Source organism: Amphiprion ocellaris, chromosome 14 (genome assembly GCF_022539595.1).
Source record: "Amphiprion ocellaris isolate individual 3 ecotype Okinawa chromosome 14, ASM2253959v1, whole genome shotgun sequence".
Classification (NCBI taxonomy): Eukaryota; Metazoa; Chordata; class Actinopteri; family Pomacentridae; genus Amphiprion; species Amphiprion ocellaris.
Genome location: NC_072779.1, coordinates 9,567,697 through 9,709,612, shown reverse-complemented (window position 1 = coordinate 9,709,612; position 141,916 = coordinate 9,567,697). Strand labels below are relative to the sequence as shown.

Here is a 141,916-nt window from a genome sequence, read left to right as displayed (position 1 = left end):
TTTCAGCTCACCTGCTATCTAAAAGTAGAAAATTAATGATTCTTCGCTATAAAATGCAAGTTTATCTACTGTAAACACCTTGGAAATGGTTTGAAAATGACAAAACCATTAACTTAAACATTACTTCTTTTTTAAATTCCTTTGCTTTCATGTTTGTAGGTGATGAACTGACTTCATTCCCTCCTTCCTGCCCTCACAGGTGACTGATTTCACTGCACCAGTGTGTGAGCGTCTCAGCCTGCAGTCCAACTGCTCTGAGAACTGCAGCTTGTCTTCGTGGTCGGTGTCCGTGCGGGTGAGTGATGGTGCTGACGGGACGGGGGTCGACCGGGTCACCCTCAAACAAGGAAACGGAACCATGAACACCAGCCTGTTGCCTGGCAACGAGAACATAACGCTGGTGTCCTACAACTCGTCCTGCTGCTCTCCCGAAATGCAGCTGCAGGTTGTGGATCGCGTCGGTAACGTTGGATCTTGTTCTTACTCTTTCCGTGAAGGTTCATCAGGCGCGCTGTCTGCAGCCATTAGAGTCACTCTGTCACCGCTTCTTTGCTTCATCATGGTGGTGTTTGGACTCCACAAACTGACAGAAGTAGGCATCAAATGACCCCATGTCAAACTGACAAATAGTTAAAGCCACTATAGTCCACATTTTTTTTTAATAATATATTTTGACATTGAACTATGCACAATAATCTGTAGTGATTATGCTTGTGATATAATTTATCATCTCTCTAGCTTTTGAAAGTTACGGTGGGACTCAGCTTGTTCTGGATTTCTCTCCAGTGGCCAACACCAGTTACTGCAGCTTTACATCTCAAACTGTGCGTGTATCAGTGATTTCTCAGCTATTATGAGCCTTATTACTGCTGTTGCAAAGCTGCTGCTCAGTGAATGTATTTTAGTATTTATGAACCACTTAAAGCTTCCGTTCCGAATCTCATACTGTTTTTTTTTAACTACAGCTGCCTTTATAAAGTACATACTGTTTCATGCACAACTCACAAAATTTAGATGTACTACTTTGTTGCAATATTGCACCTTACATTTTGTTAGTCTGTAGTGTAAAATGAACTAACATTTGTCTGTTTGCACTCAAGCTTGTGTCAAAGGATTCACCCCCCTTGGAAGTTTTCCCTTTTCAGTGGTTTTAAACATTGAATCATGGTCAGTATTTTTGTCTTTTTTTTGACAAGAATTTACAAAAAAAAGTGTCTTTTCTTTTTTGTGAATTCTTGTAAAAAATCAAAGTCAAAGTGCAACATAATGGAAAAACTTCTAAAGGAGAATACTTTCACAGGCTCTTTCAAGCTACACAAAATACTGATGTATGTGACAGATCTCCAGCTGTGCAGAGGATTGTGGGTCAGAGAAGCATGCTGACCTCAACACTGTAATACATACTATGATTGCCTACACCTTTTTCTTGCATAATATATCGTATAGTAGTCAGGATATTGGAACGCAGCCGTAATTAAATGTTTAACTGTAAATTCTGCTCTGAGAAAAGGAAACTGTGCTCCGACCCTCCAGCCAGCTCATCTTCTGTTTCCACAAAGTTTTGGATCATCTTTAAAACCTGCTGATTACTGCAAAGTTCCTCATCTGTAGACAATCATCAGAACACGAATGAACTAGGAGAAGGTGTAACAAAAAATAAACAAAGCAGGCAGCTTTAAAAAACACTGTTTTTATTGTTGTCATAATGTGTCGAATCTTTTACAGAACACAAAACGTTTTGCTTTTTCACATTTTCCTACAAGTTCAACATTTTTTTTCTCCTGTTTCCATTGTCACTATTTACACTTTGAAAAGTTTTCAGAGAGATTTATCGAAATAAACCGGTCGCGTGGTACAGAGGACGAGGCTAGTGTTGAAATGTGTGCTTGCTTGGTGAGTATCTTCTATGCTTCTATGTGAGCGTTCAGAGATTGTGGAAGTTTGCAGTTTGGGAAAGTTGTGGATGTAATTCAACAAAGCCAAAAAAAGTTGCAATCCGGACAGACAGTCTTTTATCTGGCTCTTGATTTTTGTTCCTTTTTCTATAATTGTCCTTTTCTCTGTTCAAAACAGTGATAACAGTGTTGACTTTCTTCAGACCTTTAACCAAACTTGCACACGTCCCTCAAACTTACAGCTCCTTCACTTCACCCTCACACTCCTCTCACTCTTTTCAAACTACTGTAAAGATGTCCTGTGCTACAATATATTGCCGTAGCATTAAAGGTACAAGGATTATGTCGAATCAACCACAAAAACATGGCTGTAAGTGGAATTTGGTCAAATTTGTTGAACTCTCAATTCACGTTCTTACAAAACAGTACCTGTTAAAGGGGCAACACTGTTAGAGCATTTAAAAGAGTGGTTCCTTGTCAATGCAAGGGAAATTAGTTTCTATAATTAATAGTAATTCTGAAATTCAGACCAGTTCTTCAGAAGATGTGCTCACACATCAGGCAGTGCCGTTGGTGTATTGGGAAAGCTTATTCTCCAAGTCGCAGATTCTCTTCTCCTGAGACAAAACTGTGGCCTTCAGATTCTGAATCTCCTCCAACAACCTCTCAAGCAGCTGAGGCTGGACGAGAAGAAAGAGGAGAGAAGTGGAGAAAAAGGAAAAAGGGAAACGGGAGAAGAAAGGAAAAAAGATAGAGACAGGGAGGGGAAATCAAGTATAAAGAGAAAAGGGGGAAAATAGGTCAAGGAAAGTGTGCAACTAGGAGAAAATAAACCAAACAAAGACGGGAGCTTTAGGGGGAAAAAGTTGTGGGCAGGTACAAGTAGAAGAGAGATAAACAGAAAAGGGTTAAGAAAGCTGATAGATGTCTTTAAGTGTAAATGTACAGTGAGTTTGTAGGCTGCAAAACTAAAGAAAATTCTGCTTTTTTATTGAAAATGTGTGACATAAGGCTACAAACAAACACACAAGATGCAGCAGCAGTAAATCACTGCTCTTCCTGCTATGATGGTAAAGTTGCACCTGAATATCTTGTTGTTGTTCAGACTTCAGCTGCTGCTATGGTTCAGTCTACACTGCTATTATATGTCCAGCTCTTACTATTTGAGCTCGGAGTGCTTTTAATGACAGATGCGCTTATTTGTTTAAATGGGAGCTCAAGACTACAACACCTTTAATATAATGTTTAGCTAGATAAACTATCACTGTACACAAACTACAGCTACATGGAGTCAGTCATAAGAAGCACTGCAGGTTACAGGGACATTGAAGAAGTTGTGGATGCTGCTAAACTCTGTCCTGAACTTCTTGGCCATGTTGTCAGGGCTGCTGTGGTGGCTTTAGGTGATGTGAGCATTGTGAGGCCTCAACCTGGAGTCCATTACCAACCCACCACTATGGACTCAGACCTCTGTAGCCTGGCTTGATCATTTCCTGGACTGAAAACCTATCAGAAAGTTGGGCCTACTCACGGCAATCCTCAACCTCAAGTTGAGCTCCACAAGACGTACACATCACCAGTGTTTACCTCACAATAAGGCGGCAAACTAGAACACCTAAGCAAGAACGAGCTAGTCAAGAAAATCTAACCTTTCACTTGCCTGAATCCCTGAACCGACTTGCAAAGAACACAAGGAGACACATCCGCAGGATTCAAACAGAACTATTGTTCCTGAACAGTGGTTTATCCTCAGGATGTGCACCATGTTAGTTTCTGACAAAAGGGGAGATGAAGATCTTACCGGCAGGCTGTTGGTTTCCAAAGTGGACATGCTGCGTCTGGTGGTGGGTCTGGAGTCCAGGACGTTCTTCTTCGCCACTTTGAGTTCTCGGCTCTTCGGCGGCACGTAGCCGTCCCTCATGGACACCAGGATGGGATCTTCGTCGCGACCATCCAGCCACTCTTCAGCCTCCATGGCAGGTTCAGGTCCTGCTGTGTCTGGATAGAGGTCGTCCTGGAAGAGGTCCGACTGTGCAGGAGAGTCGGGGAAAATAACAGTTTGATTGTGTTTTGGAAATGAGATAAGGAGAGTTAATCAAAAATCTGGCTGTTTTCTGCTTCTCTGTGAGCAGGGAGGTAAAACGTAATGAACACATCAACAAAGGAAAACAAGTAACACTGAAACAAGAAAACAAGTCATGTCCAGCAGTGGAAGAACAATTCAGATCTTTTACAATAAATGAAAATAAATAAAAGCAGAAATACTACACCAAAAAAATCCTCAATTACAAGTTAAAGTCTCACATTGAATTGAATTATTATTTAAGTAAAACACTCCTAAAAGTACTTTCAACATTAAATGTAAAGTACTTATGAAAGATGCTCCTTGTCAGTGTTACTTTATTAAATCAATGGATCATTATTGTTGACATTAGCCATACTTTAATGCTGTAGTTGTCAAAGATTACTTTGTCTATAGGGATGCATCATGTTTTTGAAGGAAATCATATGTTTTATGTGAAAAATCCCAGTCTGAAAAGCTACTAGTGATTATAGTTTTATAGGTAAAAATGCAGTGGAATCAAATGTACAATATTTCTGTTTGGAAGCCAGTGCAAATGAAGTACAAAGTTACATGTAAATGATTTATTTCTCTCAAGTAAAAAGGACATCAAAATCAGATTTAAGTAGAGTATTTTTATAAATGTACTTAGTCGTTTCCCACTTCTGTCAAAGTCAGGAGCCCAGCAGAGCGTCTAGATCTGTGGGACTTACTTTTCTGGGCACCGTCATTGTGATGGGCTCACACTTCTTGTCAAGCAGCTTGTATAACCTGAGAGAACGAGTGAAGAGATGGGGAAAGGCAGAGATACAACAGGACAAACATCAGCAGTGCTTCGTTACACATCAGAGTATCAAGTTATACTTTCTGTCTGTGAGCATCCAGTGTTCAAGGAAAGTGTATCAACCCCGAAAATTGTAGCTGTCGTCTGAATAACCAGAGCTAATGGCAATACTTCCTATAGACTGCGTCAGATAAAACTGACATGTAGTTCATGATGTATTATTTCATGAGCTGGTGTTTAGCCATATAGGCAATGCCTGGTGAACTTTTTTCCAGATCCAGAAACTGTAAACACAGAAATAATCATTAGATGTTCAACTTTCTACCAGTGCTTGGATGAATAAACTGTGATGTGCCCTTCTGTTGGGGACATTAGCCAAAACTAGCCTCAAAATCATGACATTTTCTTAGAAATTACGTTACTCTGCAAAAAATATGCAGTGACCATTTTTTCCAGTACTGGTAAAACCTGGAGGCACATGGAAATGTTTTTTTCTAAAATAAATGATTAAATAAATGAAACTTTTGTCATATCTTGTTTTATGATATTTAGTATTATAGCTTTGTTCTGCTGCACAAATACATATTTAAGCTCACTCTCTCCTTGTCAGTCATGGTTGTGCTGTTTCCATAGAGGTGCACAACTTTATATTGCACTGAAAAATGAGCCCACAGTGAGTAAAAAAAATGTGACAGGAGACAAAGAAATGCCTAGCTTAGAGTTCAGAGGGGTAATTCTTCACATTGAGCTTCTGCTTATATCTTTATTTGAGGTTCCAGTCATTAATGTAATATACCATCACAAAAAAATAGCTAAAAATATAAAATTCCTACTTGATGGACTTTCTTTTAACACCAGTCTATGGTGATCTCATGAACATCAGTCAGTCAAATGATGGATAATTCATCAAATACGGACATTTCTTTTTTTTTTTTTTTTTTTTTTTGTCTGCATTTGTTCTCATTGTTTAACTCCACAAAAGGGGAGTCAACATTATATGAGATTGATGCATATTTTAGTCTTGCAGCCAAATATTTTAATATTTAGTGCATGTGTGTGACCATCACCGGCCCTCCCTGAAAGCTAAGCAGATATTCTTTATTAGAATTCCCTATTATGAGCCAGGGGGGGCAGTGCTACACCTCAGTGATGTGTGGGGGAAACAAAGACTGGACAGGACGAACAGGATGAACAGGATGAACAGGGATAGAAAATAACAGGCGTTGCTATTGCAATTAAAGATAGTAAGGTGGTGTGTTATGCCCAACTACTAACTGCCCATCAATAAAAAAAAAATAAATAAAAATTTGAAAAAAGAAAAGAAAACCAAACAAAATACGGACATTTCTGACATAAAGGTAGTGGTTAGAGTATTGGACAAGAGGGAAAACCAAAGTTGCATCAGAATTTAAAGCCCCCATTTCAGTAGCTGTTTACGCCAAAATATCCCATGAAGGTTTAGTAATGATTAGAAATATGAGGCATTTAATGGTGAATAGCAACTTTAAATATGTATTCCTGAGCTAAACAGACAGTAAATGGACCAAATCTTCAGCAGTTTACACTAAAATAGTTACACATTTATCTGTGTCATTAAATTTTACTCTGGATGGTGATATACTGACAAATCCATGGAAATAATGCTGTAAAGCTGCACTGTTTGGTGATTTACTGTCTGATCAGTATCTTACCGAGCGATCTCACATTTGCTGACGTCCACACCTCTCTTGGGCATGAAGCCCATCCCTCTCTGGGGCTCCTTACTGCTGAAAGTGCTGAGGTAGTGAACATACGGCGGCTCCTCTGTGATCTCAAAGTAACGGATACTGCTGTCCCCCTACGCACAAAAAACACACATATAACAGTTTAAAGTCATTACTTTCATTATTAAAGCTGGCGACACATTTACAATTGGTGAACCGACATTTTAAAACCAGTGTCTCTGTACCTTTCCACAGAGGTAGACCATGTTTGCGTCTGCATCATAATACGGTAACAACACTCCATTACTTGTGTCCAACTCCAAAAGTGCAATAGGCTCCTCGAAATTTGTCTGTGGAGAATAACAACGATGAATTAAGCCCAACAAAATCCAAAGTGTGCATTCATTTCTACGTCTTCTGGTGCGTGAAATTGAACAGTTCGTTACCGGGTCCCAGAGGCCGAGCTCTCGCTGGCTCATCCTGGTGAATCCTGTGGTGAAGATGTTTCCGTCTCTGGTGAAGATGGCTCTCATTGGCCGGATTCCTTCATGTGGAGCCAAACGTTCCTGTTGGTCAGCAGAGAGACAAACATCATCACAGATATTATTACAAGGTCCTCTGGTTACTGGGAAAATGAACTGTTGCTTGATGAGCTTTTATGTCTCACTGTGATTCAAAACTTGGTGTCTTCACTTAACAGCAGCCTTGATTTCAGTTGATTGGCTGCTTGCAGTAGGGGTTTTGTTATTTCTAACAGGGGTATCTAATAGGAGCAGCCTCCTGCTCCCTTACCACCAAAGGTTAAAAATTGGGGTGTATTTTGGTCATTTTGCCAGAAGTTTTGCTGACGAGGGCGGGATGGCTTTCCCTTTCATTCCCCCTCAAACTGTCAGGGCTCCCTCCTCTGTCCCAGCTTCAGCCTCCACCTGACCTTCCTCATCCTCCCTCACCCCCCTCCTCCCTCCTATTCCTCTCTCCACCTTCCTGCTCTGTCCAGCTGCTGCTCATCACCAATCACTCGTCAACGGAACTCCAGACAGCTGCGGTGCAGCACACCTGATGATCATCTCCACCATAAAAGCTGGCTGCACACTCCACACCCTGCCAGTTAGTAAACTCTGCTCATGCAGTCAGTTGTTTCGCCTTACACTTTTGCTAAAGTTCACCATTTCCTCGTCTGTGTGCTCTCTGCTCGGGTTCACCCCCACGCCGTGACACAAATCACCAATTAAAGGAAAAGCCAAACATCTATCTGGCATTTGCATGATTTCAGCACACACATGGATAATCTGACTGACAGTTAAACGACCCAGAAGCAGATGGGAAAGCAGCACCTGACCATCATACAATTGTATATGTGTCTGAGGATGCAGGCACATATTGGGCCTGAAGAAATACAAGAAGAAAGGAAAAGTATTTGCCAGAATAGTTTTGTTATCTGAGTGACATTGTACAACATATAGGAGAATATACGCTACCGTTCAAAAGTTTGGGGTCGCTCTGAATTAAAGACATGATGAGAAATAACTGTAAATAATTAGGGCTTTTATCTTAAACAGTTCATGAGATATTGTCATTTAAACCTCAAAAGCCAAAGAAAAAAAAACATGTTGAAAGTGGGTCTATGGCAATTTCTAAAAATGCTTTAAAGTCTTTATTATATTGATCTAAAATTGTACTGACACCATTTTAAAGATACAGTTTATGCTATTAAAAAAAATCTGGTAAATCAGAGATGGTAGAGCAGAATGAAGGGCAGTGACACTAATAAAAAATCTAATCTATGATAGTAAATGTTCATCAATGTTGTTCACTTCCATTGAAAATGAATCCTTGTTGCCTCTGGCCTGGAGTCTCTTTTTAAAGTAACTCTGGGTTAGTCAGTTTGAGGGTCCTTACTGCAGGGATTCATTAGTGTTTCCTCGTCACTCACCGCCACCACCTCCCTCTTGCGGGGGTCGCAGACACGCAGACGTCGGTCCTTACAGGTGGTGCAGAACAAGCTGCCGTTTCGGTTCCAGCTGATGCTGTAAATAAGGTCTGGGTGGTCGTCCATGGAGAGGAGGGGTTCTCCCGTCCCCACGTTCCAGACTATTATCAGGTTATCACTGCCTGCAGGACGATGAGCAAAAAGATCCAAATTAAAATCTTGTTGGTGTCTGTTGATAAGGTTCCAATACAAAAACATTAGTGCATGTGTTTTTGTTTGAGTGTGTGTATTTACCCGCAGTGAGGAGTATGTTGCGTGCGGTGGGATGCCAGGTGACGATGCCGACACGTTTGGAGTGACCCTCCAGGACCACAACGGGGTCAGACAGGGGACGGGTCAGTGCATGATCTGGGATCTGCCACACCTGGAGAAGGACGCAAACAACGTAGGGGGTGTGATCATCCACATAGCAAGAAATGCAACGAGAGGTGCAAAAATCAGTAAATATGAGCTGAAATACCTTGCAGGATCAATTCCAGCCCTTCAGTCACAATTGCAACTTCAACTTTATTTTTTATTTGTAAAATTCCAAATAGTTTGTACAGGTCACAAAAAGGCAAACTATAAATAAGCAAGAGTTGTAAATGATCATGCACATAGAGTTTTAATAGATTTTTCTATTTTTTATCAGGAGGTAGATTTATGCATTGAAAACAAAAAACAAAAGAAGATATCACTATTAAATACCAGTACTATACAAACAATCAATAAAAGGTCCGATAAACGAGAAGACTGCACTGTCAAATCTCTGATCAGAGTTGAGTAAACACAGTTAGTTGTCATTTAAATGAGACAGCTTCCACAAAAATCCCTGTTTTACTTTAACATTTTGATATTATAAGAGTCTAACAAATAGCAAAATGACCTTTCAGAAAGGTGCAACATATCATTTCTATATAATTTCACTAAGCAGTTTAAAACCTCCAAATTTCTAGAAACAATACAGAGGACACGACTTCAGTAAGTAACAGCAGCTACACTCTGTAAAATATTTAAAGGAATCTGTTTACACCACTTCATCAAATGCATGTTTGCAAGATTAAAAAAAAATCTAATGATTTAGATAAACAAATCTAATTTTGATTGGTTGGATTGACATGATAATGTTTGTAATTGCATCAAAGTAATATTATGTATTATTTAAATTCAATTTCCACTTCAGTTGACTTAAAACTAAACTTGAGTTGAGGAAACTTAATGAAATTGACTTAACTTCAATTTCTTCCACCTTGACATCAGGATTTCAGACAGCTCAGACTAGTAATTTAAGACTTTTGAGGTTGCCAGGTTGTGGAAAATCCCCCTGATAGCACTACATGAGCTTGTAAATGCCAAAAAATACTGCTCTAGAATAATTGCATATCGTGTGAAAAAATATTTACAACAGCTTAAGCATGCCTTAATGTAATTTCAGACAGTTAAAACTGGTATTTAAAAATACCTTTAATTGGACAGGGTAAGCTAATTAAATAATTAACTCATTATAGCTTGTTTGTTGAATATATTTTTATTAGAAGCAGTTATAACTCAAAAAGACTGATGCAAACTTTTTTTGTTGTTGAGCCCAGCCACATGACTAGCATGTCATTTAACTACATTCATTTAATATCTATATTTTATGTTTAAGTTAAAACCAAACTGACTTATCAGGAGCTTTAAACAGCCTGTCGTTCCTGTATGAACTTCAAACATGTCACAAAAGCACAAAACAAAACTGACCCAGGAAAATGCATTTTGCATTTTAAACGTCTAAATATTTCAGCAGTTTGCTGCACTGTGGCAGGTGACGACTGATACACATACGCTCAAGAAGACACACACAAACTGCTCACAGACACACAAACTACTCACAGACACACTCACACGCACACACACACAAACTGCTCACACACACACAACACTCTCTCTCTCTCCAAATGACACAACGATCATTTTCTCTGGAGTGAACAGACTGACATCACAGTTTTGGCCTTTCTGTAGCTCCACCGCAGCAACGCAGCCAAGACAGCTGCAACTGTCTGTCTGCGTGCTGGACATAAACAAAGCCTGTACACACACACACACACACACACACACACACACACACACACACACACATCAGTCAAACAGCATCTCAGCAGCTGCTGCCACAACAGAGGCAGTGATTCAATCATTAGATCGCACAAACACTCCTGCAATGTCACTATGAACAAGTGGGCGAGTCTGTCATCAGCGACAACTGATGCACACATGTTGAGGCTTGTTGTCGTTACGTAAAAACAACAACAAAAATGTTATAGCTGACACATGCTGACATATGTGACAACATTTATGGATACTACACACACACACACACACACACAGTGACTCAAGTAGCACATTAACTGAACAAAAGTAGAAAAATATACTTTATCTGCTTAGACTTAGTTCTTTTTCCTGATGGAACCACATATCACACATGATTGCTCATGTTTAAGAGTTCCTGATGTATAATTATTGTAGTATAAACACACACACCACTTAGAGACTCTGCAACACAATCATATATCATCACCTATGATTCAGATCACACTTTGCCTTATCTGACCTACAGTCTCTAACAAAATGCTAGTGTAAAATAGAACATATCATTTCAGTAAAATATTGTATATACCACCGAGAAGAGCTTTATGTCTTAGCTGTGCATGATAGCAAAAGAAGAAAATGTATTTAGCTTTTAGTTGAAATTAGTCTCTCAGAGTAAAAAATAATTAGGAACTCTTCTCCCAATCATTTAATTGTTGTCATTGTCATTTTCCAGCCAAAATGCCTCCAAAATGTTTCACTCCTTCAGTGAAAGGATTTTTTTCCATTTTAAACCATTGAAATCTGAATATCTTTGTTGTGAGTTGTTTATCAGACAAAACAGGAAATCTCATGATTTATACTTGAGCCACTGATGGATTTATTTATTTATTTATTTATTTATTTTAGTGTAATTTTAGACATTTCAGGGACCAAACAAAGAATTATCAACTCCCACATCATTTAATAATAAAAGTAAGCATTAGCTGCAGCTCTAATCTAGATCGCTACAATTTTACCCTCTGAGTTGTCACAGTTCTTTATTTGTGTCAGTGGAGCAGCTCATCACTCACTAAACCTGGTTCTCATTTTGCACCTTTAGGGAGCCTGTGTTCTTTAGTTCATTGCAGTTGTAGCCATTTTCTAGTGAGGATTTCTCAGATAATGACATTTCCTCTTAAAAGACAGATTCACAGTTTTCTCAGTGTGAATTTAAACAGTAGTATAACTTTTTTTGGTCATTATTCCTCCACTATTGAAACACTGTCCAGGTAAGGTAAAAGTGGGAAATTTGTGGAAGTTATTCTTATATTGTGTAGTATTACATTATCAGAAATCTCATATTATATTCAGATAAACTTTAGAACAGGAGCTATGGAGTTGGTCCTCCATCACTACATTAAAAAGTACATTAAGAAGAGATCTCTCAATAGATGGGACTGAACTAGTTGAGTACCAAGGATATGAGGCTACACAAACAAAAAGATGAAAGGTGTATTGTTAAAAAATCAACTGCATTCACATGTGTAGCCTTATTATTTGTTTCAGCTTGACAAATAGCAGTATTTTCAGTACAAATATGAAGTTGCAGCTCTCCAGTGGAGGCCTCACAGTGACCTCTGCTGACTGAACACAGTCATGAGCTTCAAACATCTGCATTGCATCACTTTTAAGACCTGTGTTCATATACTAAAACAATATATTTTTCGTCATCATAATTAAACCTAAACATAATTTTCAGACAGTATTTGTAATTGAACTGCTGTCTAAGCTAAAATCCAGAGGATCAGTTTGTAAATTGATTGTGAGATGATCTTAACACATTACTTGCTGTGTGGTGACTGCCAGCAAAACACAGCGGGTCAATATATAATTATAACTTTGAAGTCCATGGGATAGATCTTGCATTCATTTTAATTAAAAGTAAAAAAAAAAAAAAAAATGTTTTTTGCGTTCATTATGATCATGTCTTTACAAATTCCATGATTATTCATGATGGAAACAATCACATTAATGAAAAATGACTGGATATCACTAAACTATCAACTAAATAATGGTCCAAACTTCAGAACAACCACCTTCTAATTAGCTAAACAATAATATAATGAGTTTATTCAAAAATTGTTTTGATTGTGTTCTTTTATGAAGTTGAGATAATCACGACAGATATTTCTTTTTTGGCAATATATATCAAATTTTATATGGAAAATAGCAAAACAAATTGTGTCTGTGTCTGAGAAATCACTTTCAACTAAGTTCCCCATTACAAAAACATCTGTCAAGGAAGTGTGTTAATTCCAGATCACATGACCTGCTCCACATGATGTCATTTCCTCCTGAAGAAAAGACTGGCCAGACTCTAAAGCTTTCTGAGTTATTTAATATAAAGTAGTGTGTGAGTCAAGTGTAGATTTATGGCATGTCAACAGGTTTACTACAATATCTTTATACATAACTTTCAATTTAAATTTTACTCAATTGTGTATACAATATTTTAGAAGAATCTTTCTCTAAACATTCCATGTGGTGTTTGGTTATAGGCGGCCATGTTGATTTCAGGCCTGAAAACAGCAAAAATGTCAACTATGTTGCAAAAAGTCCCACAATGATATATTGACCCTAGCAGCAGACAAATGGAGATTTTTAAGCTATTCCCCACAGAGTTAGTTTAGATATCCTACATGCTTAACTTCCACAGATGTCTTATGGTTGTGACCAAATGACACTAACGGCTTGTCCACACGTATACGGGAGTCTTTTACAGCGTGGCTTTTTGTTTTTGGCCTGCCATCCACACGCAAACAGTTTTCGGTAACTGAAAACTGAGTTTTTAGAAAACTTTTTCAGCATGAAGATATTCAGAGACTCAGTTTTTAACCCGAGTTGTCGGCTTGTGATATCAGTGATCCAACATGAGGTGGCCAAAATACCTCCAGTGGCAACCTCACTCAGAGGACTTTATTTTTGTATGTTTACACATAATTCATATTGAGGAATAACCTGTTCACACACATGATTCCTCCTTTTCTTGCCATACTTGTTTTCAATCAGAACCAGGTTTCTGATTGGCTGATATGGCTGTAGCATTTGGGTTATATCTCCACCTGTTGGTTTGGTATGCTCCCTACAGGACTTCAGCTGTGCTTTTGGGTTTTCATGTGGACAGATATTCTGTCCCTGAGAATGAAGGAGGTAACCTGTTTTGTGAACAAGGCCTAAATGTTCATGAAAACACTCACTGGAAGCAAGTAACAAAGAATGTGGTGAAGATTTGCTCACTATTACTGCTTAAATCTTCACACAAGCCTATACAGGTAAATGGAAGCAAGCAGGTCAGAGCAAGTGAGTTACAGTCTTAAAGTGGCTGAAGATAGAGAATAAAATATGATGAGCAGACAGATAAAGAGACAGAGATGATGCAGAGCAGGTGGGTGGATGGTGAGACAGGTAAACACACTTTCTCTGATTTTTTTTTTCCACTTAACAGGCAGGAAGATGCGACAAACTCAAGCTGTGACGAACTCTGTGACTCTTTTCTGAGTCACTGAACAACAAACGCCTCCACATCGCATTTGCAACTTTTCTCTCCCACTCAGAATTACTTGTCTATGTGCACACACACACACACACACACACACACACACACACACACACACAGACACACACACGGTGATTACCATTGCAGTGCAGTCCTCCGAGCAGCTGGCCAGGATGTTGTCGTCATGAGGGCACCAGTCGATGTCGAGGACGGGTCCAGAGTGTCCGATCACCAGAGGATAGTTCTTATCCACACGGCCTGACTGCAACACAAATGACTGAGTTAGGACTGTGTCTGTAAAATAACATATCATTAACCTTCATCCACTTCTTATAACAAGCAGTAAGCACTAATTTGAGGATTTGCAGGTGAAAAACAGCAAGAAATGTAAGTAAAAAGTATAAAACCAGCATTAAAATGGCCTTTTAGTGTGAACTACTCCAGATTATTTAGATTGAAAGTTCATTCTTGGCCTTGGATGTGGTAGTTGACAGTATAAAGGCCAGTTAGTAGCTGTTCCTTCTTTTCTGCTGTAGATGTTCACAATGTTTCAATTTACAAAAAATAAGTTAAAAGACTTCACATACACATGGATCTTGTAGTAGGATTCACATATATTTATATAGTGTTCTGCTGTTTCTGAAATCAAGAATTAACTTTTTCTACTATTCTGCACTATTTGATATTTAGCTGATATTATTGAGATGGCAGAACTGTTATGTAATTGTTGAAATGGCATTTTTTGTTGTCATTGTGGCTGTCGAGGCATTTATGGCACAGTTACTGAGTCCAAGACACATTTCCCTAAGTGGGACAATAAAGTATATTGCATTGTATCGTAATGTATTTTTCCAACAGTCCATCTTCATAAAATGGGTTCATTGAAAAATAATTTGTGCTGGAAACGTAAAATGGATGGTGGCACCTTTATAAATGCAATGTGGCCCTGCCCTCTAGTTCTGCTTTTCTAAAGAGAAATAATAAAAGCAGCAGAGGAGTGGTTACTTATAACTGTGCCTCAATCAATTCAACTTTGGCTTAAAATGTATATTATATATTAAGATTTCCAAGTCAGCATTTGCTCAAACCCTGACAAGCCAAGTTAGACTTGAATTTTATCTATTTTATTTTATTTTTTAAATTAATTTAAGTTTTAAATTGCCCCCGGGGGACAAATAAAGTTTTTTTAATTGAACTGAATACAAGGAGTGGATACAATTAATGACACAGAGCATGTCATATGAGTTAATGAAAGCAACTTCGGCAATTTTATTTAGCAAACGCTTTTATCTAAAGTGACGCATCTGAGAGTAGATACAACACAAGCAAGGATCTAGTCAGGAGAAAACAACCTGGATAAGAGCCATAAAACAAGTTCAAGTGTGATAATAGGAACATGGTGTCTACAGGCAGAGCAGACATAATAGGAATTATTTTATTTTATTTTATTTTATTTCATTGCAGTCTGTCCAATGCAAATGTGTTCGGTGACGAGCTGGTTTTAGTCTTTTCTCAAAGACTGAGAGGGACTCTGCAGATGGAACAGAGTTCGGTAACTTGCTCCACCACAACTTGTATAATCATAAAGTAGAAATAATTCATTGTTAGGGTTAGACTTTGTACATTTGGAGAAATGTATTTGCCTTGGATGCATGTCTCTTGTCTCATGAGCTATCTTCACATCATGAATATTTGTTTCTCAGTGAATCGACATAAAAGTAAAAGAAGTAGGCTTTTGTTTTTTGCTTACTTTTGCTTCTGGGTTTGATCTGTGAAATGGATCATATGAGGATTCCTTTAAAGGAAAACCAATGAGGCAAAAATACATTTCTTTGTGTTTGTGGCTTTTTTAAACATTAAGGTGTAAAATAAAAGATTTATTTCTGTTTTTCCTGAAACTCTCCCACCACTAGTTATCCTCCAAGCTTTACAAGCCAGTAAGGATTTGACTCAGAAGCTGTGTAACTTCTAATTACTCAATAGTTGTCCAACACAAACTGTGATCGACGGCTCTGGCTGTAAATCACAGTTACACACTTCCTAAAGGGATCGGAAACAGAAGCAGCTCATTTGTTTTTTAGAACCCTAACAGCCCTAAAAACCAGGGTTCACACAGTCATGGTGAAATAAATCACATTTGCAAATGAGCTGAGAAACTGAAAGACGCACTGTGGGGACTTGTGAGACTTTGATTAATTTACTAAATAGAGGCACAATATAGAATCTTTAAGGACTAACATTGTGCTAACAAACTTTTGAATCATAACACTGTGGATGCTGCACAGATGATGCAGTAATTTTATATAGTCTGCCTGTGCAATTCGTGCTTAAGTTCTCGTTCATTTGTGTTCACATTTCTTTACAAAAATTCAATAAAAACTTCAAGAACTAAACTTTAAATCTCTGCTTTAAAATAATGTGGACAAGAAGACCTAAAGGTGCTCAGAAAAAAGGAAATATCCATTAGAATAAAGCAGAGGAGGAGCATGTAGTAGAATGAAAACAGAGCTTTTAGGTGCGATTGCTGATGAAAGCACCAAGGCTGGACTAACCTTTAAGGAAAAAAAAAAAAAAGCTCCCCTTTCTGCCTTGAAGATCAGTGCACACAGGAGACTGTACATGACAATATTTAGAACTATGCAGGACAATGTAAACTAAATGGGGGCTGTGTAACCTGAACTTGAGACAATGGAGATGTCAGAAGGCTAATATACTTACAATAAATAGCTAACAGGTGTGTTCACCTTCTTAGTTTACATGTTAACATGCAAAAAATGTGCAAATTAACACTCCACTCCACATATTGACCTATTTCTGATGCTGCAGTACTCAGAATCTTCAACGTGCAACCAAAATGTTTTTGTCACATAAAAGCAGAAGTTTTGAGACGTCGCACTAAAAAAGCTCCATGTTCCTTGTTCCTATGGTTCCTATCATGTGAACACGTATATCAGCTTTTGAGATATCACTCCCTACACACACACACACACACACACACACACTGAGAGATATTTATAGCTGAGTGACGAGGCGTTGAAAGGGGAGTTTTTCTTGTGGCCCGTTGGGGACCCAGAAGGGGGAGAAGGAGGATGGAGAGCGCATTGGTGCGTATTAATAGCACGTCTGTTCACCATGACTTCAGTATATATTCACGTCCATTTCTCGCCTCCAAAAACTGTGCATTACTCTGCGTCCTCCTGCTCTTTCTGACTAATTACCACCTCTGCAAGCTGATGAATCTCAGCAGCGAGGACCTTGTTAGGGTAAACCCTGGTCACACCCAGAGTCCTCATGTGGCCTGAAGTTGTTAAAAAGCATCAAGTTTACACATTAGATATCAAAACTTCAGAAGATTTCCCAAAGATGAGAATATTTCTCTAGCTAAAGACAATGAACTTCTCTGTCCTCATAAAGCTGGACTGTGATTTGCAGTTGTTTTAGCAGCTCGGCTCAAATGAAACTTGCTGAGTGAAGGCATCTCGCAGGGCAGGCCAACTAAATTTCTGCAGACTTGGCTGATCATAGCAATGTCAGCAGTTATTAGGCGAAGTCCACCTTCAGCTCTGATCCGCAGCAAACCGTAAAAACCGTGAAACGCGAATTGCTTTTTGAACATGTAAAGACAAAAGATTTTACAGCAATACTGTTAAATGTGCTTTTTTAGATCAATGTTTCTATCATCCTAAACCAAATAGTACTGCAGCTTATAGAATAAATAAAACGTGACATACAGTATCAGTAATTTATTTTAATGAATAACTAGAGGAATACATCTTAACATAATAATGAATGCACAAGTTCGGTGCATTTCTGGTGTCTGTTGTTATTTTAAGGCAATGCTGTTTTATCTTGAGGCTCCAGGAACTTTAACACCACAAGGAAACATCACATTTTTAAAATAAAGATTCAGATCTGATATTTAGTATTTTTCTGATTATCTGCATCATCATTATTACTATTGTTATTTACAGATTCCTGATGAAATAAATTAACAAAATCCACTCCTTTGGCTCTGATAAAAACCATCTGTAGTTTTTAGCAATATTCACCCACAGCACCATCTGATTTGTTCTGGGCAACATATAATAGCCAATCATCCCTGCAGGATAAATGAAGAAAAGACCTCCTTTAACATAATATGTGCAAAACATAAAAACATTTGGAATTTGCATTTTTCTAAATTTTGATACCAAGATCTTCATTTTTACTTGGTTACAAATCTGTCTTAGTCATAATGGTTGATATTTTATATTTTTCTTGCTTTTCCTGCATTTCTGCATGGCATCCTTCCAAAAACCTTGAGAATTATGTCCTCTTCTATTACACTAAAAAACTATTATTTCTAAGAGCAAGAAATGCTTCCATCATCCATAAAACTGTATGTGTTATTGGAATCATCCCGTCTTCCAGTGAATGTATGATATGCATTCATTTTGGCTCAACCTCCCACAATATGATCTAGAATTTTGTCTGTATTTCAAATATCTGGGGCTCAGAGGAATATTCGACATCTGTACTGAGCTGCAAACACGTCATCATTCATTCATAGCCAACCCTGATATCACAGCTGAACATTATAGGACATTAACTTGCTGAGATGAGCCTCCAAACAGGACAAACACTTAAAACGACAAATTGATGTGTGCCTAAGGTCTGTCTTCTGTGTTTTTAACGGTAACTTATTCTTCCTCCTCACTGTTACTTTCAAATGAACTGGATGTCCCCTGGTAAAAACCTCATTTGGGAACGTCAACAGAACAATAAACAGAGATCTGAAACTGATGCAAGCACAATGATTAAAGTATTACATGAACAGTGAGACACAAAAGGCTCTAAATTAATTTTGCTTCTGTTTCTTTTGTTCCTCTTTAGCTGTAAAGTTGTCTTCTTCCCTTACGTTCCTCCCACCTCTTGTCATACAAAAACTTCTGCCTGCAACCTCTACTGGTACTTAGAGAGCTTCTGTTCTCTCTCAACATTCCAACAAATATGTTTTTTGTAAAAAAACACATTATAAAAACTAATAGCCACTTACAGTTCGCTCACAACAATCACACATTTCTTTCAAACAGGAAGGGACAGCTCACAGACTGTGTGAACAACAACATAAAGATAGAGTAGAATAAAAAAGGTGGGATCTTCATATGTAGGATTTATCTTATGAGAGACTGAAGACCATGAATATGTGACCAAAATGTAATAGCAATCTATCATTAGTTAAGGTGTTTCAGTGGTGGAGAATCCCATCCATGGGTTTGTACTGCTACCATAGCTAAAAATGTAAAATCTTCAGCAAAAAACACATCTTTAAATCATAATATCATTCACAATAATATCGACATTCACTCTGCAGCATAAGAAGTTCATGAATTCTTAAATCCTGTGATGTTTGAGACGCCTTTCATTTCTATTGTGACTTGTATACAACAAACACAGAAACCTAAAATCATGCTTCACTGTTACATGAAGACTTTTATATTTTTTTTGGGTTAATTATCTCATTTAATCTTCATTGGCAGATTGATAAAGTTTCCCTCGTTGACCTCACTGACCTTAGACAGAGGCAGGACCAGGAAAGCTCCTCCTCCGCTGGATTCAATGATGACCGCCAGGAACTTTGGGTTGACGGCGCAGAAGGAGCTGTCCCACGTCACCTTGGAAACACGAATGTCATCGTAACCCTGCTCGGCCTTGACCGCCTGGCCGAAGACGTGGCGAAACTTACTCTGCCGCACGATGCTGCGACTCATGGCTGAGGTGAGGAGAGGAGAGAGGTGAAGGTGAAGAAGGAAGAGGTGGGAGAGGATGAGCAGAGAGTGATGGGAAAGTTTAGAAAAGAAGAGATGAAGAAGAGAAGGGAGGATGAAAGAATAAAAATGTCAGGAAAAGGTAAAAATGTGGTTAAACCAAACTAAACTTGCCCACAGAATTAAATGAACAGTGAGGCTGCACATTTTCTATTAATGTTGGACCAAAAAGAGCCATTTGATTTTCATAGGAATCATTAATGAAGGCTGTACAGGTGATTTCTTTAGAAAGATCTCAAAAAAATAATAGACTCTCAGCAACAGTATAATGTAATCTCATCCCCAAGAAAGAATTCATCACAGTGACGCAGTCTCCTCAGTGTGTCATTGTCTTTGTCATTGAGGAAGGTTGTTGAACCGCCTTCATCACTTAATATGTTTTTATGAGCAGCTTTATGCTGTTTTCGCTGTCCTCTGTTTTCAAGGTTGCAGCTGACTCAGTTATTGCTTTGCCTTTTTATTTGATTCTAGATTAGTAACACTGAGTAGATAAAACTTTTTACACGTCATCGTTTCTTTTTCTTTTCTTCATTCATTCCCAACACAAGCACTGATGAACTCAACCACACAGCAGGTGATTCATCCATGCTGTGCATCCATCAATGTATTTTACTTTGATGATTTCTTCATGGATACTTGATGTCATGAAGTGAAAGTTTTTGGCATCGCAGCCAAGTTTTTGGGAGCTTAAAAAACCCTCCGCTTGACTCTGAATAACAAACACTGTGATGGGTTTTTAGGCTGTTTGTTGCTGTCCCAGGCAGCAGGCCAAGCAGGCCGTAATCCTCCCAAAACACAAGGGATATTCTATAACGGTGCCGGCCATCAGGGTAGATATTAATAGTTGATTGTCCCACCAAACAGTATGTGACGGTCAAACATCAAAGACAAACACTAAGACACAGAGAAAGGCTAAAAGGCGAGAGAAGAACTTGAGAGATACAATACAGCCAGCTGTTCAGTCACACCCATGTGATACAACCCCTCTGAGAATATGTAGATTAAAACTGTACTGGCTTACATAAGGGCACAACTAAAAACCCAAATCTAAAAGTAGGACTGCCCCTGTCCCTGAAAACATCTCATAGATGCGGATCTTCTCCTTGTTTACAGGATGAAGCGTCTTTAGAGTTAAAATAAAACCATGCAAAGGGCAAACTGAAGCTTAAATAGATGATGTCTGACTTTCATACTATTCCATTTAGCTCCAAAGTGAACCTAAAGACTGTGGGATACACGACTAAACCACAGTGATGAGAGGACTCAAGCTCTCGCTGCTTTCCTGGAAGCTCTCCATTATCAAGAGATTTACATTGCAGAGACCACTTCAGGCGGGCCAACCCTGGGGCATTTCAGGGCAAACACCATAACCAACATAGCTGGATGCAGTTTTCATTGTTATTATGTCCAAAACTTTTTAATACCAAATATTTTATTCAGTATTTTTACACCTGGCTGTCAGGATTTAGAGATAATATTGAAAATATGAAACAGGAAACAGGAAAAAGTCCTACTATGGCATCAAAACCAACCTGATCTTAATATTTATGGTGAAAAAAAATAAATCCTGTTGCGCATGCCATCTAATGTGAACCAGCAGCTTGTGGAATTAAAATGAGGTAAAGAACATGCAACAGTATAAAAAGAACTAGACAAATGTAGAATCAAGATATGAAATTTACAATAGAATAAGTTGAACTTGAAAATCCTGCGCCATGCTCCTTTAACGGTGCCTCAGGTTAATGAGATAGCCCTGTTCTGTTGCGCATGGCACAGCTCTGGAGAGTCGAGACAGAGCGAAAGAATGACACTGCCACTTTCCTAATATAGACATGCCAAACTGCGCTGTCCCACCCGGGCCGGCCGCTCCTCCCACCCTGGTCCCAAATAGTCCCAGAATGAAGCCAGCGCGCTCCTCGATCGCTAATGATCGCACCGTAAATTTCGAAGAGCCTTTGCGCACAGCCTGTACAAATACACATAAACGCAGGAACATAGACAGGAGGTGTGAGGGAGGGTGGGAGGGGGAGGTAAGTAAGCGTGCTCCTTAAAGTAGCCCACAGCTGCTATGCTCGACTCAAGATCTGCTCACACCGGAGCGCACAATCACAAGGTAGCAGCTTTTGACGCGCTCGGTCGTCCCCAGCGGCGCAGCGGAGATTCTGACGCACCTCTCGGGCCACTGCAGCACTGACACACATATTGGGAAAAGGACAGCTCACCTCAGGTTTTGGGGAGACCCCTCTTCCCTGGACTTCTGTCGGTTTTGTTGCTGTACAGCCCACTACTCCTCCTCCTTCCTCCTCCTCCTTCTGCTGCTGCTGCTGCTTTTTGATTTAAATCCCCTGCGGTCCGGAGTCCTGGACCCGGTGCCGGACTTTCACTGAGGAGACGCACTGGGCAACTGCGCGACGCTCCACGGCAGGGAAAGAGAGAGGGGGAGAGTACCGGGGCAGAGCAGGAGAGAGGAGGGTGTGGGAGGGTGGGTGGGTGGGTGGGTGAGAGGAGGGAGGGTGCCGTCTATTTTGGAACCGGCTCTGTCAGTGCAGGGAAACGTAACGCGCGCGGTTTGTCGAGGGGGGAGCGCGTCCCCGGGGGTCAATGTCTGTCTCTACTGGTGGCCTCTGATAGATAAACTGTGACTCTGGCTCTGACTCAGGTGAAATGACCTCCCAGGCAGCTTTTTTGAAAGATGGGGCAAAGCAGCCTCTTGGTTCTTAGAAAGCAGCAATCCTTCCTGCTTGTGCCATTTAGGTTTGACATGTTATCTCCAAATGTGGAAAAAACAGCCTTTAAATAAATGGGCTTTCTCTGAAGAGGCACTACAGGAAAAGACTCTGGGATTAGAGACAAGGTTTAAAAAGAACAGTAAAAAGATATCCTGAATTTCAGTCTCAAGTGGCATCAAACTCTAAAAACATTAAATCCTACATTATACAACTCAGTGGCGTCTTTTCTTAGCTTTTTCCAAACTCGTATCTCTGGGGTCATCACAGTATATAATGGCTAATCAAAAAGTTCAACGAATACCTATAGTAAACAAAAAACTGTACCCAATTTAAATTTGGACACCATCCCTGTCCAAGTCATCCCCTTGTGCAGTGACAAACGGTTCCCAGTGATCCTGCAACAGCTCTAACACTCAATGGACATCCCATTATGTAAGCATGTGAAGTACCATCTGCGGTGAATCTCTCAAACTACGTCAAAACAGCGACCCTCCAACTTAATTTCATTTTAGAGAAGAGGAAGAAGTTGCAAAGAGCCGTATCTGTTGTTTAAGGTGAGTGGAGAGAGGTGGTTGCGTTACTGTGGCCAAAAGACACGTTCATAATCACTGCGCTGTGATGATGTACATCTCAGTGGAGCAACCATGTGTGATTGCATCACAATTCAGGTAAATTGCACTAAATGTTCTTCCTCAGACGCCTCAGGACGTTAGACTATAACCCTACCCCACCAGTTCAACCCTTGAGAGATTAATTCAGGGTGTACAATCAGGCACAACATGCTCCTGTTGTGCTCATGATCGCAAGCTGCTGTTTCTTCTCCTGGTGGTAGCCCCAGACCCACCTCTTGTCACCGATGAAGATCCTCAACATGAACACTGGATCATCCAGCTGCTGACTGACACAGAATGAGATGTCCACTCCACAGAGAAATCACAAATGTGCACCTACCAGTGGTCACATAAATGTTACGTTACACAGGTCCTGCTATTCATCGCTGCTCACACATATTGTACGCATGTGACCAGGACATGCTAACCTGCACCACCACAATCAGCCTCAGAACTTTTTGATCAACACTCCTACGTCCATGTTTTTTAGACTTGACTTCCTCCAGTTTGCTGTCTTTAAACTAAAATGATGCTAAAAGATTGTTGTTTTAGTAATTTTCTCAGACTGAACAAAGCTCCCTGATGGCCAGTAAACTCATCTTGGACACCAGACATTTACAAATATGTAACAGTCTGTAACTTCAACAATGGAAAATACAGCAAGCAGTCATTAATTAAAAAAAAAAAAAAAAAAGATTACACCCCACTGTTGAAATGTGTAATCTTACACAAAATAAAAGCTTCACAAGTGTGACAAATAAGACTGCGATTGATAACTAGTGGTGGAAGCGTATTGAAAATATGCTGAAGTGGAGGTACTATTAGATTATTGGAATTTTACCCACCTGCAAATGAAACTATGTACTTAGGTAAAAGCATAAAGTATTCTTCTCAAAAACTAAAAGTATTAGTTAATTTTCAACTGTTAAGGTTTAATATGTTATTATTTTTGCAGACATTCAAAGAGGAAGATTCAAGCAGAAAATAGGAACAATAAAAGGTATGGATAGGTCAAATTATTTGTTTTCTTAACAAATAACAAATCAAACAGGAATTTTGTCTTGGTTACGAGCACTGAAAATATTTTATGACAGTAATTTCTCCCAATGCAGTGCAATACTGTACTTTCACTGACTATTGGATAGCTTTATTGGTTACAAAAATACATGGGAAAGGTTTAGAAATTAGTTCAAATCATAGGTTTATTCAGTAGCAAACTATAATTTTCAAAGTAAGATTTTAAGTAAGTAAAGTCTAACAGTGTAATGCATACTTAAATAAATTTACAGACTTGATTAAATGAGCATAAAAAGTACAAATAGCCGACAACATGACCTAATTACAGTTAAGGGAATAACTGTAATTAGTTGTTTCCACCCTGACTGATTAGCAGCCATCACCTGCTGTTGCCTCCACTGACATTCTGCATAAATGAAGACGATCTTTGACCTTTCAGAAGCACCAGCTGCAGGGAATCAGGTCGGAGGCTACACTGAGAACCTGCGCTTGTTTCGCTAGTTAGTGGCCCAAGGAGATGTTACATAAATAAGTCTTGGTTGTCACACAATGAACATACCTGAATACCCGAAGTTGCTGAGCCACACTCCAGCTTGTCCTCCTTTTGCTGTCAAGAAAGAGGTCAAGATCTTCACCCAAGTACAGAAAACACGGAGCTTTATTAGGTCTGTCATGCATCATGGTGTCGGGACTGTCATAAAGAAAAAGAAGAAAAAATCAGGAGGCTGACTTTGCTTTTGTCATCAGTGGATTTTACACTCCACGTCTGTGCCTAATGTCTGACATACAAGTTTGGACACACCTTCTCATTCAGTGCTTTTTATTTATTTCGTATTATTTTCTACATTGTAAATCAATACTGAAGATTAACACTTTTTTTGTTTACAACATAATTCCATATGTATTCTTTTATAGCTTGGATGTCTTCTGTATTAATCTACAACATATAAAATAATTAAATAAAAGCCATTAAATGAGAAGGTGTGTCCAAATCCTTTGACTGCTAGCGTACATGGAAGGTATTAATGGCTTCAGTTGCTGCTTGCGACTTACTAGAATCACTGTGGAGTCCAGGAGTGAATATTGTAGGTGGTGACAGCAAAATGTCTGACTAACAAGAACCCAGAAGACCAAAATAGCAGAAATCACACTGTACAGGCTGGGCTGAATGGCTGCACTTAGTTTTCTCTGCTCACTGTGTTTGTCAGAAATGAGTTAAGAAATCACACCTTACACTCTGCTATCATGTTCACAGCAACAACAAAGAACATTGTCTAAAAGAATTCACGTTGGATTTTAAAGGCATAAATTAAAGATGCATTTACTGCCTCCATATATTGTGAAAAATATACTGAAAAAGCTTGCTAATGGATTTTTAACTCTCATTTCTAGTTTTGTTTTCTATATTCAATTTACCACAGAATGTGTAATTTTCTACAAGACTTCAGATAAACAATTTGAATATATGCAGCGGATTTTGTTAATTTCCAGAAAAAAACTATGATAAATCAATGGAAGAATTAAACGTTCACTTTTGTATTTTTACGACAAATATTGTATGTTTCAATGATTCCATCACAGAGAATTAAGAGTTACAGGAGTCACTGAAAACTGGCATGATATACACTGTTTTCACAAGTGTGTGTAAAATTTAGTTTGTGACGTCTTATAAATGTACAAACAGGCTTGACCTGCGGTTTGTTCACAATCGAGAGAAAAGCTTTCGACAAAACAACCGTTTATAAGCACTAGAAAGTATTGACAATGTGTTCCAGAGACAATAAAACCAACAGGGGGCATTATTTCTGGGAAGTTAATTTTTTGGTTCAGAACTTTTCCTCAAACTGTCTTTTTTGTTGCTCTTATCAAGCTTGTAACTTTCCCACAACCCAAGAAAGAAACTCAGCTCATGTTGAGGTCACAGCATGTTGTGAAGCAAATTAATCAAAAGGAGAAATAAGGGACAGCTTACACATTCCCAAAGAATGTGCTCCACTGACACCTTTATATGTATGCAGAATACTGAAATGAATATATTGTTAATTAAAATGGAGAAATCAGTCACTAAACAAGGATTTTTCATCTAGTTGTGCCACATAGGACTGGGAAACTATGATGGACTTTTCAGAGTTTTTGATTATTGTTTTCTGGACAAAATGAAACAATAATTGTTAAACAACATCAAGAACATAACTAGAATGTAAAAACTTAATCCACACTGACATGGTCTTCTGCTGATATCAAGGCCTGATGTTACTGTAAAGACTCAGTAAAACTAACTCTTCATAATTTCCATTGTTTAATGGTCACAGTTGAAGCACATGATATAAAAGAATATTTACACTGACAGTTTAAAATAAAAGAAAACTAAAAGTTTTTGACAGTACACACACATACCCAACAGCTGCTACTACCTAAGCATGCTCCCCCAAAGTAGCAAACACACATTAAAAAAAAAAAAAGCCACATTTAAAATTAAAAAGGGAGTAAAGTGCATGTATGACAGACGTCCCTGTACAGACATTTCTGATAGACTGCAGAGAAGCTTCACTTGCCAGTCACAGGTATACTCCTAAAAAGTGTACAAAAGAGATAACGATCAATTAAAAAAAGAAAGAAAAAAGTACACACCCACATGGTAAAGTTATGCTACACAGTCGCACTCCCACACAGACACAAATCAGATATAAAAACATTTACAGTTCCTAAAATGTCAACACTCACAACAACACAGACCTTTACATCCCAAAGAGAATAGAGCAGAAAACCCACAAATATACACTCTGCCTTTAACTCCCAATCTCCCTAACCTACCCTTTCTCCCACACAGTAATACATACATTTAAAAAAAATCTAGTTTGAGTGGCATCAGAACTGTGAAAGGACATGATGGAGACAAGTTTACATCAGTTTACCAAGTGATGAAGTTAAAATTGATTCTGACTGAGACACACATTCCAGGAACCCAGAACCTGACGTTTGTGCAGGTCAGATTTGGTCGACTTACTGAGGTATTGTGTAGTCAAAATAAAACAAAAAAATCCAGCACGCCTCTTCTGTTTCTGGTCCAATAAACTGGCGTACAACTATGCAATTATTTCCAAATCCTATCAACAGCTCTGGATATACCATTCTTTGAAGGAAAATGCTAATCTATGATGTCTGTGGTTCAACCTGAGATCTTGTTTGTTTAGAACCAGCTTTGATTAGTCCTATTTTAATTTTGGTACAAAGTTTTGCCAAAAATTTTTGATCATTTTGAACCAAATCTGCCAGTTTGTGTTGATGTGATTTTGAGCAGATTCATTTACCTGTCAGGATTGTACCAGAAGAACAGCTGCAGCTTTTTCTTTCCAGCATAACTAAAAAAATGTGAATGAACAAACATGAAAGCAGGAGAAGAGGAAAACGGAGGCTACATTCTATATAACATCAGGTCGAACAATTCCACCCACCAACCAGTCAAGTAAATATCAAGTAGATAAAAGGAGAAACCAGCAATGACGTAAAGACTGAGGCTCAGGCAAATTAACATCCGAATGATTGATTTGTTGCTTTTTAAATGAATTTCTAGACCCTTCATAGCCTTGTCACTGTTCTTGCACTGACGCTGGTATCGCACATCACAGATTTCACAGAGGCTCTTGGTGGATCTGTAGGGAAAAATGTAGAGAAACTACTAAACATATCCTTTAAGGCAAGAGGCATTGGTTTGTTTTGCTGAATAAGTTTTACATCTGCACTTATTTTCCATTTCTAGGTGCATGATCCCTTTCTCTCTCTCTCTCTCACACACACAGACACACACACACAATGAGGGTTACATGGTGTGGTAAAGGGTGCTAACAGTTCTTTTTTTAAGCCGCCTCAAAGGGTGAGTCCTTCCATATTGTTGCCTTGCTGTCATAAGCGTTGGCGCAGGCGAATGTAGAGAATCCTGGGCAGAGTTTGTGACGTTTCCTCTCTGCGGGCTCCGGTTTGTTCCTGGTGAGGTTTCTTCAGGTTCTGAAAGCCTCTTTGCGCTGATCTCAATGATTTCTGATTGCTGGCTGGCTGAGGAAGGACAGTTGTGAACCCGCTGCTTCTTGGATTCATCACTAACTGTGTGGACTGGTGGTTGTGCTAAGGGCGGAGCGGCTGTGGAGCGGCTGAGCTCCCACTCACTCAGGTCATTGGCGAGCAGCTCCAAGCAGCCCAGTTTGGCCAGAGAGGCTGAACGCTTCATCAGGGATGGAGGGGTCAGCCCTGCCTGGCGAATCCTGGCTTCCATCTCTCTAACCCTCTTCTGGATGCTGCTACCTCGCTTCTGAGTGGCGCCAAAAGCCTGGTCCGCTCGCCTGGCCGTGCCGCTTCCACCCATGCTCACCTGCTGCAAGAAGGCACCCAGCTCACACAAAGTCTCCCACGTTTCCCTCATGATAAAGTCACTGTGGGGTCCCTCTATTGAACAGTCCCAGTCTGTGCCTGACTCGAGCTCGGTCACGCCCTCCAAACACAGGAAGTTCACAGAGGCAAAGGGAGACTGGGCAGAGTGGTGGAAAGACGAGGTAGAGAGCAGTCTATTATCAGCAGGCTGGACTTTGTGTCCTTTTGTGCTTTTGTCATTATTTCCTGGCGCCCCCATCTCTACTACATTAGCATTCTCCCTTTTAACTGGCCTTAACTTTCCATTTTCCTCCTCCTGCTCTTCGTGCACAGTGCCAGTCACTGACACTTGCGAGCAAACGGATGCATCCTGGGGATTTGAGATTGTTGCAACATGGATGCTATGAGGACGCCGCTGAGCATAGGAGGTGCTGCCGGAGAGGGATGGCGGAGAAGATGAAGGTGAAGGAGTCTCGTGTTTCATTCTTTGCTCCAGCTGTTGCGTGACACGTCGAACGGACCCCCTTGTCCAGTCACTGTAGAGACGAGCAGGAGCCCCTTCTTCCTCCTCTTTGTGTTTTGCTTCCTCTTTTACATTCTCTGCTTCCTTCTGTGAGGAAACATCTCTAACCTCCATTTCCTGTCTCGACTTCCTCACTTCCTGGTCATGGGGGCCTTGAGGTTCTGGTTGGCTAGGAAGGTCGAGAGGTGACGCCTCTGTGGGCTTCAGTCCTGTGACCTGCACAGGGACATGGATTTCCTATCAAGAAAAGAGGGACATATATAAGATAATTGTGTTTAAATGCCAAATAAAAGTGTCAATATACCATAAAGTTATTCAAAACATAGTCAAGTAAAACTGATTCACATGTCAGATATTTGGCATAAAGTACTCTACTTATCGGTCACTAGGTGGCGTTCTTACACTCAAGACAACACAGGCCAATTTAACCAAATGAAGATAATAATCTGAGACAAAATTTAACTCCTCTGGGGTCACTGCACTTCTGAATACCTCCAAAAATCATATATGTTCTAAAAAAAAAAATTTCGACAATCTATGTTACATTCCACATTGCCATAACCTTGAAAAACATTGTAACACCCATACTTGTAACTCCATTGCAAACTCACAAACTGAGATAATTGTCAGAGCATGAAAGAAGCCTAAGAAGGGATTTTACGAGGCCTAAAACTTCTACAATAATTGTGGTGTTACAATGGATTTAAGTTTGCACTAGTGTTTTAAGGTTTGCAATAAACAACACTCACCTTTCTTTCACAAGTGGAGAACTCTTGAGGTGGGGCTTCTTTGCCACAGCTCTTCACTAGGGGTGACTGCTGTCCTGCAGCACAGTGACTTTTACCATCTTGACTCATTCCCTTGAACTTTTCCCTGGCACTGAAAAAATTAATGTGATCTGCGCTGTGGCCAAACAACATCACATTGTCATGTGGAATGGCACTGGGATAGCTGATAAAATCATTATTGGAGGAAGGATGGGGGGCTAAACCATCCAAAGATGATCCACATGTCTGTGGATCACAGTCTGGTTTTTTGACCAGCACTGGTGCAGATGGAGAGGGTCCAGCCTGTTGTGTGCTTGGTGTTTGTGTAGTCATGGGCTCAGGCACTGACACTAACATTGGTTTTAACACAGAGCAGGACGACGCTGGTTTGATAACCCCGTCATCCGTGCAGGCCGGAGTAGGGAATGAAGCAGGAGAGGGGGGGATGTGGTGCAGAGATGGAGGCGGGTGAGGTTGTCTAACCAAAACGCTTTGTGCAACGGTCACCACATCTGTCTTTTGAGGCTCAGGCACCACAGTGGCAGCCCTTGGCTGGGAGACAGGAGGTGATGAGCGCTGCTCCGCAGAGTCACATAAGCCATTGGAGAGAGGGGGAGATAAAGACACAGAACCACCTGTGGAGTGAGGACGAGGGGGGTGCGGCTGGCTACTCTGGGCTACGGCAGAATGAGAGGCAGCCTTAGGGCTTCGAGCTTCAGCATCACCTGATAGAGCCGCCACCCCCTCAAGGGAAGAAGAGCCAAACTGATTGGACCTGATACCAGTATCAGGCTGGCTAGTGGAGTGTGATGCTTTGACAGCGCTGGCTGAAGTTCCCAGTGATTCCAGCAGTTCTTTCACAGAGGGACCAGATGTGCTGCTCGCCTGGTTGTGAGGGTCTGAGCGACCCAGGCTGTGGGGCTGGGCGTAGGATTTAGACAGTGGCTCATGGTGCTCAGACAGATCACTATCGGAGTGAGAACGCCACAGTTTGTTGTGCCTCTGCTTGCTGTGGAAGAAGGTGACATCCGGGTTAGAATAAACACAAGAAAAAGAAAAGTAACTTTTTTTTTTCTGTAGAGAAACCATATATTAGGTTAGTGTGTTACACGTATTGTTTCACAAATAAATATAATGCTGAAATGAAATACAATTTTACAGCATTTTTCATTATCAACTGATCAATGATCATGTGTAATAGGAAAGCAGCTATTAGCAGTGATGAACCTAGAAAGGACTATCACCAAACTCTGAACTGATAAGGGAGCCAGAATCACCACACCAAATGAGTGCAATTCATGCTCCATGTCCTCATACAGAATATGCAGTGTCAACATCAAGCTATCTCTAAAAACTGATATAAAATACACTTGCGTGTAGGTACCTGGCCAGGAGTATTCCCTGATATTCCTCCAGCTGTCTCATAAAAGATGGGTTGGGTTTGGTCACAGTTCGACGCTCCTTGACGTAATCAAAGGCTTTTTTCAAATCCCATCCATACTCTTTCATGGCATATGCAATCACTGTGGCTGCAGAGCGACTTATGCCCATTTTACAGTGCACCAGGCACTTGGACCCAGCTTTCCTGGTGAAGATATACGGAATCGAGTTAAGAGTTCTGTGAGGCAGATGGTTTGACTGAGTCATGGTTTTCAGAGGAGCTAACTTCTAAAAAAACTAACAAAAAACCCCCAATGAGATCAGACAGAAACGGCAAAAACAAAGAATACTTTTCCCTAACAAGGAGAGCAGACCACTGATGCAGGAGTCTGAAACTTACTTGGCTCTGGATATAAACTTGTAGGTATCATTCCAATAGGCCAGCAGGTCAGTGGCCTCCTCGTCGTAAACACGGATGTTGTGATACTCAAACACGCCAGGGAAGAAGTTATCAATCTCCCTCGTTACATTCAGGATGTACTGAACTCTGTGCGATGAGATTAGAAGAGGATGAGAGAGGTGATTGGATCTGTAGTTGCTGAAACTGAAAAATATTTTAACACCTGACATTTAATTCCAAAAAAATAATCTTAGGGTTTTCTCATATGAATACTTCATGTTCTTACTAACTACACCACACTTTGTACTGTGTAGAGGGTTGTGTTGTTCTCCTTCTTACCCACTCTTCTGCAACTCCTCCAAATTGGATGCATTCCACTCAGATCCCTGTAGGAAACAAAAGCAATCCTCAGACTTGTTCATAGCCTTCCACTGAGCTTTTCATAATGCTAAAATCCAGTGGCAAGACATGCCTGACATCCAGAGTGCACTCCAAAGCAAACAAGAACAAAGTACCTTAAAATTGGGAGGAACTCAGAATTACACAAGACTATTGAATACTTAGTCAGGCTCTACAGACATGAAGTAACTCTCATGTACAAAAGTGGGGGTAAATCATCAGATACTTTCTTTTCTTTGGTGCCAAATGCAGTAGCGGTACTCCGAGTTAAACCTACCAAGAAGACGTGATCAAAGATCTCGGTCGGACTGTCCATCTGGCCCAGAATGACAATCATCTCATTGTCGATGAACTCCTTGAACTCTCGCAGGTTGCATGTCATGTGCATTTCTAGCTCTGTTCGGATCTACAGAAAACACTACAGTCAGGAGCAACACACACAAGCTAAACCTAAAACACAGGACTTTTAAGTTGACACTGATGACTAAAAAAGGAAATTAAGGACCCGGTTAGGGACCCAGTTCCTTGCAAACATTGACTGAATGTTTAGAAACTTCAGTGATGTTCAAATCAGCATCTGAAGCAGTGACTCACTTCTTTGCAGGTGACATTCTCCAGATCTTTCTGCATCATGATTTCCCTCAAACTGCTTTTGATTTGACGCTCTGTCAGCTCTCTTTCTGTCGGTCTGAAAAAACATCATTATTACAAACATGATATGAAGCATACGTACATTGAACCAAACCACTTTATAGCACTATGTGTATTACCCAAGGATTCCAACTTTTACAGTTTGTCTTCTAATATTTTCATGCTTTTCAGTTTTCTACAGATAATCATGGGCTTATTGTAAAGAAAGAAATGTGAAAAAACATGGTAGTGAGTGAATAAAAAGTGAAAAACAAAGTCCATACCATCTGGATACTTACACATCAGAGAAGAGTACAGGCGAATCGGCACGGTGTGACTGCACATCCTGCATTGCGTTCCACTCGTTGATGCGGGCCTGATCAGAAGAGACTCTGCTTTGATAGTAACTGACCCAGGTGAGGAACAAGCTGCCTGGAAAGTAGTTGTGACAACGAGCCACCTCGCACGCTTTATGCAGTGACTGGAGGGCCGACCTGTGAGTGAGAGACAAAAGTAAGATTTAAAACTGAAGAAGGACAGAGATAGAAAAACACTTGCATAAATGAGATACCAAGATGAACAGCATAAGTCAATACACAAATATCCACAGTGTGACTCACCACATGGCTTGCACAGAAACGGGCTTGAACACATGGACTCTGGTATCGGTTGACACACTGAAACCTCTGAGAGGAAGAAGAGAGAAAGCACAGTCGGAGGTTAAATTAAAAATGATTCTGTCAGCTATCTTAGCAGACTGGTGCGCTGTGCGGATAAAGCATGTTGGAAATATTCATACCCATCTCCATCCAGATGTATCAAGGTGTCACTCCATAAGGGCAACACCAGCCCTACAGAACATGAGCTGGGAGGGAAAAAAATCTTCATGTTACAACTTTAAGTACAGCCTCAAAACTTCAGACGCATTTAAGCGTGTTTGTGTCACCGTCTCACCTATCGACCGGACTAAAATCCATCCCCAGCACCACGCTCTCCTCCGTGTCCTGACGACCATTAGTTGAGACCACCACCATGTAACGGGTGACCTGAGGATGGGCGCTCTCCAAACGAACCGCCTGGAATTAGAAAAAAGAAAACACAGCTGATGTCTTGACAGTTGATTGAAAACCACAAAACTTGATTTTGTTTGAGTATTTGCCTTGTGATGTGGACCCACCAGTTTGATGTTGTCCTCTGGTCTGAGGAGAGTGAACATGGTTTGCAGATGTTGCTGGATGTCTCCTGGTAAGATGAGAGGAATAACTTTGGTCAGTGTGAAGAACTGCAGCGGTGCATGCATGACACCGTATTTAGCAAAATACTAATCATTGTTCCTGAGGGCATTTAACCTCACCTGCATGTTTACTGCGCAGCTGGGAGAAGCGAGAGGCAGAAGACGGGGAGGAGCCATTTCCTCGAGGTAAGAAGAGAGCAGCTCCTTTAACTGTCAGGAAACTTTCACTGATGCTGCGCAAAAGATTGAAAAAAGAAAAATACAGTGAGCAACAAGGAATCAATCAACATCAAGACTTCAGTTACAGCTTTCAGTGACCTGTCACTTCAACAACCAAAACCTCTACATTAGACTGTAACTAAATTAATTGGTTAATTGACAGATAATCAGCAAATCTTTTGATAATCTGCTAAATATTTCAGTAAATTTCATGTAAAACTGCCAAGCATTCTTCAAGTGCAGCTTCTCAAAAGGTGCAGATTTTGTGCTTTTCTGTCCTACATGACAGTAGACTCAATATTTTTTTGGTTTTGGACCACTAGTCAGAACAAGCTACATAAAAGCATCATATTGAGTGTTGGGAACAGTTGAAAATGTTCAGAGCCCCAGCTGCAATTGATATTTGTAAGCTGGATGCCTGATTATTTATACTCTACACTAACTTTATGTGTTGTCATCACTGTGGTGACATGTCAAAGTAAACACTGTTGTGTTTTTTTTATTCCCTGTAGAACTGTCAAAAGCAGACATTTTTGTTCTCCAGCATGAACCATCTGAATATTAAGAGGGATTTTATTATCTAAAAGTTTAATTTGTTTCAAAAACGGCGATTTAACTTTCTGTTTTCTCAGGAAATCCCCACCGACCGCCTGAACAAACATCTTAAACAAAACAATAATGGAAAGACTTATGTGTCATTATGAGCTCAAGACACTTGACTGTGCAACGTGCAGCAGAAACCAGCTGGCTCCAATTACATGTTGGCTTAACTGAAATGGACAAGTTCATAAAATGACAGAGGAACAACAAACAAAGACGCATTGAGTTACACAGCAAGAAAAACAAACCAAACAATTCGCTGATTTAACCTTCAGATGAACTTTCCCAAACCAGCAGGGATACTTGCAATGTTCATCTCTGTACAAAGGACAACTTCACTGACTTTGGCTGGAACTTCAGTACTTTATGGCATGTAAGTGAACAACTACCAGCATGGAACTGGCAGCTTCCAGCTAAGCGACTTGGCACTACTGCTCTCCGAACAATAGACTTATGTAACAGACTTAAAATGACCAGTGCATTCCTTTAATTTTCACATTTCTCTAATGTTTCTGAATCTGGGATTAAACTGACATCACAGTGAGATTCTCACTGTGTTTTGTGATAATGAGTGAAAAAAGAGTCATCACAAACACTAGTGATCACCGACTGAGTCACTAGTCCTTATGGAGGGAAGTGATATATATATAGGCCAAAGCTAAGAAAGGGCCATCAGAGGCAGGAGGTTGCATCGTGACACCATCTGCTGTGAGGATGAAGGAGAAGAGGAACAGAGGCAAAGAAGAATAAACCTGGAATGGACGTCAGTAATCACAGAAGTGACAATGAAGCAATCTGTAGCTTCACAAAGGTGACTTTTAAATTAACACTGCTAACTTAGAAGAATGTAGGATAAGAATTTGTGACACCACATCGACAGACATCTAAAAGGCCTCTGAAATCTGTAAGAAAAACACAACAAAAAAAATGGATTTTTTTCATATATATTTTTGATTCAAGCAAACACAGCTGTATCCTACTTAAAGTCTTCAGCTCCAAGTTCATTCCAGTTGCAACACTGACAAATGGAAAAACTGGACAGAGATTGTAAAAACCAAGTCTTATTTGCACATTCTTTTTTAAGAATAAATACCACAAACAGGCAAGATTCCTGTTTTTTGATTTATATGCTGTTGTGTGCCAGGATGTCACACAAACACCACAGAGGTGTCTTGTATACGTGCTAATAATAGGTAAATGTAGACAAACTATGTACCGACATGGTTGATCAAACATACATTTCCACTAAATGCAAGTGTCTCTCCTAACATTTGGTCTCAGAATACACTATGACAAATTAATCACACCACCTGACCCACTACGGTACATCGTGTGCCTTCCTCCTGTGCCCCCTCAAGATTCATCTGAAGCACAGCTACAATGAAAAATAAAGGTGGGCGGAGGGGAGTGCCTGTGAGCAGGCGAGTGAAGCATCTGGCAGACATTTCTCATGGAGCAAAGGGAAGGAAACCTCTTCTCACAGCCACTGCTTCTGTGCTGTCACATCCTTCCCTTTAAGTCATCGTGGAAAAAACACAAGTCTTTGTCATACCAGACCACTGTAACCACGCGTTTAAGTGCAGAATAAATGACCACATGACAGAATATAAGTGCATTGTCTAAGTAAGTGAGTGTCTGAATCAGACTGCAGCAGCTGCAGTCTACTTCATGCATCTCACTATTAAACTGCCTCTACATGTTACTGCCTCTCATGTTGATATTTATTTCTACATAGTACATTAAGTCCACTTACAGCTGATAAATTTCCCCCTGAGAGATCACGGAGTTATCGGTGAAATAAGGTCTCAGCTTCACGCCGCAGCAGGCGCAGAAGCAGCCGGCCGACGAGCTCCGTGGGGCGGTAACAACACCGGGAGGCATCGCTGCTGCTGCGGCGGCGGGAACAGGGCGCTCAGAAGCGGGCTGCAGTCACCGATAGCCGCTGTCGAGGTGCGGAGGAGATCACTGCGCGGTGCTCAGGTAGTTGTGGAAACGCAGAAGCTCTGGTGTAAGGTTTGCTTGCGGTACAAATCACGACATTGTCAGTAAATTATCCGCCAACGCGATGCAAATTAAGAGTGAATTACTGAGAAGCTGCAGAGATAAGTGACATATTTAACACATGCTGTCGCAGAGCAGGTGCCTCCAACATCTGCTCAGCGCTTCTGCAGCAGGCTGCGGTAAATCCTGAAGCTGAAGGGGAGGAGACGCACACGGTCCAATCCAGAAAACGACAGTCTGTGAGGACCGTATGACGGATTATTAGCGCCATATCGAGGAATTTTAACGCAAACTATTGTGCTAAAATGTTTTATTTTGAATTTTCATAAGTCTAGGAATGTAAAGGAAAACACATTACTGGCACTCAAAGAATACGTTTATGTGACTAAATTCTGGTGGTCACATCGGTTCCAAAATGTATTAGTTTAAATTGGGACTGGGTGGTATAGCTAAAAAAATGACAAAATGATAAAATTGATCTACCAGTCCATATCAGTATCTAAATCTGATCATTTTAATGACCTATGTAGAGAGTCAGCTTATTTCCAATTTCCAGTGAAATCTTTAAAAAAAAAAAGAAGTCACACAGGTACTAATTTTAATGTTGACAATAAATTTTCCACAAATAAAAAAAATAATAAACCGCCTATAAGCCCTATTCGCACGGGAATGATCTCACATTGGTATATATTTAATAAAGAAAGCAAGTAAAATTTACTTTGAGGTAAACTGCCCTCAGTGAGAAACATCAATAAGATGCAACAGATGAATTTCTTCAGGAGATCTGCCTGACCGGAGGTGACGAGGCTCCATTATTAAGGGATACGACAGGCTGTTTACAAACTAGGGATAAAGCATGCTTTGTGTTTGTTCCTGCAACTAAACTTTGCTCTTTTGTTATGTGCTGTTATGACTGCACACATTTTATTGAACAACTTTCTCATTGCTATTGGTGTGTCCAACACCACTATCACTATTGTCAGCCAGACCTCAATTAAAAGGCCTTTTTCCAGTAAGACCCGGCCAAGAAGGCATCCAATTATAAACTTCCAAAAAAATATAAAATCAAGCATTATGACAACAATAGACATGATACAAAAGTAAATATAAATATACATAAAATTCAGCTTAGGAATACTAATTGCACTCTTCAGTTACTCTTAATATGAGGCTTTGAGCACTTTGAACTGCTTACTCAAATAAAATCCAAAGGAAGCTTGGGATTTGTTTGGTTTCTCTGTATAATTTTACAAGCTTATCCCGTAGAAGAAGAAGAAAAAGAAAAAAGAGTGAAACCTGCTATACAGCTGTAGAAGAAGAGTGGAACCTATCACATTACAGCACAAAGTCTCTTGGTGTGGCTTATGATGTGAACTGAAACTATACAAAACAAAAAAACTGAACTCCCCAGGGAGACAAAATCAGTAAGCTGTAGTGTGTCCTGAAGATTATTCTATGAAAACGGTGTAAAAATAAGACATGGAAAGTTCAGAGGAAATCCTGGGCACCCTGTAGAGCAGCCATTTCGATAAACAAAAACCATAACAGCTATAGACAAGTGACAGAAGAGTACACAAGTAAGAAGAGAGTTTACCCAATAATGTTTTAAAAATAAAAATATACCAATACTGCACTCTCCTGAAGCTTAATGAAGACCAAGAGACCAGATCATAAAGTACACAGTGACATGTACTGGACAGTGACTTGGAAATGCAATTTAAACAAAAAGAGTCAAGTTATTGAAGTGTGGAGGAGACAGTAAACACATAAATAACATCCCCATAGTCTGAAACACCTAAGAAAGTAGCCTGGACAATCATTTTCGTAATTGTTCCAAGCATTTTACACACCAGACCACACCAAACCCAAATAAAGTCCAGTGGAACAGCAGTGTGGTATATAAACACAAAAAAAAAATCACATGAACCACTGTTAGAAATCACTGTTGAACTGCCTGTATTATTTCCAGGATATCTAAACATATCTAATTATATTTACTTGACAGTTGAAAGTTAACCTAAAGACCTCCAGGACATCCTTTATCCTTTTATTTTAACCTTTGTCAAGATGCAGACAAACAAAAAAGAAAAGCAGTAACGCCATTATACATCACATTTAGACTCAAGTTCACCAATGAACAAAAGTAAAGCCTTGAAAATTTTTGCTTGAGAAGCCTGTGATCTTATTAGTCACAATACTAGTACGCTCTATTGTTGATATGCTCTTTTACTTCTCCCTTTCTATCCCAGTCTGGCCACCCAAACTCATATATTGTATTCAACAGTTCCGGTGCAACCTAATTGCCCTATTGAAATCAATTTACTTAACAGTTTGCAACTTCCCAGCCTGACAGCCTGATAAAACTAAGTAATCCTTGAACCCCTTACTTTAGAAAGCCAACTGAAAAAAGCTAGTTTTACTCTCAGTGACTGATCAGCCGCTACAAACCAACACACAAACTTCAAGGGTTTTCTGGTCATAGGCTCACATATTTTTTGTCAGTAACACCTCTCCCTTCCGACAGTTTTCTCTCTTCTCAGGGTAACAAGAGCATCAGAAATATTCCCTGACAACACCTCCCATGATTGCCTATTAATTACCCCACATACCATATCCATAGGGGCATCCTTTGAACAGGGTGGGTCACACACACTGATGGCATTTGTCAACTCTGTTGCTGGAGGAAGGGTGACAAAGTTGTGTAACCAACTCTAGGTTTGTAGCCTTTAGACAAAATTCTCACCAGTGTCAGCAACACCCGACACTGAAAGTGCTTCCAGCAACAGCACAACAACAACAACAACACCATGACAGTGGAAAAAAGATTGAGAAATCCAAAAGGACACAGCAGCCAACCCATGACCTGAGGAGAAACTTGACCTTAGGCTTGGTTGCGCTGCTTGTCGATCCCTCGTGGTTTCAATTTGTAGGATAGGTTACAAACTGAGGGTAACTACGTGGACACCACCTGACTGCCGATTCATATCCCAGGATAAACAGCCACTGCAGTGTAGTGCTTTTTTCTCTGAGGTCTATCTGTGGCACCCTGTAAATGTGTCTAAGCTGTGCGAGATGTTTTGTACATTTAGGCTGTCTCTGACACTTGATGAAATAGCCAGGTGGCATAATTTAGTACAAGATGAAGTGGGCTGATCAGCTCTAGGATGTTTGAGGTTTTGACCTTCTTTCACGGATCTTTACAAGCTGAAAATTGCATATTTATAAGTCGCAGAAACAAGTGGTTTAACATATCAAAGCTTGTACCCTGATCGTCTTCAATGTTAAATCCACCTGCCTAATAATGTGTAGGTCCTTCTTTTCTCTGAGGGTATCCAACAGTGTCTGGCAACGGGGGCATTGGCAGCAGATCCTTTGGGTCCTGTGAGTTGTGGGGTGGGGTCTTTTTGGATCAGACTTGTTTCAACACACCTCTTATTTTGTTGTGTTTCTTAAACTGGGTTGGGGTTAGGGTTAGAGTGCTGTATGCCAGCAACCAAGGTTTCCTAGCAGAACATTGTATTGTAATCAGATGTTGTAATCAATAATGTAATCACTTAGGCTGTCCGTGGTTTTAACGTTGTGCACAATCCATGTATAAACACTAAACTGTATCACAATACAGTCAAGCATTAAGCAGAAACCTTAACTGAAACATGGATACACAACAGAAGTGCACTAAAGTTACACTAATGAGACTTAAATACTCATGAGGAGGCCTTTATCGTCAATATCAGCTACTTAATCTGACATTTACTCAATCAACACATCAGACTCCTGTTCTATTCTCCCACCACAGCTCTCCTTACATGTCATGAGGTTGCTTTCTCCTACTCTGACTGACTTTCTCGCTTAATTGACTCCTTTCATGATCACTTTCATCTCTGTTATTTCTGAAATAACAGGCATACGCTATAATACCGTCTCAGGGAGGTGTGGACTCTCACAGCAACCCACATGTTTACGTGTGTGTTGTTGGACCCATCTATCAAGTTCCAACTGACTGTTCTTTCTTTTGACTGCTGAAATTCACACCATTCAATGACAAGCAGTGAAGGCCAGGATGTGGTTTTTATGTGCAGACAGACACCAGACACTCTTCTGCTGCTCTTATGTTTCCATGTATACAAACACACAGACAGTCACCTTTGGGATCACAAAACATAAACTAAGTCAAATACAGCTCAACCAAGGCCCATTCAGTATTTATTTGAAGCACAAGCGTGGACTATTGATCACCATCTACTTCATGAGCAGTGAAGCCTTGTATGTATTACACACAAAACAAAGTCGATCTGAGTATTTACAGTCTAAACAATCTGCCATATTGCATATAACAGATCACATACATTGGATAATAACAGAGTGAATGAAAAAGATTTATTGTGGAGGCTTAAAAGCACAAAATGAAACTGTAAGGTGAAAGCAAATGTGTAGCAAGACAACAAAAAAAACCAATGTCCTTCTCATTAAGACAAATAATTTTACATTTTCCTCATCTAACTAAAGTATTATGAAGAGTAGAAAAGATCAGAAATAGTCCGCAATTGTAGGATCATATTAAACTCCCTTATCCTTCCTCTAATTTCTCCTCTGTAGGTCGGCCAATGATGTTGCTGCTTTCGCTGATGTCACTATCCTGCTGATGTCACTGACTTTAATCAGCAGCGCTGCAGTGGGCCTTGCTTACGCAGGCAGACACACTGCATCACCAAAGTCGTTTTCCTCAATGAATGTCACGAAGGTACCGATGTCAGGAAAGAGCTCTGCTGACTTCTATGGCATGACAGGCAACAGACGTCAGCGGTGTTGGTGAAAAGAAACCTGCTCCTAGGATTTGGGAGCTATTAACTGTGTGTAACAGGCTGACTTTTACTGAATCGTTTTTCATCTCTTTGCCAACACACCTGAAACCACCAGGTTTCTACTACCTAACACTGCAGCTATGACTTAAACCTGATCTTAAACTTACCTCTGGATATAGGCTACGTATTTGTCAAAAAATTATGGGCTGTTACATAAATGTGTCCAGTTAAATGTAATTTGGGGTGACTAGCAAAACCCATATATCATAAATTACCCTAGCAGTACAATATTGTTGTATGAGGTGCGTATTTAGATTTCAGCTGTTAAAAACATTGCTTACATTTTTGAAGAATGTGATGTTAGTCATATAACCTTTATCCTCTATTTCCAGCTCTGACAATGTGAGTGAAGAAGGCGTGGGGGAAGGCCTACTGCTTACAGCAGTTGTGTACTAGACTGAATAGTATTTAAAAGTATTCCTATTATTCTTTGCCTAACTTATGGTTATGAGTGAAGAATTTCACTTATTCCTACACGATATGTCTTTTCTGGTGTACATCAGTAAGTCATTAGTGTATTTGTTCATACAGCTAATGGATGGCTTTCTTTAGCCAATGTATGGAAGGTGTTAAGTCAGAATACTGCTTGATAAATATGTGACTATTTTATTAGACAAGATACAAATTCATGAGGAACAAAGAGAATTGTCATCTGGGTACTGTTGTAAGAACTACAGTATTTGCAAAGCTTGGTATCAATGCTGTATATACAGTTGTCTAGCCAGATGAATGCAAAAGTATATGACACACTAAACAATGACTTGAAATAAAGTTCCACTCTAGAAAAAAAACTGACCAACTACCCAAAACAATAATGAACAGCATGTGCTGGTCTTAATATCTAACAATGCCCCAAAGTTCAGATGGAAACAAGTGACAACATATTAATAAAAATATTTGACCATGACCTCTAGAAATATTACCTGAACAAACCTTTACTGTGAGAAGTGAACCGAAAGTACAGTCAAAATTTCCCCTCATCTTTTAGAGAACTATAGGCTTTTACAGGCTCCTTCCTCCAGTATTATATACAGAGCTCCACACTGGTTATAAAAGCAGGTCATGAAGGTTTGAGGCTATTCTGAAGTCAAGACAAGACCCAGCTCCTCACCAGGAACTTCATATTTTTATATGTGCTCCACTGAAAAAAACAAAAATTACATAATGGCATGTCTGCACAAGTAACAAGGTCACAGTGTTACATATTCAACAAGAGGGTGGATCAGCATGAAGTCAAATCAAACATCACAAGAGCTCTGATTTCTTCTCAACTTCATGTGAATGACTGTACAAAAGGAGAGCATAAATTTCATTGATCAAATAATCCTTGGACTTCAAAACAAGACATTTCTAATAATATACTCAAACTCAAAGAGACATCTGATAATGTACCTATCTCTGTACGCAGACACACACACACACACAGCCTCAGTATGTGAGAGTAGATTACACTCCCAGCTGCACAAATACAGACAGTCCTCTCAGTTGGATGGCACAGAGCTCCAATGACCAGACAGACACAGAGACGCTCTGAGTTTGGGAGTGGTTACCAATCTGCCCCTGGATCAGCAGTGAAGCTCCCCTGTGACCCACATACCCAAACCGGCATCACGCAGATGCTGCTGCCCTCTAATGGACAGCCAGTGAAACACCATTAATTATCCCATACATGAGAGGATTTCAGGATTTCACTTGTTATTCAAGGGCCAAATATAACAAAGGAAAATGTAAGACTGTTCATTAGTATCATGTAGAAGAAATAAATACAGCAGTGAAAGGAAATTGCTGATCACCGGTGGACTAACGCCAGGTGCAAGCATGGTTGAGTCAAACAGGATAAACCAGATTTCCAACTTAGATGCAACAACGGAAGGCACACAACAGTAGCAGAGCACCTTTTTATCAAGACACAGCAGTACACGAAGGGAGTCCTGCAGTGGCAGATATAAGTAATGCATAATCGTTATCTGCCTCTTCAGGCAAAGCCTATTTTCTCCCCTGCTGGTCTAGGTCAGGTCAGGTCAGAGGTCAGGGGCAGCAACATAACATGTCCTGTGTTCTGAAGTGGTTTTTGGCATGATAATCACAGTGTCTCCTCGTTTACTTGGCCTGGCTTTACATTTCCATTACAAAGTCACTGTGAAACAAACTCCTGGTGTATGGTCTCAAAGCTACACTACATTTTTAAGATGCTGAGCTCAAAGAGGCAAAAGATGTAGGAGCTTTATCTGATACGACATCTGTCAATATCCTACCTCCGAGGCTGGGAGCGGCGGTCATCCTCCCCACTACCGGACTCCTATGGAGAGAAAATGAGATAAATACATTTAGTGAGAAGAATATGGAGCACAACACTAATTTTAATGTTGATGTATTACAACAATTTATTAAAAATAATGTCTATTTCAATGTGTTTTTCTAATTATTTTATCACTTCATTTACATCAATTTGTTAAAGATGTTAAAATGTAACAGACAAGCCTTTATCAGTCATAATAAAACATTTATCTCAGAGCTTTCTTTTTTCGCTCTTTTTGTTTTCTGTACAAGGAAATAGTTAATATTTTGCCCAGTAAGAGCCCAAAAGCATCAGTAATATTGATGAAGACAGACAATTGTAAATAGTAACGGCAATAACATATATAGTTTGAACATTGCAGTATGAGATGAATATTATGATGCTGAGCAACAGACAAAGGAAATTATTGGCAGCATTATAACGGAGTGGTTTGATTCCTGACCAGCCTCGACCTGAGTTTCATGTTATTCCACTGCTCTTTTTCCCTGCATTTCCTATCTCTCCCCACTGTATCTATCTAATAATGGGTGAACATGCCAAAAATTACCCTAAGAACAAAAGTCACTATCACTACTGTGGCAAATCAGAGGGCTCCTAACAAAAAATAATTCAGCAAAACTGAATTGAGCCAGCAATTATACCAAACAAATACTGAAAGACATTTGAGAAGGAATTGAATCCAACTGTCCAATGCTGGGCAACAAAGAGTAGCTTGTGTATTCCCCTATTCACAAACACACGCACAGACGCACGCACACACATTAAAAGTACAAGTAGCTTCCAACTTAGCATTCAGCCCGGCCTGAGCAGAGAGCAATGGTGCAGAGAGACAGGAGAGAGAGCAGAGTTCAGCTTCAACTCAATTTACACACTCTCCAGGAAAATGACCTCAGTCTGTTTTTAAGGTGTGGCTGGTCGGAGAATAACACATTCACACACAAAAATAAGCTGGGAGACACGGAAGCACAAAAAGAAAAATGTAAATCAGAGAGTTTTGGAATATAAAGCTTGCTTTGACATGATTCAGTGAGCGCTCAGTGGGGGATAAACGCCTGACACGTATCTTTTAATGCCTGGCACTCATCTTGTTTACGCTGTGTGTAGGCTTAACTAGCCTTAATGACATTACAAAAACATTAACAGCGTCATAAAAGGAAGAAGTGGATTACAGGATGATGATAGGCCACAGTGAGCACAGACAAAAGATGAAGTCACGCAAGGCTGCCACCAGTGGGTTTGATCTGATCGACAATGGACAATATAAAAGAAAAATCAGATGAAAGTATTTTTTCTTATTCGTGATAGTTAAAAATAAAAAGTGATGTAGTATTTAATGTGCATCGCTAATGTAAGTCAATAAAACACTGATAAGTTTGGGACTACGGACTGTTAAAGACAAGTACAAAACAGCATGGATATAAGAATTTACTGCCAGGTCTTATGACACTGTTGCAGATTCAGTTCAGTGCAACAACTGAAATGGGCGGTGCTCAGCTGCTCTCAGACAGTATCCAAAGCAGGTTTCCATTGTGGGCTCTCAGAGAAATATTTAAAACAGATCTAGTAAAACGACAAGCATCTCATGTAAAGTATGTGATGCCAGAAGCAATGTATAAATCTCTGCACCACTCATACTCTTAATAAAATACATTTTCAACAGTAAATGGCTTTGCTGTGGTCCTGCGTAACAAGTCCGAATGCATGAAAATTGTGTAATTGGCAGGTTTTTCTGAGACAATGACATTCAAACACCCTGACTTCTTATGCACATTATGGTGAATTATAATTCTAATGAATAATCAAGTTTCAAATAAACACAAGTAACATCACTGTACATGACAACTGAGAATGAGTAAAGGGATATTTCACAAAAAAAATTTATGAACTTGTATATGAACTATATAGTGATTTTATATTTCAGTTGACCAAATGAGATGAGGTTTAACTTGTTGTTCCATGTTAGTGAGTCCTATGTTTTGATACATCACCCAACCTTTGCTTAGATGAGAAAACAAGATTTTGCATATGGAAATTTGAGATTTTTCCAAAGCTTATGGAAATGTGAAGCCTGAGCATGCAGTCTGGGCAGAGACCTGTAGGAGTGGAGACCAGTCTGTGCCACCAACATAAAATTTTTTTCCCTAAAGGCCAAACAAAGGTGTCTAAGTGTGTGTATATCTATTTTCCCTGCAAACACCCTCATCAGACATGTTCAACATAAGGTTCAAGTAAATATGATGAGGGGAAAACAGCTAGCAGGCATGTCATGAGAGACTTCACACACATCACATGATAACTAGACAGGAAACCAGAAGAGTATCTGTACAATTTGTTACCAGAGCATGTGTGTTACTCCAGGTTACAACTTAAAAGCATATTTCATTTAGAAAACCCTTCACATCCTTCACCACCCCAGACTGCCTCACCTTGCTAAATTACACATATGCATATCTTCTTCCTTGACTTTTACAGCTCATACTCTGGGAGTGATGAAAGAGTGGCTGGTTTACGACCACATCCATAACTTACATAATCATTCAAAAGACAGAAATTGTAGCTAATCATTGCATTGCTTTAGAGCCTTACGCTCCTTGCTGCTGATTCCTCAATGGCATGTAAAATTTCTTTTTTACATATTTTAAAGTTGTTCTGGATGACAGTCAGAACAAATCACCAAAAATGTGTTTGTACACAACAAGACTGTTATTATTATGCCTACTCACAGAACCTGTTTTGCACTGAGAAAACAAAGGGTGTGAAGAATACGGTTGCCTTCAAGCCCACAATACCTTGTGACTGTTTGTGACTGTCATTCTTGGTAAAATAGATAACTGAACTGCAGTTTGGGATTTGGGACACAGCTGGGGGTAGAAAAGCATTTTCATGCACAATTAATGTAATCTAATCTAGGAAGGAGACAGCTGACACAGTTTTGCCTTAATGTACTCCATGTTTTTTAGGGCTTACGAGGATTTTTTTCTTCCTTTAATGCAAGATGCCAATATATAGTCTTTAGTTACACAAATATGTCAGCCTGTTGCATTTATATCCACATACACAGGATTTTTCCTGGCTCCAAATAGACCTTTAGGAGTTGACTATGCATGACAATTAGCATGATCAGTCCACATACAGTGAAGGCAATGAGTCTGTGTTACCTAGTTTGACAGAAATCTATGTATTTCCCCTGTTATTTCTGATAATTTGTTAGCACTGGTAAATTTGTTTTAGCGCTGGCTAAAATCTCTTTGAGTGGCACCTGAAATATTTCAATGCAAACCTACAAATTAAACCTTATAATCACAAGTTTCAAATAATTTTTGTCATTTACAGTATCTAATTTGCTATGTTAGAAAAAAATACCCTGTAATCTGCTTATTTCGTCCCTTTTGCAAAATGAGTCATGATTTTAGTGGGAATCACATTATCGTTTTTCGATTTTCCTCATGTAATGATGTGATTTTTGCTGTGGTCTAAACCAACAAGAATGTTCCCTTACGTCTGGAGAATCTGATTATTAGGCCAGATCATCACTATAGTACCACAATGCTTCACTCGTAGAGGCATTTTGTGACACATTTTACATTTGGACATATTGCGATTTTGATAATATGCCACTTTCTTGTTCGGCCCTAAACCCATAAAGAAGTTAGACACGCTAACATAACCTATTCACCCAGCACTTAGAAGTAAAGGATATATAAATATTTATGACATAATAGGATTTGACTAATTATTGTCAAAATTGTTATTTTTATTTGTTGTGACTGTGAGAGTTAAAGTTTTGAAGTAGAATTGTGATTGTAATACTCATTTTGGGTGTTTTAGTTTTACTGCAGCACTAAATGGAATTGTAATATGAGGTATTTATGAAAATATTTTAGTTTGTTTACTTACAGTGCTGAACGAAATAGAATTATGATGAGTTTGTTTACTTTGTTATTTTGTAAAGTAAAAACCATATGAAGGAACAGCTTGTATACAAGCCATCTTTTCTAAACGCAGCGCAGACCTATTCAGCTGTAAATTGGATCTAATAACTTTAGTGTCCTTAAAGTGTGCACTGTTTAACTGTACTTTCTAGGAAAATACTATCAGTTTGGAAGTCTGTATTGTCAGATACTCAATATTAAATGACAAAAAACTTGATTGGGACATCCATATCTAAAACATAAACAAACAAAGGCATTCAATGAAGTTTTGTGGTGGAGTTTATGTTATTATAAAATATGATGTCAAGAATTAAATGTACACTGCAAATGAATACTGGTTCCAATTATCAGTAATTGTTCTCCTTGTAGACAAATACTTGGAATAGGTATGTGCCCTGAAAGCACCTCTTAGGCGAAATACAATCACACTAATTGCTCCACTCTGAAGAAGACGATGCTGTTGACAGTAGACTCTGCAGCACTGACACAGGAAGTACATGCAGATGTGTGTATGAGACAGAGAATAACATTTGAATGGTGAACCGAGAGTGTCTGCTTGTACATCACTTCCTCAGTCTATGTCTGAGTGTCTGGTGGGGTCCCCTGCTTCTGTAGAAACCAGTACAGGTGAGCTGAGACAACAGCAGCAGGAGAAAACACCTGCTGCTCTGCTTTGCATGGCCACACTTCTGCCTTCACCACACACACACACACACACACACACGCACACACACACACACAGGAAGACAGGCAGGTAGGAAATATGTAGACCGACAGACAGTCTGGGGAGGAGACAGACAACAAGAGACAAAGAGAAAGACACGCGTCCACAACCTGGTTTACATAACAAGGCAGCACACAGCAGCCTTGTAGGTGTAAATAACCGCATACATGTGTGCCACAAGGTGCTTATTAGAACCGGAGGTGCATGAAATACTGATTGGTAGCGTGTTAAAGTGCAATGGTGGAACTACAAACCGAAACCAAGAGCTAGCTGTGTAATTTATCCCCACATAGATGAATGGGGAAGTTCAGGTATTATTCACAACACAGACGATGGACGCTGGGAATTTTTCTCACATTGTAAAGTAGCTAACTGCCAGCTGAACCTTTACACAGGCGGAAATGTGCACAACGGGACCGTGTAAACAGCTAAAACCATTAAAACAGAAGGGGAAACTGCCATTTCCTCACCAGCTAATGGTGCTGTCTCTGTGGACAGCGAGGACACAACATTTTTAAAGCATGTTAACAGCGACGCTGACAGGGTAACTAAAAATGATGAGCGGCTATATTTCACGCATGCGCAGGAGTACAAAGGCAAGGCACTTGATGACAGTGAGCAGCCGACAAAAAGACAGCGGAAATGAAGCCGCAAGTCGCCTTCGACAGCACAGAGATTAAGTTTTGATGCCGGTGGAAGCGGTAGTGGAGGAGGGTTCAAGAAACGCGGCTCTTACCGAAACACAGGGGCTGGAGCTGGTGCTGGGGGTCGGTGAACGCTGCACGGTAACCAGCGCCATTCAGCGACCGGGAAGCGGACACCTGAGAGGAAGCGACGGCGGCCAGACGAGCATAATTGTTTTGAGAGGGCGGAACCCCAGCTGGACCCGAGTTCTCGGTCTTCTCTCGGTTTTCCCCTCTCTTTCTCTCTGGTCGTGGACTGTTTGACTACTCCCCGGCTGTTTCCTCTATCAGCGCCTCCTGCGCATGCGCAACTAGCCTTCGCTTGTCAATCCCGATTAACCTTATGTGTGCTGGAAGTAAACAAAGCAGCGAGGAGTCATATCTGTCAGTCAAACAACACACCAGCTGTTACTGAAGTACTGATGACTTAAAGTGAAGGAGGAGCAGGCAAACAACCTACAACAAACAGAATCACAAAATTTGCAAATTTGAATCTTCTCCAGACATTTAGCATAGGCTTGTTCTAATGACACGTGACACTCCAGTATTTAAAACCTGAGGTCAAACTGGTACAATAAAGGCCAAAATAGCCCAATTTTTAGTCCTTAGTAATGGTTTGTCTTCATAATCACTCTATCCTACATTACCCATGATGCAACCCTCAGCCTCTACAGCCTGGTGTTGTGCAGCTTGTGTCAGAAAAACTTTGCATATACAGTTTTGAACTGTGGCTTTCTAATAAAAATTTTAAGTCTTTAAGCCCAAGCCAGGATAATCCAGATGACATCCTCTGTGTTATTTATTTATTTATTTTAGACCTTGAATTACTAAGGACAGAAACACAGTAGACATTACAGGATTCTAAGTCTAGATAGAAGTATTTAGGCTAGTACTTCGAGTAAAGATGTGTAGAATTATTTTGATGTGTAAAATTGGAGTACCACTTTAATCAATCAATATGCTTTATGACTCTTATAAGATAGTATATTTACATAATTCTATATTTTCAACAATTATTATGAATTTAATGCATTAATACTAAGGCCAATTACCAAGTCAGCTTTCACAAGTCACTATCAAATCTTGAGCCAAGTCAACTTTAGTTGTAGTTTAGTTTAGTAGTGTTTTATTGTTGTTTTGTTTTTTGTAGGCTAAATCAGAAATTATTCATACCTAGGTAAAAGAATTTTATTTTAAAAGAATCCCTCTTAAAGTAAACAAAACATATTCAAATTTGATTTCGAGGCACATGATTTTTTTTTTCTGGATTAGCTTTGAAATGTTTTGTTGGCTCTGAGCATGTAATGTAAATGTACTGTGTGGGATTTTTTTTTAGGTTGACTGTACACTATCCATGTGTGTCATTGTTATTTTAACGTCTGGGTTTAAGACAGTCTAAACCTGTGGTCCTCCAATCTCAGGCTGTATTTCAGACAAGAAGGGAGGCCTGCCCCCTTATTCGTTACTAACCAGTAGTCATGTGAACTTTTCTGCGTGTACGTATGAGCTTTTGTGAAGCGAGTGCAACGTCAGGTGATTCTTCATGACTCCTGAGGTGTAGCCCGCCTGTCTGAACCTGTACTGCTACACTGTTATCTTCACTGCCTCAGGGCACAGATCAAGGATAGCAGCAACCATAGTCTGTCACAAACCACACACTCAAATTTGTATCATCAGTACACAGCCCAGATATCTTGGTGCAGGTATGCACAGACGCATAGTACTATTAATACAACTATTATCACTGCTGGTGTAAAATCTGGTTCCTCTTGCTCATTTCATTCTGTATGTATAAGCCTGATAAACAGACTGAGTAACCAAAAATCACAGATGTAAGCGATGCTTTAGAGATATGAAGTCAACCAGGATCAATACCCAAAAATTCAAATCAACATTCCTCGTGTGCATCAGTAGTGTTTAATTTTTACATCATTGCACAAACTTTAGGAGAGTATTTGTATCCAAACAGTATTTTTGCAGCTTCCATTAAATTTTCGCCTTTCCTTTATCACTTACAGTGTCCCTATATCCCTTTATTTATTCTACTGTCTACCTGTGTTATCCAGTCTCTCTATGGTTCACTCTGTCACCATTCCATCCATTCATCCATCAGGCAGCTTTGGTTGTTCTGTTTGTACCAGAGGGATTAGCAGTGAAGCCAGAGAGGAGATGAGATGCAGATTACGACAGAGATAATGGTGTTTGGATTTAGAGTCACTCAGAGGAGGCAGTGAGGATTCAAAGCTGCAGCTTTAATCACAGGTGAGCCTTGTGCTCTTTGATCTTACTTAACAGACTGAATTACTACACAGGTTTAGAAGAGAGCAGCTGACACTAGTGGAAATATCCAAATGACTTAAGCAAGTCAAATGAGATGTGAGGAGTTTCTTTGCTCTACACGGTAAAAAAAAAATTTAAAAAAAATTATAGATTCCCCACTGAATGCTGAGAATGACTAGTAAAATTACAGGGAAAAAAGTATTTATTTACATGCTAATCCAAAAAAAGAGAAGGCAAAAACTGCAATAATGTCCACAATAAAAAAAATCTATATTTTTACAAATAGTCCTTTTTTTCTTTCTTTTTCTTTTTTTTTTACAGTGAGTGATTGTAAAATTGCACTTAAAAAAAAAACTGCATTTCATTCAGCTAAATGTTTTTGTTTTAAAAAAAAATGATAATAAAAAAAAGAAAATTCAAAATAATGCATGTTGGGACGAGAAGTACCAAACACACACATGTTTTTAAAAGGTCACACAGGAAAACAAACAAACAAAACAGAACCACAACCAGTCTATCAAATTTAATGTTGCTATCAAGTGTTTATCCAAATTGTAAACCTGTTAAAACTGATGTTGGACATCAAGCTATGGTCAAATGTTTATGAATCATGAAATGAAAACATGAAATCACCTGAACTAGAGCTATAATGTTTTTAGACTTTATTGTAGGCCTAAACTATAAGAATTTATTTGATCATATACTACTACTGGCTCAAGAAGTGGAAGTTCCTCCACTGGCCCAGTATTGTGTGTAATGATTTGTTTGTCATTTTGCTTGCAATTTGCAGTTGAGATTTGACATTTGTTGCATATAGAAGGTCTCTGTTTTAAAAATCACCACAAGTAACTGATGTTGAAAGGTCAATCATTCATACTCCAATGAAGGTCAGTGGAGATGGAAAATCAGATTCACTTTCATCTTTATAAGCATTAACTATTACTACATTTTCACTATTGCATTTTGTGCTACCACATCAGACATCCGAACAGCAGCAAGCGGACAGGACCCGGGGAAACTTTTCTGCATATTTCAACATAAAAGTTCAGTTTGCAGAGTGGACCTGAGCTTTTCAATATTTCTCTCATTTTCAAGTCACAGAGTTACAACTTGGAGCAATGTCACCATCTACTGGTGAACATAATACACGCAGTTTCTCTGGAAATGCAGTGTTTTAACGACCGGTTTAGGTCTCTGTGTTAATCTGCTTGTTATATGACGGTATAGCTATTTTCTAACAGCTCAATTATCGCATAAATCGACGGTAAACAGTCTATGACGGTAAATCACATTTTGGCCATTAGAGTCTGGTGCTCTGATCTATTGAATGTCCGTACATTCGCTACAGGTCGAAACTTCATATTTAGTGACCATAAAAAAATATAATGCCAAAAAATAAATACTTATATTTTTCAGACCGCAAAATGTGACACATTAGAGCTTGTGTGTATAAATTTACCAAAACGTTGGTGTCGAATCTGCTGCTCTCGTTCACAGTCAGCAGAGCAAGATGGCGGTCCCTACAAAACAGTAAGTTTGAGACACGCTAACGTGATTATGACTGTGTAATTAACAAGGAACTACAGCTGTACCTGTTTACTGGGTTGAAGTTGTAGTGATGCAAACAACCTAATTCAGTGTAACAGCCTCAGTGCGGTTTATCGGTAAAAACGGAGGTGTCCCCATTTCAGCCTGTACGGCAGCTAGCTAGCTAGTTAGCTAACGACATGCAAACGTCGCCTTTTTACTCAAATCAGCTACTGCTTAGTAATAGAAGGTCGGATTTGTTTACGTGATACTTGGAAACTTCACCTTTTCTTCACATCTGCCGCATATTTAACACGATTTTCTACAGTTTATCCGTTGCATGTTGCCATGGAGAGGCAGTAAACTTTTGTAGCCATCATAAGTCATGGAAACATGCAGTTATTCTGGTATATTTCTCACTGGGTTTAAGCTTGTTTTGTTTCTCGTGTTTGTACATTAAAAATTGCATTACGAGAAGTGAACGAAAGTGTAGAGAGTCACCTATCTACTGATCAAATTAATTATAGAACTGTAGCATCCCACCCTGATGAGGATTAAGAGGTGTATAGATGATAGATGACGTAGAGGTGTATAGATGATGGATGACGTTGCATACTCTCTGACAACAACTGTGCTGTCTATTTCTAAGATAGACTGGTATGAATACCGGTATATAAAAGGCTTGTGAATGTTCTGCCTGCTGGATACATACGCTGTTGATTCAAATGGCTGATTTGGTTTAGATGTTAGATCCAAAGCCTTTAACTTGAGATGACACTTTCCTTGGTGAATTTTGACTTGTGAAAGCTTTTCATGCGAAATACAGGATAGAGTTTAAGAAACCCTGTGTCTTAACTGTCCTCAGGTACGGGCTGATCTTGCCACAGAAGAAGGGAGCATCAAAAACTGCGGCCTTGCAGAAACCGTCAGTGTTTGGGGATGACTCAGATGATGAGGTGGGTAAACTTTTGGAATTGTTGCCAAAAGGGGAATACATTAGGCTGTTTATTCATCAGCAATCATTGCATTTGATGTTAATATTTTTAGTATTATGTAAACTCAACAGATTTCTGTAAAAGGGAAAAAACAGCTTAAATGCCAGTCATTATCTGACATTTGAAAAGACTTCTGTCCAAATATTCTGAACATGTTTTTGTATGTTTTGTTTCTCAGACCTCGGTTGGGGAAAGTCTGCAGAGAGAAGCTATCAAAAAGAAGATGATGAAGCAGGTAAGAGAATATATTTAATGTTGAGAATTATTTCACAACACAGCTTGTTCCTCTGTGATTTACATTTCTCTGGTCCTTAATCTTTGTTTGGCTCTCTTTCCGTTTAAAGACACGTTTGGAAATGCAGAAGGCCCTGGAACAGGACAGCACCGTATATGACTATGATGCTGTGTACGATGATATCCAAAAACAGAGACTTGAAGGCAACAAAAAGATTCTGGGAGGAGCTGACAAAAGGGTAATTAAGCACTTGTATGGCTGGATTTGGAAACTAACACAGCTCTAATGTTAGAAAGAGCCTGTGTTGGTGTTAAGCTGATGTTCTGACATCCTTCTGGTGTAAAAGCAATATATGAGCCACAACTGTCTTATGAACAATAACTTCATTTCTTCTATTGTCTGTGTCTCTTTGTTGCAGCCTAAATATATACACCAGTTAATGAAAGCAGTCGAGGACCGAAAGAAAGAACAAGAACGAAGAGAAGAGAGGAAGATTCAGAAGGAGAGGGAGGCAGAGGGAGAGCAGTTTGCTGATAAAGAAGCTTACGTTACCTCCGCCTATAGACAAAAACTGCAGGAGCAGAAAGAGGAGGAGGAGCGAGAGAAGAGACAGGCAGCGATGGAAGGTTAGAGCAATACATCTGTTTTTCAGCTGCAGATAAGGTTGTGTTCAAAGTAATGTATCAAACATCAGTTAAACAATGTGTGGCGACAGTGTTAAAATGGCCTCATAGTCTTTCAGTTATTTTAAACATAACTCGATTCCTTTAAACCCATCAATATATATTATCCTCTCAAAGAATATGTTCTTCCTTAGGGCACTATGTTGTGGGAAAATAAACAGTTGTATGTGAGATTAAATAAATGTTTGAATTGTTTTTGTTTTGAGTAGCTGCTCTGGACGTGAAGAAACAGAGAGACTTGAGTGGCTTCTACCGGCACCTGCTGAATCAGACTGTAGGAGAGGAAGCAATACCAGATCACTCAGCAAACAGGTAAGTTGTTGCTCCTCATTACTTTCACATTGATAATCACAACAAGGCAGCACATATTTTTCAAAACTGTTCTGAGTCCTTAATTGTAGCTTTGTTCCTTCTTCCACAGAACTGAAACCTCAGTGGTTTCAAAAGACACAGAAAGGACTTCACCTCTTCCCTCACCTACGTCCCACGACAACATCCCAAGTTCGTGTAGCGACAGTGAGGAGGGACATGAGCAGAAGTCTGGGTTTAGTAAGCCTGGCGGCGCCTCGACACATTCAAAACGCCAATACAGACAGAGGTCGCCTTCATCGGGGAGCGGAGAAGATAAGGAGAAGGAAAGAGAGAGGGAGAGAGACAGACATAAGAAGAGCCACAGAGACCAAGAAAGAGACAGAGGAAGGGACAGAGATCGAGAAAGAGACAGAAACCGAGACAGGGGAAGGGAAAGGGATGATAGACATTCAGAAAGAAGAAGTGACAGGGATAGAAGGAAAGACAGAGATAGAGACAGAGGCAGAGAAGATGACAGAGGTAGAGGCAGGGGGGATTCAGAGAGGGAAGAAAGATATGGGAGGAGGGAGAGGAGCCCCAAAGACAGAGAACGGGATAAGAATGGGGAAAGAGAGAAGAGGAAGTATCCAGATGAAGACAAGCGGAAGGACAGACATCTGGAAGAAGAGAGGGAACGAAGGAAGGAGCAAGAGAAGGAGAAGGCAGTGAGGAGGGAAGAAAAAGATCCAGAAAAGAAGGAAGCAGTCGGTGAACACACAGAGGAAAAAGAATATAAACAGAAAAAGGAAGGTGAGGAGAAAGAGGAAACGGAGGAGAAGGCGAGCAAGTTTGCAAAGCGCAGCACGGATAACACTGTTAGTTCGGCCAGAGAGAGGTACATGGCCAGACAGATGGCACGCTCGGCATGTAAGAGCTACATCGAGAGGGAGGAGGACTGAGAGCTGTGCAGCGTATGATGAAAACACCTCAAAATTGCACTCAACCTTTATCTCAATTTAGAGGATAAGATTATTATCATGATTTTATATTTTGTTTTCTAAAAAATCCCTCAAAGAGACAGTTTCTTTTACCATACTTTCCAACATGCTTGCCTTAGAGAAAATTGTGCATTTGTTGTGGATTATTTTACACATTTGGTGCACCAGTTGACAGCACTAGAACAGTTTGGATTAATATATCATTAACTACAATGTTCATCTTCATTATAATGAAAGAGCATGTCCTCCTCTGCAGCAGTGTGGCTGATTGATTTCTGGACAAAAGTAGATGAATAAACTTACAAAACTTGTTATACTTACAGTTAATTGTTGATTTAAGACTTTTCATTGTAGAACAATAAACGTTTAGAGCATTGCCAACCTTGTCCTGTAGCCACTGACTGACAGCAGAGAGTGCTCATGCTCCTTTTGTGTGGATTTTTGATTTATTGTACAGAAATAAGAATCCTGGCCTGTAAATATGAGAGTTTTGCCAGAGAGCCCCTTGTATCATCACACAGGAATGACCATAAATGCGTAATTTTATCTTATTGCTTAGTTGAGAAGAAGGATGAGTGTGGAATGACTTGTGAACTAGTGATGTTGTGTTTATTCACCTTTTGTATCTGTCTGATGTAGTCAATGGAGAGTTAATAAAAATGATTTCTGGTCCACAGTTATTCGTTTTTGGTTGCATGTTAAAAATGTGTGCAAGAATGACAATATCAGAAGGTAATTTAGCAGGTTAACAATGTTTATTGCACAGATGCTTTGATCACAGAAACGTGCTACTGCTTTGTAGGGTTTATGAAGGTAGACAATTCCAGTAAAAGCAATGTTAGATTGCTGGAATCTTCTCTTGCGAGTCTCCTGGGCTCTTCTTGTTACATTTGGTTTAGTTGTATATGGCGATGTTGGACCACTGAAATAAAAGGTAGATTTTAGTTACTAGCATCTGTTGTTTTAGTGGTAATATTTTTGCAAAGAAAGCTACACAGTACAACACTCTAAAGTAAGTATTAATTTCAGATAGAATAGAGCACAAGTGGCTACAATAGCTGTCACATAATAGTATCTTTACCATAACAATATTGCTGCTCTGGAGTAGGTACATAGTGTGAATATATCCATCATGTTATTTTAGTGAGTTGAATGTATTCAGAACAAAATAAAGATGGAAATAAACTTGCCTCAGTCCATCTCATGTGGATCATGCCATCAGATGAGTTGTTCTTGAAGGTGTCTGAAAACAAAATACAAATCACATTTAGTTTTACGCTATGAGCAAGTAAGAGCCTCGTGCGATTTTTGACAGCGATGCCATCGGTGGCTTCTATGTCACTCACTTGACATTTTCTCCAGGCGGAACATGAGAGAAATGAAGCTCTCCAAGGAGGTGGTTGAGAAGTCTGAGAAGCGGAACATCATCAGCTTGATCATGAACATATCCACTTCTATTCCTGGTATGGACAGAAGGAGAAAGTTCTGGGGTTATAATTCTGAATATGAAGCAAGTTCAACTTTTGCTGAGGCAGTTCTTTCACTATATTTAAGTTCAAATGTGAAGATAAACCGTGGTACCTGAACCCTGAATTGCCCTCTGGAGCTCAGCTTCAGTAAGAGATCCGTTGCCATTCGAATCATATTGATTGAAGGTTTTCTGTAACAAAGATTAACATACATTTAGCAACTAAGACCTTTAGTTGCAGATCAGAGTTAAACTAAGCCAATAATGCCTGTACTTGCTGCATGACCTTGAATTCGTGGATCTTCTTCCAGAGAACTGAGAACTCCGTGAAGGACATCCTCATCCGTTGGTCGAGCTGTGCACGTTAAGGACAACTCAACAAAAACACCAAAAACCATTGACATGATCATTTCTGTTGATGCGCAAGATATCAAGAACACATTTCAGTATGTTAGGATACATCCACTGCAGCGATCATGCTCCTGCAGCTCTCCAAACTGAAGCCATACCGAGTCCCTGTGGTACACATGGGAAAAAAACGTCTGTTTTATCACTTTGAGTCAGCAAATAAATTAAGGTTTCGAAGGCATGCATGATGTACATTAACTCACCATGAGGGAAGCGATCATTCAGGAGCTTCCGGAGCTGTCTGGCACTCAGATTATCATACTGATAAAAGACAGAGAACCAAAACTGTGATCAACGGAGGATGATTCAGACACAGATAAAGGTTTGAAGAAAAAGCAGAGAAAAATATCCCACCTGGTCAGCATAGCGTTTGAATATGGCACGGCTGGGGTCATAATCCTTCTTCTCATCCTCCTCTTTGGCCTTGTCAGGGATCTTGAGTGGAAGACGAAGTAAATGAACATCTGTCTGAGGCTCTGAATATGACAAAGTTAAACCTCTATCCTCTACAATCTTTTATGTCATACCTCAGGAAGAATACGGTCATCCTCTTCATTGTCACTGTCGTGGTCGTGGTTGTGCTCATCTTCATCCTCGTCTCCATGGTGGGGACTGGAAGCGCAGCAGAAAGCGTGAGTCAGACATTCGAACGTGCACGCCTTTTCTGGAATAAAACTCTTCACTAGTGAAATATTAAAGTAAGTGTTTACGTTATCTTAGCGTCAGACTTGGTGAAGACGCTGAGAACGAATTCTCCAGGGGTGTAGGCCTTCATGGTGGAGGGGATGATCACGTACTCTCCAGGCTCCAGACTGTGGAGCTCAATCAGTTCCCTCTCAGAGCTGTATTGCTGGGATCTCTTAATAGGCCTGTTCCTCCTAAAGAAAGATGATCCGAGACGTCCAGCTGGGGTCTGTAAGGATTGTGTAACTTGTTTAATATAATGAAAATGTTTTCCAAGTATCAGCATGCATTATTCAAGGAATTTGAATGTGGAATTTTGTGAAAGTTGGATATTGGTTCTGATGTGTGCTTACCCCTGGTGGAATCTGTTGAATGAGAAACAGGAAAAGTCAGAAATCTCAGAAGTAAGCTAAGACAGTGACTATAGCAGGATTTTTTATTTTTTTTTTATCATAATAAACATTGTTACTTATTTTTCTTTCTAACATGCATTTTGTTTCAGAAAAATGCATAATGCATACCCTGTAGAGGGTGAGCCCAACTGGGAAGTATCTGATCTTTTTGCGATATTCCTGCTGAGGTTTCTGCATCAGAGAAAGCAAGATGTTTTTGTCTGCTTTCTCCTGGTTGTCGATAATGGACACCTCAATTCGATACTGGGGGTTTGATGAAAAGGTGGCTGCAGGTGGTGAAAGACATAAACAATGAGACAGTGTGCTGGTTTCTGTGCTTGCACACATCATAAACAAAGGCACAACATTTTTCTTGAAATGACTGTTGAAAGTAAAAGAATGAACTTGGCTCACAGTTGTTCACGTTGCCACCTGCAGATCTTCCTGCTACCCACTTTCCGTCGTAAATCATGCACTGCCACTGGACATCGAGGTCACCGTCGAGGAAGTTGGGATTCTCACAGCTGATGGACGCCATAGAGAAATAGTAACAGAAGTCCTCCAACTTCATCCTGGCAGAAACAGATGCAGAGGGGGAAAAAACAGAAAATGTTTTCTTGTGTTTATTCATTATCAGGCCTCGCAGTTTGAAGTTTAAAGGCACCGCTGGAAATTTTTGACCACCTGCACTGCTTTTATCACAGGGAGCAACATGCACACACTTGGTGTAATCACTGCTTCACTGTTTGAGAGAGGGTGACCCAACAAACCTAGCAATTTGCAAATTTGCACCTAGCAAGCAGTGCAGATTCCAAAAAGCTGTCTCTGTTTACACAAATGCACGGTACTTTTAGTTTAACTCATTTACCAGAACTCTCCATCCTCACGGTCGGCACACTTTTCGCGATCTTCTGGCCTCACTCTGTCCCACAAATCTGACCTGAGCACAAGATGGAAATGAATTCAGTCCAACACAGTGAAATGGAACAGACATGTTCTTGGTTGTTTTCTTCAATGGTAAAAGTCATTCTTCAGTTCTTTTGCAGAGTAAATCAGTCTTTCATTGTATGTAAGAATTATTTAAGTACTTGTCGCTCCATTCTCCTTGCCACTCCTGCTTTCCCCAGGGGTTCATGAGTCGCACCAGTCTCACTGTGGAGCCGTAGCACTTCACCTGAAGAGGAAATTTAAAAAATTAAAAAATCAAGAACTTCTGCAAAGTCGAAGCTAACAAAATCTTGCTGCAGTGATGTTTTTGTGACACACTTTACCTCAGTGACTCCTGTGACAGAGTAGGCGTGTGAATCCACCAATCCAGTGTGTCCGATAGTGTTGGCATTGGAACCCTGAAACAGGCAGAACAGCTTAATTTAGCTGATTTTCAAAGAAATAATAATAAAAAAAATCTTCTAGGAAAGTGGTTCTTACTCCTTTCGGGGGAGTCCCGCAGCAAACCATCGACTTGCACCCGGTGGCTCTGCTCAGCTGAAGCCACAGCTCGTCATCATGACCATAAGTGTGTTCACGCCTCAGGCTGTAAGTCATGTTCACACCTCCAGTGAAATCCTTGCAGGCCTCTGATGGCAACCCGGAACTCATGTCAGCGTAGGTGCCGCACACTCTGAGGGAGACAGATAAAAAAAAAATGTAATCATGATTCTGGTGTCACAACTTCTATACACATTTATCTGAAGGCGTGTGGGATGGTTATGTACTTTGCGTATGCTTTCTCCATCAGAGGAACCCAGAACTCGTTTCCACCTTTGCAGTGCACGGACAGCAGCTGCTTGTTGTAAGTTGGCAGGTAGTCATCAATGACAACGTCCACCCACTTGCCGAACCTCCAGAACTGAAACAGAGAGGACAAGTAAGAATTGATGGCGATGCATTGTGCAGATGTGAAATTTTATCACAATTCTGTTGTTAATTCCTCACCCTGAAGTGAAAGATTCCTGCATAGTCACTGAAGGACTGGTCCAAAGGCACGACTTGGGCCATCAGGCGTTTTTGGAAAGTCAGTGAGGAAATTGCAGCCAGAAACCAGCAGTTACCTGGAAAATAAGGAATACTTTTCTAAAGCACGACAGCAAAGTTCACATTTTCAGCTAAGTAAGTTGTTCAGTTTTGGTTGTCTTCTGCTCTAAGCCAAAAATCCTTGCTTACCCACACTGCCTTGACCAAAGTCAAACCTTGAAGCTCCCTTCGTGCAGAAAGTGGGCTCATCACTGATGTTTTGTGCTTTCAGGATTTCCTGGACAAGATGATAAAGAAAATAAATCTACTGCAGACAAGCATGTAAAAAGCATGCGTGTGCCTACACAGTACATATACAAAAATCTATTGACATGCATTTTACATGAGGAAGAAAAAACTGTATTTTACTGATGGTCGAAGCCACTCCACGTCATCCTCCTGCCAGCTGGTCAAACTAGGCAGGTCACCGAGAGAATGGTTGTTTGGTGGGAAGGCGCTGTCTACAAACAGTTGTCTCCTGCGGCGGTAGTTGTCTTTCAGCTGCGCATAGTCCTGGTTCTTGAACTTGGCAGGGTTGGAGGAGCTTCCCTCACTGCCATCCTGGTAGCGCAGGTTGATGATAGAGGTGCAACTTCCAGATTCAGACATGTTGACCCGTGGCTTCAGACCCTGGGACACAACAAGAAATATAAACTGAGAATTCTGAGTCAAATTTGAAATATGAAAGCCATGTCAGAGATGAATGGAGATAATTACCCGTGAGGTGGCAACAACCAACAGCTGCTCCTTCGCAAGAGAAGAAACTTGGAATTGCCAAGTCTGATCTGTGCAGCTGAGAGACCCTCTCTTATAGTGACACTGGCTTATGTAAGTGTGTTGTCAGATCCCCTCAGGGATGAAGTAAACCTGTAATGAGAGGGAGTTGAGGGGCCTACGGTGGACAAGAAAACCGGTTTTCCTATTGAATTTATGACAGAAATGACACCTGGCATCCATTTTGTCTGCCATCATGTTAAACCTCCAAAAATTCCACTAAGTCTTTATTTTGCTAAAAGGCAAACAAAAGCACTTGTTGACTCCCAGACAATGGCCAGAGGTGAAATTTGCATACATTCCAAAATTTCTCTGTTTTTTCTGTGCACTTGAACTTGTGTTCTTATTGCAAACACTATGGCACTGTAGAAAATAGATTTGGATTTAATGGCAACATGTTTTTTCTACTGCATTAACTTGTGTTTTTTTTATGTTTCATGATGTTTAAGACAAAAAAATGTCTCTGAAATAGCTGCTAAACTGACAAGTTAAGTCTATCTTTGATTTGAAAAAAAAATGTAATGGACACAAGAAATACCTGTAAGCAGTTATTTTCTGCAGAATCACCTTTAATGTTGATCACTGGAGGCTTTAATTATCATAGCTCATGAACATTTTATTTTGAAATTCCACCTCAACCAATGTTTAATTTTGATTTTCTGAGGTTTTCTTTGCCTTATTTGGGATACAGAAAGAATGACATGCAGCAACGAATCAAATCAGGCCTGTGGTTGGACACACCCCAAATAATTTAACATATAATAATTCGCTCACCTGTTTGGAGCAAAGTCATAATGACACAAAAGGCGAAGATGGAGCAAACTCATGTTTGGCTGAATTCTGCCAGGGAAGTCTTTAGATAGTAACAATGAAAAAGTGAGATTCGCAAACAAATTAAGGGTAGTATTTATGATGATTTTTTTAATGGCTGATCTCTGGTTGTGGCTTACAGAGTGATCTAATTGAGCCTAAGCATTGTACTTGGCATGTTCCTGCCATGTCACTCAGTCAGCTCTGAATCTTGTAAAACAGTTGGAACAAGTTGCTGCTCAGCTGGATTAGTTCTCTAAATACTGACTTTACTTGACTTGAAGAATTTGGGGAATTCATGTATGTTCTATAATGTGTTGGTAGGATTATTGAAACATGCCCCTGGCAAGATTTGTTCCTGGGAACTGTCACGCACATGTAGAAGAAAGACAAATTACATGTCATCTGCACAGGACTGGGTTTGATGACTGAATAAAACAGGTTTATGGGTTAGACACAAAAATGGGAAAATCTAAAGCAAAGAAAACATAAAGCAAACAGCCCTGTGAAATATCTGGAAAAGAAAAGAAACCAGACAAACAACAAAAAAGCTCCTTTAAAATCCTCACTTCTCCCACTCCACAACATTTCAGTGGGACACATTATACTTTCTATTCCACTGCATTTATTTATTTATTTTTCAATTACTTTTAAGATGAACATTTTACACAATAGCTCACATAATGATAATTTACAATGCACATTGTTAAAGGTTAAATCAGTGGTTAAGCTTCTTTTTCAGATTTATGTTTGCAAATCTGTCAAACAGTGGTGTTTCCCTTTAAACTAAATATTCAGATGATTTATTATCTCACCAAAAACCAAACATTTGAGGAAAAAATCTGAAACTGAATAAGATCTATGTATCAGAACTTTATTTTTTCAAGCTCTGAGATTTATCTGCTGTCCCTGTTTTATAAAACTGTATATAAAATAGTTCAAACTGGCTGCACCTGCAGCAGCTACAACAGTAAACGCTGCTACTTTTACCTACTGATGTCACATATATAGTAATATCTGATGCATTAAAGGGACCAAATCAACATTTTTACTAAGATGTTTAATTAAGTAGGATTGTTCTTGCAGGACTTACTTAAAATGGAGTGTTTACACATTTTTGCACTTGAACGTAAGTTTTGGAATTCTTTTTCCACATTTAACGATGCACCTGCAAACTGGAGACGCAGTTGTTAAGGGTTTCAACAACTTTCTAAAACACAAGCTGTGTGTTGAATCACCATCTATGGCCAGAGCATTAGCAGTTCGATTTTTAAAAAAGTGTTAGAAGGGGCTAGAGTAGAGTAAGGGGTTGGACGTTCCATTACATAATTTTCTTCGCTGGATCAGTTTCGGCAGGATTTTGAGAATTAAACGCACAAAGCCCAGTTCTCACGGGGATTGGCCAGAAGCAATTTTCCTTGGCACAGAGTTGGGGGAGTGAACATATAAGTACCACTGTCACTATGTAAGTGCATACTGGATGCAAGAATAATGCATGTTCTGTATGCATGTTCTGACATACAATAAATCTCTTTGTGTTCCGTACTGTTTCTTCAGCTTTCAGATCATACATTCGCCCTTGGGCAAAGACGTGTCTAGACAGTACATCTTCATGTCAGCACTTCTGCAGCACAACACGCAAATAATAGATAGAATCTGCTACATGAACAGCACAGAAAGTACACCACAAAAACTGTCATTTGTTATTTTTGCATAACTTTAATTACTTAATTCTTTGCTCGGTCATATGTACGATCCAGCAGAAAAAAAAACCCCAAAAAACATCAGGACAAACTTTAAAGTCAACGTTTTTACCTCAAAATTTTCATATCTGCAATGTCAATCAGTACAGTCTCTGAGACAAGTGTGTGCACAACATTTGTGTTGAGGTGTTTGAAGTAATAATCATGTTTGTGGTGTTCAGGCAGGTAAAAACTAGAAAAAACAAGAATCTGGAACCATATTCTTAATGCCTCCTCACAGGGTTAATCTCACAGGTGCACAATAAAATCCTTTGCCATTTGTTTTCCTCTGACATGTCAGAACATACTAGCATACATTCTGCACTGAGAAACATCATAGGCTTATGTTTCTGTCAGGGTTAAAGGCCAAGTGCCTATGGGACAAATTCTTCCAAAACATTATAAACACACTAAGTTTAAAACAGCTCAGGCTACTTGTGGTTTACTGTAATATTTTATTCTCATTAGTCTTTATACTCCTACACCATTCCATTTTAGATTTTGTCTGTATTGCATTTATTTGACCAAAATTAAAATGTTTGCTATAAAGCATAAATATAATGGTTATGTTAGAAATCATCTTACCCAACACATGCATACAATCAGTCAGTCCACTGACAAAACATCCACTGGAAAGTATTTTATTAATCTTAGAACTTATTTAGTATGATTTTGATCGTGGGCTTCAAGCAGAAGTTTTTTCTTAATCAGTCTAATTACAAAGTAGTTTTCAGAGATAAGAAGCAGACAGAAGCGTAGATGTTAAATATAAACAGATGCCCACAATTTCTAGTCTCTTTATTTTGTTGGTGACAGTCTTAATGTCCCAAGTCACCGAGTTCATTGAAGCTGTGCCAAAAACTCACTACAGTTACTCAAGTATTGTGTTTGACTAGAAAGTTGAGTTTCTTGTACTTTACTTGCATTTCTCCATTTACATTTACATTCCATTACACCTCAGTAGTAAACATTGCACTTTTTATTGCTTTTCACTTACAGCTTTGGTAACTTTTTCAGATTTCTCTTCAAATTTGGTGATTTTGAATTAGTTTTTTTTTTTTTTTGATTATCCCCTATTTGTTGAGTCAGAATCAGTGACAAGGAATCTGACAGTGTTTCGGTGTTTAACAGTAAATACTGGCGTGTAGGAAACAAATTAAAGAAAGACAAAAAATATATTAAAAAGTAAGTGTTAAAAGCCAGTAGATGGTAAGAAACAAATACGGAACGAGAGTAGTAAAGTAGCAAAAAGTAATAGAAATGTATGCAGGAAAATGCAAATAATTCACATGAGAATGTGCACATAGTAGCACATAGTAGATCAGCGAACCCCAATCCTGTCCTGTCCTAATGTGGAAAATAAATGCGCTGCGCTTTTTCATTTTGATCTCATCCCACACCGTACCCCTGACCTCCGACCTCACGCCGTCGAACGCGCGTGAACGTAAGATCTCCTGCACGCTCTTTTCAGTCCTGCAGTGACTCCGTCTTCCTTGAACGCTAATAGTGGCGGTACCAGGCACATCTGTCCAAACCCAAGAGCATGGCTAACACGAAGAAGCGTAAAGTGGACTTTGAAAACCGTCAGTTTAAATCTGACTGGACTGATCGTTTTTGTTTTATTTTACCAGATCATGCTAAAGCTAAGCCGACATGCTTGATTTGCACGCAAACTGTGGCTGTCTGCAAAACAGATAATCTGAAGCGGCACTTCAACACTATGCATGCTGCCAGTTTCAATGCCAACTATCCTCCAGAATCTGATCAGCGCAAGCAAAAGATAGCAAATATGATAACATCATGCAAGCACTCCGTATCGACGATCTCTAAATCAACATCGGCACAAGAGAGCGCCACAGCTGCATCATTGCAGGTATCCTGGAACGTGGCTAAAGCTAAGAAGCCATTTGCTGATGCTGAGTTAATGAAATCCTGTGCAGTTGCTATGGTTAGCGAAGTTTTACGTCATGATGAAAAACAAAAGAAGACTGCTGTAGAACTACTAAAGCAGGTGCCATTGTCGGCAAATACGGCTACACGAAGAGTGGAAGTTTTAGCCGCGGACTGTATTTCCCACCTACTCACCGATTTGAAGAAAGCTGAAGCTATTTTTTCACTAGCCATAGACTCGTCCTGTGACCGCACTGATATGGAACAGCTTTCTGTTTTTGCAAGATTTTTTGATGGAAAGACGTTTCGGGAAGAGTTGCTGTGTCTTCTTCCTCTGACTGGGCGCACAACCGGGGAAATCATCTTTACCGAACTGTCTCAATTCTTTGTGAAGAATGGCTTGGATGTTGGCAAAATCGTCTCCATTGTCACCGACGGGGCTCCGTCGATGGTGGGACAACACAAGGGCTTGGTAAGCAGGCTTTCAGGTAAACAGGCTTTGTGTTTGTGTGTAAATAATGAAATAGTTGCCTTTGTTCTGTTTGCTGGTTCTGGTGTCATCTAATCTAACAGTTAGGTAAAGAGTTAGGTAAAGTTGGCAAGATATTCACAGATTCGGACTTCCGGCCTCAATAACTCATGGGATATACGTTGTAAAAACATAAACAATGCCTCTTTCCCATCGCTGTAAGCTAGACAATGTGCTACAAGGCCAGTTTTATCAAAAGTCGCTGTCTTTCAAGCTGCAGAAATAACATTGATGTCTATGAGCAGCCGGCTGTGCGACGACTGAACAGGGACCGTCTGCAAATAGCAAAACCGCTGCAACAGCGAAGAGAGACACTACACAAATATTCAATAACTTAACTTTTATACACTGTAGCGTCACCAAATTTACTGGAGCCATCAATTCCTTAAAATTCAGATTTTTTACTTAATGTCAAACCAAGAGTTGTAGTATGACCAGCAGGAGATAATTGAAGGCTCCAGTGATTTTGGTGACACTACAGTGCATAAGAGTGAAGTTATTGAATTTTATGACTAATAAAATAATAATTAAATAATAAAAATTGCTCAAAATTAAGATTTTTGTATTTAGTATCAAACCGAGAGTTGTAGTATGACCAGCAGGAGACAATTGATGGCTGCAGTAAATTTGGTGACACTACAGTATATAAGAGTGAAGTTATTGAATTTTATGACTAATAAAATAATAATAATAATAATAAAATAATAAAAATTCCTTAAAATTCAGATTTTGTATTTAGCATCAAACCAAGAGTTGTAGTATGATCAGCAGGAGACAATTGATGGCTGCAGTAAATTTGGTGACACTACAGTATGTAAGAGTGAAGTTATTGAATTTTATGACTGATAAAATAATAAAAATTCCTTAAAATTCAGATTTTGTATTTAGCATCAAATCAAGAGTTGTAGTATGACCAGCAAGACACAATTGATGGCTCCAATGATTTTGGTGACTCTACAGTATATAAGAGTGAAGTTATTGAATTTTATGACTAATAAAATAATAATAAAATAATAAAAATTCCTTAAAATTCAGATTTTGTATTTAGTATCAAACCAAGACTTGCAGTATGACCAGCAAGACACAATTGATGGCTCCAGTAAATTTGGTGACACTACAGTGTATAAAAGTTAAGTTATTGAATATTTGTGTAGTGTCTCTCTTCGCTGTTGCAGCGGTTTTGCTATTTGCAGACGGTCCCTGTTCACTCGCTGCACAGCCAGCTGCTCATAGACATCAATGTTATTTCTGCAGTTTGAAAGACAGCGACTTTTGATAAAACTGGCCTTGTAGCACATTGTCTAGCTTACAACGATTTGAAAGAGGCATTGTTTATGTTTTTACAACGTATATCCCATGAGTTATTGAGGCCGGAAGTCCGAATCTGTGAATATCTTGCCAACTTTACCTAACTTAATCTAACTTGGTACTTCATGAGATGAATATGTTGTAGTAATGTGATGTGTCTGTGGAAAGCTGTTTGGACGTTTTGCAGATGTACACTGTTAAATAATATAATTACAGTACAATAGCATTCAATGATATGTCAGACCTTGAAAATCTGACAGTAACCTCTGCCTCAGGATGCTCTGCTGTCATGTTAGTGCCGTTGTTTAAGCTTTGTATGAGCATGGACCGTATAGATGTAAATGCATTTGGTTTGAGATCTTTAAAATTAATATATTTCAGTGTGTTGGTGGGAATGTGAGTGTTATAAATGGGCATTTAGGTGAATAAATGGTTGGTTTTGGACTTAATTTGTTTACAGTACAATTTCTTTTTTTGTGCAAGCCTCTAGGTTTGAGAGTTAGATGTCTAAATTATTACTATAACTGCTACTACTACTACAAATAATAGCAATAACGTCAACTTGCACAAAAAACAAAGTGAATGTTTTGGCCCTTGGCTTGGCACATTTGAAATTTTTTGGCCCCTGGGGAAAACTAATTGGGGAACCCTGTAGTAGATGGTGAGCATATTCTTCTACTTATTAAGATGTCTAAACTATTTGGAATGCATCATCACAAATAAGAAAACAGGGCTGTTTTCTGTTTTCTGAACACATGAAACTTTTTAGAGATAAGTGGTTCTCACAGGACAACGATACTATGATAGTCTTTAAAAAAGAGATGGATTGCTGTATATAATTATTTAGTTAAAAATGTCTCATTAAAAACAGAAAAATGCAAAATTACACATTAGCCCAGTAATAATATTAATTTAAAAAAAAAACATAAAATATAGAAAACACACTTTTTGGAGAGAAATACACTTATTTTTGACACGTAACATTTTTGACGTGCTGTGGACGCAGGACCATTCCAGGACATTTTCCATCACTGAGTCTTTCAGGGCAGAAAGCAGGAATGTGGAAATGATGCGATCAGGAGCAACACAGGTTTTAATGGAATGCGGATAATTGTTGCATTCTTACACAGTTAAAGGAAATTGTAGAAACCCATCCGTAAGGAAATGAAACTGAGGCTTAAATATGACAACATTGCTTGTTTATTCTATAAACTTAACTGATGATATTTAAATGTGCACTTATGGTCCAGTATACATTGTATAGACACAGTTTCTAAACCTACCAAGTGCATGTTGTTATATTTTATTGTTTTACAATAAAAGCTCACGTTTTGTTCGGTGTTTTTTCACACACAACCTGTTGCTTGCAGGTTGAAAGTCATTTCTCATTGCTGTCATACGGGATGAAATGCTGAAATGAAGCTTTTACACACCAGTAATAATCAGCACATCTACGCCTACTGACACTCCGACCTGTAGGCATTAAAACTGGTTGCAATAGCTTTTGCTCAGCCTCCATTTCTGTGCTCCAGTGGTTCAAAGCTTCGCTTGGAGCAAAGCCCTCAGTGCCTGTCAGTCATTTTTAAGTCACAGTGAAAGGGGGAGTATATTCCACCTCCTCATAAAACAGGAGTTTTAGTAGATTTCACTGTGAAAACTGTAATAAAAAATAAATTTGTAGACAGTTAATGCCATGGTTACCTATTCAGCTCTATTGCCTGTTACATACTGGAGAAAGGGTTCTTAAATGTACCACAAATGAAAGTCAAGTCATCTACATGCCTCAACAAATATGGGGAAAACATGTTTTCAGACAGATAGAGCTCACCAGACACACCTGAGAAGCTGAGTACAGTAATTTTAGAAATATTTTGAATGAATGGATCCTTTAGTCTGGAAGCACAGCTGCTGCAGTGTCCCACAGCATTATATTACGTCAAATCACAGCCTACTTCACTCTGATCCACCTGGGCGATGGTTACAATCACAGTAGTTTGGTATTTAGGTTGCTTTATGCATTAAGCTTGTTTCTTGCACAGATTCACAACATTGCAAAGATAAAATCTATTCAAAAAGCTAAAGGTGGAATGTGAGTCAGACTGCAGAGCAGCTACTGAACTACAGGCATCAAACTACAACATATATTTGTGCATTACAGAGGATTTAAATCACACACAAATTGTTTATTATTTGATTTTAAAACTGCATAACTACTCATCCATTTGAGCAACTTGTGTATGGATGTTACAGCAACAGCTGATTTGTTTGTTCCTCAAGCAGCAGTTCCAAAAAAAAAAATCCCTAATACTGATGCACAACAACAGAAACATGTAATATTACTTTCCACCCCTTGTGTATGTTAATAGGGTGGTGAAATATTAGGCACACTTTCAAATGCACCCTACCATCACTCGCTATGATTTCAACAATAAACATATAACAGTATCATCTGAGAATGAACATAAATGAACCAATAATAAAAGTGCATCTTAATTTAACTGTCAGAAGGGAATATATCTCTAAGGAACATGTAACCAGATGAGACAATATGGCATCATCAATGAAATTTAACACTAGAATCAGTGTATCTCTGCTAACTAGTCAAGTTGCAGTTTACATTCACGTCTGTCCAGTCATGACTTTTGATCTTTTATGTCATTATTCACTCAGATTACCATCAGTCCCTCTATGCTGATGATATAATTTGGTTTATCACAAAACTAAATGAATCAATTCCAGCTCTACTACCGTTAATGAGAATATTTGTTGATATTTCAGGCTGTGGGCTGCACAGTAGATCAGTGGTTAGCACTGTCAGTTCACAGCTAGAAGATCCCCGGTTCGCATCCCAACCTGAGCCTGGGATCTTTCTGCATGGAGTTTGCATTTTCTCCCTGTGCAGTGTGGGTTTTCACCTGGTTCTCCAGCTTCCTCACACAGTTCAAAAACGTGCTGAGGTTAATTGGTGATTCCAAATTATCCGAAGGTGTGAGTGGGATTGTTTGCCTCTCTGTGTAGCCCTGTGATAGACTAGCAACCTGTCCATGGTGTGCCCTGCCTTTGCCAAATCAGCTGGGATAGGCTCCAGCAAAAATTGTGTTTTGTGAGGTCACACAGATCTTGACCTTTAATTTTCAACCACCTAATTCTTAGCAGTTCATCCAAGTAACTAAAGTGAATGTCAGCAAAATCTGAAAGGATTCATTCCACATGTTCAAAGAATATCACAAGAACAGGAATGGAACAGACAGATGGACGGACAGCTTGAAAATACAGAAAATAATGTTTTTGGTCTCAACAAAAAGCTATTTGAGCTATTTTAGGGGCTAAGATTAATAGTACAATTCTTTATAGTCATTTTTCAGGTTATTATTATTTGAAGCGCTTTGAGTCATTTTTTCAGTTTTTCTCACTCACTTTGGTACATTTCTCGAATCATCCTCGAAATTTGCAAAACAGTAAGTGCATTTCTCAAAACAATTTGTACAAATAGCAAAACACCATGGATTACCTGCAAAAGCCAGTCTCTTGCTCAAAATCCTTAGTTCATCTCTCAAAAGTAAACATCTGTGTCAATGACCAAGTCAGTGGCATCAGAATGACAAGTCCTCGTGTCATTGTGTGGATAAGACAGCCAAATTGTTTAGTCATGTTGTCATTATAACAGTGTTCTCTGGAGGGATGTTCTGATGTAAACTATGGCTTAAGTTTTCATGACAGCTACTGTAAATTGTAAGTTACACCTTAGTGTATGTGGGAGATTGATTGCAACAGATTAGACAAGATTCACATTTATGTTTTTACTATTGTAATTTGTTGACAGACCACGTCATTGTGATACAGAAAGGAAAAAAGCGCTGCATAGCACAAAGAAAAAACAAAAGTAGAAATGTGAACATAGAACAATCTGCTTAGGGAAAACTGTACATGCAGTGCTGTAGGAATTCCAGTGCAGACTTCTTCAAAGAAATGAGAAACTGCTTTTTTGATGTGCACAAGTGACACAATGATGTGAAGATTGAACAAGTACTTTTGAGAATTTCAATTCTGATCTGAGAAATGCACCAAAGCAACTGAGAAAAACTGTAAACAGCAGTAAACTCTTGTGTTCTCACTTTATTTACCTGTGGGGTGATATTAATTTTAGCCAGTAGGTGGCAGCAGTGGCTTCATATTTGTGCTGTGGATGCTGCTGCAGTTTCAGGACCACATTTCAAGGCTCTTTGTTTTTCGCTATAGCATACGGCTACGGCGGCACTCACCAAATAGAGGATTTATTAAAGGTTCATTCCACATTTTGTTTTCCAGTTTAACTTTGTGGCTAAGATTTGCATGTTGGGCAATTTGCCTAATAATTATAACTAGGCAATTATCTGCTATGGCCTTTGTACTAATACATGTATATATTTCTGAGGTTTTCACTGCTTTATGATATCATATATATCGTATATATCGTATATATATATATATATATATATATATATATATATATATATATATATATATATATATATATATATATATATATATATATATATATATATATATATATATATATATATATATACAGACAGACAGACAGATAACACAGTCTCCAAAACAAGTGTGTGCAAGACACTAGTGGGAGGTGTTTGAAATAATGATGATGTTTGTGGTGTTCAAACAGGTAAAAACTAGAAAAGCCAAGAATCTGGACTCATATTCTTAATGCTCCCTCACAGGTGCACAGTAAAAGCCTTTTGTTTTCTTCTGACATGTCAGTAAAAATTTGCATACATTCTCCACTGAAAGACATTTTAGGCTTCCGTCCCTGTCAGGGTGATGTGACAGCTGCCCACGGGACAAATTCTTGCAGTACAAGAAATAAACAAACTAAGCTTAAAACAGCTAGATGCACTTGAACTTTACTTCAACTGCAGTATTTTATTTCTTTATTTTCATTACTCTTTCTACTCATATAGCACTACATTACTGATAGAACTCCTATTTTCGGTGTTGTATTTATTTGACATCTTAAGTTTACAACATTTTATCATTAAACGTGGTCTTTGGTTCAATATGCTTCCCCTGTTGCTAAAAACAAATGTTCTTGAAATGTTGCACTGCTGCTGTAATCCTCTATAAAGAAACCTTTTTGTTATATTTGTTGTATAATCAACTCATCTGGCCTCATTCAGTGTGCAACGTGCTGACAGGATGGGCTGCTGCCTGAGTGAGAAACAAAAAAAGTTCCCTTAAGAGCAGGTTAAAGGCACAGTATAATAACTCTGGCTGCAGTATAATAATGCTTAAGGGAACATATTTTGCATTTGAACAGGTCTGAGCTGAAATCTTTACTGGAAGTCTTAGTTAATTTGAAGAGGAGCTGCTGTGCCTGGCTTCACTGCTTCTTCTCTTGACTCCAAGTAATGCTACCAGCACTGTTCCCTCTAAGCTGCGCGCGTGCGCAATTGCACACTGCTGACACGGTCTCCGCGCACACAAAATCTGCGCTGCGCAAAAAAAAAAAAAAAATCCAACCTAAACTGTAAATAAAATAAACATGTAACAATTCATTCTGTGCTATTTTTCAGTGTGTCAGTGAGTGACCGGTGACTGGCTGCTGCAGCCAATGATGCGATTCACATACGTATTTACCATAGACTGTATATAATGGTATTTACGCAGCTAATCAACGTCAGGCGTCCTTATGTGCAGCCACCGTTGTTCTCATAGATATGAATAAGTAGATAGGACACGCCCCTTTGAGCTGCGTGCTACTGCGAGGCTAAGCTAGTGGGGGAAAAGTTTCAGTGCATTCCGTTGATGTAGATGGCGTGAAAACGGAAACAACAAGTATGCCAGCTCACTGTGCTGCATACAATTACACACTGCGTTGTACGATTGAGACAAGGAAACTTGGAATGACTTTTCATAGGTAAGAATAGTTTTTGGCTCTTTTTTCATTATGAAATCTTGTTGAGAGCTTCCAGTCTATGAGAGCTAACTGGTTAGCCACTAGCAAAACGCTAAGGCGAGCTAGCAGCTTGACAACCTAATACCAGAAGATTAATAGTAGCTGTAGTATAGTTGTACATGCAGTAGTAGTAATACTAAAAGTACAAGCAGCAGTAGTAGTATAAACGGCTGTTAGAGTCGTAGAAGTAGTATCAGCATTTGTAATAGTATTACAAGTTGTAGTAGCAGTGCCAGTATCAGCAGCAGTAGTTAGTGTACTACCACTGCTACTAGTAGTAGTCACATTGCTATTACTACCACCAATACAACCAATAGTAGTTATAAAGCCTAACTCATGTATATCCAGATTACCATCTATGTTCTTCCTCCAAACCCATTTTGTGATTGGGATCACAGGCAGTTCTTTAGGACTGCTCTCAAATAATTGAAATGTTACTAAACAAGGTTATACTTACCAAATTAAATAGCTCTGGTCTCCAGTATATTGGCGAATTCGGTTCTTTGTACTTAATTTATTAGCATGATTTCTTTTTAATATGTTGTGTACAGACTTAATTACTTCTCTGTCTACTTTTCTTATTCCATGTAGGTTTCCCAGAGACTATGGGTTGAGGAGGAATTGGAAGTTTGTCGGCTTAGACCTGGTGTCATTCCATCAGTGTTTAACTTCCCGGCTCATCTTGGAAGAGTATGTGCCAGAAAGACCACGACCAAGCAGCCTTGAGATCTTAGGCAGCGTCTCCCTGAGGTGGGTGTCGACGGTGTTCACAGTCAGGTCTGTGGTAATCCTGTCAAAAAACAAAACAGAAAAAAATCTAGATTATAAATCAACATGTAACCAAAGCACTCTGTGCATAACGCCATAGTATAGGATGTAGTTCAGAAAATGTCAAAGTATAGTATGCTTTAATCAAGAATAACATAGTATGGCCTGTAGTTCATAGTACAGCATGTTGGCAAGAAAAAACAAAACAAAACATAGATTATTATGTGGTTCAAAAAGCGCAAAATGATAGGATGTTGCCTAAAATTGTCATGTATGATATGTGGTTCAAAAAATGTCATAGTGCAGTATATTGTCAAAATAGTATGTAATTCAAGAAAACATTAGAGTGTAATATGTCATCTAAAAAATGCCATAGAATAATAATTTCATTTCACAAGTAAAAGTATAGTAACTTTTAAAACTGTTCGAATTCTTATATGTTGCTTAAAAAAACAAAAACAAAAAAAACGTCAGTAATATGTCAGTTAAAAAAGCCTATAGTATGGCGTGTCGCCCAACAAACATCATAGTATAGCATGTCGCTCTAAAAACATCACAGTATAGCCTTTAGTCCACAGCTGTCAGTAGGTGAGGAGCAACACAAAAACAGTCCAAACGCTGGTTTCCAGAGGGTTAGACGAGAATTTATTTGAAAGAGTAAGTTTACAACAACACAACATGTGAGGGGGTTAAAAACAAATGAGTGTTAGTAAAATAAAAATAAATAAACAGAACTAAAAGTGAACTTCATGTTGACATTGATGGGCATTCCAACCAGAAACAAAGTAAAAGATAATCAATCCGAAAAAAAAACTCTTCCTGTTCACCTCTTAAAACCCAAAAACACAAAAACACACCACAGTAGCACCGTAAACTAAAACTACCAATGGGTTCCCTGTTTTCCTTTCTGAACAATTCAAAGGTTCCTCTCTATCTCCCCACACATCCACCAACCACTGGAACACATCTCCAAAGTTCTGCAGGGCCAGCTCAGCTTCCCCTCAGAAGAAGTGCCGCCACCTGCCAGATGAAGGAGCCTTTTGAGAGGCAGCTGGCATCGTGATTGGACTGTACTTTGGTCTGTTCCAATCCAGCTTCAGCTCCAGAGACGGCAGGCGGGACGAGTCAACGGAGGCCGGGTGGATGAAGACATGCAGCTGAGTACAATCCAGAAAACAACAGAGGAGGAGTGCAGCGGCCCAGAGCCAGAACAAACAGAGTAGCATCGTATGTCTCTTAGAAAACATCATAGTATAGCCTTTGGTATGAAAAAACGCCATCATATACATCATATATTGTACAAATAACAAGTCAAAGGAAAGAGACATACATTGTAGAATTGTAGTAATTGTGGGCTGACTGATTTACTGATTATCAGTATTTTATTTTTTACTGATTTATGGTAATAAATACATTTAAAACTGGTGCTACTTTGGCTCTGAACCTTTATCTACCTGTGGTTGCTCTGTCTTCTTGAGTGATTTGATTTGGTTATATGTCACGAATAAAACTCCTTTACCTTAACATCTGTAAACAAAACAAAAACCTAACAAAGTTTTCTGTTAGAGTTTGTGTTCATCTAAGTTTAACTCCAAGATTTTAAATACTTTCATTTACTGCAAATGAATATCTACTCCAGATGTCTCACTAATAATCATTATCAGCCTTAAAAACCCACAAAACACCCCTCTATGCTTGACCACACTTAGTACAGTCCGGTTCCCCCTTCTATAAATCTGCTTGGAATCTTCCACTTCCTGTTTGTCAAAGTGGCCTTCTACCTGGACAGGTTTTGTTGGAGCTCATGCAACAAACATTTTGGGTAACTGCACTTTAATATGGATGGATGACACTGAATTAGAGTCTGTTTTAATGAGACTGAGTTAAGATGTGTAGCTCTGTCATTAAATAGGAAATTATTTCTCAGAATTCACAGAGAAAAGTCTGAAATGTTTGCTAGGTTAGCGTCCCACATGTTCTTTGGCTCAGCTAAAGCTAACTCTCTCCAACTTCTGGATCTCTTGAGTTGCTTGTTGTTAAAATATCTTGCTAGAGGTGCTGAAGCTCAGAAACTCTGAGATGTTTGTTCAAAATAAGCTCATTCTCAAGTCTTATCTGAACTGTCCTCTTTTGTTTGAACTTTCCCTAAACTTAGGAGTTAATGACAGAGCAGCACATCCAGACTCATTTATGTAGAGATTAAACTTCAGTGTCATTCATTGATGTTAAAGTGCAGTTTTTCAAATGTTTGTTGCACATGCTCCCGACCAAACCAGTCCAGGTGGAAGACGATGTGAAGAGAAAGCTCCAGAGGATGAATATCACACATTTACGTTGGAAATAAATGTCCTTTAATTAGACATTGTCATGCAAAAGTTGGATTTCCCTTTAATGATGTTCAAATTTTTGTTGAGTGTTTTGTTGATGTTGGTTTCTAAATGTTTTCTGACACTTGGCCCCAAAGATTAAAACCTTCTACAGCTCACAAGCTGCAACAATTCACACATTTTCAACTATCTTTCTGACTAAACTAAGATAAAAGGTGAAAAACTGCCTGATTCCTGCATCATGAATGTAAATCCTTTGGTTTTTATGACAGTAAACTGAATATATTTGGGTTGTGGACAAAACAAAACGTTTGTCATCTTTGGGAAACACTGATCAATGTTTTCCACCATTTTTTGACATTTTATAAGCCAAAACAAGAAATGAATTACTGGAGAAAACAACAGATTAATCGACAAAGAAAATGTATTTTCCAACATATAAGGCTGAATTACTCCAACATTACAAGATACATACAGTTTTAAAACATGACAAAGTAAAAGATTTTTATTTTCTGTCTGTCCTTTATTTTCTTGACTAATCCAATTTATTATTTGGTTTTTAAGAGACTAATGGACAATTAAAATAACCTTCTCCACTAAAACTAATAAACATGAGGTCAAATAGAAGGAACAGTTTTAAATACTTCAGTCCCACGACAAGAATAAAGCTTCTCAACAAAAACTAAATCTGCTGGTGGATTCCATTAAAGTCCTAATAAATGATTATAAAGTGTGATACTAAAGGTTTGTGGTGCTAAAAATCTCCAAGTAAAGATATCAAGTTGAACATCTGGATGGAGGCTGATAAAAGTTGACCTCCCTTCATTTCTCTGGAGCCGACTCCATGGATTTTATGGATGGTGGTTAAAGACCTGCTCTTCTCGTTGCTGTAAAAAGTCACTCCATCCTCGCCGACTTCAACACCTCTTCATGACGACTTGTTCTGCCTCCGACCTGGTGGAAACTCCAGAAACTCGGGAAAACCCGTGGAGACTCGAAGAACTCGTGGAGACTCGAAGAACTTGTCGGGCGGGGGAAGGTGTGGTGGGTGGTGGGGGGAGGTGGGGGAGTAGAGGGGAGAGGCCGCCACCCACCTCCCCGCCTACTCTCCGCCCTGACTCCACCCAGACTCCGCCTTGGCTCCACCCATGTGGTGACTTCAGGAACTACGATGCCAAAGGGACGACGAATTTATTTCTTTTTATCTGATCTGTAGCTCAGTGAGTTAAGGATTTGCCTATGGAGCTGCAGGTCGCTGGTTCAAGACCAGACACTTCTTAAATTTTCTCAAAATCCTGACAAAGACAAAGAAAGAAAATTGCCAGTGGCGGGTCTTGAACCTGCGACCTACCACTTGGTAGTCTGTCTCTTATCCTCCTGAGCTATTCGCTCAGATACTAATTCTTCTTTTTTTTGCGCATTTATCATCTATTTTTTGCCATTTTCGAATCTTTTTTTAACTCGAGTCTCGACTCGACCATTTTTCTCAGGAGGTTGGACTTCAGCCTTTGTGCTGGAGGGTGGAACCCTCAGTTCCAAGACTTTCAAAGCCTCCACACCTCCCGAGTCCTCAGGACCTGAGCTTTCACACAGTCTGAGGGCTGAAATTTTCTAAGTCCCACAGTAGTTCTCTGAGTTTGAACCTTCAGACAGTCCAAGGACTGATATCTTCAAAGTTCCTGAGTAGTTCTCTGTTAGTTTGAACCTTTCCACAGTCCGAGGACTGAAAACCTTAAAGTTATTGAGCAGTTCTCTCTTAGTTTGAACCTTTAGACAGTCTGAGGACTGAAATTTTAAAAGTTTCTCAGGACTTCTCTGTTAGTTTGAACTTTCTGGTTAACAGAAGCCTTAAAACTTGTGACCATGAGTCTTGATTTCACATTTAGACCATCCATCTGAGTTCTTCTCAGACCTTAACCTGTGGGTTTTTTTTAGAAATCCTGAACAAACTTTGATTCACTTCACTGAACAGTAAAGTTTGTGGAGATCAGAAGGTAACATTAGTTTGATCAATGCCTTCAACTAATAGTAGACTTTATCTGGAAAGCAGTTTTCTTCAATGAGTTCTTAGTAAACCTGTCCACAATCAAACCAAGAACATAGAAAGAGGAAATGTTTGAAGAAACAACTTGATGTTTTCATTTCAGACTAGAAAACACTTTAAGACCTTGATCTGTTTTTGATTTTTTTTTGATCATTTTATTGTCTCTTCTGTGTAATTTGATCTTCTAAAGTCTAACTGGTGTCTTTTCAAATGGTTTGTCTTTAGTTTGATTCTTCTTAAATGTTTTGTTTTGCTCTTTTCTCACCATTTATTCTTTTCTAATGTCTGATTTGATTTCCAAATGTTTTGTCTTTTTAATGTTTGTTTTTTTCAAATGTTTTATCAGCTTGTTCGAAAATTTTCCCTTTCTTTCCCAATGTTTAATTTTTCAATTAAACCTTTAAGGTTTTTCTTTTTAAATGTTTTACCACCTTTTAATGTTTAATTTTCTTTTTAAATGCTTCATTGTATTTTCTGTTTAATTCCTGTTTAAAGTTTTATTGTAAGATTTAATTTTGTAATTAAACCATTAATTTTTTAATTAGATGTTTTGTCTTTTTAAAGGTTTAATAATTTAATTAAATGTTTATTTTTTTAAATGTTTAATATTCTTCTTGTTTAATTGTATTTTTTTTAATGTTTAATTATGGAAAATATTTTATCTTTAATTTTTAATATTTGTATTTTAAAAATTTTGTTTAATTTCATAATGACATGTATTGTATCATTGAATTATCTAATTCAATATTTTGTCTGTTTAATATAATTTAATTGTATTTAATGTTTAACTCTATGAAACAGACAAAATATTGAATTAGATAATTCAACAAGATGCAATACATGTCATTATGAAATTAAACAAAATTTTAAAAATACAAATATTAAAAATTACAGATAAAATATTTTCCATAATTAAACATTTAAAAATACAATTAAACAAGAAGAATATTAAACATTTTAAAAAATGCAAAACATTTAATTAGATTATTAAAACTTTAAAAAGACAAAACATTCAATTAAAAAATTAAATGTTTAATTAGAAAATTACATCTTAAATTTCTTTAATCTTTTTAATAATAAAACTTTTTAAAAGTTTTATTGTATTAATTTTTTTCCTTTGATTTAATATCTTTTTGTTATGTAGTTTATTTCTTTAATCTTCTTTTTCTGTCAAGATTTTAACCCCAACCTTAAAAATGAAATAAACCCTTAAATCACAATGAAAATACTTCTGTTGTCACAATCATGAGTTAGTCAATTATTCAGTTTATCAATTCAACTTTATTTGTTTAGCACCTTTTACACAGATGACAAAACTAAACAAGCAAAGAGAAAAAAAACTATGCTAAAACTATGATTAAAACTCAAAAACATTAAAAAAAAAAAAGATTTAACATGGTAATAAAATATGTTGTGTCCAGGGGATGGAGGGAGTTTATTGAAGTCTTCTTGGGCTCACATGGTAAATCATTTAAAATATAAACTTGATATTCAGTCTAAGGAAACTGCAGACCGACAGAAGAACCAACAATATCTTCTGTTTTCTTCTTTAATGAGCCGACTGTTCTTGTGCTTTCAGACCAAAGAACTACAGACTCTTCACAACCTGCTCAAACTCTTGGTACAGGACCTCACCACACGGGTCAAGAAGGTTTCTGTCTCATTTCTACTCTGAAGCTCACCTTCTCCTGCTCAAACTGCTGACAAATGTTTCTGCTGCTCTAAAGTCTGGCCTCCAGAACTTCCTAAAAACTCTCAAAGTCTCTTCTGCTGCAGGTTGCTATGTAGAACTGTTGCAGAAAACCTCACTAAAGCACATGGAGGGGCCTCAAGATAGTCGTCCAAATGAAACCATACAAAAACCAAACTAGTACAACCCAAACGCTAAAGTCTCCTGCAGCCTACCAGAGAACCTCTGAGAACAGAGAATCAGGACAGGAACTCTTACCTTCTGGACAACCAACGTTGGTTCTCAAACAAGAATACAGAATGTGTCTGACCAAAAACCTCTGAAGACTCACTACAGCCAAGATAAAGACACAGCTGCACCAAATCCACTAATCACTGTACACATTAGCACCATGTGCCAACTGTGGCTAAAGAACCACATTTACCAAGACAATTATCCAGTACAAAGCCCTAAAACACACCAAGAAACACATTAAAGACAATTTTACTGCTGGAAGCTGCAAGCCAACGCCTAAAGAACAGACTAAAGCAATGGAGCCAAAGTGGTGAAGAGAAGCAGAGGAAATGTTTGAATGCAGCTAAATAAAGCAGGAAGACACTGAGCTGCTCAGGTGTTCCTGATAACACCAAGCAGCCACCTGGACAGCCAATAGGAACACAGCTTACTGGAAGTCCAGAGGGCTGGCTTAGTGAAGGAAATTTAGTTTAAAGTTGAAGCAGAAAGTTAACAAAGAAAGTTGAAAACCACCTTCTGATCCCTGAAATCTCTGAGTTTTCACACAAAGAACACCTGAACATGTCAAACTGGTTCCATAGTAGAACCATCATTGTAAAAACGTCATAGTATGGTGTGTTGCTCAAAAAACTTCAGGACCCGGCTGTCAGGGGACCAACATGTAAGAAACATGAGAACAGAGAGAACCCAACCAGTAGGTCACAGTTTATCATCCCCCAGTCATCTCCTGAAGTCCATATGGTGAGAGACATCAGTATCTGGTTGTTCATTTACCAGAGGATGCTTATAATCATGCTGATGTGGTCTGTACTCTACAGTATTTTAGTGACTCAATAAATGCCTAAGTTGTTTTTTTAAAAATGCTTTTTAGTTTTTAATAAACATTTAATAGATTTGAACGGCCTCTATGAAAGACTGTGCTGTCCTGTTGCAAACCTGAATAGTGACTGTTAATACTGAGATAGAGCTATCATTTTAGTCTCACAGCGAGAAACACTGTAACCTCTTTTTTGTTATTCGCTAGCAATCAAGGCCTTTTCTGATGATTTACATCAATACTGGATAGTTTCAAAAACTTTTTCTAAGCTTTGATGCACTGGTAAAGCAGGAAAGGAAGACAGGTGCTCCACTTGTTAGGAACATGCACCTTTTACTCTCAGCAAGCACCCAGTGGTTTTCAAAATTGCACACACACAAAATCTGATATAGACAGATGAATGCTTTGCGATATAAATTCACATGTTTGCACTTTTTCAGCCTGCAGGTGTAACCTAATATTCCTGATGTACTGTAACCTAACCATTATGCCCCTTACATTACCGCCTATATGTAATCAATAAATGGCCTTTGTCTATCTTAAGAAAAATTCACTCAGAACTCTGATATGTTAACAGTACTAAATAAATCAATAAATACATGCATACACACTAAAATAAGTTAATACATTCACTGTGTTAAGATAAGATTTATATTTTTAAAAAAGTTGTTTATGTTTTTGCAGAATCCAGTATTGCTCACTGGTTGGTCATTACATTTTGTTAGTTTGATTTCACTGTTTAAAATGATGCCACCTCTTTTCAGACAGAACCTGTGATAATAAAACAATACAAAATTTTTAGTTCCGTGTTAATAAAGCACTTAAAGCTTTACGTATGGCTAAATGCTTTTTTCAAAATTAAATATATCACTCACTATGGAGTGAACAGGGTCCGTCTGCAATTTGCAAAACCGCTGCAACAGTAAAGAGAGACAAATATTCAATAACTTCACTCTTATACATTGTAGTGTCACTAAAATCACTGCAGCCTTCAACTGGCTCCTGTTGACAAAGTGTTTTAACAGAAATGTAAATGCTGTAATTTGATTCTTTTAATGAACCATGTAACTTGAATGGATGTGATGCTGGTGTGACCACAGTGCACACATCTGATGTTGCTCACAGTGGTCCAAGGGACGCTCAGGGAGTTTGTGTGTTTGCTCAGACTCATGAAAATTAGAGGAAACATTGGCTACCGGCAATGTTTAATCACTATTAATTAACCTAAGTAGATTTCAGGTGTGTCTGTGTGTGTGTGTGTGTGTGTGTGTGTGTGTGTGTGTGGTTACAGAATACAGGCTGCAATGTAGAGTTGAAGCCTGGCAGTGGTTTTTAAAGAAGTATTGTGGGACAGGACTTTGAAATGGTTGTTATTCATACCCATCACTATCTATGATATCAAAGATTATTAATAAAAAATTGAGCAACAAGTCAAGATTCATAAATGACTTTTATTGGTCATTACTTGCAGATTGTTGTAGAACTTTGATTTTTTTTTTTTTTTTTTTTTTTTTTTTAAATCTGCTGTCCTCCTTCTATTGACACTCAGATTTCTTCACTCAATCTCGGTCTCTGCTTTGGAGTAGATGGTAATGATGAAGCTTGCTGTCTTGCCGGGATCACACGTGCTGGGAATGATCAAGTACTCTCCCGCCTCCAAACTGTGCATCTCAATCTTTTCTCTTGTCTCCTCAAAGACACTGGCTTTTGGAGGTGGTGCATCCTGTACGTCTGATGGTGAAAGTCGTCCTTTGGGTGTCTACAAAGATTAGAAAAGGGGCATTTGCTTATGTATGCATGGAAGCATTTTGTATGCGTTATATTTATGTTTTTAATGCAGAATTATTATAAATAATTCTTTTCTTACCCCTGATGGCACCTGTTTAGAAATAAAGCACAAGGAAGTAAGTACAGCTGTTGTGTTCTTGTGCACATATTTAATCACAGATTCACAAACACTTTACTGGCCTTGTAGATGGTGAACCCGATGTAGTAATATGTAACTTTGCTGCGATATTCTTCATCTGGTTTCTGCAGCAGAGACAGTAAGATGTTGTTGCCTCCTTTGATGTTTTTCACTGTGAGACGGTACTGTGGATTTGTCCAGAAACCCTCTGAGGAAAAGAGCATTCACAGTGATATTTTATATTTCTTATGAACATCTGTGTTTTGTTTTGTTTTTTTACCATTTACAGCTGAGATACATAAACTTGATTAAAGGTCAAATATTGTGTCACCGGGCCTGTCTCAGTGTTATAAATCTCTCTGCTGTGCTTCATGTGCTGATAAATGGCTACTTAAACTGGACTTCTTACATCATCCCCATAACGCAACTCCTTTTTCAGGCTAAATGTGCAGAAAACCTGACACACATAACAAAAGTAACAAGAGGAAGGCACTTTGGAATGAAGCATTTAATAACTATGATTATTAAAACTTTACCTGTCTCATAATCGCCACCTCCAGCTGATTTTCCAGATTCCCAGCGGCCTTCTTTCAGTGAACAGTTCCACTGGCAAACGGCATCGTCATCAACAAAGTTGGGGCTGTCGCAGCAGATGTCCAGTCCTTCGAAATAGGTACAAAAGTCTTCCAACGTCATCCTGAGACAGTGATTGATAAGAATCCAGGTTGGGGAATATAATGACAAAGAACATGGTTTGCTCTGCAGGTGGTAAGTTTGCGGTTCAGGGAGCAGACAGATCTCCAAAGTAGCCTTCTGTCCCATTCAAACCGACCAATGGGTCAATATTCAGCCTTTTCATCTATCTGTCCATCCATAGGTCTAACAACTTGGCGCATATTTAAATGTTCCAAAACTTATCTGATAAATGGCTTTGATTTCCCCCAACAATGATGACTACTAACTATGGTGACTTTTCCTTCTGTAATTTGGTTTTGACTGAAATATCTTGCTGTTAGATGGATGAAGTCTAAAATACTGAGTCAAGTTGATCTCAGAAATATTCCAAAGACACTCTTTCAAAAAAAAAAATATGCTCAGAGTCAGAACATATAGCAAGTTACGCTAACTTTAGAGATGTTAACTTTCAGTACCTCTTTTTCTCTTTTTATTTTGATAACTTTACCAGAATTCTCCATCATCGCGCACTTTCAAACACTCCTCCCGGACCTCCTTGCTCACAGTACTCCACAGTGTTGACCTGGAACACAAATCAGTAGTGTTGAGACTTTAGTCTGTTAGCACAATAAGAGGATGACAGCTTTTGATGAGAGGCAATATGTTACAGCTTTTCACTTACTGGTCACTCCAACCTCCAGTCCATTCTTTCTCACCCCACGGGTTCCAGATCCTCACCAGATTCACCTTTTTCCCTTGACTCTCGACCTGTTTAATCAAAGTAAAATCTGGACAGTGACAGTAAAAACAGAAAGCAAACCAAAATACCACAGCATGGTGTAATTCTTGGCAAGTGCAGAGCCACCGTTTGAGGAGGTCTACATCTGATTTCATCAAAACAATCAGAAATGTATACATAGAAGAAAAAGACATAAAGCACAAACCTGCTTGACTCCTGTTACAGCGAAGGCGTGACCTGCTACCAGACCAAACTTTTTACTGTACTCTTCTCCTTTCTCCTGAAAAATATATAATTCAGCATTTAAAGTGGGTGATGAATTTTTTTAAACTTCTATGTCCTAATCTAAAGAGGGATATTCCTGTTTCTTTACCCCATCAAAAGTTGCACATCCCATCATCGTTTCGCACTGCGTGGCCCTGATCATGACATCCCACAGGTCAGACGGGGGTTTGGACAGATTGTAGTTCATATGGACACCTCCACTGAAGTCCTTCAAGGCTTCAGGTGGGAGACCAGCGATCATGTCTCCATAAGATCCACAAACCCTGAAGCAAGAAATGAGATCTTTGATTATTGCAGCACTGAATTTGTGGCTTTGTTAGGACGTGTGTGTCAAAATGTTTGGAGTCAGTTTTTCTAACAGGCAAAGATTTTTGCTTTACGTGTATTTACATCCATTTCAGTACAGAGTGAGCCTGAATTACATACTTGGCATATGCTTTCTCCAGTAGAGGAGCCCAGAACTCTGCTCCAGACCTGGAGTAAACTGACACAAGCTGCTCGTGGAGAGTTGGCAACAAGTCATCGATGACAACTTCCACCCATTTTCCAAATCTCCAAAACTTCAAAGGTGAAAGGAAGCATTCAAATCAGCACACACTTAAAAAAGTATTTTTACCTTTTTAAAAAAAAATTGAAATCAGAGAAGGATTGTCTGCATTCCATTTGACTGACAAGTGAAGATCACTTTACCCTGAAGTGAAATATCCCCGCATAATTATCCTTGAAGCTTTGATCTGGAAGCACCACTTGTACCATCAAGGATCTGCGTTTAGTCAGCGCTCCGATGGATGAAAGAAACCAGCAGTTGCCTGGATGCAAGGGCAGATCCTAATTATTTAATGTTAGAAAAAGCCTTGTCCCTAAATAGAAAGCTTTTTTCATGGTGGTCTTTACTGTAAATGACTAAGTTTGCATACCAACACTTCCTTGCTTAAAATCAAACCTTGAAACTACATCCACAACGAATGAAGGGTTGGGGTTAAGCTCCTGTAAAAGGTGAGAGACATTTGCATGTTCCAAATTTCTTTAAAACACTGCATGCATTTTCAAAAATTTTGAAAATGTACAAGTTTACCTACATGTGGTCGACACCACTTCACTTCTTTCAGCTCCTCAGCTGTGAAGTCCTCAATTTTTCCCAGAGAGCCGATGTTTGCTGGGAAAGTTTCATCCTCGAACTTTTTCCCCTCTCGAAGCAGAGTCTCCTTGAGCTGCTTAAAGTCTTGACCTTTGAATTTCACAGGATTACAAGGGCTTCCCTCTGCTCCCTGCTTGTAGAGGGAGTGAATCATCTTCACACAGGTGGATGTCATGGATGTCATGTTGGAGTGCGGCAGAAGAGGCAGCTACTTTCAGGCAAAACTGAACTCAGCAAATGGTGCTGGGGTGCCTTACTCCGCAGTCTGTATAAACACAGTATGATGAAAGCACAATTCCTGCAACTAGTTTATACACATCGGCTGCATACCAGACACATATGGTATGTAGCTAGAATAGGCATGCTGCCACCATAATTAAAGGAATTGCATAACAGATTTAACTCACACACACACGCAAAGTAGCCACAATTTAATTTTTTTGTTTTTGTTGTTGGTGGTGGTTCTAAAATTGACAGTGTAAGCACAGATAAACATGTTTACATGAAAACAGATTTCATAATAAGGAATGTCAAATGATAAAAAAGTTTAAAACATAAAACTTTGTTATTGCGTTAGTGTTCACTCCTGTTAAAAATGACTTATCCAGCTGAAAACAGCAGCAGCCAATTGATGCTAAAAGTCAAATAATAATGAAATGGAGATTCGAGCGCAGAGGATGTGCTTCAAATTATTACAATACAAAGACACCTGGATCTGGAAAGACCAGTCATTTGTGAATTAGCAGTTCTGGCTATAATTACACCATAAAGATATATTTAAAAAAAAAAAAAAAAAAACACTTTGTGAAATGGTTAGTGACAAGCATAAGTCAGAGGATGGATACAATAACATTCCCAAGTCAGTGAATATCTCTTGTAATACAGTTAAACCCATCATTAAGAAATAGACAGTCTTTGCCAGTCAAAGCTTTGTGGTAAAGTAGCAGAGAGAAAACCCCTGTTGAATAAAATTTCCGTTAAATCTTGACCGGAGTTCCCAAAAAGGAATGTGGGAGACGTTGAAGACAATAAAAGCAATAAAGTTGGGGGAAAGATATTTAATTACTTTTCATCCCTTAGAGTTTTTCACTCTGAGCAGTGCAGCAACATCAAACAACCTCTTAACTGACACAAGACAATGAGAAACATGAAAAAACAGTTACTGGGTTTATACCACAACCATTGCAACATCTGTTATGAGAGAAACAGTAAATTATGTTGGTACAGTCAAAGTGCAAAGTTTTTTTTTTTTAAACTGAAGGTTGCATCTCCTTATACCATATTTAAAATCTATCACATACTCATATAAATGTGAAAATAACAACAAATTTGAGGATTTAAAAAGATTTACAATCACAAGAAGCTTTAAAATTTAAAAAATATTTCAGATTCTGCTATACTTCATGGTAAGAAATCAAACTGAAGCCAATTTGCGCCATTGCCCATCTTCATACAAAAGATCAGATTACCTTAAGTTGCTTCTCTTCCACTGAAGCAGCGTTCAGAAAACCCTCAGGTTTGGATCAAATCACTGGAAGCCTGTTCAAGTTAATCAACTTCAAGCTAATGTTCTCCTGCTATAAATACGGCTCAGCGTCGAGTTTCAACAGACATGACAAAGCAAAGCAAAGCAAAGAGGAATGTTCTCAGTGTCAGATCATAAGTGGATTGAAGTGGGCCAGTTATACACAAAGCACAATCGAAAGTGAGCAGAAAATGAATACATCAAGCAAAGCAATAAAGTAACTTCACCACATACACAGAATTTGCTAATTAAAGAGCACAAGACTCCAACCAGCAGAAGTGCTCTCAAAAGGCGGTCCAGTATGGGCATCAGAGGACGAGTAAAACCTCTAAACCACTTGGATTGACTTAAGACATGCTGACATTTCACAGTAGATGGAAAAAATCTTTTTACAAGTTTGAGATTTCTGGCAGTAACAGAAAGGACACCAACATGAGAAGGAATGATACCACAGTGTGTCAGATCCACAGTGAAACATGACCCCCAAAGATCAAGAAGAGCCATCCATCATGGACTTTCCTCCACAGTCACATGAGATCAACTCACTGTTGGGGGAACTTAAAGGATACAAGCAATACTGACATCACAAAAAGCTTATTGGACCAGTGTTGGATCATGTTGGGATAACATGGACTATCAGGTTTTGCACAAACTGGAGTGGAATGACTCATATGCTGCTGTCATTAAAGGAAGGCAGACCAAATACTAAGATTCTGAACTTAATGAGCATTTTTCAACTATTTACTCAAGTTGTTAAGGTGGTGTCATTTGTAATTTCCTTTGTTAAATTCAAAACAAATGCAAAATAGAAACTTCTCTGGATCCCTGTATATGCTGCTGTAGAGTCTCTGCAACAGCATCTGGTCACTCAGAGGTCAAAAAACAAACAGATGGTGCAGGTACCAGTTCCAGCTACCCCCGTTGAGGTATGACGCCATATTACTCTCATAAAGATGACAGAATAGGTTAGAACTTCTATGCTCATGTTAAATACCAGAAACTCAACAAAACTTTTGTCCACATATTTATGGACAGTTAGCATGGATCTGTTGGCATGTTTGGCCATCTCTGGGTATTATAAACTTCCATTAGGCTCTATGTGACTAGGTTGACATCTTGTATAATAAAGATGTTTCTAAGAGGGGAAAAAAGCTCAGGTATGTTTTGTTCATCTCTTCACTATGAATGCCTGAAGGGCAACCATTCTAGATCAGCGTTTCTATCTTGCTCTTTAGTCATCCATCAGCATGTACTCACACATAAGTATGTCATCAACTTAAAGGCTTGCCAACCCTAAATTACACCTCTATTAAAGTGTCAAGCAGCAATAGAGATGACAATCCTAGAGAGAAGTTAAACTAAATCTTGCATTGGTGTTCACTATGTAAACTGTTCAAGACAAACATTCGCAAGACAGGATGAGGGACAAAGGAAAACTAGTCATGCTATTGTTCCTTTGCCCCATATCTGTCCTGTAGGAACATGTAAAAGCAGTTACTGAAAATCCGTTTAAAATGTGGACAGAACAGACTTCCATTTGACAAGAGGTACAATGAGTAATTTAAGTTTTTTTTAAAAAAAAAGTAATGTTCTGTATGTTTTGTGTCTTCATGATCCTCCCCCAAGGGGTGAGAGGGGCACTGAAAAACTGAAGTTTAGCTCTGACATAAAAATGTGTGCTTGCATGTCATGTACCATTGTGGAAAATCAAGAAGTAACATCACTGGGATTCTAAATCAGTTTTCATAGTTTATTGCAATTGTAGTGTAAAATGTTTAACAAATCATGTCCTTCTTCACTGCCATCATCCATTAGTTGTTTTGGCACCTGAAAGAGAATAAACTAGATTAAGCACATGCAGTGTTTCACAGAAGATCTGTGGTCACCACTGAGCACACCGTAAGTTTTACATGCCATCTACTATCACTTTTCAAAAACAGGTGAACAGAAAAGGCTAGCTGAGGTGAGACATAAATAAAGGACAAAAGCGTGTACAAAGCAACTGGCAAATCCCCTCTGAACTGTTTTCACAAGTTTGTTTGCTTAAGAAACTAGTCTGTGGTTGAGGTTTATAGTCACAAGTAGCTTTGCTAAATCCTGTTAATACTCTGCTTTGACTCAGTTTCCCCAGCAGGTGTCAGACTATGCAGCTATTTTATTGTAAATTCAGCAGTGCAGATATTAGACTAATCCTTTAGTTACAAGGATATCAACAGTTTATCAGTTTCAAACTTCATTATATGGGTATATCTTACCATATGGAGTATTCAGGTATAGTGACAGTTGCTGGAACCACCACATCCAGTTCTGAAGGATCAGAAAGAGCAGGTTAGTCCACAAATATCATTCAAGAGTACCCTGTAATGTCATGACCGAATGTTCAGAAAACCGAAAGTCACCACTGAACAATCTGACGGTAATTCCAGCTTTTTCAGTTTAGGTTTCATCACAACAGTGCATTACACATTTATGTACTACAGACTGAAGCCTACCTGTCAAAATTCAGGGCCCAGGATCAGACCAGCAGACTTCCGTCTGTAATAAATATGAGGTGGAAAATGAGAAAAGACAAATGTAATTTGAAAACCTTGCTTGTGTTTACCTTTAAAAGACTCAGAAAAGTGGATTAGAGACTATCGTCAGTTGTCGCATCTGACGGCACTTCCTATTCCAGGTTTTCATCATTGATAAAGCTGCTCCAGGGTTCACTGAACTCTGGGCAAATAAGTTTTTCCATTGAACTCACCACTGTGCAACAAAATCACTTGATTTCAATTTTGCTGCCACATTACAAAATTCAATAGTATTTGATTACATTAATTTAAACTGGACAAACTTCCATGTTGGGAAAATTTTGATTTTAAAAGATTGATTTGACTGTCAGGCTCTTGTAGTATATAGACTGGTGGCATGAAATGTAGCAGGTGACAAATTGATGTCTGCAGTACGCGCATTTCAAATTTCTGCTCCATTTACTCCCACATCAAATGGAGTTTGATCTAGCATTCTGAAATCTGAACTCATTCGTTTGCTGCAAAATGCTTGTTCACAATCAGGAAGTCTGTTTTCACTGCACAAAAGTGAGCTTAGGAAAATTTATGACTGCATTTCAAAGAAAAGACATCTAAAAATTAACTTACAGTTGCCATCTCCAAGGTGTAGCTACATTGCAGAAGAGGAATCATTTTCCAAAGAAACAGCTCAACCTTGAGAAAGCAGAAAAAGTCCAAAATGGTGAAAATCCAACCTTGATCAAGACATCTCCAGACAAAATCTTATTGTTGTTTTGTGTTCAGAAAACCAATGATCAACACTGAACAATCTGCCGGTAATTCCAGCTATATCAGTTTAAGTTTCATCACAACAGAAACATACAGTTTTCCAGTTTTATAAGAGAATGCAAATTCACCTGCATGAAACCAATCGGTGACCAGCTGGTTTAGCTGGAAGCACAAGCAGCACTGCATGGCAACTTGTAAGAGAAGGAAAACGATTAAATTAGTTAAGCAATAGAGAATAGTAACTACATTACTTGTGAAACACTTAACATTCAGAAAATTGGATGAGAAATCGTCAGTTGTCGCATCTGACGGCACTTCCTATTCCGCGTTTTCATCACTATAAAGTTTCACCAAGTAACACATTAATGACTTGTTAATTTACCCATCATTCAAACATCTGCTCAACAGCAGATGTGTTATTCTTCTTTACATTCTTTATGGCGATTCACACAACTCTTCAGCTGCAGAAGAAAAGCAATGAAATGTTAGTGAGGTTTTGCCAGTTTATTTTTTACAGCCAAAACTGCATGCTGTAAAACTAAGACACCACTAATCAACATTCTGCTAGCAATTCCAGCAGTTTTAGTTTAAACTTCATCATTACATTTGATGGTTTTAGCAAATTTAACTCAACAGTGCTTTAATAAACCAACCTTAGTCCTGAGGTTCCATCCTCTTGAGCTGCCATGTTGTAATGAGTCTGAAAAAAGAAAATAAGAAAGTTAACTTTGATTGAAGGTGTGTTGAGGTTCAACATGCAGAATCAGTTAGTTTAGGAGGCTCAGAACAGTGAGAGAGAAACATCGTCAGTTGTCGCATCAGACGGCACTTCCTATTCACAGATTTCATCACCGACACAACTGCAATAAGACAGTCAGTTAATTTACAGTTACTCACCTCCCAGTGATAAGGAGGCCTCATGATTTGATTTTCACAATAAACTTGTGTTGTCCACCTGAAGGAAAAAAGTAAAGAGTTTTAAAAGATAAGTCAACAGGCTGCCTCATACTATAGTTGGGCAACAGTTACAAGTTCAAGCAGTTATCTATGAGTAAATTGGGTTAAAATGTCATTTGGCATCATGATTTGAGTTGTACACTATCATCACATTCATTAAGTCAAATAATAGTCATCAAACTACTTCATTAAAATAATACAGCCAATATATTTTAAGAAACTCAACATTCATGGGAAATATTTATCATAACGTAAAGAGAAATAATGACGGTAAGTTTAGCCTTTGATAGGGTCACCAAACGTCCCGTTTTCCCAGGACATATCCTGTTTTCACGCCCTGTCCTGGCTGTCTTTTATAAAGGGATGAAGATGTCCTGGTTTTCATTGTGCCACTAAATTAAAAGTTTGTGAGCTATTTTTATTGAAGTACAATTGGTAATATAACAGAGGCATTTTTTTGTTTTTTTTCTAATACAACAGTGGCATTATTTCTTTATTTCATTCGTTATTTTTGAAACTTATCATAATGAAACATGTTGAGTAACCTCTGAGAAGCCTATCTGAATTTGTGTCTTTAGTCATAGTTAGCATTTGGTAATACAGCGTAACAGTTTTCTACCCGTGCAGAGGAGGCACAGTTTAAATGCATTGAAATTTTAAGGCATCGTTGAGTAAACTTCGAGCATCATTTGAGTATCTCACTGCCTGGCCGAGTGTCCTGGTTTTCGGTAATTAAAATATGATCACCCTAGCCTTTAAGGCATATGCGTCTTCAGACTTTTCCAGGAAAAACGACATTATATGGGACAGTAGTGGAACTTTTTCTGCACAAGACACTTATAATAACGTGAGTGAAACAAAAAAAAAAAACATCTCACTTTCTATTTTATCCTTTCCCTCTTTCTGTTCTCTCCACGTGGCTGCCTGAGGCCCAGCAACTACCTGCTAACTTTAGCTAACAGACATTTAGCTTTAACGAGATTTAACTAAAGACAACAAACTATTAGCTGAACTTACGTGTGTTATTTCAACAGTTAGTTCTGGGGCCTGGTGGTTACTGAACTGTAGAAACAAGTTCAACAAAAACTGCCACAGCCCAACTCGACCAACTGCAGCCACAGACGAAGGGAAAAGGATCCGGAACGCGGTCGCAATCGTTTTTAAACCCGACCGTCGCATGAATCATACGTCACTAGTTCTTCACCCGTATCAATGGCGCGATATATCGACGTACAGACGCTGGGTCGCCGCCTGCTGGTCCGGAGTGACATCATCATGCATTTATGTGGTGTTGCCATAGACTGGGCGTTCCAAGATTAATTCACTGAATGTGTGCAAAAAGTATTTAGATTTCAGTTGTAAAATTTTTTTGGGGGGACATTCATTGGCAAAAAAATAAAAAATGACATTTGGATTGGATGCAATAATAATAAACACCTCCAGATTCACCACTACATTTTACCCAAGTGCAATACGGATATTTAACACATAATAGCGTCAATATCCTGAATGACATATATTTATCATATATCCAGTGCAATATATTTGTCTCTGCTGTTTGTTGTCATGCTTGTTTTTCCCACTGTCTTATCGGCTCAAGTCACAAAATAGTTTATTAGTCAGCAGCAAAATCAAAACTATTTACAATGTGCAAAGTACAAACTGTGGTGGGCTTCTGCTACAGTGGAGGGCTAAAAGTAAAACTATATACAAGTACAGGTGCTGGTCATATAATTAGAATATCATGAAAAAAGTTGTTCAATCTTCTGTTTGAGCTTTATCATGTTTAGAAAGCAGATCAGATAATTACAGTTTGTTAATGCTGAATACATTTATAAACCACAGTAAAAATCCGTTTTATTGTTTAGAAACAACAAGACTGTTGGCACAAAAGAAAAACAAACGGGTGCGTCTTTGGCTTCGGCGCAGCTCGTTTTGGATCAACTCCGTGAGTATTAGTGTGGTTTTTTTTTTTCTTCTTGTGGTATTTCAGGTATACCGCACAGTAGTAATAAAACTGGGCCTGGATTGGAGCCATCAGCTGGTGCCATGCTGGTTAGAGAAACGCTTTCATCAATGTTGGGGCTCTTCACACTGATTTGGAGCCCATCAGTCAGGGTGACTCCAGCTGTCAGCCAGTAGACTTATGGTGCACAACATGGGGGCAGATAATAATGACTGATTGCATTAGGAGGAGTGTGTGTGAGTGTGTGTGTTCTTGTGCACTGCCATAAAATCTTCCCCTTAGCGTGCCAGCCATGGGAAACCAAATCAGTGGCTGTTATTCAAGAAGAACATCGCCCTGCCTTTATGGTTTTTCAGATGTCAGTATGAAGTGTGTATATGATGCCTTTCTATAATTAGAAACAGCAGAGGGTGCTGTGTGCAGAGGTGTGTTGCTCTGCAGTTCCCAGTTGTCTTTGACTGAAAATTAAGTAAATATTGAAAATGATTGACTGTGTGAGGCCAAGAAGGTTTCAATAAATTTCCTCCATCCCCTGGGCACAACAGATTTTATGAACATGTTAAATATTTGGTTTTTATATGTGTGTGAGTTTTCATCATAGTTTTAGCATAGTTTTTTCTATGTGCTTGTTTAGTTTTGTCACCTGTGTCAAAGGTGCTAAACAAATAAGTTGAATGGCTAAAGTGAATAATTGACTAAATTGTGATTGTTACAATAGAAGTGTTTTCATTGTAATGTAAGGCTTTATAACATTGTTAAGGTTGGTGTTAAAATCTAGAAAGAAGAAAAAGAAGATTAAAGAAAGAAAGTACCTAAAAAAGAAGCAATGAAATAAAAGGGAAAAAGTTAAAACAATCAAAGTTTTATAAATTATGGGGAAAAAAAGATGTAAGAAATTCAAGAAGTTTATTTAATAAATAAACAGGAAATTTGTAAATAAGTGTTGTAGTCTTTTTCAGTTAAATGATGGATAGGTGTAGTGAGAGACAGTCAAACAATGGGGCAGAAATAAGAATGACAAACTCATACAGCATGGGGTTGCGAACGGGAATCGAACCCGGGCCTCAGCGTTGAGGACCTACTACATGCGTCAGCGGATTAACCCGCAGGGCTATATGATCACACATATTGCCTGTCAGCAAAGGTGCACCAATGCAATAGAAAGTGTAGGGGAAGGGTTAGGGTTGGAGAGGCAGGTCCTGACAGTTGTAATGTATTCTCAAAAAATGGATATTAAATTAAACATTTTTTCATAATTTAATATTAAGTCACTCTAACCAAAAAATTTGTAAAATAAAGTTGGGGTTTTTCCTTCAGCGCTGTGGTTGAACTGTACCGTTAGGTTTACCGTTAGGTTTACTATGTCGACAGCGCTGAAGGAAAAACCGCGAATTAATTTCTTAGAATATCCGGCTGCTTTGTATTAATATTAAAAATATTTATGTGTAATATTTAATTTACCTTTTTTTCATTACAACTGTAAGGACCTTGCTCTGTAACCCTAACCCTAGACTTTCTATTGGATTTATACACGTTTACAAGGTCAGAACATGTGTGCTCATGTAGCTCTACGGGTTACACCTCTGACGTATGTACTAGATCCCCACCGCTGAGAGCCGGGTTCAATTCCCGCTCGCAACCCCGTGCTGTATGAGTTGCCCTAACTCTTACTTCTAGCCCGTTGTCTGGCTGTCTCTTACTACGCCTATCCAAACAAAAAGTGAAAGAGACTACTACACTTTTTTAAATAGTTCAATGTTTATTTACAAATAAACACCTTAAAGACAATAACACTTTTACTAGGAATTAAACACAATTTACTATGAAAACTTTAAATATACAATTACACATTCAAATCTACTACAAGTTCTTAAAATTACAAACTACAACAGTTTATCTAAACATTTAATATTGAAAATAATATTTTTACTCATCACATCCTATAATACTTTTCACTCAACAATTACACATTAAAAAGACAAAACAGTTGTACATCTAATCTAATATTATAAAATCATGAAGAATGACAAAAGACCAAAACTAAACTTTTAAGATTAATCTAAAAACAGACAAAAAATTGGAAAAACACCAGTGACACTTTTGAATATCTAATTACACAGAAGACACAATAACAAAATCCAAAAAAAACAAATAAATTTACATATCTTAAAACGTTTTCTATTCTGAAACAAAAACATCTACATGTTTCTTCAAACAGTTCCTCTTTCAATGTTCTGGGTTGCACTATGAATTGATTTACTAATAACTCTTTTCTCAAAACTGCTTCCCTCATAAAGTCTACTAATAGTTGAAATCATTGATCAAACTAATGTTACCTTCTGATCACCACTAACTATACTTTTCAGTGAATACAATCAAAGTTTCTGGACCATTTCTAAATAGCACACAGGTGAACGTCTCACCAAAACTCAAATGGATACTCTAAATGTGAAATCAAGACTCATGTTCACAACTTTTAAGGCTTCAATTAAACAGAAATTTCTAACTAACAGAGAAGTACTAAGACACTTTGCACATTTCAGTCCTCACACTATCTGACATTTCAAACTAACAGACAACTACACATGGACATAGAAGACACGAGTCCTTGGACTATCTCAAGGTTCTAGTTTACAGACAACTACTGTGAAACTTCAAAAATTTCAGCCCTCACACTGCGTGAAAGCTCATCTCCTCAGGACTCAAGAGGTCTGTACACTTAGAACATCTTGGAAATCAGGGTTCAACCCTCCAGCACAAAGCCTAAAGTCCAACCTCCTCACAAAAACTGTCAAGTCCAAACTCAAGTTAAAAATTAAGGCTGCAAGCAGCATTGAACGGGTCATCCGTCTTTCTCTACAAAACTCCTTTATGTCCCCAAACTGTGGCCATGAAAACCAAAAAAAATAGCTTTGCGCTCTTTGCGCTCTTTGCGCTCTTTGCGCTCTTTGCGCTCTTTGCGCTCTTTGCGCTCTTTGCGCTCTTTGCGCTCTTTGCGCTCTTTGCGCTCTTTGCGCTCTTTGCGCTCTTTGCGCTCTTTGCGCTCTTTGCGCTCTTTGCGCTCTTTGCGCTCTTTGCGCTCTTTGCGCTCTTTGCGCTCTTTGCGCTCTTTGCGCTCTTTGCGCTCTTTGCGCTCTTTGCGCTCTTTGCGCTCTTTGCGCTCTTTGCGCTCTTTGCGCTCTTTGCGCTCTTTGCGCTCTTTGCGCTCTTTGCGCTCTTTGCGCTCTTTGCGCTCTTTGCGCTCTTTGCGCTCTTTGCGCTCTTTGCGCTCTTTGCGCTCTTTGCGCTCTTTGCGCTCTTTGCGCTCTTTGCGCTCTTTGCGCTCTTTGCGCTCTTTGCGCTCTTTGCGCTCTTTGCCTTTTCCAGCAACTTCTTGGTTTTGCAGGAACCACCCTTCAACTCCAATCCACTGACACTCCACACCACAGACAACAACCTTTCCACTCCACTATCATCCTCCGCAAGGTTCCCAGTGGGGATTCGAACCATGACCCTCCACATGACAGACACACAACCTATGTGTGAGCTATCTTTCACACAAGGTCCTTCATGGACTTTGTTGTAATGATGGTTGAAAGAGGTTGTCATACAGCCAAAGTATGTATATATTGTAAATAAAGCTTTCCCCTGGAGTGGGGAGAAATAAAGAACTTTATCTTATCTTTATCTTATCTTATCTTAAAAAGTGTCAAAAGAGCCCTGGGCTGGATTCGAACCAAAAACCTCCTGGATGAGAGGCAGATAACTTACCACTGCACTATCCTTCCTGCTGGGTGTAACTGTTAGTTTTCGTAAATGATGGTACACAAAACTATTAAGGAGGTGAAGATAATAAAGGTACTAAGGTGGATTTCAACCGGGGACCTTCAACATGCCAGACAAAAAAACTTACCTCTACACCACCTGTCCTACAAGATGTTACTCTAACTTTGCTTAAATGATGCTAGCAATTAGTACTGGAGCATCCAAAGGACACATAAAAAGTGTGAGTGGGGATTTGAACCATGGACCTTCAACATGTGAGGCACAGAACTTACCTCTGCACCACATTTCCTACAAGGTGTTGTTGTAAATTGGCTTAAATGATGGCATCAACCAGTACTGGAGCAATCAAAGGACAAATAAAAGGTGTGAGTGGAGATTTGAATCATGTGAGGTACAGAACTTACATTGTAGGGTTGTTTCTGAGACTGAATACACCCAATCTCATCTGATCTGTGAAGCTAAGCAGGGTTGGGCCTGGTTAGTATTTGGATGGGAGACTACCTGGGAATACCAGCTGCTGTAAGCTTTTTACTTCTCATCACAACCTGAACAAGACACTGCTGGTCATTCACTAGAGACAGCTATCAACTAAAACCTCTTGGTTTCTTTATTATACACTCTATGAGGTGGATAAGCTGCAGCTCATGCTGATTTATTGCTGGTTCTGGTTGGAGCCAAAGAACAAAGGCGTCACCTGTTGGAGCAGCTGATGTCCTGCAGCCTCTTCACCACAGAAAGCCTCTGACAGCTTCAATTCTTTACACTCTGACTGCAAGACACCAATCACATAGGAACATATACATGTGTGGAACAAAGAGCTGAACTGACACTCAACATGTGTTTGACCATTTATTGATAAAGACATTCAAACATGTCTAGAGATACAACACCAACGCACGGTGTAAGAAAGGTCACAACAGACTTCACCTGCTCAGGAAACTGAGGTCCTTCGGGGTGCAGGGAGCAATTCTGAGGACCTTTTATGGTTGTGTGGTGGTATCAGCTATCCTGTATGGAGTGGTCTGCTGGAGCAGCAGCATCACAGCTGCAGACAGAAAGACACTAAAGAAACTGGTTAAGAAAGCAAGCTCTGTCCTGGGCTGGTGGTAGACAGGAGGATGATGACAAAGCTGTTGTCTATCATGGAGGACATCTCCCACCCCCTGCAGGAAACAGGACCATCACCGGCAGCTCCTTCAGGGACAGACTGCTTCACCCACGATGTTTGAAGGAGGTCCTTCCTTCCTGCAGCAGTCAGACTGTGTTCAATCAAACCTGCTCCCAGTAGTTCAGATCACCCATGAAGTAACTGCAATAAAATGTAAATAAGTCAATATGTGCAATTTCACAGGGTTTTTTTTTTTTACAAGCATTTCTATTTCTTCTCTAAGGAGAAAGCATCTATTTATATCTGTGCACTGAGTGCTGCTTTTCTTTTTACTTTTTTTCCTATCTGCTACTGCCACACTGAAAATTTCCCCACTGCAGAATCTACCTATCCATCCATCTATCTATGGTCCATCGACCTCCCTACCTATCTATCCATCCATCCATCCATCCATCCATCCATCCATCCATCCATCTCTCTCACAGGTGTGGGGGTTGATTCACCTGTTCTCAATCACCTTAATCCACGAAGGCCCGGTTCTTCATTCTTCCGCTCTCTGCCAGACCAGAGACTTTGAAACCAGAACCTTTCTCCTACAATTAGTCTGGTTTCCCCTTTTTGTTTTCACCTTGGTTTAGTTATCCTTTCTGTGTTGGTTTTAGTTTCATTCGTAAAATAAACTCCTTGTAATCTTTGACCTGTGTCTGCAGATGTCCTGTGACACCAATGATCCCATCTGATATTTAGCATGTTTTCAATTATTGGTCCCATTTCTTAAAAAAAAAAAAAAAAAAAAAAAAAAAAGCCCCCTGAAATCTGATCAGATAAATGAATGTGAAACTACTTTGGGTCTGCTGCAGCTGCCTCCCTCTGATCTTGTTCCTGCCCACAGCACAATCTGATCAGTGAAACACTGAAGGACAACTTCAGCATGTAAAACATAAATAAGCAAAGGCTGCAACTCGTGATTATTTTAATTTTAACTTAACTTTATGTGCTGTTCAAAAACTTTATTTTTTCTGCAAATGTGTAGTGATTCCAAATCTTGGTTACTGATCTCCTTGATTACAAAAAAAATCTGTATCGACCTGGAAAAAAAACAAACATGTCAGGCACCCTATGATGTTAACTGTTTGCCTGAATGTTTTTATTTAAAATCCTCAGTAATAACCTTTGACTGGTTGCTCTTAACCCTGTAAAACTCACTGCTGCAAAAATACAACATCAGCTTATTTTTTAATTACTATTTTCTATTATATATATCTGAAATAAACCCTAATCTGGGGTCTGACAGCAGCGTGAGGTCAAAGAAGCTGCCATCAGCTGCTGCACTTCTTTCCGTCCAGCAGATGGAGCCATGGAGCTGCAGTGAAGTGAAGAGCAGCACAAGGCAACCACCACTTCCATCCACTGACGCATTCAATTTGACTGACGCTAATGTTTTATTGACTTCCAACCACTAAACCAATAAAAGCTGCAAGCAGCGTTGGACGGGTCCTCGCATCCGAGCGGCCTGACTGGCCCACGCATATCCACCAGGAGGCGCTGCAACTGAGAGAGTAAAGTTTCAGGCAGATTGGACCATGTACAGGCTACTTACACAGCACTTCCTGTTTCATGGCGAGAAATCCAAAATGGCTGCCAGGTGGTGCAAAGATGTGATTAGGGCCAGACTCTGATCATACATGTAAAATTTCAGGCAGATTGGAACATGTACAGGCTGGTTACACAGCACTTCCTGTTTCATGGCGAGAAATCCAAAATGGCCGCCAAGTGGCACAAAGATGTGATTAGGGCCGGACTCTGATCATACATGTAAAATTTCAGGCAGATTGGAGCATGCACAGGCTAATTAGACAGCACTTCCTGTTTAATGGCGAGACATTCAAAATGGCCGCCAGGTGGCGCTCTTACTGTGAGTGTATATTGACCTATGGATGTGATTAGAGTCGGACCCTGATCACACATGTAAAGTTTGGGGCAGATTGATGCATGTCCAGGCTAGTTAGACAGCACTTCCTATTTCATGGCGAGACATCCAAAATGGCCGAATTCTGGTGGTCACCATGGCCATGCCCTCAGACTGTTGTGGAGCGTTTTGTTAACATTTGATCACCCATGACTGGCGTACATCCTGACCAAGTTTGAGCTCTCTCAGCGTTACGCTGTTTGAGTTAATAATTTTTGAAAATGTCCAAAAATGACAAAATATGAATCATATTTCAAAATGGCCGCATTCCGTGGCTCGCCATTTCCACGCCCTCAGACTTTTGTGGAGCATTTTGATAACTTTTGATCATCCATGCCTGGAGTACATCCTGGCCAAATTTCAGCTCTCTCAGTGGTACCCTGTTTGAGTTTATAGCTTTTGAAAATGTCTAAAAATGACCCATAATCGTCAAAACATATGACATATAATTCAAAATGGCCGACTTCCTGTTGGGTTTTGGGCATGGGTGTCAATTACATTTTTGTGCGTCTTGACGAGTTACATATGCCTACCAAGTTTCAGAACTGTAGGTCACACATACGGCCCGTAGTAAATATTTGAAATTTTCCAGGTGGCGCTATGGAGCCATTTTGCAACAATCATGTGCAATTCGTCTAAAATATCAAATATTTCAGCAGTCCTGATGTGTGTAGATATTTTGGCGAGCATATGAGCGTTCCTAACCTGTCAAAAAGTATTTTGTCTGTCACGGCAACATTGCATTGCCACGGCAACAGAATTTCATCAATTGTCAAAATCTTCACACTGTGGCATTGTCAAGGGGGGAACACTGAGCTGACCAATTTTCAGGATGATATGACAAAGTTTCAGGCAATGGTACATGCAAATGCAATGACAATTTCTTCCTGTTGCCAAGAGGTGGCACTATGAGTATTTCTAAATTTATGAATGTGGATGTGTTCAGAACCGGACTGGTGTCCATCACATCAAGTTTGGTCCGGATTGGATCATTTCCAGCTGAGATATTAATAATTCAATTTTCATGGCGAGAAATCGAAATTCGCCGCGTCGCCACAGACACGCCCCTTGACGACGAGTCACCATTTTCTCTGGGAATCATCATCAATGTGTTCTGGCTTATGTCACCACATTTGAGGTGAATCTGATCAACCTGCTAAGAATAGTACATCAAAGTGTAAAAAAATGTCTATTTCCTGCTACCACAAGGTGGCGCTATGACTGTCAATATACATAACCACATGGATGTCGTCAGGGCTGGACACTGATCACACATGTAAAATTTCAGGCAGATTGGAGCATGTTAGAACTGTTAGAACTGAAAAAGTCTCATCAATGAAGGTGGAACTTCCAGAATCTGAGCGAGAAGTCCAGTTGATTTCTACTGAAGCTCCTGTGATTACCATGACCTGGATGACTGAGAATCTACACAGACATACTTAGAGGGAAATGTAAAACAGACAAAAAGAAATAAAACAAAACTTCCAATAAAACCTAAATGATTCTAATTATTCCAAAGAATAAAGGGCAGATTTATAGAATAAAATAAAAATGATTGACTAAAACAGCTAAAAAAAAGACAAAAGATGAGTACAGTATAAAAAATGTAATTTAGCCACGATTTATTATATGAATATTTTAGTAATCAGTGAGTGAGAACAGCCTGTGGCCTCAGGATGGTGCTCTTCGACAGGAAACCTACTGCTTGTCTTTAATTTCAGCGTCTATTAATTACCAGTTTGTGTGTCTGCTGTCTGTGTGGAGCAAAGACTGAGAACTTCATCACTGTGAGCGTCATTTTGTTCTGGATTTGTTTCACTGGCAAACTTTGGATATCATAGCTTCAGATCCACTTCTTTCATCAGATTCAGGTGAAGTTGTTAAACTTGATCCAACTCTTTTGTATTTACTCTTTTTCTCTCTCTCTCTCTACACCAAATTTTTCCAGCTCTTAAGAGGTTCCATCCATAATCTCTGACCTATGAACTGGCCGGTGCGAAATCTAACTTTTTGGGTTGACAATACTTTTATTCTATCTAACCTAACTGAGTCCACAGAATAGCGGTGTACATTCTGCAAGGCTGTTTAGTCGACACATTATCCAAACCTGTATGATAGCCTTCTTGTTTCTATATAATGTCTCTCTGCCATTAACGTTTTTAGGACAAATCTCAAGTTGTACATGTTTTAAATGATTTTGGTTGCTCTTAATGGTCTTAATCTTTTAGTATTCTACATTTATTTTATTTTGAAATGTAATCTTACAGTTGTTATCCTGTTTTGTCCTGTTTTTTCTTATTTTTTAACATTTAATAATTGTTTTACACATAGATATTACAAGTCTACATCCTGTCTTATTTTTTAATTTAACATTTTTCTTCCTGACAGTCTAATAATGTGTACAGCATTTGGTCAACTCAGGTTACTTTGAAATGAGCTACATAAATAAACCAGATTTAATTTGATTATGTTGTCTGATTAACTGTACTCTCTGCTTGTACTGAGGCTAACATTTCCCCTTTTTGGACATTTTATTCTATTTCAGGCAAGCAGGGAAGACATTAACTGTGTCTTTCCCGATGTTGTGGAATGAGTGTTGAGAGAAAAAAACAGAACAAAAGAAGCTGTGTGACGTCTTGAAGTGAGCGAGGAGTGTGTTTGCTGTGGTGCTGTGAAGCTGTTTGTCTGTGCATGTGTGTGTGCATCGATCAACTGCAGCAGCATGTTGCCACCAGTGAAGAAGGACCGAGTCATTACTCAGCTCCCACAGGTTAGGAAACACACACACACACACACACACACACACACACACACACACACACACACACACACACACACACACACACACACACACACACACACACACACACACACACACGCTCTGTAATGCAGTTACAACTAACAGAATTAGTGCTGATGATGAGGTTATTTAGTTTCAGTCCAACAAGTGGACGGCTTCTAATTTGTAAAATGTCCCTGTGAGCTGAGGAACCTTTACCCCAAATTAAACTACATCCTGCATTTTTCTAAGATTAGTTTATCCACCAGAATAGAAAAAGATATATATTGTCCAATGTGCTTTTTTCTTTTTCTTGATTGCTCCTTCTTGCACCTTTCTTCCCAGTGTTTCAGTCCAAATGCAGCGCTGCACACCAAAGACGGCTTCCACCCACAGGTGAAGGCCATGTGCCAGTTCCAGAGGACGGCCACAGTCAGGTGGGATCGCAGACGGTTTGCTGCTGAGACGCCGTGTGCTCAGACGAAGTGAATTAGTTCTGGTAGCATCCTTTAAGTCACGCTATGTCTGCTGTGTCAGCTGACGGCCGTTTATCAAACTCACCACGTCCGAATGCGTTAATCAGGTGACAGATTTACATATGAGGCTCGTCATGCTTTAACGAATCGCACGAAAAAGAAGCTAAACTGACACCTCTGTCTGTTTACTCATCATGCAAATCTCAGCAAATTAGTTCTTTTTTCATGCCAAATATTCATATAAAAAACTGTAATATTCCAGGAGGAGGGGTTCCATAAAGAACTGTAAAATAATGAAAAATATCCCAATAAAAACATTAATGTTCCATAATTAAAATGCAATTTCTTGCAATAATGTTACATAATATGTACTTTTTGGCTTTTTAATGTCCAATGAAGGACATTTACATGTATAAAAACAATAACATCACCTTTAAATTTGATTGGATAATGATATAATACAAATATTTTGGCTTAATATTGCAGAAAATATCAATATTAGTTGCATTTTATCATATAACTATGTAAAAAAAAATATATCTTGTACAAATGCTAACTAGTAATTCAGTTTCACTACTGTTTGAATATTTACATTTAACTTTTTTAAAATATATAAAACTCTTGTGTATTTCCCGGATGTTTAATGTCAAGCCAATGCTTACTGAAGATATATAATTATAATTAAAATGTTTTTTCATCACTTTTAGGTCATGTCAGGTATAATATGAGTTTTTACACATCACTTAGTATGTTTTTTAATGCTATTTTACATTAAGATGTAATTTCATATTCTTCTTTTGTTACTGATATTTTTCGGGGATTTTAAAAATGTGGAAATAATCAATGAAATATTTGGGAAAATTTCAGATTTTTTTTACAGTGTTGGAAAAGCCTGGTTGTTCTTGGTGGTTCTGTTCAATTGCCATCAAGAATGTAGTTAATGATATTTAATGTCATTATTTTAAAAGCTTTTTGTACTGTGACATGCCCTCTGTGAGAAAAGCATAAACCAGCTGGGGATAATGAATGCTACTCAAACAGAAATAAATTGTGCATTTGTTAGTGACTAGATTTAGTGTTGGATTAAGCAGCAGCATTACATTGAATCTAGTGTTGACTCAATGCCAAGTCATAACAAAGCAACATTTCATGTATTAGAGTTACTCATAGATGTGTGTTAATCATTTTTAGACCACAGTAGAGTCTCAGATGAATAAATAACATCAGGTTTTAGCAACAAATCTTTGTTAGACATCAAGACTGACTTTTCAAAGATTATTTGTTTAAAGTGCATAAAATAACAGTATAATGTCATTAAATAAAATCAATTGCATGATATATTTGTTTTAAATTCATGCATTCAATCTTGAGTTTCACACACAAACACAAAACAGTTTAAAATGTATAATTTGATTATTACTCAATAAAAATATCTGGAATCTGGAATGCAAAAAGGAAGCCTTATACTCTGAGAGACTGAAGTAATGATGCAACATTAGCAATAAACTGTGCTGTGCTTTGGTATGGTGTGAATAAATGTCAAAACTCATCATTTTCACGAGGTTCAAAATGCCTCAAAAATGCAAACATGATCACGAGAAAGACTGCTTTATTCACAGTTCACCCTAATAAGAGTAGAAATGTTTAACAAAACTCATGAGGTATAAACTTAAAGGAGTTATTGTTATTGATGATGTTGCTTTGTATTTTAATCTGTCAGTATGGAGTCATGAGCGACTGCTGACAGTGTTGGCTTTGTGTTTGCAGCTTTAATATCGCTAAAGTCATCGTAGTGGGTGATGTTGCTGTGGGCAAAACGTGTCTGATCAGCAGGTAAGAGGCAGATTATGAGTAATTAGCTTAAAGCTGAGGTAGGCAGGAATCGGAAAAAGCCTAAAAAGCCCAGAATTTAACGATCAAAATTCTTGATGTGAACAGACATACAGTGAACATGGGCTTCAAAGGTGCTAAAAATAGTCAAGTTAAAAGGCAGCTGACATTTGGCTTCACACAGGAGCTGAACTCTTCAGAGGTAGAATCCTCTGGTTAACCTTCAGCCTCCACTGCCTTTGATGCTTTGATTATTCACTATTATCTCACCTGATCTGGGCTGAAAAGATCTGTGACTGAATAAAATCCCCTGGAACCAGATATATTTTCTAAGATTACAGGGCATCCTGTACTTATGTCGGAATTCTGTTCCTACGATGCAACATAATGTGATTTTCACCGTAAGCCGGAACTCACACACTGTGTTTAAGTGCTGATGTCACTCACCTACGCTAACAAAGATGGCTTTCCTTTTCTACGAAGCACTGCCATCAGAAGAGTCTGACTTATGCTTGGGAGCCATAATGAAGGGCAAAAAGCTTTTTTAAAAAAACAACACAAAGAATATAGCACAATCCAATGTGGCATACAACCGCTGAATGTAAACAAAGCCGTCTTCCTCATATAACACCGTGTGACGTATTCTTTCGCTCTGCTCACCAACAAGCTCCCGCGTGAAATTAGTTTGAATGTCACAAACGCCAGAATGATGGAACAAGACTTTCTTAATAAATTTATAACCACGAAACGCCGTAGGTCGAGGACATTGTAAACCACGGACCGGGTGTACTTGAATTACAATCTGCTGTTCCTGCTTACCCTACCTTTAATTAGAGAACGTAAGTTTATAAAATGAAAAATGTTTTAAACTTGTGTTTGTATCAACTTGGGTTTAATTCAAACTTTGTTCCAAAAAAACGTGGTTGAAGCTAAACTGGGTTACAGTTGCGGTAAAAATCATTTTCTTTCAACAAAATCCTTACGTAAATGAATAACAGATAGAATTTTAGATGCCATGAGTTAGTTAAATTCTGTTTTGATCTCATATTTTTGGAGGCAGGATTACAAACCTCTGTGCAAAAACAGAAACACAGATTTTCAGTTAAATATCCAATATTCAGTAACTTTTCCAAAATTCCAAATTCTCAAATAAAGAGCTTAAAAAAGCCTGACAGCGCATTGCCTTTAGTGGCACATGGAGCCACGTTTCTGCTAATTAAGGGTTTAACTGCGTTTACTTTCTGATAACAAGATAAGATAAGATAAGACAAGATAAGATAAGATAAGATAAGATAAGATAAGATAAGATAAGATAAGATAAGATAAGATAAGATAAGATAAGATAAGATAAGATAAGAAGCCAGTTTTTATGTTCAGTAAAACTTAATGTCATTCAGGGTGAAAACTGATGATATTATAAATGTTATACTACAAAAATTGTATTTTTTCCTGCAAGTATTTAGTGTATTATTGATTAGGCAAGTTTAAAGTAATTTATTAGTTATTGTCAAAAAGATTAATTGATTTTATTTCAAAGAGAATATATCTCTATGTAATGAAAGATTGTTCTTTGCAGTAAGAAAAACATTCTTTTGTCTTTTTGTCACCTTTCCCTGGTTCCTCTCAGGTTCTGTAGGGGTGCGTTTGATAAGAACTACAAAGCGACCATCGGGGTGGATTTTGAGATGGAGCATTTCGAGGTGCTTGGAGTTCCCTTCAGTTTACAGCTGTAAGTATTTCACTAAAACACAGAGAAAACCCCAGTTTATAGACTTACTGCATTAACTGATAATCAGGATAAAGACAAAGTTGTTTAATCTGAACCATCCTACAGCTGAAAACATCATGATGAAGTTAAAACAGTGTTTAAATGAAATCTCATGAATAGATATTTGTGTGGCTGAGCATCTTCCAGATAATCTGATAAGCGTGATGCTCAGACTGTTCAGTGGGACTTCAAATACAAGTTTTTTTCCTTTATAATGTTGGCTCTGGTCGTGCATATAGATTTACTGTAATGTTTGGTAATATCCTGCACAGTGTGTCCCTCTGTAAAATCTTAGTCTTGTTCAAATAAAGTTGATAATTATGCATTTTAACTTGTTTAACCCTCCTGTTATCCTCATTTACAGGCAGCAAAAAATGTCGTTCCTTTGTCTGAAAAAAATCAAAAATTCAGCAAAAAGTTTCCCCAAATTCATAAAAATTTGCAAAATCTTCAGAAAGAAAATTCTTTAAAAGTTTCGCTTAAATTCTTTTTTTTTAAATCCTCAAATTTGGCATGAAATAAAAATTTAAAAACTAAAAAAAAAGTAAATCTTTTCAAAAAATGAATAAAAATCTTCCCAAAAAATTCCTAAAAATATCTAAAGTGATTCTATATATATATCAGTAAAACTTCTAATATTTTCTTTAAGAATGTTCAGAAAAAAATCAACAAAAATCCAACGAATTTCGCTGGATTTTGGTTGGTTTTTTTCTGAACGTTCTTAAATAAACATATATTTTTTAACATCCCTTTTTTTCCACCGAAAAATGTTCACAAAATTCCCCAAAATGTTGAAAATGTGAAAGTTTTCACTGTGAAAATATATTTTTCCCCACATTTTGAAGCTTTAAAACGGGTCAGTTTGACCCGCAGGACGGCAGGAGGGTTAAATAAGCACCTTTTCTTCCCTTCTTCCCTTCAACTCCACCAAATATCGCAAAGACAACAGTTAAAGCTGCGTCTGATCTGTTTCAGGTGGGATACAGCAGGTCAGGAGAGGTTCAAGTGCATCGCTTCCACCTACTATAGAGGAGCACAAGGTGACATTAGCACGATATCCCCACTGTATTATTAATAAAACGGTTCATTTTCATTTTGAACTTCTGTTTAAACCGTTAATCTCTTTATGTTTCTCCAGCCATAATAGTTGTGTTTGACCTCAGCAGTGTGAACTCATTAGCACATGCCAGGTAAAGAATATCCCATTAGACTGTGATAATGGTTCCATTAAAGTTCTATTAAAAGTCATTTAACTCTGTATGTGTGTGTCCAGGCAATGGCTGGAGGATGCAATGAAGGAAAATGACCCATCCAGTGTTTTACTGTTCCTGGTCGGCACCAAGAAGGACCTCAGCGTGGGTGAAGTTTATGAAAAATGACTTTAAAGGCAACCAAAGCTGACATGTTCAGTTAATGGCTTGATTAGTTGATGGATAGGGACAATAGGGACAGTAATATTTAGGATTTTTCTATATAATTAATTGATTTTAAAAAAGAAAAAAGTTTAGGCTGGGAAGTTCAATAAACTGCTTAAATTGACAATCTAAACACCCTGGAGTGATTTTAGCAGAAATTAAAAACATTTCATTTAATTAGATTTTTGTTTTTATTAAAAATGCGGTGAACTTTTCTTGATAGCATCTTTAGGGCTACAGAGAACTTTCCTAACATTGAATAAATGATTTTTGATTTTTTTTTTTTAATCAATGGAACGTAATAAAATAGTGTAACCTCTCATAATATCACCATTTCCATCAGATTTCCAACCATTCAGAATCCAAAATATTCAACTTGCTGTCATAAAAAAAGCAGAAATTTCTGACATTTGAGGACCTGGAACCATCAAATGTTCCACTTTTGGGGATCAATTAATAAAAAAAGCTGCTGATGAGTATTCTGCTGATCGACTAATTGATTAATGAATGAGTCGTTCATCAATCAAACTTAAACTTTTTACTTTTAGATTAGAGTTAGATTAATTCTACAGACGCCCTCATCTCTCTCCCTCTGTGTTTCTCCCTCAGTCTCCTGATCAGTTGTCTCAGATCGAGCAGGAAGCCATCCGACTCTCTGAGGAAATCAAAGCAGAGTACTGGGCCGTGTCTGCAAAGTCAGGTGGGAGACAAACACACAGTCATCAACACTACATGCTTTTCTTTTTTCCTCTTTAATCCTCTGTTTGCCTCACTAAACTCTGCTCTCTGTCTCTTGGTCGTTACAGGAGATGGTGTCAGGGAGTTCTTCTTCCGTGTGGCTTCTTTAACTTTTGAGGCCAACGTTTTGTCTGAGCTGGAGAGAAGTGGGTCGAGGCACGTTGGGGACATAATCAGTGAGTCGGTTCGCTCCCAAGACGGTCTGCTACTATGTGGTTGTCAGCCTTTTCCTTCCCCCACACTAAAAAGTTATAGGTGCCCTGTTTACATTAACTATCAAATGTCAAATGCGTCCTTTCCTAGACAGGTTTTCTTCACCACATTTCTTCATAACATTTCCAAATTGATTTGAATTCTTCTTCCCTGCCTTGCTGCCCTGAACTGTCAGTGAAGCAGCGTGACACCAGCAGTAGGAATGCGCATCAAATCACATGTTTCCTCATGTGCACACCAGCATGTGTGCAACACTGTGCGATAGTACTACTAGTGGTGGAAAGCTCAGGACGCCTCAAGCAAAGTCCAATGTGACCTCACATCATGGATAATGAATTGTGAGCAGTTTCATCAAAAAGTGATTTATCCTCCCAGACTCTTTGATTTGACAGATTTATAAAGGCCTGAATAATTAAAGTTCCTTTCAGGTCACTTTTAAACCCCTAAAAACTCATCTCTGTCCATCAAAATTATGTATTTCAGAAAAGTGTCCCTGAAAATAATCCCATCCTGCTTTAACATGGCTTAGAAGGAACTCTACATGGTTGCTTCTTGTAGAATGTACAGGTCTCACTAGCCAGGACCGCACCACTGGTCTGAAGCTCGATTGTTTATTGGATGCAAAGGATCATTATGTTGGTGATGACTGAGCTGAGCTGATGCAGTGTGGGGGAAAAGCTTATTCGGAGATCAGCAGTGGCTCCTGGATCCCCGAGGAAAAGGAGGAGGCAGGAAAAGGAGGCAGAACTAAATGTGGGTTAGTGGGGTACGAGAAGCAAGAACCAACAAGTGGAAAGGGCAGAGTGGTATATATAGGGGTACAACAGGAAGAGGGTGATTGAGGTGTGGTCCTGCTCCTGAACCTCAGCTTCAAATTTTGTCTCCATTCTGTGTAGGCCACCGCCTCTCATTACTCGCTGCAGCTGTGCACACCAGCTCACCTTCAACTCTGCTCAAATCACTTTATACTACACTATGGCAAGTTGTAATAATCCAGAAGTACTTGTCGGTACACAGCAGTCCTCAGCCATGGCTTTGACTGCTAATTTCATGCATGAGGTGTCTGCTAGCATATAAAAACAACACCATATCGACATCTGCAGAAGGTAAAGAAAACAGATTTTTACTTGAGGGGGGTTGCAAAGCCTCCAGTATGTCCAAAGAAGTAGGCAATAGTAAGAAAAACAAACAGATTTCCATTCTTTTTGGTCCCTGTGATTCAACTTTTGCAGCCCTGAGGTTCCTTCATTTAGTGTTTTGATGATGGTGGTATAGAGCGCTGTCTCACACAATGATCCGGTCGGAACAGCTTTGTATTGATTTGCAGTAATCCTTCCCATTTGTGGGGACAAGTGGTCCTGAACCACGGTACCAAAATACCCCACACTGTATAACAGACCTCATCTGACCATCTCTCTTCTTTTGCCATCTCTGTAAAGCAGTGATTACGGTTTTGGCGATACTGAATGTGTTTTTTTCTTTGCATCAAGGTGTCTCTGCAGCCCAGCTATAATTTCCCTCTTCATGTTCTGTTCATGTCATGTCCTGACATTCTCAGTCACAAGAGGAAGAATTGCTCTTTCTGTTGCATGAGCGTCACAGTCATCAAATGTGTGCTTTCCACCACAATGTCCAACCTCTCCAACCTCTTTATTGATGTCTTTCTTACAGAGCCAAATGCTGATGTTTCTTTAATCATTGTTCCTATTTGAACGCGGCTAGTTGAGCAGTTTGTGCGACTGAAGCTCCTGCCATCTGTGCCCCAACAATGAAGCCTCTTTCAAAGTCATGTAGTTCTTTTTCTCTTGACATTTTGATACAAAATCAGAATGAAATAAGTCTGCTTAGCACTTTTAGACAAAACCACAGAGCATGATTGGATGTTAACACAGTGCACCGGTGTGGAACAGTGGTGTGGTTCATTTTTGTGTTAATATCAACAATTTTTTAACAGCACTGTTTATGAGATCAGTTCATTGTCAGTTTTGGTCTTTTGATGGAATTTGTTGACAGTATGAAATATGCAGCTCATAATGAGCACCAAAAACATTAAAAGTCTTTTATTTTTATTCATATTGCACAGGAATTACTGACAACACAGACGGCCATCGCAGACGCAAGAGGACCCCACAGTGCTGCTGAGACTGAACAAACGACTGCGTGGACATTCTGCATCGACGACACAGCAACACAAAGTGACTCAACAGGAAAACTTAATTGAAAAATGGACTCAGCGGTTCAGTGTAGATATCACAACCAGACCCTCTAAAAGCACTGCCAGCTAAATTATGTTGTATTTTCAATGTTCTCAAATGGCCTGAGAAGAAATTAGTTATAAGCCAAGCTGACATGATGAATTCTAAGTTGAGTCTGTAAACAAATCTGTCAGCAGAATGACCCAAATAGTGTCCTCTCAGGAATGTTTCCTGCTGACAAATAAGGCTTTGTGATATGCTTGGTTGAATGAACATTTATCAAAGGATGATTATTCTCCATTATTTTTTTTTCGTAAACTCCACTTGCCTTCTGAACATGTCCGTCTGTCTGAAGCAACATTTTTCTCCTGTCATGGAATAAATGTCGGTACCAGAAATACTGCATTTTTTTTTCATTTACTTCCCTGACCTCCAGTCATGTGGCTCTGTGCTGCTAATTTGATGCATACGGCTTCAATGACTGCAGTCATACCCATAGCGCATCTCTCTGCTCTGACATGAGGGTTCTCATGATCTTGAAAATGGAGGGATTGTTTGCAGGGGTGGAAACAAGCAGTGAGTTGCTTCCGCGGCCAATTCATTTCCTCAGCCACCCAGAGAGGATGAAGAAGTTTGTTTCTTTAAATGCCTGCATACATTACCAGTCAAAAATGTATACACCTTCTTGTTGAATGGTTTTTCTTTATTGTCTTGACTATTTATAACATTCTCACCAAAGGCACCAAAACTATGAATGAACACATATGGAATTATGTAGGAAAAAAGTAAAAACATGTTTTATGTTTTAGATTCTTCAAAATAGCCACCTTTTGCTTTGATTACTGCTTTGCACACGCTTGGCATTCTCTCACTTTGGGATGAGATGGACCACAGAGTAAAGGCAAAAGGGCTAACAAGTGTTCAGCATCTCTGGGAACTCCTTTAAGACTGTTGGAAAACCATTTAAGTTGATTACCTCATGAAGCTCATCCAGAGAATGCCAAGAGTGTGCAAAGCAAAGGGTGGCTATTTTGAAGAATCCCCACAATTTGGACTAGATTTTGTATTCAACCCTCCATCAGTTCTGGCTAGTCCCTAAAGCTACTGCTGAGCAACAACCTCCAGGCATGATGCTACCACCACCATGCTTCACTGTAGGGGTGGTATTAGCAGATGTAGCGGTGCCTGGTGTTTATTGGAATAGTGTTTGGAGTTGTGGTTTTGATTCATTCTTCTCTCAGTCCTTTAAACACTGTTTAACAAACTTAATGTAAGTTGTCGTGCCTATCAGAGGGGTGACGTCTATCAACATTGTCATAAAAGATACACACTCAAAGCTACACAAATAATTTTACTTACTCTTATCTATACCTCACCAGTTTTATCTTGATGGTCTACAGAGTGTTTGTTCTGACGTGTAAATTGTAGAATCTTATAAAAGGGTGCCTTTTCTCAACTACAATGAACAAAAATGAAAATCCTGCATGTAATGTTTTACAACATTTTATCCTTTCTCTAACATTAGGGAATACCTGTTTTTAATTATTATTATTTTGGAGAACAAATGATGGAGTTGTGGACATTCAAGTATCTGGCTATGGTCCTAAATGATATGATAGCAACCAGCAGGCCAACAACCTGTTCTCAGCTTTCTCTTGTCATCTGTAGCATCGAGTCATTTGAATGAAGTTGCAATTTAAGAGGACCTTTTACAGTCACTGCTCAAAGAAGTGTCAGTGTACTGGTCACACTGTCTGATCATTGTCCTCAAAATCTTTTTGTGCACAATTGGCTAAATTGATTCTGTTTCTGAGCAGAAAAACAGAGATGAGATTTAGGATAACGTTATTTCTTTTACACCGACAAATCAAAGTACAGATGGTTTTACCTTAGCTGACATGCTTCAACTGCAACTGCAGTCTTCTTCAGAGCGTCATCTGACGTGTGATGACGTGTCCTTTTTATCATGTGACCGGTCTGACAGATCTGTCAGAATCTGTCAGATAGGCCACGCCCCCCGCCGTCCGGTGCTCTCTGGAGGATGGAGTCCCAGGTATTAGAGGGTGTAGTCCCCCTCGTCCCGGTTCATGGAGCAGCTCGCCCGCTTCCTGATCTCGATGGCCTCCTTGATCCATCGTTTATGCTTGTTGGTCTCCAACAGAACCCATACAGCGCATAATGAAAAAACACAACATCAATACAGCAGTAAAACCACATACAAAACTCCGACAGCTATTAGTCCATCCCAAAGACAAAATAGAACCGGGCAAGAAATGCAACATCATATACGAGATTCCGTGCAAATCTTGCGAGAAAACATACATTGGAGAAACAGGCGGATCATTCAACACAAGACGAAAAGAACACCAGACAGAATGCGAAAAGGAAACAATCGGACGACTCACAAGAACACAAAAAGAAAAAGCCGAACAAGAAAACAAAAAATCAGCCATCACGGATCACTGCAAAAGAAATAATCATATCATGGACTGGGACAGGGGGAGGATTGTAACATCGGAGACCAACAAGCATAAACGATGGATCAAGGAGGCCATCGAGATCAGGAAGTGGGCGAGCTGCTCCATGAACCGGGACGAGGGGGGACTACACCCTCTAATACCTGGGACTCCATCCTCCAGAGACCACCGGACGGCGGGGGGCGTGGCCTATCTGACATTCTGACAGATCAGTCAGACTGGTCACCTGATAAAAAGGACACGTCAGCACACGTCAGATGACGCTCTGAAGAAGACTGCAGTTGCAGTTGAAACATGTCAGCTAAGGTAAAACCATCTGTACTTTGATTTGTCGGTGTAAAAGAAATAACGTTATCCTATGATAGTCAACGACAAAATGAACATCATCCAAATAGAGATGAGATTTGCACCTAGATTGCAAGCTGTGTTTATATTTTGGTTCAGTGTTCATCTAATCAGTTCAGTTTACCACAAGTGGACTCCTATCAAGTTCCAGACACACCACAAGGACGATTAAAGCATCCAACCACAATTGATTTGATTTATAATAAATTGGCAAGAATGTCTAAAAACATATTTCTACTTTGTCACTAAGGTTTACAGAGTATGGACTGATGGGGAAAAGTAAATTCTCATTATATCTATCTAGTCACAAGACTATAAAGTGTGCAAAATGTAAAGAGCTGTTTATTTTCTGAAGTGACAGTGCTTTTATTATGGCTCAGACCATGATATGTGAATAAACTGGTTCAAACACTGCAGTGTGTCTTAACTCTGTTGAACTATAAAGACTAGTGAGAATTCTTCACATTCTGTTCCAAGCTAATCGCATTTCAACCATGAAGAAAATCAGGAATGCAAACCCACTGACGCATTTACATGTACACCATACGCCCAGACTGCAGCTGGTTTATCAAATAAACACGAGCACGACACAGAGTTTACTATGAACACTTTTATTAAAGGGATCACTGGTAGAAAAGGTCATCAGCAGAGCCAGAGATATCATCTCTCCTCTATCACCAAGTACTGCTGACAACCAATCACAGCCTCGCTGAGACAGATGCAAAAATCTGGCAAGATGGAAAACCCAGTATGCTTCCTCAAAAATCATAATTATTTTAAACGATATGCATATTATGGGACCATGATACTTTGCACTCTGCAAAATAAAGCACACCATTAAACACCAGTGCTGCTTATTTGTACTGTGGCACAGAGACGCAGCAAAATAAAAACTAAATGCACAAGTCAGGAAAGAAGCAGAGTGGCCTCAAACTGCCACACGACGATCACAAAATGTGTTTTTTATTATATTTATTCACTGAAATACCTGCGTGCAGTTCAGAGTATTATACAGAGTCAGGAATATAAACAGTGGGAAGTCAGTTTGATAGTATCTTCTGCTGATCGTGTTAGAAAACTTGAGCTCATTCACTGAAACATAATTTTACTGTTGCAGCTGTGAAAAATCTTATTTGCTGATATTCAGTGGGAAAAGTGATACTGCCTCAGACTGAATTACAGCAGCGGCGTAAGGGATCACATCCTACAAGGTGGCAAACATAAGTGAAATAATCACTGAATTGCAAACATTTAAGATACAAGAAATTCAACATTGAGTAAACAAAAAAATGATCCTCTGACTGTCGCTGATGTTTGCTTGACAGAGCCAAGTAAGTTGTCAAAAATCTGCCGGTTTCCACATATTCTTACTGAAATCAACAGCTTCAAAATGTGAACTTGCTTGTTCTGCGCTGCCTCACATAAATGCTCACAAAGTCCTTAAGAACACCCACTGTTTCTAATGTGGCACATTAATGTCCACACAGTACAGGGCGCAGAGTCAACAATACATTAGAGGCTATCTACAGGAGCCAAAATACAGTCAGCTGATCATATTACAGCATGTGGTAGAGACAATTAGCAGTAACTCAGAGATGCCGCTCTCTCACCGTGTGTGTGTGTGTCTGTACAGTTACTGATGTGTTTGCTTTGACAGATGCGAAGAGCAGAGTCTTAAGCTTCAAACAGAAAAAAAACCAGTCTTTATTCATTCTGACGCACTCCGTACAAAAAATTCTGCTTCCTAATTGGCTTGGCAAAGCGCTCTTTTGGCAACTGCTTGCAAAACTCCACCAACCATAACAGATTCCCCTTCGTCAAACTCATTCCTGGATCAAACTAAAATCAATCGCCAAAATAAAGATAGAACGACAGCTTGCCTGTCAGTGTCTGTGTAGGTCCATATCCTACGTATCTGTAACTGCTGTCGGATACTTCGAGTTTTTTTTTTCTTTTTTAGTTGCACTGACTTTCTGCATGACATATACAGTGTTATTCTGACTATACAAAATACTATGCAGCCAGAGCACATCGGCTGGAGGTGAGGATATAAAACATTTGGTGTGGGATGGGCAGACACAAGGGTAAGAGAAAGGAAGGAGCTGAGATGAGTCATGATATCAGACTGATTACTGCAGTCACAATATCAGGAGGTGAAGAAAACGTATGAAAGGACAGTCGGCAGGATGGAATGGGCCTCAGCTAGCGGTCAGCTGGATGAAGGGGGCTGATGGGTTGCAGGAAAATAAAAGGGTAAAGGGTTATCCAAATGAAGAAGTAGTATAAAGGATGAAGTTGGGTAGGGGGGGTGTGGCAACGCCCCCCTGCGTGTCCTATCGATCCATTTCGTCCAGCAGGGGTGTGGCGTCTCCGGCGATGGACATGGGTGTGCTCTCGATCATGGGGCTGGGTGACGGTCGAGGCGTCATCCTCTGGGCTTTCTTCCGCCCCTCTGCTTCTTTATCCTTCAGCCACTGTTCGGCGATCTTGCCCCAGTCCACTGCAGAGGCGTTGCTGCCGCTTGGCCTGCGAGGGAACGGATGGGGAGGTGTTTAATACAACAGTGCATAAAGGAAACCAGATTGCAGGTTTAGCACCACCTAGTGGCAGAAAAACGGCAACTTTTTACGAAATAAATGAATTTGTGAGTTGCATACTGCTAAATAGGCGTTTGAGATGGAGTTGGAGATGTTTGTTTAAACACAATACAAGTAGTCGGGACTATGAAGGTGTAATCACTAACTTAACTGAACCCTTATGTGATCATACGGACATAATTGCCCTTTTCATGTCAGATTTGTTTTGATAATTTTGGTTTGGTTAATGCATACAGCCTAAAATTGGGCAAAAGCATATATTTTGGGGGTATTTTTTCCCCCTCAGCTCCCATAATAAATCAACAACACCCTGTGTACAAAAAAGTTACACTTAAGGACAAAATTGTCCCCAAACTGGTATTTTGGATCCCCCTGGTGTTATAGCATAAAATCGTGTATTCTATGTTATCATGTGTTCGTTCAGAAGTCTTGGCTTCAAAATTGCAATTTTTACTACTTTCCATCAGATTGTGCCATTTTTTTTTCTTCATTTTTTTACTCTCTGCTGTATTATAGAGCACTGCAGGCCAATGGAATAAATGGATGAAACTAAACTGGTTTGGGGGTGTTGCTAGGGATGCCGGGGTGTAGTGTGTATTGACCTTTGTGTAACTTTGGTAAACTGACTTCATAAACAAGCACAGATTTCCAGGAAATACGCATGTCCTTCCCGAACTTACTTTGGCTGTTGCTGAGGCGTCCGTCCTCGGGATGAAGTGGAGGAGGACGGCGTGCTGGATGAGTGGCCGTGGTGGCTGCTGTGATGGCCGTGATGGCCGTGGTGTGACACATGGCCTCCATGTGGGTGGGCGTGGGTGTGAGAGTGTGAGGACTGGGGGGTGGAGCCGGGGTACTGTGGCGTGCCCAGGGCCTGCTGGCTCGGTGTGGTGTAGGAGTAGCTGGGCGTCATCATGGGTGTCGCTATGGGCTGCTGGGGTGTCGCAAACACCTGCAGAGAAGGAAGTGTTGCAATGAAAGCAGCTCAATGAGTTACTCAACATACTGAATATATTCTGCTGGTACAACTGTCATCTCATGAAAGTAACATCTCAGTTGCAGTGTCGTCTTGGAACATAGGGCAGTGACTTACCGGAGAAAAGTTATTAGCTTAAGACAACTCGTAATAGATTTTACAAGTTAAACACACACTCGCAAAATATTCATGCCCAGCTAACGTTACGTAACATATCGGTAGCTTAAGATAACTGGGCCCGGTGCCAACCCAGTGTCGCTAACGTGAATTAATTTTTACATTCAGCCTTTAAAAAGCTATTTTCAACTGGCCATTCAATAAATATGTTGTACACGTAAAATCAGCAGTCAAGTGTCATTTGTTTACGCTGCAAAGGCTCCCTGAGAGCCTGCCGCCGCTGCTAAAGAAATCCTAGAGGAAACACTGATCATTATCACAGAAGCTCAAGTATCTCTATTTGGTATCATCTCAAGCTGACACCTACAGCCCATAAAGACTAACTATTAATACATGGTCATTTGGTTAGGAGCTGCCAGTATCTGAAAAACAACCACCTTCCTTCCACAGTAGTTCTCAGCATTTAAAGCCACTCTTACATGATAAGCAGAGGAGCTTCCTCCTCCTCCTCCTCCTGTGCTTCCACCGTAGCCGTACTGGCTGGAGCCCCACTGTGCAGGGGTGGTGTTGGGGTTCTGCCCCTGGCCTGTGACTGCGGCAATGGCATTGAACATCTGAGAAGTCATGTTGCGTGGGAGGGCGTTGACGGCTCGTGTCAAGTCTAGAGAGGAAGAAATGGATGCATCAGAAAACACTAAAAAGTAAAGCAACTGATGTTGAAAATATAGATGAGTGTTTGTGGTAGAACACGGGGCTCACCTGCAATGTTGATGTTGGCTGGAGTGGCGTTCAGGGATGCAGGCGTCCTTGTTCGGCTGCTGTTGCTAGGAGTGATGCCTTTGACAGAGGAGAAAATGTTAGATAAACACTCACCCCTCAATACATTTCAATGAATGTAATGTACACTATAAACTAAAGAGATGGTGCTTCAATACCTGGCACAGGCTCTTGATAATGGTCCTTAAACCAACGGAATAGTCCATTCACTGTTGGAAATATCTGTGAACGGTAGCGGAAGCCATCCGGAGTGATGGTCACATACTCAATCCTGAGAGAACAAGAAAAAGTTGTCATTCAGTTCTACAGGTAAATTAAACTTCAATCAGTAGAGATGTTGTGTGGGAGTGTGGATGAGACTCAAAGATTCACATTTGCAAATATGAGCTTGTATACTAGCTGTGGGTCTCTGCCTGTCACCATATGTTGCGATGATTCATGAGTATTTACAGCTTTGAATGGCATCATCTGCAGTACTTGTGATTTTAATGAGCTAAACCTCAATAAGAAAAACTAATAATTTTAAGATTTTAAAGTTTGCTGTTACAAGATTTTCTGCTAATGACCTTATTACAGTGAGTAATCAGAAAACAGAAGACAAAAATATTTCTGCTCACCGGGGTTTTCCGCGAGGCTGGTAGCCCAGTATGAATTTTCCTGGCAGATCTTTACATGCCGAAATAAAGTAAGGAATAAAAGTAGGCTTCTCCCTCTTTGTCCGGACCAATAATTCCTCCATTTTCTATAAAAGAAAGAACAGGACAAAAGAGGGGGTGCAACAGTGAGAAGACTTCTTGAGACTTGTTTTGAGCCGTTTGAATAAGACTACCAAATCCTCAGGAAAGAAAATCAGTGTATACCTCCTTGTTTCCCCCACTGCACTCTTGGAAGTACTTATGCCCCAGCAGATCCCTGGCAAATGATGCCATTGGCTGAATGTACCGAGCAGTGATTTCATCCAGATCCTCAAACTCCTGCAAGTAATCAGAGAAAGTCTTAAAGAATGAAGCAGCCACAACACTTTTTACAAGAGCTGGTTTGATGAGGAAGCACACAATCATACTCAACGACAAGAAGAAAACAGCTTACTTCATTATTGATCCACAGTGTGTGCCCCAAGCTGAATGCATTCTCTTTGCCCTCTTCTCTCACGTCCACATGCTGGTAGATACCATCAGCCACCTAAAAACATTACATTTAGTCAGATTGGAATACAAACAAACTAATATTAGAACTTAATGAGTTGTTCTCATATGCTTTAAATAGTGACTCGTATTTTTATTGAATCTCATCGTATATGTCAGAGTTTTCGTCAGCAACCACTGACATTATGAAGTTTTTTATTCTGTTCATTAATTTGACCATTTATCACACTACTGCACCCTCATTATGTTTCTTACTTTCCAAGTGACTGTAAGATGGTTCTCTCCTTTGCTGCTGGGTCTTATGATCAAGTCTCCCTGGTCCAGGGTCTCCATCATCTTCTCTGCCTGGTTGAAACTGATATTGTGGAAGTTTGGATGGGCAATGACACGCTTTATATAAGCTGAGGAGACAGAAAGAGTGCAAAAATGAAAAAACAGACAAATAGCTAGGTAAAGATCATTGGTGTGAAAGTAATTATTCTCAGTTAAACCAAGTATATTAAGGGAAAAATCCACCCCAAGTAGTGCAGTTCACGGTTATATTAGTGTTTTGTTTCACTTCTAATTGTGTTACTATACTAACGAGTTCGCTGTTGTTTCTTTTTGAGCTCCTCTTCTTGTTTCTGGTCCTCAGACTCTGTGTCAAAGTCATAGTAGCTGTCCTTGGGAAGCTTCCATTCATTGCCTTTGTCCATCAGATCTGAGGTGCGGCATGTGAGGTCAACACTGAATTTCTCAATGTCGATTTTCATGATGCGGCAGTGAACTGTCATGCCCACCTGAAGGCAGAGGGGAAGGAGGAGTCAAGTATGCAGGTGTTAGGACAGAAACACAGGAAGGAAAAAATGGGTAACAATTAATCATAGATCTATCAGGATAAGGTCATGTAACTGACACCAAAACACAACCAGTGATCAACAAACAACACCTCACCTTGACCCTCTCCTCAGGGTGTTTAACCACTTTGTCACTGAGAAACTTTGTGGGAATAAATCCTTGGACACCGTTGTCTAATCTGCTCCGCACTCCAATAGCCTGACCTGGACATGAACCGCTGTCAAAGTGATTCCACACCTGAACGAAAGTCACAAAACAAAAAGAAAAACAAGAGATGATGTTTAGATGTCAGACTCATCTGTTCCACACATTAAGCTGTCAAAAGAAGAAAACTCAGGCGTCTGGTACCTCGCTCAGTTCAGGGAAGTTGTCTTGCTGGCAGAAGGGACACTGCCACAGGCCTGTTGCATCGTTACGTATGGCCTGGTCGTAGCTCTCTCCCTGTGGCCGTCGGTGAGCAATACCAGTTACTACACTGGTGATCAGCTTACCTGAAAGAAAAGGTGATAACAACATTAACCCATATGCAAAATTACAGATCACAAGCTAAAATATTTCTACAATGACTCACTATACTGCTTTGAATGTGGTAATTATATATTACTGATCTAAATTTAAGACATGTACTTCAGTGTAGTATGTATTACCAATATAAAAGGTCTCTGGAGTCTCCTTTGTGAGCAGATTGAAGACCTCCTCTGTGTTGGGGACTCTGTAGGGAACTCTGAGGTCTTTGTACCTGCAGCTCAGCTCTGCACGGATGTCGTATAGAGTAATTCCCTTGTTACCATAACCCTAGAGAGACAAAACAAAGAAGAAAACAAAATTTATGATAAAATCCTCTGGAAGGTGAGAGACTCTTTTGGCTTCACATGTTCCTGAAATATATAATGTGGTCGAACAGATATCTCTTTGCTCTGGATTGAAAGCAAAAAAAAAACAGAGATGGCAATGGAATAAATGAGACATTGCCACAATCACAGCTTCAAAACAAACACTGACCTGTCTCTCAAGCTCTTCAGCAAAGGCATCCAGGTCCAGATCTTTGAGACGTTCTGGGTTTTCCAAGATCTCCTCTAGAGCTCCGGCTGGGTTGGCATCCTCTGCCGACTCATCATACTCGAGGGCGTCCACGGCCATCTTGCGAGCCCACTCATATGTCTCAGGGTGGACACGAGAACCATCCAGAACCTCGATGTAGGAGTCCGTGCTGGATGGAGAGTGAGAGAAGAAAAACAAACACTGATTTAAAATAACCTCACCCTAGGCTTGACTAACAATAGTATATTCAGCACTATGTGAAACATCTGAATGATCTGAAAGTGTAACATAAAGGGTAAGAGGTACCGACCTGTCCCCAAGTGACGCAGTGTCGATCTTGATGAAACCGGCACAGTTTATAAAAACCTTGGGTCCCATGTGGCACATCGTGACCAGCTGAGTTCTGTTTTCCAGACGAGTGTTGTTCTGTTTCAGAATCTGCACAAAGACAAGATTGACAGTGGTTTCAGGTCAGCAGACGAGGCACTATACTGTAATCTAATAAGCATACCAGCATAAATCCATACCTTGAGAAGGTGGGAGCCCTTCCTCGGTCCCAAACCACAGACATACTGGACCAGACTTTGGGTGTGAGGGTGGGCGATAGCTCTGTTCACATCCACCCCAACCTCATTGACACGGTTGATGAACTCACAGTAAAGAGCACAGAGCAAATCTTCCTTCACTACATGTTCCTGAGAAAGAAAATGAGGAAAAACATACCGATAATTCCACAAACGTGTGCTGTACGTAGCTGCAGAATCATGTTTTCCATTATGTCACAAAGTTTAATTTACATTTTAATACATGAGGAGACTGGAGATGATGAAGGTTAAAATCATCATGTTAATTTACACAGACAAGTACTTTATTTATTGGGTGGCCGTTTCTACATTTCAAACTTATTGCAAAAACTTAGAATGTAATATGCAATGGGTGTATATGATGCTACAAAAGAACTAAAGGTGGACAAACATAGCTGAAAAATACTCTCCCGTTTGGGAATACCTAATCAAAGCACCAAACGGCAACCTGAAGAATGAGAGTCTTGAATATTTCAGATTGCCATACGAGACCGAAACAGTTCAGTCTTTCAATGATACATGAAAACGCTTCAGAAATACACAGCAATAAATATATTAATAGGATAAATCTATTTCTTCAACTGCTCACCTGCAGTGGGTGTAGTTTGAGGCAGAGAATATCCTCATCAGTGCTGCAGACCTGAGCATACTCCACCAGGGGATCCTGGATCTTCCTGGCTATCGAGACAGCCTGTCGCAGCAAGGGAGGATAATCCCTGAAATCAGTCTGCACAGAGAGAAAGCAGGAGGTCAGGAGAAAGTGAGAAGTGGAAGAAAACATTCAGTGGCATGTTGAGTCTAGTGAACTTGCTGTTGTGAAACCATTGATTTGTCTGTGGCTGTGGACGGTATGGATGTGAAGTGATGTGTCACATATTCACCTCAGATTTCTTACTGTTCATGTACAGTGTAGCCAGTTCATTGTCAACAAGCTCCACTCCCACAGCGGGCAGAGAGGACTCCAGCTCCAGCTCACTGATAGTCCTCTTGATGTCCTCCATAATCATTTGGGCATCTCTGCAAACACAACACATTTTTTAATGTTTCAAACTCAACTCCAACTTGTGGTTTTCCAACACGTACAGAAAGAAATCACTGACTTACCGGTTTTCTCCAGCTACAGCTACCACATGAGGTTTCTTGCTGGACAGAAACTTCTTGAGATTTTCAATGTCATGGGCCTGTGGACATCCCAGAGACGCATTCAGTGACATGCTTTCAATGTTTAAAACAAAAAAGCATCTCTTCACTGCACGGTTGTGTTCTCTGCTTGTACCTTCTTCTCTCTCTCATCCTCCCTAAAGGCATTCCTCCTCTTCATGAAGTAGGGCAGACGAAGAAAGTCTACCACCTCTCCTTCCCCATTGATCAGAGCACAGAAAACTGGTGTATCTCTGTAAGAGCAACATTTAAACATAAGTTCAATTCAATTCAAACAAGCAGCATAGTGAGTACTTGGTGTTTAGTGTCAACAACTAGATACCAACTTATCTAAGAATAAAATGTATTGTGGGACACATACCTGCTAGGTGCATAAGCTACACCTAGAACCCGAATGCCTTTTCCCTGACTCTCATCCATTAGGTCATCATCTTCCTCAACTTGCTGATCTGGCCTGTAAGGAGCCACCTTAAGCCAGTTGTACAACCGGCGACAGCAGGACTTCAAGGACAGGTGGACAGAGAGACGATAATCAGTTCAATCATCAACGAATGTATTCATGGTTTATGATTATTTTACTTCACAGCTTCCTCATATATGGTGCTTTTGTGAGGAGTTGATTATCTTTGCTTAACACAGATGCAGTAATGTACATAATAATATGTTGCATGGAAAACAGATAGAGTAGATAATTACCCTGACGATGCTCTCTTTGGCCTCAGCAGTCAGTTTGCTCTTGAGCTCCTTTGCCATCTGAGGGTAGAGGAACTGAGTGAGAGCTCTCTCTATGGCTAAAGTTCGCTGCCTGTTCCATTCCTGCACCTGGTGACTGAACTCATCCCTGTAGTAAAACTGTTTGATCTCGTCAAAGTACGTCTGGTCCCCAGCATACCTGAAGAGAAGCGGAGACAGAAGGGAGTGTCTTAATATTAGCAGTCATAATTCAACAGTCCCATGTTCTACTGACAAGAATCTGGATTAAAAAAACTAAACTACTGCTGCAATTCTCAAGAAATTAAACTCATGGGATCTATCCTACTTATTAATGCCTCTTTCTTCCAACATCCAAGCTAGTTTTCTATGCAGACACAGAAAACGGGAAAACAGTTAGTCACATCGGAGCCTGTTTTGATAAATATCCTAAGGCCAAGGCATACAAAATTGACAGCAATTACAAGACCTCAGGGTGTTTCAATATTTATGATTTGTCTCATCTCGTTGATGGTGGCCTGATGTAAATGGCCACCACCCTTAATGCTGAGTCAAACGTGATTAGTTGAATTGATGAGGTTCAACTTATGTACGTCTGCTAGACCACTATCATAAAAACACCTTTATAAATATTCACTGTATTGTCATTGTACTCACCCTTTAACACCTATAAGGTCAATGCAGATATCAATAGTAAGCAGCCCCTCATCCTCAGCCAGACACATCTTCAAGAACTGATCCCCATTTAGCTCTTTCACAGGCTTGTTTTTAAGATACTTGAAGGAGTACGCAAAATGAGCCTCGTCTATCTCCTACAGGAAGTAAGCAAAAGGAAAAGCAGGTTTAGAAAGGTCAATTCTGCTTTGGATTAGATGTCTGCAATTTTGGTGTTTTCAAAATGTCTGCCAATAAATTTGCCCCCTACCTTTTTTCCTTTCTTTGTAGGTTTGATGTTGATTTTTGCTCTCTCCTGAAAGGTCTGTCGCAGAACATGTCTGACCAAAGGTTCCCGAGCAATCTGCATGGCAACCATGTACCTGGTTCCTTCCAGCACTGCCTCAGGAGTAGAAAACTGGCTGCAAACATAATCTTTGGCCAGTTCTACAGGCTCAGCAGGGAACTGCTCCGTCTCGTGACGCTGATAGCTGTCTCTTAGATTTTCACCAAACTGCTCTGGAGTTAATCCAAACTTTTTAGCCAAGCCATCTGCAGTAAAGAAGAAGCAGAATAAAGTAGTGATATAGTAGTGAATCTTGAACACTGAGATTGTAGTGTCCACAACAGAAAAGGAGACTAACCGAGTCCTACGCTCTGACAGATGCTGTACATATCCCTACGAGATGCCAACTTGAGGTCAGGTCCTTTCTGTTCTTCCTCTTCTTCTACCTCCAATTCCTCCTCTTCACCTTAAGAGGCAGTCGAGCAGCAATTAGTTAAACATCAGTTCTGACCATAAAAATTCAGCTGTTTTCATCCATGATCATCTAATGAACCTGATCCATCTTACCGTCCTCTGACACTTCTTTGATCTTCTTGAGCCTCTTCTTGTTGGCTTTAGCAGCATTCTGCATCTTGGGGATGTCTCGGCCATAGTAGAGCAAAAAGTGATTGTACACGTCACCCAGCTCTTCAAGAGTCTGCACATCTTTCAGCCTTTAAAAGTCATAGGAATGATTGTTAATGCACAAAAACAAAGCAGTGAGGATAAGGAATAAGGATGGTTTAATATTTATCATCACATAATATTAAAATTTTATTATATGTTTATAAGTAATAAGAGATAATCATTTTCTGCATTACACCAGCAGTGTTAGCCAGATGTACCTTTCCATGTCAGCAGTGTCCAAAGGACGGATCCCATCAGCCAAGGGTTTGTCAGGGTCAGCAGAGATCTGCTCGAACTGGAAAGACTGCATCTTCTGGAACAGACGGGTCAGGTTCTGCTTCCGAGTCTTAAGCTGAGTCCACTGGTGGGCAGATGAGGAACAATGATGTTATACAATGATGGAAGTATGTGACTTTGAATGAACTGTAATTGTTAAACTATTTGTACAGACCATGACTGAAGGATTTATCTGTAACAAAAACATTTATTTGAACTATACCTTTTCATCCCACTGCCACACCTTCCATAGGTCATTGATATTTAGCTCTGGTTCCACATATTCTTTCCTGTAGAAAGCTATGAAAGGAACCTGAACAAAAGAAACAAGAAGTCTTCAGAACATCACCTCTTGGCTCCCTATTATCACACACTGACAAGACATTGCTGTCTTCAAGGCAGATGCTGAATGAAGAAAATATGAAGGAGAGCTCACCTCAAACTGCTGATTCCTCATGAAGTTGAGGGCCTCTTTGATCTTGGCAATCGTACTGGGGCCTTTCCTGCTAAAGTTTGTGGTCGTCCCTCTATCTAGATAATCTGTGCTTTCCTGTAAAGGAAATGGAAGAAAAAAAAATCGACATTTTTGTTACAATAAACCAAATAAAAGTGAAAAGAAAATCTAAGGATGTGACTCGCAATAGTGGACATGAACCAGGCAGGATGTCTGAAAATGCCAGATAACAGAAAAAAACTGTACCTGCATGGAGATGGTAAGAGTGGAGAAGCCATGTCTGAAGATCCACTCTGCCTCCTCTTCCAGCTCATCATCCTCAGCAGGTTTAACAGGGATGGATCGTAACTACAAGACAGAAAACCATAAGAGTGAGGAGGACAACAACAGGCAAACACACATTAAATATGCATACAATTCATTAACCTGCAAACACACAAGCACACACCTGGAACCTCTCTGGCATGTCTGTTGAACGGATCTCGTTGTCTTGGTCAGTCATGTGACTACTCTCCAGCTCACTGGGCTCGTAGATCTCAAAGATGCTCTTCCTCCCCTGCCTCCTCTTCGTCTGTTTCTTGGGCCGGTCCCAGCCTTCTTCATCTTGATCCTCTTCCTCCTCCTCACCTTGGTCATAAGCATCAGCGTCAAAGTCAGCAAAGTCGAAGTCGCCACCAAAAATCTCCTGGGCCTCCTGGAGGGCTCTGTGGAGAGAGGAACAGAGAGTAGGACAAGCAGCAGTGATTACATAGTTTTCACAAAATCATTCAATGTTTGCCATTTTGTGTTTACATTCTCATAGTTTCCTAAAATATACATATATATAAAAAATAATGTATAATAAAATACTGCAGTAACGGTTAAGCTACATGTCATTTAATGTTTGGAAAACATAAAAAAAAGCATCTGTCCTTTCCATTGATTATTCTTTAAGATGAAAACTACTATATTTGCTGCGTAAACAACACTCACGCATCAGTGTATCCTGAGAACTTCTTGCCCTTTTTTTTGGTGATGGGTTGGCCGTCATCATCAACAATAAAATCATCAATATCTGTGGAACAAAGCATACATTTATAAACCAATCTATTTCATACCAGATCAAATGAAATAAAATGTGTTGCAATGTTAATATTCCTATACTTCTTCTTATGTTTAGAACACAAAAATCTTCTGGCTAACCTGACTCCTCATCCTCTCCTTCTTCGTCATCATCTGCATGATGTTGGAGAGGTTCATCGACTGCCTCGCCTTCCTCCAGCTCGCCCTCATGATCCCCATGAAAGATCTCATCTGCTATCAAGTCCTTCTCATCATCATCATCTTCATCATCATCCAGTGTTTTTACACGGTCATATTTCTTCTTCTGTGATACATACAGGTTCAGTTTCAGTACAGGTAGCTTAAACATTTACAAGTGTACTAAAATGTCATAAAAATACAGGAAGTTCAGAATAATTTAGGCTTAATATTGAAACTACAGAGGAAAAAATTGTGATTTGAAACAATTCTTACCCTCCTTTTCACTTTGACACCCAAGTTTTCCTCAATTAGGTCAAGATCATCATCATCCAGGTAGTCATCATAATCTGCAAAGACAAAAAGTGTCAGAGGAAACAACCTCAAGACAGGTGCAATTCTACCACTGTAAAAACACTGTGTTTCTGTCTTTATGTGTAACAGACATGATTAAATGTTGAGGTGTAAAGATGAGAACAAAAATTTGTATAAAGATTCTTCTACATGGTACATTTAAACCACAGTGACTCAGAATCCATATTATCACTCTGTGTGGCCGCTGCAAGCAATTATTATTTAGTTTACTGAAACAACGCATTCACTTTGTTTAATACGAGAAAGCAATTATATCAAACAGGTTATTCAATACACTAGAAGAGAACTAACATCAAATATCAACTATATTCCCCTCTCACTTTAATGTACAGTTAATTACAATCCAGAACAAAAGAAGGTCCAAAAAAATTAACTAAAAAACACTATGTAACTGCAGTGAAGGCTGAGCAACTCAATGTGTTCTGTATTAGTCTGGGAATTCACTGGTGACTCAATCACACCTGGAAAAATACCAAAATGAGGTCATTGAGGTATTATTTCTGCCAAGACACTGTTGAGGAAACCTGTTTGTATAATCAATACTTGGTCTCATATGTGTTCAGTAAAGCATTACTTATTGTCAGACAGAAACTGTACATATAGTCACGTCGTGCACAGTGTGGGAGACAAAAGAAGATCAGCTTGAACTGGAAGTTCTTAAAGGCAAGAAGAAAATTTGTGAGTATCCAAGGATATCTAAGGTGAGAGCAGAGACAGACATGCTATTGTGCAAGAATGCAGGTGGGGACGTCCCTAATACAGACGTGTAGCTCCGATAATTACGTGTTTTTTCCTGGCAACATTTATAGTGCTGCTTCAGCAATATTTTTAGACTCAGACCAATCAGAAAGCCTGGTGTTTAGATGCTGACCAATCAGTAACATGGCATCGATCCAGGAGGAACATGACGTAAGAAATGAAAAAGAATATGCCAGGAAAGAGACTCCTTACATGTCTGATGTACTACTGACTCCTGGTTATTTGAATAATAAAATTTAGGTGATCCACCAGCACTATTTCTGTCAGTCTGATTTGATTTCTATGAACACACATGTGGATGCTCGATAAAAGCTGTTGAGAAACTAAAGAAAAGAGAATGAATTTCACAAGACCCGATTTAAAATGTACTCAGACTTTCTGTATCTGAATTTATCATTATTTTGCGTAGTATGAACTGACAGAAAAGAGAAATCTCTCAGTTCAGTGGAAATATTCTGAACATGATCAACACAGGATTTTTAAGACAGACATTAATATGTAGGAGATTCAAAATTCTGCTAACAACACATTTGTAGATTCTTTTGAAATAACCATTTGACTTCAAGAAACAATCTTGATCAATGAAATATGTTGTTTTTGATTGTTTCATTGTGACCAAGATCAATGGCAAGTGGGACATTTTATAGTTAAATAACACGAATGAGAAACTACACAGACATCGTTAAATAACATGCAAATGTTCTCTGGTCAACTGGTCAAATCTGCAATAAATCTCTCACGCTGACAGATTTATTGGTCTGGCTTTAATATGAGTATGTCAAGCGCCTGACTGAGCAAACCAATTACTAATGAATCAAATAATGTTTTAACAGACTACAACGGGCTCAGGGAAAGAAGGCAATATGAGAAAATCATTTTAAACTCTAGAACCACCAAGGGGCCAGTTTAACCCAACTGCCATTTTCTAATCAATGCAATTCTGATAAAATAAAACCCCTACATTTCTCAGTTCCTGACTTTTCCTAAAATTACTTAGTTTATAATTTAATGAATTACTTGGAGTGTGGGATAAAAAGGAATTTTTTATAGCTCAAACTGCTGAGGGGCCATTTTTACCACTCACAGAAAACCATTATATAATGCTGTGCTCAACACTCGCCTGGTTGCCCAGCAATACTTATTCTGCAGATGTTGTTTAAGAAAAAGTGCTAGCTAGATTGGATAGACAGACTTGATAAATACATAGACAGGTGAGGAGACCAGAGTTAGATAAACAATAAATCATTATCATCGGCTTTAAGGAATAACATGTTGGACCATGTTACATGAAATAACCAAGTGTACAAACAACTGAATATATCTGTTCTTTTCATTGCCAATTCTGATGGCCATTTGTTTCTTTTTCTCTCTTTAAGTCACAGATTCCCACATACATTTATTGTTCTGGCTTCTTTTCTAACTCATTGGTGAGGAGATAACAAACATGTGACATCACTGCTTTCTTTCTAATCGATTGTCCGGGCAGGATAAACGTGAATATGCCATTACTGAAGCGATGAAATAATACAGCACTGAGAGCACTGACTAAGAGTGTGATTCATCAAACCCAGAACACAGTCATCAACAGCAGAAAATAGACACATCAATACCTGTAGATGTGATGTTTTGGGCTTCAACATTTTACTACTGAAACTACATCTAAACAGTCATTTTACAAAACATCAGCATCATGACCACTGCAGCAACGGAACACGGAGAGACAACAGCTAGTGCTTCTGATTCTCTTGTTGTTGTGAACCACACAGGGGCTGATGAGAGCTGGGAGAATGTAAAGGTGCCGTTACTTCTTAAACACTTTGAGGCTGCAAAACCTCACTATATGATAGCTGGAATCCTTTAAAAAGACTTGATGGACTTACTGCGCTTTTTACGTCGATGCCTCACTTCCTCTTCTGAGTCACTGCCCCCTCCACTCCCACTTCTTTCAGCTTCTTCCTCCTCCCCTTCCTCATCTCCATCATCAATCAGTCCACGTAAATTTCCTTGTTCATCCTGGTCCTCTGTGTTCTCCTCTTCTTCCTCCTCGTCTGTTAAAAATATATATGAGTACCACACAACTGTAACTATAAAACACAAACCCTGAGCTAAAGAAATCAAATCTTACCATCTTCTTCCATAAACCTCTGGGTCTTCTTAGGCTTCAGGTCCTTCTCTTCAAACTCTTCCTCTGACTCCTCAGCCTCACTCTCAATAAAGTCTGACATGATGGCTGTTCCTGCAAAAAATACAAATGGTCAAATACACACAAAAACTTCTAATATATGTTACATTACATTCTTCTGTAACAACTATTTCACATCTTGACATCAACTTTTGTATAGCTTCCGCTTACATTAGCTTTAAGGTTACGAAACCCATTATATTTTAAACCATTATGAGTATACTTATTAGTTTGTTGTAGCTGTTGATAAACCGCAGCTGCTCGTTGACATAGTATGATTACATAGACTGCAATAATCAAACCCCTGAAGCATATTTTTTGGGCTACGCTGTTCCACTAAACAAGTTATGTCTTCTGCAGATTTGTATGTGTTTGACCAAAAATCTGCATAACTGGTAGCCTTGTAGCCTTTAGGATCTCTTCCAAAAGCTAAAACACAGTGAATTGACTGTCTGGTTCGGGCTGATGCTGCCCCACATGCACATCTGTACAATTATATGTGTGCTGTCTTACCACATAAGATGTACAATATTTTCCAGGTACAAAATGACTGTTCAAGCTAATTGATGATGATACAGAAGAAGGTGATTACACGTGAAAGCAATGCCTTTAAGCACATTTACATAGACATTTAATGTGCATCGTGTTAATAACGAATGATACCTCACATTACTATACGTCCGTGTTTGTATTTGACCTGGTAACGTTTTTTTTTTTTACTCTAACACAGAGCTATTACGTGACTAAACTACAACAAAACTAGATATAACTAACGAGCTTCCAAACGACAACACCTAGCGATGTCGCAATGCGCACACACAACATCCACAGACATGCCCAACCGAACAAGCGCGGTGCTCTTAATCTTACAGTAGCTAACGTTATCTAGATAACATTTTTCAGCGAGCTGGTGAACCGTTGACCAACTAAACCACCATTTGAGTGAAAACACTGAGCAAGAACGCTATCTAACGTTATTATCTCTAAGAGCTAGCAACCAGCAGCGAGGCTATACCTGTGTTAGCAATGCAAGTTGGCTAGTGACCTCCCTTTTAGCGAGTAGCAGGCATTTTATTTTCACGGTATTCCTATAAACTGCGTTGCGCACAAGTTATTCCTCAATAAAAGAGGACGAAGTCGAACCAAGTATTCTCGTGTAGAAATTAAACCAAAACAACCACACCAAATTCGAAACCGTCCAACATTAGCCCGTTAATGCTTTAGCATCTCGGTGCGTTAGCCTGACTTTAGCCGGAACGACAACAACGGGCAGCAGCGTTAGCATTACCGCTAGCTACTGAACTATAAGCAGTATAGCGTAGACATTGAAAACGACCACGGTGAAATTGGACTTACACTTCACAGTGCGGTGGTATAGTCCGAATATAGTTACAATAATTTCTAGTTTGTGTTGTGTTTTGTGTTTCGGTGCTCGCACTTGTAAAAATGGCCGAGACCGAGCGGCGTGATGACAATTCCGGGACGCAGTGAGGGAACTTCCATCCTCTGCGGGACCGAGGTGACGCCCCCCGCTGGTTCACCGCGATACTATGCAAAAACAAACAATTAAACAAGTCTGCGCAATATAACAACTGGTATACCGGTGGGATTTTTTCCACGTTATGACATGATTTCAAACAAACACACAAATATCCCCCATATAAACTAAACCCCATGTACAATGTTAACGTTCCCACTCCGAGCCGCTGGGGGCGCTGCTCGCTGAGCTGCACATTAGCAAACTGTACCGCTTTAATGACGTAGCGAAAAATAATACAAATCTCAGAGAGGCATCGGCGGCTGCTCGTTCTCCGGTTTTAGAAGGAATGGCTCACTTAAACTGTGCGGTTCTGCCACGTTTTCTAGCGGCTCTTCTCCTGTTGTTATCCTGGATATTTGGGCTGTCGCTCGGTACGGAGCTGAGCTTTGTGACCTGCGGCTCAGTCATTAAACTGTTGAATATAAAACACAATGTGAGACTTCACTCTCACGACGTACGCTATGGCTCCGGTGAGTTCACTGTCATTAACCGATTATTGAACGGTAATAACCCTTTGTATTGCGTAATTCACTAGTATTAACTTCACCCACCAGTACCCACCTCTCTAATTAATTGTGTATTGTTGTATGCAATGAGTGGTTCCTATGTTCAGAGGTTAACAGCGTCAGTTTGACATAGAGGTCATATTGAGTCTGTTATGTGAGTAGTCAGTAAGTGTTGTATATAAAAGATTGGTGAAGTTTATCAGCTTTACTGGAGATTCAACCTTAAGATCCAACCACGGAGAACAAAGCACCCATATATTGCCTGACACAAAAAAGTCTTTCTTTGCACAGGCCATCCCACAGGCGAATAATTAAATCAGTCTATAATTAATAAAGCAACACTTTATGAATCCCTAACCCTGAAATACTCTCTATACTGCACATATTACATACCTGCTAGTGTTTCATTACAACAACATTGTACACCTACTTCGTATATGTAATATGTCAATAACCCTGTATTTATTGTTATTTCCTGTATTTATATACTTACCATCATAATCTGCACTGAACTTTTGGTTCACTTTAAACATGATCATTTACACATATGTACAGCTCTACGCAGTAGTCAATCTGTTCCGCTGTTTCAGAGCATTTGTTTTTTGTGTAAGCACTTTAGAAGCAACAGAAAAAAAACATTCAAATTCCCTGTAGTGTGCACATGCTTGGCCAATAAACAGGATTCTCTGCATGATTCTGAAGTCTGGCAGGATTGTGGATGGGCCTTACACCTATCTTCCCTGGTTTACTTTGCTTTGGTTTAACTGACATGACACAACTACAAAATAACACAGTTAAGATCTATTTAGATTATGGCTTAAAAAAATAGGAAGGATGTGGTACCCTATGTGACGTCACATCTCCAGCACACCAAGACAATAAATACCCAAATTATAATCAAAGAAGTCCCTTAAATTCACACCCCAATAAATCAGTGCATGCAAGTTATACCTTGATCTGCTCACACAACTTCCAAGCATTTTATCCAGCTGTGGGAACTTAAAGGAACAAGACCACCTGTTGGCATTAAACCCGAGCACATACAAGGTGGCAGCACTAGCTTAGTTAGACCTTAGTTATTCCAACTCTACAAAGGTGCACTTGGATATACTTGGGGCTTCTGCTGTTATAAACACAGGCATAGCTTTAAGATCGATACATATGTTTCCTTCAATATTTAGAACATTTCTCCCCTTTCCAGTAAAAAACTATTTTTAACAAACCATTTTGCAAAACAGCTGTAATGCTTTCTCATTGCGCCTGAATTACATTTTCACAATGCATTGATGCAGAAAGGCTCAAATTGTTTCATAAAAAACAAAAACAAAACAGAATGCAGGAAATTTAATGTGTGATTTTCAAAATGTCCTGGATGAGGACATAAAGACCCCTGCTTAATGTCCCCTCCCATATGTTCAAAAGAAATCTTCAACCATGGTTACAAATATGCGTATGGTTCTGACTTGTAGTGGCATGGCTCTGGCCTACAAAGTTAACCACCTGGGTTGTTTGAAATGCTGTTTGCCAACATGAGGCCTTGGGTTCAAAGTCAAACTAATGCAGCAATCATTAGTTTAACTCTCAATGTGTTTTTATACACCTTCATACAATGCAGCAATTGAGCAGTCAAAGAACTCACATCAAGAGAATTGTTACCTTTTCCCAGGTTTGTTCCGTATAAATATCTGAAACACTCTGTCACTCTGTTTGTGAGACAGGTAGCGGACAGCAGTCTGTAACAGGAGTTGCTGCAGTGGAAGACAGTAACAGCTACTGGAGTGTTCGTGGGACAAGTGACGCTTTGTGCCATCGAGGTACTCCGGTCAAGTGTGGTCAGACAATTCGCCTCACTCATGTCAACACAGGCCGCAACCTGCACAGCCACTACTTCGCCTCCCCGCTGTCCTCTAACCAGGTGGGTGGTGTGAGAAGTACATGAAGAAAGAGGAGAAGGTTTGGTGCCATGTGGAGGATTAACTGCTCCCTGCAGATCCTCCCTACAGGACAGGATGTTAATGTCTAAAAGACAGCCTTGAAATTTCTGGCCTAATTTAAAAAAACTGATTATGAAATGTCCCAAAGTTCACGACTATCCAGCTAAGTTTAAGCCACAGAGGGATTAACTAAAATTACTAAAATGTAGTGTGTGCAGATGTAAAAAGAGGTTGCCTTTCACATTTAGTTAACTCCAGACCAATATTTTGACATGGAAGCAAGTTGACAGCAGCTTTTACACTTTAGGAAACTTACCAAACTCTCTGGGAAAACAGCCTCAGGTCAGCAAAAGCGTCTCCAATCTTGAAGAAGTGTGAGAACACTGTCTACCCAAAGTGTAGACGCGATGGCAGATGTGTACCATGAGAGCATAGAAATGTGTGCCTGACATTTTGGTTTACATTCATGCTCAGGTAGCTGTTCCTATAAGGTCTCTTTGTGAATTAGATGATTGTGGATGATGTCAAAGCTGGTCTCCTTTATGGTACTTAGAGGATTCATGCATCAATGTGATGAACCTCCTTGACAGGTGGGTATTTAATCCAGTCAATCAGCCAAAAATAGACATTCCTGTGTGGTTATTGATCTGTAAGCTTCCAGGTTTCTAGGAACTTGTGCAATATTGTTTTTTCTTATTATGGCAATTTAAAATTTACATCACAATAGAAGACTTTACATACATAACCCTCCGTGACAGTGTAATGTATACTGCAGACTGTGAGGATCTGTCATCCAGCCAGATAGCACAATGCAGTTGTATTACATTTACCTGTATGTTCACTAGAGACTAACAGGGGTATGCTTTACTGTGCTAAGAGTTTCATGCAGATATTTTGCGTCTGAGTTGGATTATCTGGGAGTATTTATAGACAACCAAAAGTCAGTGTGCAAACAGTGTCATAGAACATTTTGAATGAAAGCAGGATCACCTTTTTCAGTTGTTAACGCCCTGAACCCCAAATGGTCTCTGAGCGTTTTTTGTTATCATCACATTTTTACTCACTGTGCGCTCATTTTTCAGTGCAGTGTGAAGTCCTGCACCTCTATGGAAACAGCACAACCATAGCTAGAAAGACAGAGGACTCACAAATGTATGACACAGTTCTAATGCCTTCATTTAAAAAAAAGTAAATTTTTGAAGAAATAAAAAGCCAGAGACAAAAAGAAACACGTCATTTAAAATGATAGGATCTTTAACTTGGTAAATAATCTAATCTGTTAGAGTTGTTGCTTTTGTACAAGTCCGACGATGCCTCTGTCTGAGCAGCAGGAAAGCTGTAAAGAACAGAATCAAGATGGAGGATTAAAAGAAAACAAATATCTGTGTTGTTTATGTGGGGAAAGGGATTGTAGAATGGAACCAGAAAGCTTCCAACAAAGCAAAGCACTTCATCTTGTCTGCTACGCCTCTATCTCACTGTCCACAGGAGGTGAGTGCGTTTGGCGAGGAAGGGGAAGGAGACCACCTCGACGAGTGGACAGTTCAGTGTGGAGGATCTGTATGGAAGCGTGAGGAAGCTGTCCGCTTTCGTCATAAGGCCACCGACGCACTACTATCAGTGACGGGGGAGCAGTATGGACGGCCGATTCACGGTCAGACAGAAGTTCACGCCATGTCAAGCCCCAGCCAGCACAGCCTGTGGAAGGCCATGGAGGGCATCTTCATGAAGCCTAGTGAGAGTCCACCAGGCAGCCGAGACTACAGCCACCCACACACAGAGTTCTGAACTTCACTCTCTTTCTCTGCTTCTGTCTCTTCCCATTTTCCTCCCTGTCTACCTCTGTCTCTAATTATATCTGTACCAGCAGCCGCCTTCCCTCCCCCGAAGATATTTTGTCTGTTGACATTCAAATGGAGACACTACTTGAATCCTTAACAATCCAGCAGCTACACTCAGAGAGCCAACAGTGTGTGAAAAGGATTAGAATTTGCCTTAACAGGTACAAGAAGACAGAGAGGTATTAAAAATGCTGTTTTACTGTATAAAAACTAATCTTTGGTTGCAGTTTGTGACACTTTATGTCCAACAAGAGGTGTTTCTCTCAGCTGTTATTTATTTTCACACTAAAACTACAAAAGGCGGTGTTTTGCAGATCAGTACATTTAAGTCACCAAGTGAGTTTTGTGTTTAGTTGGACTAAAAAGACATGGTTACACTCGTGCCTTTCTCCTCTTTTAAAAAGTTGTGGGTGTTTACATAGTGGAGCCTTTTAAACTTTTGGAAACGTGAATTTGATTATGTTTTTATGGTATTTGTAAGCCATCTACTACGCAAACAAAGCATAAGCAGTGTTACTATAGATTTTTTCTTTCCTTTAGGTGAGTTTCAGTGTTTCACATAAATTATCCCGCACTAATTGACATGAGAGAATAAGCAGCTTTGTTTGTGGAGGTGTGTGTGTGTGTTTTTATGTACATCATTGAACTAAATTCTGTTTATTGTCCGATCATTTCAAAGTGCTGGGAGAAAGTACAGTGTTTTACATTCATGCTGTCTGTGCATAAAAATGTGTTCGAGGTTCATATGAACAAATCTGCAATGAATACCTCATATTAAAGAGTTTTTTTAATGCATACAACCATCAGTGTAACTTCTTCATTGGATTACCTACTTTTTGTCATTAAGCGAACAGAAATCAATTATAAAGTCTAACCCCTTAATTTAGCAGAAATGAACACCGACTGAAGGATTTGTCAGGTCAGTTATCGATGTCTGTCTGGACCATTACACTTAGCATAATGCCTTGTTTGTCCACTTAACGGCATGTTTTGGTTCATTATCAGGCGGTTAATGGGGTGCATCTGCAATGAGGCTATTCTTACTTGTGTTTTGACCTATACTACCTAATTATAATGATTTAGAGTGAGTGCTGCTGCCAGCGCTGCTCTACAGGAAACCCCCATCTGACACAAGCTGACAAACGTGCTAATTTACCTCCAGCCATCACATAGTGCATCACGCTAAATCGAGTTTTGAGATGCTGCTCTCAATAATCAAGCCTTTGTGCGCTCGTCTGTTGTACCGGCTGAGATTAATTCACTGAAAGCTGTTATGTTTGTAGTGCTGCATGACCTGCATGGTCTGTCTGAAGGTGGAAGTCTGAAGAGGCTGCTCCTCTGACTCCTTTATGTGCGCTCTGGTACCTGTATGGGGAAACTGCAGCGAGCGGCGCTCAGATAAACCCTGCTGTGCTGTCATTCTATTTTTAAGGTTGGTATTTAAAGTGACACTGCAGAGATGATAGCAAGTGACAAGCAATACAACAAACCTTCTTTATACTGAGCTTTACAGTCATGAACATTTAGTTTATTCGCTTTTTAAAGATTGTTATACCTGTTTGTGTTGCTGTCATTTCTGTATTGTGCATTCAGAATCCTAAGACACAAACATCCTTCACAAATAAACACAGTTGCCACATATTTCTATCAAAACAAGGTTTTATTGCATAAACATATATGGATATATTTTTTTTAGATTAAACAGATTAAACTTGTTATTTGCATTTTTAAATATCCATTCAGTTGGTAACTATTGCTGTTTTCTTTCTCCTTTTCTAAGCAGCATGCCAAGGTTGTATTACATATCTGTGTTTAGTTTTTATCTCTATACAATCTACAACTGGTAAAAACATGTTTTGGTAAAAACAAATCTCAAAAGCAACTTTCAAAAACATGAAAATCATGAGCCGATCCTGTCTTGTTGCAGATGTACAGTATAATAATGTAAACTTCAAAAGTGTTGGTAGAAGGTCTTTCAAAACGAGTTTCCCCTTACATAGCCATGCAAGGAAGTCTGGATGGCACAATTATGAAAGAATCGTTAAGTTAAAGTGGGATATGCTGGTTTCAAAAGGGCCGTGATGCTAACAGACAAACGTGAAAACATGGTCCGTTGGTCAATGTGCAGAGACTATCAAAGACAAACTGACTTACGAGGATAAGTGTAGCATACATTATACAGCTGTTTACACGGGACTGTGAGGCAGTGAGAACATTCCATTAAAACCTAATGTGACTAAACACACAAAATACTGGCTTCAATGCAAATTTTAACTGTCCACAGTGAGACCTACAGACTCTACCCTAGAGGATGTGAAACAGAGATGATGATGATGATGTGACCTTGTATTTGCATATTTATGAAAATGCCCTCTTCTGCACTCTGGTTTGATTAATAGCTGGTAGAAACTAGAAAAATGGCTATTACAGTATAAATTGGAAAGTCAAATATGTGACAATAGCACATACATACCTACATTGAAACCAAGGCTGTGCCACCACAAAGAAAGATTAATTGGATTCCCTGTCTTTCGAAGACATGAAAATCGAAACAACAACATGCATACTGATTTACAGTATTGTACATTTTTGCTGTGATACTTGATCGTACAAAGCTATTTTTTTTTATTTTAAAAGAAAGCCCTCTCCCTCTCTCGCCTTCATTAGATTTTGTCCAACACTGGCAATAAGCTCTTGTGGCTTCACATTAGTTTGATTGAAATATCTGGTCTTCTTTTCATCCACCCAGGCAAAGAGAACAAAAAAATCGCTCCAAGGTCTTAAGGGGAACGAACCAGTCTCCAGTCCAAGAAAATCCAAGAGGAGCACCGTGCAATTCAGGAATCTACATATTGGGCATACAATGCTGCAGTCAGGGGTAATGAACACCAACGCAGAGCTACATTTACACAGGGCTGGGCGATTTGGCTGAAAAAACTCACAATATTAATCAGAATATTAAGACGATATTTATTAATGTCACACAATAATCACATGTAAAGTATTAGAAACTATTCTTGCCGTAACCGCTTAATTCTGCAATGTGTTGATCAAAACTTTGCTTGGGATCCAACAGAATTTTGGAAAACTTTAGCTGAAAGTGAAAATATAACTGCTCCAATGCCAGTAGATAAAAAAAAAAAGACATTTATTTAGTGCCCAGCCCTACGACCACATAAAATACACTCTCTTCACACTGTGGTGTCATTGAGATGTTCAACCTTGGGTGGCTCCATCAAAAAAAACGAAGAGGAGCATGATTGCAAACTCCTGCAAGGTCTTTTCCAAACATTTTCATCCCTTATAAAATTGTTGTACTATTAGGTCTGAACCATAAAACACCGTTATGACCCCAGAAACTGCTACAGGTTCTGCAGCAATCACCTTCCATCCAATCCTGAGCTACGAGTGCGACGACAGAGTTTGGGCGATGGAAAAGATAGATTCTTGGTTTTGCCATTAAAAATAGCAAAAGGTCATCAATACAGACTGAACTGCCCCTGCAACATTGACGCAACACATACCAAAGCTCAAATTCAGTGGTGTTGTTCTTCACTTCTTTGTGTAAACGTGGCTGTTCACGCTGTAGTTCACATTTTAACCACTAGAAAGCAACCTTTTCCAAGAAAACAGCTGTATCAACAGTATGTC

General features: G+C 39.3%; 10 protein-coding genes and 5 non-coding genes across 20 annotated transcripts in view; 5 read left to right on the top strand and 10 right to left on the bottom strand.

Annotated features, from left to right (window-relative positions):
- The window catches only part of LOC111588649 (von Willebrand factor A domain-containing protein 7-like), a 12,647-nt gene extending 10,961 nt beyond the window's left edge, over positions 1-1,686 (top strand). Inside the window, exon 16 of the mRNA XM_023299126.3 lies at positions 200-1,686. Within this exon, the coding sequence (XP_023154894.1) occupies positions 200-607 (408 nt within the window). The 3' untranslated portion in view covers positions 608-1,686. The remainder of the gene's footprint in view (positions 1-199) is intronic.
- On the bottom strand, positions 1,675-22,253 carry coro6 (coronin 6). Its single transcript, XM_023299127.3, has 11 exons — positions 22,045-22,253; positions 19,568-19,767; positions 14,155-14,277; positions 8,669-8,798; positions 8,378-8,556; positions 6,891-7,010; positions 6,690-6,794; positions 6,433-6,578; positions 4,671-4,728; positions 3,697-3,924; positions 1,675-2,575 (listed from the first exon to the last, which is right to left on the bottom strand). Exons 2-11 carry the CDS (start codon positions 19,763-19,765, stop codon positions 2,453-2,455), a joined length of 1,410 nt encoding a protein of 469 aa, XP_023154895.1. The 5' UTR covers positions 19,766-19,767; positions 22,045-22,253; the 3' UTR covers positions 1,675-2,452.
- A 4,212-nt stretch (positions 22,254-26,465) lies between these two features.
- Positions 26,466-49,492, bottom strand: ssh2b (slingshot protein phosphatase 2b). 2 transcript variants are annotated; one of them, XM_023299130.3, is made up of 15 exons: positions 49,251-49,492; positions 43,815-43,858; positions 33,998-34,110; positions 33,821-33,885; positions 33,598-33,719; positions 33,443-33,508; positions 33,264-33,329; positions 32,943-33,137; positions 32,608-32,701; positions 32,291-32,419; positions 31,954-32,000; positions 31,615-31,761; positions 31,219-31,419; positions 29,817-30,843; positions 26,466-29,304 (listed from the first exon to the last, which is right to left on the bottom strand). In XM_023299130.3, the coding sequence occupies exons 1-15, from the start codon at positions 49,311-49,313 to the stop codon at positions 28,000-28,002; spliced, it is 3,684 nt and encodes a 1,227-aa protein (XP_023154898.2). In that variant the 5' UTR covers positions 49,314-49,492; the 3' UTR covers positions 26,466-27,999. The 2 variants fall into 2 exon arrangements, with proteins under 2 accessions (XP_023154898.2, XP_023154896.2); XM_023299128.3 differs by lacking the exons at positions 43,815-43,858; positions 49,251-49,492 and adding an exon at positions 36,450-36,860.
- A 3,459-nt stretch (positions 49,493-52,951) lies between these two features.
- On the top strand, positions 52,952-56,882 carry nsrp1 (nuclear speckle splicing regulatory protein 1). Its single transcript, XM_023299131.3, has 7 exons — positions 52,952-53,007; positions 53,870-53,960; positions 54,178-54,234; positions 54,344-54,472; positions 54,653-54,860; positions 55,127-55,229; positions 55,339-56,882. The coding sequence occupies exons 1-7, from the start codon at positions 52,988-52,990 to the stop codon at positions 56,165-56,167; spliced, it is 1,437 nt and encodes a 478-aa protein (XP_023154899.2). The 5' UTR covers positions 52,952-52,987; the 3' UTR covers positions 56,168-56,882.
- A 60-nt stretch (positions 56,883-56,942) lies between these two features.
- Positions 56,943-62,043, bottom strand: LOC111588653 (calpain-1 catalytic subunit-like). The gene is made up of 22 exons (XM_035943302.2): positions 61,889-62,043; positions 61,541-61,801; positions 61,322-61,409; positions 61,094-61,209; positions 60,874-61,007; positions 60,587-60,779; positions 60,430-60,504; positions 60,247-60,332; positions 60,027-60,098; positions 59,573-59,730; positions 59,288-59,445; positions 59,120-59,131; positions 58,793-58,995; positions 58,610-58,694; positions 58,437-58,517; positions 58,286-58,343; positions 58,135-58,190; positions 57,961-58,029; positions 57,788-57,866; positions 57,553-57,666; positions 57,397-57,449; positions 56,943-57,128 (listed from the first exon to the last, which is right to left on the bottom strand). Exons 2-22 carry the CDS (start codon positions 61,778-61,780, stop codon positions 57,102-57,104), a joined length of 2,157 nt encoding a protein of 718 aa, XP_035799195.2. The 5' UTR covers positions 61,781-61,801; positions 61,889-62,043; the 3' UTR covers positions 56,943-57,101.
- A 3,904-nt stretch (positions 62,044-65,947) lies between these two features.
- On the top strand, positions 65,948-84,296 carry LOC118469606 (SCAN domain-containing protein 3-like). 4 transcript variants are annotated; one of them, XM_055017512.1, is made up of 3 exons: positions 65,948-66,859; positions 74,772-74,870; positions 80,899-84,296. In XM_055017512.1, exons 1-3 carry the CDS (start codon positions 66,041-66,043, stop codon positions 80,992-80,994), a joined length of 1,014 nt encoding a protein of 337 aa, XP_054873487.1. In that variant the 5' UTR covers positions 65,948-66,040; the 3' UTR covers positions 80,995-84,296. The 4 variants fall into 4 exon arrangements, with proteins under 4 accessions (XP_054873487.1, XP_054873489.1, XP_054873488.1 ...); XM_055017514.1 differs by having other exon boundaries at positions 74,772-74,930; XM_055017513.1 differs by lacking the exon at positions 80,899-84,296 and adding an exon at positions 75,871-76,373 and having other exon boundaries at positions 74,772-74,930.
- LOC111580017 (calpain-1 catalytic subunit-like) lies at positions 83,492-88,528 on the bottom strand. 2 transcript variants are annotated; one of them, XM_023287569.3, is made up of 13 exons: positions 88,273-88,518; positions 86,745-87,068; positions 86,583-86,652; positions 86,356-86,474; positions 86,092-86,225; positions 85,754-85,928; positions 85,586-85,660; positions 85,324-85,409; positions 85,150-85,224; positions 84,503-84,663; positions 84,029-84,174; positions 83,928-83,939; positions 83,492-83,819 (listed from the first exon to the last, which is right to left on the bottom strand). In XM_023287569.3, the coding sequence occupies exons 2-13, from the start codon at positions 86,985-86,987 to the stop codon at positions 83,616-83,618; spliced, it is 1,500 nt and encodes a 499-aa protein (XP_023143337.2). In that variant the 5' UTR covers positions 86,988-87,068; positions 88,273-88,518; the 3' UTR covers positions 83,492-83,615. The 2 variants fall into 2 exon arrangements, with proteins under 2 accessions (XP_023143337.2, XP_054873486.1); XM_055017511.1 differs by lacking the exon at positions 86,583-86,652 and having other exon boundaries at positions 86,741-87,068; positions 88,273-88,528.
- A 2,178-nt stretch (positions 88,529-90,706) lies between these two features.
- Positions 90,707-90,780, bottom strand: LOC111580026 (small nucleolar RNA SNORD65). The gene has a single exon (XR_002747141.1). It is a non-coding gene; the product is annotated as a small nucleolar RNA SNORD65 (small nucleolar RNA).
- Positions 90,781-90,939: 159 nt separating this feature from the next.
- Positions 90,940-91,017, bottom strand: LOC111580025 (small nucleolar RNA SNORD49). The gene has a single exon (XR_002747140.1). It is a non-coding gene; the product is annotated as a small nucleolar RNA SNORD49 (small nucleolar RNA).
- Positions 91,018-91,618: 601 nt separating this feature from the next.
- On the bottom strand, positions 91,619-91,692 carry LOC111580022 (small nucleolar RNA SNORD65). Its single transcript, XR_002747137.1, has one exon. It is a non-coding gene; the product is annotated as a small nucleolar RNA SNORD65 (small nucleolar RNA).
- A 184-nt stretch (positions 91,693-91,876) lies between these two features.
- On the bottom strand, positions 91,877-91,951 carry LOC111580023 (small nucleolar RNA SNORD49). The gene has a single exon (XR_002747138.1). It is a non-coding gene; the product is annotated as a small nucleolar RNA SNORD49 (small nucleolar RNA).
- A 442-nt stretch (positions 91,952-92,393) lies between these two features.
- On the bottom strand, positions 92,394-92,465 carry LOC111580024 (small nucleolar RNA SNORD49). The gene has a single exon (XR_002747139.1). It is a non-coding gene; the product is annotated as a small nucleolar RNA SNORD49 (small nucleolar RNA).
- Positions 92,466-103,122: 10,657 nt separating this feature from the next.
- On the top strand, positions 103,123-113,186 carry rab34b (RAB34, member RAS oncogene family b). The gene is made up of 11 exons (XM_023287567.3): positions 103,123-103,245; positions 103,920-104,144; positions 104,499-104,590; positions 106,397-106,462; positions 108,087-108,188; positions 109,203-109,267; positions 109,366-109,417; positions 109,501-109,582; positions 110,252-110,342; positions 110,449-110,556; positions 112,677-113,186. Exons 2-11 carry the CDS (start codon positions 104,097-104,099, stop codon positions 112,733-112,735), a joined length of 765 nt encoding a protein of 254 aa, XP_023143335.2. The 5' UTR covers positions 103,123-103,245; positions 103,920-104,096; the 3' UTR covers positions 112,736-113,186.
- Positions 113,187-116,205: 3,019 nt separating this feature from the next.
- Positions 116,206-133,958, bottom strand: supt6h (SPT6 homolog, histone chaperone and transcription elongation factor). Its single transcript, XM_023287556.3, has 37 exons — positions 133,801-133,958; positions 132,388-132,498; positions 132,143-132,310; positions 129,405-129,478; positions 129,072-129,255; positions 128,862-128,943; positions 128,338-128,593; positions 128,136-128,237; positions 127,872-127,985; positions 127,659-127,748; positions 127,378-127,520; positions 127,061-127,206; positions 126,852-126,959; positions 126,479-126,759; positions 126,211-126,365; positions 125,539-125,734; positions 125,204-125,343; positions 124,958-125,075; positions 124,786-124,862; positions 124,563-124,698; positions 124,271-124,408; positions 123,625-123,792; positions 123,408-123,535; positions 123,059-123,266; positions 122,704-122,851; positions 122,405-122,547; positions 122,153-122,293; positions 121,803-121,998; positions 121,475-121,620; positions 121,164-121,256; positions 120,935-121,048; positions 120,692-120,816; positions 120,233-120,345; positions 120,057-120,134; positions 119,777-119,958; positions 118,888-119,156; positions 116,206-118,136 (listed from the first exon to the last, which is right to left on the bottom strand). Exons 2-37 carry the CDS (start codon positions 132,485-132,487, stop codon positions 117,944-117,946), a joined length of 5,253 nt encoding a protein of 1,750 aa, XP_023143324.1. The 5' UTR covers positions 132,488-132,498; positions 133,801-133,958; the 3' UTR covers positions 116,206-117,943.
- A 258-nt stretch (positions 133,959-134,216) lies between these two features.
- sdf2 (stromal cell-derived factor 2) lies at positions 134,217-139,065 on the top strand. Its single transcript, XM_023287565.3, has 3 exons — positions 134,217-134,454; positions 136,209-136,405; positions 137,913-139,065. The coding sequence occupies exons 1-3, from the start codon at positions 134,271-134,273 to the stop codon at positions 138,210-138,212; spliced, it is 681 nt and encodes a 226-aa protein (XP_023143333.1). The 5' UTR covers positions 134,217-134,270; the 3' UTR covers positions 138,213-139,065.
- The last annotated feature ends 2,851 nt before the right edge of the window (positions 139,066-141,916 follow it).

Coding starts and splice junctions, on each gene's coding strand:
- coro6 (XM_023299127.3), bottom strand. CDS start 19,765: ATGAGTCGCAGCATCGTGCGGCAGAGTAAGTTTCGCCACGTCTTCGGC. Junction 6,579..6,689: donor TGGTCTACCTCTGTGGAAAG/GTACAGAGACAC, acceptor TTTTGTGCGTAG/GGGGACAGCAGTATCCGTTA. Junction 2,576..3,696: donor TGGAAACCAACAGCCTGCCG/GTAAGATCTTCA, acceptor CTTCTCGTCCAG/CCTCAGCTGCTTGAGAGGTT.
- ssh2b (XM_023299128.3), bottom strand. CDS start 36,577: ATGCCTCCCGGTGTTGTTACCGCCCCACGGAGCTCGTCGGCCGGCTGC. Junction 34,111..36,449: donor CAGGGGGAAATTTATCAGCT/GTAAGTGGACTT, acceptor TCTTTTGCGCAG/CATCAGTGAAAGTTTCCTGA. Junction 33,330..33,442: donor ATACATCTGGATGGAGATGG/GTATGAATATTT, acceptor TCTTCCTCTCAG/AGGTTTCAGTGTGTCAACCG.
- nsrp1 (XM_023299131.3), top strand. CDS start 52,988: ATGGCGGTCCCTACAAAACA. Junction 54,235..54,343: donor AAAAGAAGATGATGAAGCAG/GTAAGAGAATAT, acceptor TTCCGTTTAAAG/ACACGTTTGGAAATGCAGAA. Junction 54,473..54,652: donor TGGGAGGAGCTGACAAAAGG/GTAATTAAGCAC, acceptor TCTTTGTTGCAG/CCTAAATATATACACCAGTT.
- LOC111588653 (XM_035943302.2), bottom strand. CDS start 61,780: ATGTCTGAATCTGGAAGTTGCACCTCTATCATCAACCTGCGCTACCAG. Junction 60,780..60,873: donor ATGGAGAAAGCATACGCAAA/GTACATAACCAT, acceptor TGTCTCCCTCAG/AGTGTGCGGCACCTACGCTG. Junction 57,867..57,960: donor AGAAGATCCACGAATTCAAG/GTCATGCAGCAA, acceptor TCTTTGTTACAG/AAAACCTTCAATCAATATGA.
- LOC118469606 (XM_055017512.1), top strand. CDS start 66,041: ATGGCTAACACGAAGAAGCGTAAAGTGGACTTTGAAAACCGTCAGTTT. Junction 66,860..74,771: donor TGGGACAACACAAGGGCTTG/GTAAGCAGGCTT, acceptor TATTCCATGTAG/GTTTCCCAGAGACTATGGGT. Junction 74,871..80,898: donor TCCCGGCTCATCTTGGAAGA/GTATGTGCCAGA, acceptor TTGTGCTTTCAG/ACCAAAGAACTACAGACTCT.
- LOC111580017 (XM_023287569.3), bottom strand. CDS start 86,987: ATGACATCCATGACATCCACCTGTGTGAAGATGATTCACTCCCTCTAC. Junction 86,475..86,582: donor TTTTAAGCAAGGAAGTGTTG/GTATGCAAACTT, acceptor CCTTGCATCCAG/GCAACTGCTGGTTTCTTTCA. Junction 86,226..86,355: donor CGGGGATATTTCACTTCAGG/GTAAAGTGATCT, acceptor TCACCTTTGAAG/TTTTGGAGATTTGGAAAATG.
- rab34b (XM_023287567.3), top strand. CDS start 104,097: ATGTTGCCACCAGTGAAGAAGGACCGAGTCATTACTCAGCTCCCACAG. Junction 110,343..110,448: donor GGCCGTGTCTGCAAAGTCAG/GTGGGAGACAAA, acceptor TGGTCGTTACAG/GAGATGGTGTCAGGGAGTTC. Junction 110,557..112,676: donor GCACGTTGGGGACATAATCA/GTGAGTCGGTTC, acceptor CATATTGCACAG/GAATTACTGACAACACAGAC.
- supt6h (XM_023287556.3), bottom strand. CDS start 132,487: ATGTCAGACTTTATTGAGAGTGAGGCTGAGGAGTCAGAGGAAGAGTTT. Junction 126,760..126,851: donor CTGTCAGAGCGTAGGACTCG/GTTAGTCTCCTT, acceptor TCTTTACTGCAG/ATGGCTTGGCTAAAAAGTTT. Junction 124,863..124,957: donor AGGATGAGAGAGAGAAGAAG/GTACAAGCAGAG, acceptor GGATGTCCACAG/GCCCATGACATTGAAAATCT.
- sdf2 (XM_023287565.3), top strand. CDS start 134,271: ATGGCTCACTTAAACTGTGCGGTTCTGCCACGTTTTCTAGCGGCTCTT. Junction 134,455..136,208: donor CGACGTACGCTATGGCTCCG/GTGAGTTCACTG, acceptor TTTGTGAGACAG/GTAGCGGACAGCAGTCTGTA. Junction 136,406..137,912: donor CCCCGCTGTCCTCTAACCAG/GTGGGTGGTGTG, acceptor CACTGTCCACAG/GAGGTGAGTGCGTTTGGCGA.